Source organism: Cyanistes caeruleus, chromosome 8 (genome assembly GCF_971803275.1).
Source record: "Cyanistes caeruleus chromosome 8, bCyaCae1.hap1.1, whole genome shotgun sequence".
NCBI classification, from domain to species: Eukaryota; Metazoa; Chordata; class Aves; order Passeriformes; family Paridae; genus Cyanistes; species Cyanistes caeruleus.
Window position 1 is genome coordinate 28,515,230 of NC_141708.1, and position 144,179 is coordinate 28,659,408.

The 144,179-nt window shown below is 40.5% G+C and overlaps 2 protein-coding genes and 1 long non-coding RNA gene across 22 annotated transcripts; 2 read left to right on the top strand and 1 right to left on the bottom strand.

Annotated features, from left to right (window-relative positions):
• Positions 1 to 512: 512 nt before the first annotated feature.
• CCSER2 (coiled-coil serine rich protein 2) lies at positions 513 to 58,670 on the bottom strand. Of its 20 annotated transcripts, none has more exons than XM_086900601.1 (13): positions 58,047 to 58,169; positions 57,196 to 57,380; positions 44,857 to 46,336; positions 43,758 to 43,957; positions 30,268 to 30,358; positions 27,092 to 27,254; positions 26,292 to 26,478; positions 20,625 to 20,708; positions 19,776 to 19,862; positions 18,210 to 18,308; positions 9,897 to 9,981; positions 5,274 to 5,313; positions 513 to 1,572 (listed from the first exon to the last, which is right to left on the bottom strand). In XM_086900601.1, exons 3-13 carry the CDS (start codon positions 46,295 to 46,297, stop codon positions 1,509 to 1,511), a joined length of 2,541 nt encoding a protein of 846 aa, XP_086756727.1. In that variant the 5' UTR covers positions 46,298 to 46,336; positions 57,196 to 57,380; positions 58,047 to 58,169; the 3' UTR covers positions 513 to 1,508. The 20 variants fall into 20 exon arrangements, with proteins under 20 accessions (XP_086756727.1, XP_086756726.1, XP_086756733.1 ...); XM_086900600.1 differs by having other exon boundaries at positions 43,758 to 43,960; positions 58,047 to 58,160; XM_086900607.1 differs by lacking the exons at positions 5,274 to 5,313; positions 58,047 to 58,169 and adding an exon at positions 58,376 to 58,483.
• LOC147651954 (uncharacterized) lies at positions 58,180 to 66,653 on the top strand. Its single transcript, XR_015290082.1, has 2 exons — positions 58,180 to 60,540; positions 64,949 to 66,653. It is a non-coding gene; the product is annotated as an uncharacterized LOC147651954 (long non-coding RNA).
• Positions 66,654 to 116,586: 49,933 nt separating this feature from the next.
• Positions 116,587 to 124,371, top strand: LOC111931564 (protein NDNF-like). Its single transcript, XM_023930257.2, has 4 exons — positions 116,587 to 117,018; positions 119,062 to 119,257; positions 120,974 to 121,098; positions 122,093 to 124,371. The coding sequence occupies exons 2-4, from the start codon at positions 119,070 to 119,072 to the stop codon at positions 123,442 to 123,444; spliced, it is 1,665 nt and encodes a 554-aa protein (XP_023786025.2). The 5' UTR covers positions 116,587 to 117,018; positions 119,062 to 119,069; the 3' UTR covers positions 123,445 to 124,371.
• Positions 124,372 to 144,179: the final 19,808 nt, after the last annotated feature.

The following is a 144,179-nucleotide window of genomic DNA, read 5'->3' on the forward strand; positions in this document are numbered from 1 at the left end:
ATCCTTAGCACTGCATTTCAAGAATCTACCCGGTAATGTGTCTATTCAACACAATAAAAACATACCACAATCATTTAACAAATGAGGATGTTTAAGTGAGAAGATTTGTTTCACCCTGTGAAATTGGCCTAATGTCTGTGAACAGTGAAAACGGGATAAATAAAGAACAGAGCAACTTCAGATTACAGCAAAACAAAACAACACAACCCACCCAACCCATCAGATTAAATAACATTAAATATGACAGTCTTGAGAGAATGATAAATACAAGGATTTTTGCATAGGCCTCTGGAATACAGAGTCAGAATTATGGCCAATAAAACATCTGCTAGTCAGTCTAATTTTCTACCACTCTGACCTAATGAGTACTCAGAACCAAGAAGTCAAACAGAACAGCAATTTCATTGTCTAATAACTCAGAGAGGTATGAAATAATTTCTGCTATCCTGAAATAAATAGTGCAGCATTCTGGCATTTGTGGTCACCACAGACTTCAGCATTTGCTTAATTACTAAGATTGCAATACCATCTTTATTACAGACCAGCGATAAAACAAAGCACTCTCAAGAGAAACAGCTCATAACATCAGCCTCAGAACACGGCAGGATGAAGAATGCAAACCCCAAAGAAGATGCAATTTGGAACAGTGACTCAGGATTTGCAGGCTGCAGGTAGAGCAGGCTCCAAGGCAGTCACAAGACGGGAAGAGGCTAAGGGCATGGCATGGTGAGGTGAGATGTGCGAGCGGCCTCAGTGTGTCTTTGGTTTCGGGAGGCGGGAGTGCCGACCGGGGGGCATGCTGTCTCCGGAATGCAAACCAGAGGAGTGTGTCTGCACGTTTTCCTTTCTCTGGACTGGTGGCCTTGGGATGTTAGACTTTAGGGCAGTGTTCTGAGGCTCTGGAGGTACCGGTGTGGATTTCTGACTGCTCACTTGCTTGGATTTAACAAAGGACGTAGTTGGTGGGCGAAGTTTAGACACTTTCTGACTCTGTTTAACCTTTAGGTTATCCTGCCCAGATGTTTGCTGTGGCTGAGTTGAACTACTCGGTGGTAGACGCTCACATTCCTTGGAAGCAGTGGAATGATCTGCAGATCGTATGGGAACGGCCATGGTAGGAGGCACTAAAGCAGTTGGGGGTTTCACGATTCTTGAAGTCTTTGGCTGAGAAGCCTGGTTTGTGAATGAGGGTGGACCTTTCACAGATAATCCAGTCTGCACCTCTGGAGCATCAGCTCGTGTAGAGGTATGAAAGTGGGAACCAAGTGGTAATGTACCTTTCTTTTTACTAGCCACCTCTCCAGGGTCTTCAGTGTTTTTGTTTTTCAAATTGTCCAAATATGATGGATTTTCATCTTTTGTGTTTAACTGTACGCTCGTTAAAGAGTTTATGTCATTCAGGTTATTTGGGAGAGAGACATTTGCAGCATTTGGACTCTGATGATTTCTACTGTCATGCAGATCTGGTTTATGATATTCACTGTGGGCCTCGATATGTGGAGTTTTTATTAGTTTTCCCTGGGCGAGGTCTGTGGAATTGGGAAGGCTGCTGGAAGGCTGTAGTACTTGAGGCTGTTGAAGAGAAAATAACACAAGAATATATTATGCAGAGAAGACACCAGATACACTCAAAATCCAACGTGAGTTGACTGGATGCTTGATAAGGGCTGAATATCTGGGTTTTTAAATCAAAACTTTGACTTTGGCAAAACAAGATGGGTTGTGGGATGCGCACAAACGGAACTTGTAACTGAAGTGGAAAAAATATACCAGCACTGAAATAAACAACAACATAAAGACGGAAAAAGAAACAGATCGGCTTAAAAAGGAAACATGAAGAAGGCATGGTTGATGGTTTCACCCAAATCTGCAGGACAGCTCAAGAATTAATGTCAGTGCAGATCAATTCTAATAAGTGCTTAACCCAAAGCAACAGCTGTGTCCAGCTTTTATTTCTACTCACTGCATACTGACCTCAACCACCCCAACCTTTTTACTGTGCAGGCAGGCAGGGAGTTGGATGTACCACATGAACATTTCACAGGCCATTTCCTTGACTTACTGAGGCCAGAAAATATGGTGGAAGTATGTGCTAATCAGGCTACTGACTAAACTTAGGCAACTGTTTTATCTTGAACTGATTTTAAATGAGCTGATAAACAGAGTTCATGGGAATGTAGAGACCACACTCTACCACTGATAACCATGGGATAAAGAGAACTGTGGAAGATTTTACATTTTATCAGAAGATACAATCTAATCAGACACATATTAGACAAGAGAATTGCCAGTACCTCTTCTGAGTAATTTCTCTCTGCTCTGCCCTGTAAAGAGACTTAGAAGATCAATGGTGTACTAGCTTCACAAGACATCCTAGATCTGCAACTTGGATACAGATTTTGGAAGCTTTACTAAAAATTCTGTAATTCATGGAAAGACTTAAAATCTATTAAAACCTAAACTACAGTTTTAGCAGGTTTGGATAATTTTTCTCATTTTCATTACAAAGGAGGAGAACCAAACTCCTACCAACTAGTCATCACTCAACTACCTGGATTCTTACCAGCTGTCAGGTTGCATGCACACAGTAAACAGGCTTATTCTGTTTACTAGTGAAATAGAGTAAATAAAAAAGAAGCAATGTTCGTTTGGGAGATTTGACTACAAGTGTCATTTTAGTCACTCTCCTGAATTAGTCACAAGTTCTAAAGAGAAAACCCATTATTTATCTGGTCTTTTTAGCACTTGAGTCAGCAAGAGGAATCCAGTGATAGCTGTGCATGCCAGATTCCTGCTACACATTTATGGTCATAGCCAATCTCAGGACTCTAGGCTTTTCATCTTTTCCCTGGCAGGATTACTACTGAAAACTGAATCCTCAAAATTCCTCATCAAGGAAAAAAAAAAAATAAAATTAATGGTTAATGAGAGGAAAATCGAGGTTTCTCAGTCTATTTTTTATTTATGAGCAGTTTTTCCCTTTAGAATGTAACAGTTGTTTTCTAAGGAAAGGCAAAATCTGGACCAGTGACATCAACTATCAGATAGACACGTAAAGCTAATATCCTGAGCAGTCAAACGACAATTTTGGAAAGAGGGAAAAGATTAAAAAAAAAGGCAAAGAAGCCTCCAAAATGGTGTCAAATGAGTACCAAAACATTATTCCTTAAGTGACCCAAAACTAGCTTAACTTTGCGGATCCTTCTAAACCATACAATCCTACAGGAAGGAAATGTTAAACACAAGGAATAGTTCTGTACACTGAGAGCTTAAGTAAAATTAGTCTTCCAGATGTTTTTCCATTTTCCAGTGTTTATTATAATTATAATACAGAAGTTATTATCCTTCCAGTCTAGGAGTTGACAGGCCAATGTTAGCCAAAATGATTTACTGATTTGAGATCTCACCTGCAAAACCAAAACTGCTAATAATGAATGCAGAAAACAAAGCAATATGTACCTGATTCCCATGCAAATACTTCAACAAATAAATCATATTTTCTAATCCCACTTGAAGTAAAAAAAATTAAAACCTTTATAACCCACAGTATTGTGTCAAATGTGGAAAAATAATTGTCAGAAAATTTTTCTCCCCCAACTAGGAAGAGTTTTTAGATGCTAGTCTTCAAAAACACAGATAAATATCTAACCTAATAATAAAAGTTCTAACTTAATATCAAGTAATTCTAGCAATACTAATAAACAAAATTAAAAAATTGATAAGTTACAGAAGAAACTAAATTTGTATGGTAAGTTGAGTTAAACACAAACACATCTAAAGTACAACAAAGCCATCAAGGTTTCAATAATGCTATTTGAATTCTTCTGACAAATGCTAGGTAGTATTTGAGCTCTTCCCTTTGGGCAATTTTGCATTTTACATATAAAAATAGTCATATACATGTTTTCCTCATTATCTTTTATAACCTTAAAAGGTCTAAGCAGCTTATTACCTAGAAAGTTAGTGATACTAAAATGGCTATGTGCTCAGAATTATGAGGACACTAAAGCTCTGGTACCATCTTTGCCCTGTTGTTTTAAATACTGTACCGTGTTCTAATTGTCTATTTCTACTCAAGATCTGTCCAATTACCACAATGACAGATTTTCATATCATCAAATTTCTACATGCATTAACACTCAAAATGACACTAAAAGCAGCAAAATGCCACATGAAAAATATGCACTAACAGTTCACAAGGTATCCAACACTGACAACTGCATTATTGTCACCCACAGCTCCTATCTTTGTATTAAATACAAGTTCTCCTTTTACAAAGGAAGTCTTTGAAATTCTGACCATGCTACTGGTAAAAACAATAAGCCAGCTAAAGGACTGAAGTACTTGATGAATTCCATCACACAAAGGAGGAAAAGATAAAGAAGCATTCTGCCTTCCAGAAAAAAGGATATCATCTGCACTGTTTTGAATGCACTTCTGGTAATACTTCTGGGGTGGGACAGACCATGATTTGGAATAGATTGCCATACTACCCAGACTTCTATTTATGTCCCATAAAGAAAACATGCAGGTAGACAAACACCTGCACTCCTTTGGGATGCTCCTAAAATGCAAAGTTGGACTCAAACATTTCAAGTACAATGCAACCGAAGACACTTAGTTCTGCTCAAACTGGAAATACACTAGACAAAGTGCCTTATGCACATGCTCTTTTTTCTGCACAAAGAAACAGATTTTTCTGTACTGGCAAGAGTACAGAAAAAGACTTCAAAATATTGATGCACTATTCAAAATTACTCAATTCAGTCCCTACCTCATTAGCCTAAGAGATTTTTCTATTATTTCTCTCAAGTAAAACTGGCTGTTACATCATCCAGAGAAAGATGACATCCACGACGAGGATTACCACTATTATCAATGGTTATCAAGATGCTGAGGTTGTATTAGCTGTGTGCTGGAAAACTGAAACATTATATTGTACTGTTAAAGAAGTTAAATGGACTGTTAAAGTCAAAAATGTGGTCATGACATTCATCTCATTGAGATATTAATTCGTTAGCTGAAAATTCCCTTCAGTTTTGCTTTGTTTATCTTGATCCCCATCTCAATTCCCTTTATAATACCTCTGTATAATGAAATAAAGGCATTTTCTCCCTGCAGTATCTTGAGGAAGGAGGGAAGCGATGCAATGGAAAATCCAAGAACTGCATGCACATCTCCCACAGACATGCATCATGCATAGGGCAAAGAAAAATCCCAACAGTGAAAATGTGTGAGGGGGAGATGGGAATAAATCTGAAGTTGTACTGTACCACGCTTTATCACAGAAGTAATGGACTAACTTCTCAACTCCTTGCCAATGGCATAATGGAAAGCAGAGACAAGAAAAACACAAGGACAATGATGTCAGAGGACTAAGACAAAACAATGAGCAATTGCCATGACAGAACTGCAACTTTTCAACATTTCAATTGCAATTACCATGTCCCCCAGTGGTTTTTAATCCTCCTTCAAGAAACAAAGGTAGCAACAGTATTTAAGTAATGCAGTACAAAAACATTTATAGCAAGACCTGCAAGGAATACCTTTGCTCTTATAACTTCAAGGTTCTTAGCAGTTAATCTCTCACATTACAAATACTGCAACTAGGATTTGTGTGTATTATTACAGCTATATAAAAGAAAAATCTTTGCATCCACGCATATGTAAGTTCAACATCTAACCTTGAATAACAAGGTCATTAAAGGCACAGCATTCCATGCTTGGATCATATTGTCCATATTTCAGTAACTCATCTTCCTAGCAACTCACCCATGAGCTGGAAGAGATGACTACTACAGGTTCCTTTTGGAAAGGGGTGGAAGGGAAGGGTCACAAACCCGACTATGTAATTCTTTAATTTCCTCATCAGTTCTGCCATCCTTCCTGTCACTGCCTTGGCAGAGGATAAGCTATCATTTCAAACAACAGCCTGTTCAGACACAGCCCTGCTGAAAGGCTGCATCAGACAGCTCTCATTTTCCACCTCTGGAAAACATCAACATTTCATGCCTTAAACCTGTAGCATTTGCTAATACCTTCTTTTTGAACTTTTCTTTTTCTTTCCCTTTGATCTAGTTATATTATATCCTTATTTCAGCATTAAAATATAGGATTCTGCAGTATGGAGAATGAGTTCAAATAATGACACAAAACAACTGTATTTTTTTAAAACCATCATTCACCACAGCCACGAGGCTAGTAAAATAATGGGTAATGTGGCAAAGCATTGTTTTTTTTCCTGCACAGACTGTAAAGAAACTCCAACTTAAAAAATTCTATTTTTTCGAAGAAAAATTTCTTCAAGTAATATATAACTACATCAAGCCAACTATTTCATCCACAAATGTAAATGTATGTGCAGGAAGCAAATAAATATGACCATACACATAATCAAGGTGTTTTTTGCAAAAATAAATTTAGTTATGTACAAGAGACATTTCTCTTGTAGTTGACCCTGAAAGTCCTGAAGTTGGGAGGAAAGGAGTTTTTCCTAAAAGACTCTTCTTCATATAGCTTAACATTCTTGGAGCAAAAATAATTACATAAAAAAGACAATGTAATTCCAGGATGTTTTTAATAATTTGTCACAGAACTTCCCAGCTAATGCTCTAGAGCAACGTGGTTCTAACACAAACACTTTGTACACCCTACAAAGCTGTACCAGTCAATAAAGCTTTGGAAACATTTCAGCACATTTCAGAGCAATGTGTCTTTGTTTAAAAGCAAATGCATGAAAAAGCACAGCCTGGATCTGATTTACAGTCACTGGCATAGAGTAGCTTTCCTCCTGGTGATAACAAGCTGTGTGTCACCTGCTAGAATTGCTTAGATATCTGCAATACTTACATACAAAAAGTCTAAATGCTTCTTCCAGGACGTGCACAGTAAGTGGAGATGTAACAACTGCAATGCTTGAATAACAAAGCAGTTTTGATCAGCATTTCTGTGTGGAGAAGCACTTGGGCTAAGGGGTCTAGAGAAGGTGGTGTAATATTCTTGTATTACAACACAAACTCATGATTGCTTCCTTACCAATGAGTATTCAAAATGTTTGTTTCTAGACATTTCTAGACATCATTAAAGCTCCAGAACACAACTGGAAAGGTTTTAACTGTATTGAACAAAGTTTGAGATGTCATCAAAATTTGCTTATCCAATAACCAAAAGAAAAGTAAGTGACCATTACACAGGAGTTTAGTTCAAGACACATCAGAATTACATTAACAAAATCATACGGTTTTTATTCCTAAAATGAGAAAAGCAATGTACTGTTATCAAAGTGTTTATGAAACACAAAGCACTGAATTGTTTCCAAGGCTGGTGAAAAAACATGAAATTAATAAATGTGGAAGTATTAAAAATTAATTGTCATTAAAAGTGAAAAACATACATCCAGTGCTGAAGTGTACTGCAGCGCAGTGAGGCAAGTTCAGCAGCAGGTGTGCTGACATTGTGAGATTGTGACATTGGTGCTTAGAGAGAACCATAAACCTACACTAGTGTAATATTACCTAGCAGAGATATATTTCCTGTCTTGTACAGCAGGAGGGAAATTATTTTTAGTTGTTTATACACTGTAATACGAACAGTTTACAGATTTACACCCTTATAATATACAGTGCCTGTAAGTGATCTATGTATCAATCAGCTATCAATAGCACAGTGAAGAAACCTGCAGAATTCACAGGCAGAGATGATACTTTAGGTTCAGGATTCAGAAGTTAGGAAAGAAGTGCTTGACTTCCATTTCTATACAGAAAACATAATCAGATAAAACCTGAGACTACTTCATGTTTCCATCATCTTCTCTGTATTATTGCAAAAGAACACTGACATTTTCAGTCAATGTTTCAGGCTGTCCTACACTCAGTGGTGATGCCCAGCTCACCAGTTGCCTCAAAACCCCATATTTGGCATTTCATATAAGCTCAAAAACCAGAACACTGAAACCACTGAGCCAAGTGGGAAAGAAGGATACTAGCGACCGTTCCAGTAATGTTCTACTTCACAGAACTGCTTACACAGTGATAAATCATTGATTTTTTCAAGAGTTTAATCAAAAATGTCTAAGGAACCTTCTAACTTATACCATATTTTTATTCCCAGTGTTGCTCTATAGGGTAGACCTAAGGCTTAAAGGAAAAAGCTAGGAACACTCCACTAGTGGAAACTTACTTTCCTAGACAATACATTAGTTAAAATTTAGGTTAACTAGTCAAGGTCCTATTTTCATTTACTTTACTTCCTTTACTAGCAATTCATTGAATGCATACTAAAATTTTTTTTAAAAAAATATATATAAATTAATCTAATAAAATAAAATCATAAAATTTAATATAAAAATATGTAAGATCCATACTGAAAATTCCAACCTGCATAAGTAATAAAAGTTTACTACGAAATCCCGAATACGAGGCCACCCTTGTTATTTGAGGGATGAGGTGGAGGCTCAGAAAACTATCAAGATGAGCGAGCAAAGTTTTCTTCTTCAGCTGAGCAGCCACTGTGAATGGTCTGACACCAGAGGCTCATGTGGTAGCTGGGACACCATCCTCCCATTCCGACTCCAGTCGCCAAACCCCAAAACCGTAACATTTATATGATCCTCAGGTCTAGAACTAATCGCCTTGAGGTTAGTCTGTTGACAGGACAGTGAATCACCCAGGCTGTGCAACTGCAGGCCCCTCCACACAGCAAGAGAAGGCACACTCATCAGATTTTGGGGTTCTACGTTCATTACACACACAGAATCCCACATCAAACACCACAGAAAAATGAAGCACATCCCTTGTTGCACAGAGAAAAGCCCATGAAACAGGCTGTGCATTCCTGATGAGTTGTTTACATGAATACTGTCACAGAAAAATCAAGAGAGTATTTGAAGCACAGTTTACAAAACATTAGAATTTTTTTTTTCTGGTTTTTGATATAAGTAAGGATCATTGCAGTGTGAAATATAGGTAAGCTTAGTTTTCCAAGGTGCAGCTTACTCTTCAGATCTCCGTTGGCCCCGGAAATCTTACTTTGTTTCTATAATTTTCCTTTATTTCTTTTACAAATACACTCTTGAGCTTTGCTAGGCACTGTAATTTGCAATTACAGTACATTTAAAAAATATAACTTTAGCATTATGAAGTAGTTATATTTCTTCAAACACTTATCTGTTCAAAATGCAATACCAAAGCACAAAATAAGACTTACCATTTCTCTATGTCTACGTAAGCATACAGTTTTAAAATCAGCAATTGTCTTTTGTTTTGCAGATCCAAGCCAAGTGAACAAATGCATCTTACATCAGCCCACATTGTAGCTAGCACATAAGGAACGTTAATAAATCATGCAAGTTGGGCAACAGCCACTTCCAACGTAAGAGAAGCCTTTTTACAACAAATACCAGAGGGGTGGGGGGAAGAAATTAGTTTGAGGGAAGCCATTCTGAAAAGTTAAAGCTTTTTGTGAGAGACAATGCAAGTGACACTTTCCCACCAACACTTTTCTGTACAACCACAATGCATTCACGTGAACACACCCACGGACGCGCGTGCGGACGTGTGAGCAAACAGAACACACACGGACAGGAGAGTGCATCACAGCCATGGAAAACAGGGAAATGCAGCAAGCAAGACTGATGTTAAGACAAGACTGGAAACAAGGGCCTACTCGGGTTTGCCTGAAGAACTGCTGAGGTCTATTGGCATTTAATAACTGTTATAAAACTAAAAGTTGTAGCTGCTCGTACGCTGGCCAAAGGAAGCAGTTTGTTAGCCACAGACTATCGTGTATGACTGGAGATCTGCCTGAGAGAGGAGGAGACTACGAGATGAACAGTGCGTGCAAAGGGGAAGCTTCTACTGGAACACGGTGAGGGAGATGAGTGAGAGGTACAGACTCACTCTGTCTGCGGTGCGGTGGAACACTCCGAGGGATGCCCTGGAATGAGCCCTGCCAGGGAGAGAAGGAGGGAGCAGAATACCCACCCTGTGCAGAAAGAGAGAGGGGGAAAAGTATAATAAAAAAAGAGAACAGGGAAAAACAAGACACCAAAAAGCGACACTGTTCTTTTTCTTTATGCCCCAGAAAGGTATCATTATATTTTCAGTTGTTCTACTTGGTAAAAGCAAGTGTTACACGCTACCAAAGCCCAGATGTCCTAAACTAGTCAGAAATCTTACAAAATACCTCCAATTTTTGTTCAATATATAAGCATACATTTCTAAGATAGTTTTAGGGGAAGAGTACAAAAGCTGAGCCTTTAATGATTAAAAACACATGATAAAATTGTATTTTTACAGCTTTCAAAAGTATTTCAAAAATGCCTCCTATTAGAAATGCTACCAAGTAGTAGCTTGCTTAGTTCTAATCTACTGGAAAACCAGTCAACTTTAGCTTACAAAAGTTTCTAATCCATAGAAACAAATTTTCCAGCAAGTCCTGGTGCTTTAGAGGCCACTTTACTCCAGTTTCATCAGTATTATTATTGTGGCAGAGAAGAGGTGACATGGAACTGTTTTCCTTGCACTTTGCTCTTGGAGCTTGACTCTTCTGTCAGAGGACCAGGGAACTATGCAGATCCATGCAGTGCAGGGTTTGCATGTCAGAGCTCTCAAATAACCAGAAGTGTGACACACTGCGGTTGCTACATTCTCAAAACAAGAAAAAGTAATTTTCTTAGTACTTTTCCTTTTCCCCACATCCTTACCTTTGCAAATCCAAGCTGCAACTTCCCTCTTAAACAACACAATCTTAATTTCCTATTTCAGCAGGACAGGTTTAAGGATTTACAATCCTTTTACCATTTAAGTGGCTGAAAACTGCTTTTCTGAGTAACACTGGTACTACAGTAATGACTGCCCCACTGCCTCCTGACCAACAGCAACAAACTGTGACTACTCTGGGAGCCAGCAGGATGAAGGTATCTGAACAGCACCTGCATGACAGAAAACACAAACCCAGTTTGCCCCTCCTCTCCAGTCTCTGCTGCAGATCACACTGCCATGGCTGTAAATAATAAAGTATTTTACTTCCATGCTGTTTTTAAAACAATGTTAAACATCACATTATTTCTATAAATATTCTTCTTTTATTTGTCTTAGGAGAGTTTTAAACATTTCCCTGATCTTCCAGTTAGCCTTACCTAATCAGATTTTAGCCAATATTATTTCAGGTTTCAGTACTGCTAAGATGAAACTTAACAATTGCATTTAACCAAGTCTTAGAATCTGCTAGTCAGAACACTTTTCCTATAGAATAGGAAATAAAGAAAAAAGCCTGACAAGACTCCTTTATTGTTCTCCAGAAGCTGAGATAAAACAATTATTGCAGCAAAATCTAAGGGGAAGAACGAAATAAGTTCTTCAGTCTGATTATCTCTAGATGGAGGTATTGATTACCTAATGTGTTCTTATAGTCCTCCATCAGTGGTCATTTAGATCACAATTTTCAGACTGCTGCATGTAAATGCTGGAACACTACTAGCTTCATTCAAGCAATGTGACAAAATAATATAATGTGCTGCATCAGCTGAATAGGTACATACATTAAATACATAAACAGTCCTGAGAACACAATTTATCCATCAATGACTGATGAGAAAATTATCAAACGCTTTGGATTTTCATAGTGTGATACGAAAGAACACTACATTTTACATGTTTGCTCACATTTCATCCAAAATTGTGCCAGGGTGCTGGAAAACCAAGAAAAACTCTTTCCATTCTCTAAACATAACTGAATCTCCACATAGGGGAAAACACCTTATCACCAAGCACAAGTGTGATTTTGCACAGATCCATCTGAGTTGGCAATGGGCTTTTTCCAGACTTCTTTGAAATTTTTAACATGTTAAGAATGGAGGTGACCATTTTATATACTCTCCCTTTTACTCTCTGAAAAGAGAGATTAAGGGAAGCACAAGCCATCTGAGCTACATAACAGCTAGGACACTATTATAAAGGCAAAGAAATATTTACATGTCTTGATATGTTCCAGAAATATTTAAGCATCCATATTAGCACTTCAAAGCACAGCACTAAGTACAATCTTCTCAAAAATTCTTCACAGTATTTTATCATTGCTCTGACTGGAGAGATAAATGAAGAAAGTGCAAGTGACTTCCTTGAATTTTTTGCCTGCTGAACTGAACTGGTCTCTAGGCGTATTTTAATCCCCTTCTCCCAAATGCTGCAGTTGGCATTGCTTCATATAGGTAAGTTTCAAATAAATGCCAGATTTTTTTGTAATAGATGAATAAATAAATATTTTTTTTTTTCTAAAAATACCCCAAAACAATTGTTGTTTAACTGTACAATAAAGAAGGTAATTAAAATCAACATCAATTTAAAAAGTAAGGATCAGCAGATACAGCACTGGGAATGTATTAAGATGAATGTTGACTTAAACAGATTATAAAAATTATAAAGAATGTTCCAATCCCATTGATATAGCACATTAAGATTTAGTATCTGCAAATATGCCTGTTTTACAAAAAGATTAATTTCATTTTAATAGTAATTATTGTTCAAAACTCCATCCAACAGATTTACCAAGCTTTCTCCTTTAAACATCAACTCAGATTCATCTCCTATTACTCCAATGTGCACTGAGGTTCCCAAGAAATCCAAAGAGGAGGAAAAAAGAAACACACTAATAAACACATCTCCTCAGATGATGGTACATATTCAAAATACTCAGATAATGTGGCAGTTTTCTTCCAAAAGTAAGAAAGAAGAAAAACCTGAATCACCACTTATTTATTACAATGTCTATAAAACTCACAAGCAAGGAATTCTAGAACTGAAAGATGAGAACGTGACTTACCTCAACTTCTATTACAAAAAACCAAACCCAAACAAAAAAAATCTGATGGAATTCTTCAGGACTCTGAAGCAACTTTGTCCACTAAGACTTTAATGTTAGACAGCAGTTTGAACAGTCCCTCCCCACAGCTATTATGTGCATCCAGCCACTACCCTTAAATCCCATTCCTCTTATTTTCCAGATAATGGATTTGTGAAATAGCAAAGGAATCCCCAAAGAGAAATTTAAAACAACATGAGATTCAGGAGTGGAAAAATAAGAGCAGCTGAGATAAAGCAGCCTACAAACCAGAAGGACAAATGTTCTTCTGAGATCCTGATGAATTGTACTATTGCTTTATGTTGTACTAAATGCTTTATGAAGTTCTGACTATAAATGCACTGGGAAAGCCTGGTGGCTGTTTCTTTTTTTAAATGCTACTATTAAGACTAAGGCCAGAGTTTTTCATTGTTAGTTATGAGCAGACTTCAGCCTTAGAATAAGAAATCACATGAACATAAGCAATTGCTTCTGCCAGGAAAGGAGAAGCAAAGTATTTCCAAGGTATTGCTGCACAGTAATTTTAGCCCAACAGCCAGATATTCCAGTTCTTTTCCCAAGGATACACCAACATGCAAAACTGCTACTGCTTTAAGAAGTCTTTTCTGCTGCAGAAACAATTACAAATACAGCACAGATCCTTTTTTAAATTCATACAACTGGAGCCTCTGAGCACTTCAATGAGGAGATGTTTTTTGCTGCCTCCCACCAAGCACTGCCAGTTGTCTCAGAGCTTCACATCATGAACAAACCTAGAATGACAGGCTTCAATACTGAGGCAAAGAAAATGTTTCTGCAGCAGTCTTCTCTTACTGACCTAGTACCCAGAAAGAGAGCACAAATGAGCAGTTCTGACATGCAATACTCTCTTTCTGAAAGTATTCAGATGAAAAGCATCACCAACCTAGTGTTATGTGCTGCTTTACACTAAACCAACAAGAAGGGTTCAAGGATATCTCTACTGTGTAGTCCCTACATGTCATGCACAGTCACAGCACAAAAGACATGTGCACAGTATGACCACCTAGTCCAGCTAAGGTTTTATTTCACCAAGTACATGTATAAGAACATGAAGCAAACAGCAGAGCATTGAAGAGTGAAAGAAACCAAGGATGGATGTGAAGATGAACACATACAGTGACTGAACTTCAAAAGCTGCAAGTTTAAATTAATGGTTGTGAAGATGACGCATACAGGATGTTTAAGGCTTAGATGGAAGGACATCAAACCTTCTGGATTAAAAACCTTCTGGACTAAAACCAGAAGGACAACAATACACAAAGACAAAGGATTACAAAGGTTCATCAAAACAACTGACGTGAAAGGAATGACAAACTGAAACAAAATTCAAAAGAGAGACAAAGAATATCTCAGTGCAAAAGTAGAGAAAAGATGGAACAAAGAACAAGATCATGCATGCTCCCACACAAATTGACAGGTTCTGTTGTCATTTTAGCAGAGACAAGAATTAACTTGTACACACATTTAGGCAACAAAGCTCATTCTCATCACTGTGAGCTGTTACCAAGGGGAAACACCCAGCTTTTACTGTACACACTATTTATTCTTCCAGGGAGTGGAAGAGCAACCAGCAACTACAAGGAACTGGTCCTCACAAGCCAGAATCTTCTGCAAGTATCTTCGACCAAATTCAGGACTTTGCAGTTTGCTCTCATGTCACTTACTTCTCAGTATCTGCGAACATCCTTTCCAGCCCAAGAAACCAAATGATTTATTGACAAAAACTTGACTTCTAACCCCTTTACCCTCAAAGTCTTGAAAATATTTACTATCAGACAAATATCCTGCAAAGCCTGAAAGTCAAGTGTGGCAATGGATAATAAGGCTTTTTTTTCTTGTAAGCTGTCCATTAACACTAATTTCTTCAAGTAATTTTTATCTTCTTCCAGGGTTTGGTTATTTTCTTCCATGACAGTAAAATCATGAGACACACTAAATGGAATGAATTCTGTGCAAGAGACCTGTAAGAGATCCTTTCAGAAATGTCATGGTCTACCTTGCCAGCAAATATTTGTACAAGCCATTATCCCAAGGACAGCTAACCAAGAATAAAACACAAATAATAAGAAGTTACCTAAATTTTAAGCATCCTGCCCGGACACTTAGAAGAAATACCAGGTCACAGACACAGCAAACAGGCAGTAAGTAGCTACCTATTAATTTTTAAGAAGTCAAATTTCCCAAATATTTCTTTCCAGACCCTGGTTTTTATTATGTGAGCACTAAGTTCCAAGAATTAAGTTAAAGTTACACAACTTCCACTTATGTACATATTTACCTTTAAATATGAAAAAACCTAAAATTACTTTGAAAAACTGTGGCCCCTGAAGAGAACACCAGACAAGTTTATAATCACATTAGAATGGGCCATTTTCTACAAATATTTAATAATAAAGAAAATATGTGAACATGACTTTTAAAAACTAATATGTTTAATGATATCTACTTATTTATTTAATGGCAGAACAATGAATTGATCAGAAATTCCAGCCATTTCAAATGGCCGGCTGAATTGCTGGAATTCATATGGTCTTAAATTCCTAACTGAAATAGCTGCTTTCCACTCTCACTGCTTCCTAGTGCATTCTAGAATCTATTCTTTATGACACACTACATTAACAATGTTTGTTAAGCATGTTTCAGTAAGCATTTATAGTATTCCTTGGAACACTAAATCACTGTGTTCCCAGACTGGTACTGACTTCTAAAGAATAAATACATTGTATCAGTTCTGATTTTTATAGAATATATAGAATTTATAAATAGTCACACTAATTTTTAAAATTTTGATACCTGAAATACCTAATATCCACCATAAATTAAAATGACTGGCATCAACACTAATAGAAAAAACTGAAATAGATAAATATTCATCAAAATTGAAAACTATGAACAAGCTTAAAAGAGCAAAAACCTAAGATGCCTCAAAGGAGCCATTCTGTCATTGCCAAGATTTCAATTACAATTTGGTTCAAAAATAAAAAAACTAGTCTATATATATATATATATATAAAAAAACCCTAGTCTACATAAAAACCTGATAATTTAATAAACATTATTTCATTATTTATACCACATATAGGACCAAAACCCATGATTTTTCTTAGTCTTTATTCTTAGATCAGTTTTCTATATTAAATGACCATTAAACTGAACAGGAATGTTAATAAAACAAAACTGTTTCTTTAAGAGCCTGTTGGGATTTGAGTAGTGAGAATATGTCTTCCTTAGGTGTCTCCTTCTATTTATTATACTCTTACCTCAAGAAAATAAGAGCTGAATGTGTCTCCTTTCTATTGCAACAGATGTTTTTTGTTATTAGGTTCCAAATCAAAAACTGTTTTTTACATTTACATGTCTATTAAGCCATGCAAGGAAGCATCCAAATGCATGTTAGCAGAGGAAGCATTAAACCAGAAAGTTGAGGTCTGACCATTAGAACTGAAATTTGGCTGCACCAAGCAGACCACTTGCTCCTTGAAGAAATCCCACATTACAGAGTTCCTGTTTCTGTTGGCTGACAAAGCCTGTAACTTACAAATATGCATGTGAAGACACTGAAAAAACCCAAAAAACATGCCCAAAGCATTCTGCCCAAAACTTCCCAGCTATCAAAAGGTCCTGAAAAGCAGCATAGTTTCAGAATTTGTTAACAGTTCATGTATTGTCCTAAGTCCTTTATCAAATGAATGAGAAACTTTGCACATGGATAAAAGTACCAGGTTGTTTGGATTGTGCAGGTAAAATGATCATATGCCTAGAAATGTGTATGTGTATCATATACAGATATCCACACACCCAACCACAGTACAGCACAGCTTCCTTAAGCTCTTCTTCAAGATACTGTCCCTTAACACAAACTTCCTCCTGACAAAAAGAAAAAAAACATCTTTTTGAACAAAATTACAATATACTGGCTAACTTGACCCAAACCAGACAATTGTGCTGAGTGACTCCTTGTGCTTGAGACAGCAACTCAAATTCCCCATCTTCTCCAACAGCTTTGTCATATCAATTAATGCCACAAGTTGCACAAACTAAAACTTGTGTAGTTAGCAACTAACTTTCCAAGACTATTAATCTTGTCTCTGAAGCCATGTGATAAATGAGCTAGAAAAAAAAGAAGATGGAAACAATAGACACTAACCTTGTAACAGTATGAATGCACAAAGACATCCGATGAACAGCAAACACATGAAATTAAATTGGGAAAAAGAAACAATGCAAGGGCTCAGAAGCCCCAAAGTAAAAGGAGAAGAAACAAATGGGATGAACCAGGATGTTACATGTATGTGGGAGAGAAGAAGTGTCAAAGCAACCCAGAAGCTACTTAAGGTTATAATCTTATGACAGTGGGTTCTTATCAGACAGAAAGGTTGGAAGACATGGGTAAGGCTGCTTGCCAGTAACTGGTGAACATACAGCTTAGTGGTGCCTCTGCCCTAGTGCTATATATTTAAAAGAGCAATTTTAGAAGGGTAGCAGGGGTGATTCATCTTTATTACAAGCTTATATCAAGTAACGCAGTGTAGGATAAAAACAAAGAAACAAAAAAATCCAACCCATTTTTAACCTTTTAATATAATGTCCTATGTTTTCTAGCTAGAGCAGTAGCTTCAAGATCCAAATGCTATTTGCTGGTAATTAACAAAAGCTTTGTTTAGCAAAAGTAATTTCTTCTTATTATATAATTTCAAATATGTTGTCCCTCACCCATCTTAAATGTTCTATTGGTGTTTCATGAAGAATGTAAATTGTACACAGTGGAAACAAATGTGATCCATGCAACAACATATGGGAATGAAGATGTCTTTTGTCAAAGTGATTTTAACACAATTATTTTTTTAATTATTCAAATTATTCAAATTAATTATAAAAAATAATAAGAAATATTAAACAATATTAACTTTTGCATCGAAACTTAGAATACACTGTTTCTTTTCCTCAAAAAATAAGAAAACATCAACAAGGAAAATTTGACCAGGAAAAATCCCAAAGAGATACCTATGACTTTGAAGTCAGGATATAAGAAAATCTCTTAAGTGTGACTAGATATACAGCTTGGATTGACTGTAACTTAAATACTGCAAATGGTGATTATTTAAAGAGAAGATTTCTAAAGTTGAATTATTTAAAATAAATGTTTGAAATATTTGTTTACGTAATAGGGCTGCAAAAGAATGCAAGTGCAGCCCAGTAGGAAGGACACTACTCACACACAGCACAGAATCTCTTAAACAAGGCTGACTTGGTGTGGGAGTCAAGGTTACAGAAGTGGAGAATGAAAGGCAGAAAGAGGTACCCGAGCATGAAGGGCTCACTTTACTCACAGAACTCCTCCTCCAGGAGGTTTGCGTGAATTTATCGGCACAGGCACGCACTGTCCCTGGAGGTTTTTGACTGTCCTTCTGGCAGTTACATCTAGTGGCCTTAATCACCCCCAAAAAGAGAAAAAGAAACAAGAATTAGTTAGAAATTAACCAACTGAGCCCACAAGGCCCAGTGTTCAAACATCATGTATGACTTGACTGTAGAGCACAATATGATTAAACTGTAGAAACCACTATTTCCAGTGCTGCACAACTGCTGCTTTTCCCAAAGGATATTGAGAAGTAACCCTGAATAAATATTGACTTTTGGACAGAGTTTTTTTACTTAAACTTCCAAAGCTCTGAGTTCTTCAAGTCATCTTTCAGTCATTACAAATGTGAAGTTTTACCTGTCTCTACAGCCAAGTTAGTCCGCTGCACCAGTTCCATATTACTCCAGAAATCAGGTCCATGACTGAGCAGGGAAGGAGATACTTCCTTCAAGGACTTTTGGCTGACTGTCAAGAGCAGGACTAAGTGTATGCAAAACCCAACACTTACTGCAAAATGCTAAGAAACAAGGTAATTTGGTTTGGTATGGTGTGATCTAGGATTCTGCTGTTTAAACAGCAGAGCAAATGCCAAATCTTCATCTTTCAGTTTTATTTGAGGGAATGTTCCCAAGCCAGAGAGGGAGAGGATGAAGGTCACAGCTCAGTTTTACTGCACACACCTACAAAAGCACATGTTTAACATTTCATTAGAGATTATGGTGACACAATTCCCAGCTATAATAAATATGTATGGTGTGCACCTCGTGACATCTCATCTACCCTGCCTGTAGGACCTTGCTGTAGCTTGAAATGGCCTGAAAATGTGGGGCTATTTTACAAGAATTGTCACAGCAGAATTTACCAGAACCAAATGCAAAGACATGCATGGCAAAATCCAAACTCAAAACAAGAGCATAAAGGTAAAAGGCACATGTGACTTTTGCTTGAGGCCTTGTGTCTCCCTGAATCTGATTTATGATGAAGTGTCCCCACAACTTGTTCTTAGTTGGCACATTTAATCTGACTGTTAAACTTGTTCTGTATTGTAAACCTACTTAGAATCAACTTAGAATACTACCTTGCTCAGCTTTGAATTCTATGGTGTAATGCTTTATTAAGATAATGGACAGTAGAGGAAAGGAGGATAAAAAAACCCAAAAAAACAGTAACAAAAACTTTAAGCAGAATGGCCCAATCCTTGTCCATTTTTAAAATACTTTAAGTGTAGCCTTATCTTTTCTTCACTGTTACTTTTGAGCAGCTTCTGGAATTTTATGTTCAAAACTGTTTTGGAAATTAAATACTTTCAACAGCATTATAAACATCCTTGCTTAGTGCCACACAAAATCATGACCAGATTATGGAATAAAAGATCCCAGAAGTACAACTGGGAACTGAAACCTACCTTTGTTACAGTGAAAGTGCAGGAAAATAATAGCTAAGCTCTCTTAAAGCCTTCATCAGTACTGCCTATTGAAGTTGCACTCTGCAGTGCATATCTGGGATTTTGCTAAACATTTTGGATTATACTTACAAGCTGTTGCTCTAATTGGTTGATTGTTTCATCCTTTTTCCTCAGTTCATCTTTAAGCTGCCTGATCTCGTTCAGCAGATCATCCATCTGCAACAGAACAGTGGTTTCCTGTAAGGACTGCATGATCTAAAGCAACACCCCTACAGGACATGCCTGCAGGTATGGCAGTGACACAGAACATGCTTTCCTCCTCCCAGTCACACAGAGAGAGGGGCTGCAGGCACACAGGTTAGAGAGTGAAGAAATTTGACTAGAAGTCCTTTTAAGATGCCAAATTCAGCTGACCCACTAAATTTCCAGGGTAAGTAAATCAGCTGCATTTTTGCAGCAGAAATTCATCTGCTGTGCAAACAAGTGACATTATGCAGCTGAACATGCCTAGTTAGCAAACACTATCTGACGTCCTATTTATCAAAAACAGAAATTACTGAACTCAGAACAAGCATTACATTTTAAGTGTTCTTCAACCTCATGAAGTATTTATAGCCCTGTTATATTTCTAGTAAGCACTGCTTCCTTCCCATAAATACAGAATTAGTGATCTTTGTATAGTGATTTTACAGTAAGAGCCAAGCAATGTTACAAAACCTTACCACCACAGAAAATACAACACTACCAGTTTGCAACTATGAAAGATGATCCCATTTGCAATACCAATTGTGATTTCTTCTGCCTTTAATAACCCATTCGAAAACAATAAACTTGCCACTGACTTTGTGGGGTTCACCTAGGTTACCATTTAAACAAAGAAAGAAGTAGTACTTCAGTAACATACAGACTTTGGGTGTGCTTTCTAAACATAAACAGGTTGGCATCTCTTATTCCTTAGAGTTAATCAATGTAATTTACCTTAAAAGTTGACTCAGGTTCTTGTGGTTCTGGACTTGATGGAACTGAGAATGTGACATCCTGGAGTGACACATTTTCATCATTCTACCAGGGGACAAAAACAAGAATACAAGTTTGAATTACTTGTTGAAACAGCAAGTTTCCTTTTTCCTCCCCATAGGAAAGCCTCCCTTGCTGCAGCCTGTGTACAATGCCCAAGTAAGGGCCATGCTACAGACACTTATATTTAATTTCCGAATCTGATAGAATGTTACATCTCAAGGTTTTTTTGGTGCTGTTTTGGTTTGGTTATTATGGAGGTATTTGTTTTTGTTTTGGGTTTTGCTTGTTTGTTTTTTGTTTGTTTCTTGGGCTTTTGTATAAATAGACTGTTAGTTTTGAGAACAGTCAAGTTTATATTGTCCAACACTCAGCTGCATTCAATGCTCAAGTCACTGTTTGTCCTTTCCAGGCCCATGGCCAGCAAGTGAAAGACTGATGAAGCAGGAGTTTATACTCCATGTTATGGACAAGTTCTAACAGAGTGCGCTGACATAATCTGCACAGTAATACCATAAAAACACAAACATTATTTAGTTCAAAACATTTCTAAAATGCTAGAGGAAAAGTGCAATTGGAATCCTAGAATTACAGTTTAACAATTTTTTTTACATATTTATATCGTATCCCCAGTTAACAAATTTCACCAACATTTTATTTAAGCAATGATTCAAACAAATATGCACACAGTGAACATAGTTGGTCACAGTTACAATTGTGAAAGAGTCATCATGGGAATGGGAAAAAGTACAAAACAAGACAAACTATTTCAAGCAAAAGTATCTTGCATGGCTTTTCAAAGCTGTGCACCTCCAATATACCTTTTACTGCTATTAAAATGCAAGGAAGTGGAGCAGTAAGATATTCCACAACAACAAATGAAGACCTAATTGCAAAGAAGGTTAGTATGTCACACACTCCCCAGAGATTTAAATCAATACTCCAGGCCTGTGTTACACCTGACACTTTCACCAGCAAAGCAGGGACAAAGGTCATCCACAGCAATTCCCTCACCACTGTTGTAATTATCTCAGTACACACACAGAGAACACAGCACAACGGGAAAAGAAACAGTTCAACACTATCAGTAGGAACTCAAGCCCCCATTTGATTAATTTAGGAAATCTGTCTTGATGTGCTTTTTTTGTTTCTTGCTCATTATATTGCTAAAATGAAATGGGAAATCCTGGAGCCACACTTGTACAAAAAAGAAGATATCAGAATTACCAAAGAGATGATAGAATTACAAAAAAAATTACATCATTATATGCATATGCTATTTTTGGTAGGCTAGAAATAATAGTAAGTATGCCAAAATATCATCAAATTTGTAAACCTGGAGAGAATATATGCTTTAAGTCTTTTGGTTAAGATACAATAAACTTTATAAAGGTATCACCACTCTGCATATCACACTACAAGAGGCAATATAAAAAAACTGCTACCTCTAACATTTTTACAGTAGCAGAATATATTATTTATTTGGGTATAATCACTTATCCAGAGCAGCGGCAAGTTTATCAGGGTCTACTGAATTTTTACCACAGTCTAAGTTTTGATTCTCAATTCCAAGTTTTATTCAGTACAAATCACTCAACTGAACAGGTTCCTTTGCTAATGGCATTTCTATAATGATGCAAACAGAAGTGGTGTTAAGTGGCCATCGAGCAGAGGGTGCTACCCACCTGCTGCCTGCTTGGCATTCTGAGTGCAGTTTTACCCCGGCCACATCAGTCTCACTGACCACTGCCAAACACCGTCACAGCCACAAATTGACAGTTCAACAACGGCTTAAACCTAAAATTTACCAGTTTGACTTGTGTGGACATGATTTTCTGAACCTGAGAGGGTTTCAGGCTCTCAGTGGCTGATCTGTTTCCCAAAGGAAAGTCTTTTGGGAAACTTTTCTCTGTCAAGGACTGTTGTGTAAATAAGATTTTAGTTCTCAAAACACTGACACAGATGTTCTGAGATGTTTTTTCTCTTGTCCCACCAATGGGATGAGAGGTGTTGCTCCTTGTACCAATCAGGTTAACCTGTATTGGAACACCTTATAAGGGAACCCTTAAAAGGGTTGAAAACCCCAAAATAAAGGCTTCTGCCTCCTGGAAATGAAAGCTCAGCTGCTGCGATATTGAACCCCTGCTTTCTACTTCATGTCCTTTAGTGACAGGTTTGCTATTGTTTGTTCATCTCTTTTGGCTCTGTTTCTTTCAAGCACAATTAAGTCACTGAGGTGAACTATTTTGTGGCTAGTAAAATATAATAATTGTAGGGGCAACTTATACAACATAATGCATGACACATAAACATCTTTTTATTTTGTAAGTCTGTTTCTTTCTCAGCTTCAGGTTTCTCATAAACAAAGGTGAATCTCTCTTGTGGATCTCACCAGTTGCCAAAAGAAAAGAACACAATGAATATGTATTTCAAAGGTACACAAGGGACTAACTGATCTAAAGCTTCAGGAAAATGTACTGATGCGTTTAACAACTTTGCACTGCATGGATCATGTTTTCATTCATACCTCTTCATACAAATAGGCCATATCTGATAAGTTACAGTGAAGATCTGTGCTTGAAAAATAGAACTTCATTTCCATTCACAAAAGATAAGCTGAAATGAAACCTTTTTTATAAAACCTGCCTCCCACAGAAAAAAGAACTTCGCAAATCTCACAGTTCTGTAAAATACTTCATGTTTCATTCTTGCCTACAACAGCAGTAAATTCTGATCTGAGGTGGTTTCAAGTCATTGCTGGGTTACTACAGAGGATGGTCAATCCTTGCCAAGATCAAAGGATCCAGGGCAACAGAAACAGAACAACCTTATTTAAAATTGTATTAACACATTAGCTTCCCCTCCCAGAGCAGCAAGTTTATGATATTAATTGAGGAGGAGGAAGAAATTGTTAAGATCAGAACAAAACTTATTTCTTAATAAGCATGCAAATGAAGTACCTTAGTCAATGTTTAAGAGGCATTGACATTTAAATGTCAATTATTACTAGAATTAGACTTCCAAAACACTTTCTTCTTACAATACAAAGTTAGCACTCCAGTTAAGCATTAAAGAGAGAACACTCTCCAGCAGTACAGCTCTCTGTAAATATGGCTGCGTTTAGTACAAGAACAAGCTACATCTGTCACTCCATACAGGTAAGTGTAACATTACTAAGTGAGAAGAAGGTTACACTCGCTACTGTTAAAATTTTCTAAATTCTGTATGAGAAAGACTCCTATTGCTGATTTCAGTGTTTGAAGGCACAGGAAGATGGCAGTGTGTGAGGAGTAAGCAGCCAGCATGTGTACTGCTGCCACTGTTATCCTGGTCACACAGAGCTCAGCCAAGACTCTGGTACTCAAATAGCTATTTATTTTTCCAAGCTGAACTGGGAATGCAGCACCAACACTGCCACAGCTATGTTGCTAGCAATACTCCAGCTAATTTATATCCAGTTATGTGAGTTCCAGTCACAGCAATGAATCCAGTACAGCACATTAAGTCTCCCCAGGAATATGCTAGGTACACATTCATAACATGCTGTGCTCTACACTAAGTCATGCTACAGCTGATTACATAATTGTATAAAACCGAATTTAATAACTAACTCTTCCTATTTTACTGTAACTGCTCCTCTGAGTCCTCATGCCTAAGTCCTGACTACAGCTTTGTTTCTGCCTATCCAAATAAAATATTATTGCTGAATGTCACAACTCAAGAAAGGCAACATATACACTTAAATGTGTAATATTGGTGGAGCTAGTAGAAGAACTGCTTCCATAATAAACTGGAGTTTGAAAGGAATTGACTTTGTACCTTGATTTTTCATATTTTGAAAGAAGCTGCCTGTGATCTAGTCCTAGTTCAGAGTTCAAAATGCTAAAGTTCAACTACTTGTTTTCAAAACAATTTCTGTTCAAGAAGTAAAAAAGAACTGTGGTATTTTTACTTATTCCTGTTAGTATGAAGCTCGATGTTTACAGTAAAGGCTTAACAATTTATATAATGAAAAAATATTTCATACAAATTTTGCCCTAATTGTTTAGCAAATTAAGCTAGTAAAGGTCTGAAGTTTCCCCTTCTGTAGTGGGCTAATTTACTTTTACATTACTATTCATGTTCTTCGATTACAAGACTGGATAATACACAGGAGAGCAGAATAAGTATTCAGCAGTCCAGTAATGAGTTTTGGAAGCAGTGAAATCAAAACAGGATTGGTTTAGGTCATGAAAATACAGCCAAGTATGCATGACAAAGTTTGAAGAGAAGAATAATACTTGTTATTACTAAACTCACGGGGAGAAAAGATCAGGCATTTGTCAAGACAAGGAGCAAATTTTGAAAAATTAACATATTAAGAGTAACTGCTTCATTCTGTGCATTTAAGTTATTTAAAAAGTTATTCTAAGCTGCTTGAGCCAAGGTTTTTATTCTGCAAGCTGGCTGTTATAAACTAGATCAAGATTTTACACAATACACTCTGCAGGGCCACACACACAGACTGTAATGTGCAAGCCTTTATACCATGAACAACACACACAGATCATCCATCAAGTTGCCAAATTGTTTTTGTGTTAAAGGCATTAAAAGCCCTAGATAAGGTTCCCTGCTACCTGTGTATTAATGCCTGGGCTGTAGGGGAGCACAGTTTATGCAGCCCAACACTCAGACATTACCTTCCCCTTCTGACTGCATTATTTTTGTTACAGTTGTTTCTCCCCTGACAAAATCAAAAATACATCTCAGCACAGGAAGCAAATGCTCACATTTCTAAAAGGCACAATTGTGCTCTTGACTTAGCCTCAAGGTTGATTTGCTTTTTGTTTTAAGACATGGAGTTATTTTCATTACATTATCCTATTAGAAAAGAACAGCAATGAATCTGGTATTAGAAGACAACATCACACAAACTCTTTTCAATGCTAATCTGTATATACCCCCAAAGAAAGTCTCACAGACTGTTCTTTATGATGGTAACAAAGGAATTTTTGTAGCTGAAATGCCATACTTCTGCTGAGTCATTTAGCAGTTTACCAACTCCCAGAACTTGCCAAGTTTTGAGGTGCATTGAAAAAGCTCCTTGAAAGCTGATGACAATTTCATAACATAGAAAGGTTATATTTGAACACTTCCAATAGAGATGACCCAGTAGGATTTGCTAAGCTTCTTGTCAAAACACACAGAAGAGATGAAAAGAATGAGGAAAACAAAGCCTTAAGAAAAAGGTATTAGCACTGACTTGGCTGAATGCAAGTTTGATCAATGGGATCAATATTTTTTAAAATTTTTTCTTAATTCCCAGCTTTTCTGAATCTTACCGGATAAAAGCTAGTTTTCACATCCACTGATTTTCTTTTTTAATTTGACATTTCCTCAGAAAAGTAAAATCTAATATTGAATATGTATTAAAAATTAGTATTTAGCATGTTTTGTAGTCAGCAAAATGCTGACAAAGCAGAAAGGTACTATTGGAAACAGCAATAAAAGGTATAGTTACTTTCTGGAACTTTGTAATTCAATGTACAAATGAAATACCAATATCATAATACGGCCAAACAGAACATCAGCCCATCTAGGCCCAGTCCCCAGTTTATTTTAGTGCTTTAGTCCCTGCAGACAGCTCACCTGGTGCAGCAGCCTCTTGAGTTTGAGGAGCTGGGTTTTGACGGCGGTGCAGTCCTGCACCATGTGCCGCAGGGTCATCTCGTCCAGCATCACCGTGTTCTCTGCCAGCGCCCGCGGCGCCTGGTAACCGCTGCCTGCTCCGTAGCTCTCCAGGGAACCCACAGCAGGCTCCAGGTAGTTTGAACCCCTAAAGAAAATACAAAACAGAAAAACACAGAGATGACAAACTGGAGCTAGGCAGCATTTGGTAAAAACCAAAGTGTTATGCAACATGGCCTATACTTACATACTGTGGCACACAGCAGAAAGTAAATTAATAAATCAGAAAAAGTCAATGCTATTTCACTTAAATACAGAGTTTTCCTTTCCATTCCCAGAGACCTCTCTCACACTATAAACTACAGTACCCTAAAGCCAGTTAGTTCAGACAGTTTCTATAAACTGTCATTCAACCCTTAAGGACTATAAAGTTACATTTATTTTGCCAACAAATTAAACTGCAAAAAGCTGTTCAAACTCACAAAATGCAAGTAGTGAGACATTGCAATGGTTTTCCATGGAACGTACATGGTATTTTAATCAATATGTATAATATTGTATCAACATGAGCAACAAGTGCTTGGAAAGAAAACAGAAGCTTAAGTTTTGAAAAGAAATTGTTATAACCCTCAGTGGTGCTTCCACTCAGACATAAAACTATTCTGAAAATGTACTCAGTATCACTTGAGACCCCGTAGTGCCAAAAAGGAATTGCTCACTGGTACTTTAAATGTTTGTGAGGATACAGAAAAGTGCTTTACCTGTTCAAATCATTTTTACCATGGATATAATGGTCAGTATGGCCAAGATGATAGTGCTCCTGTGTATTCCATCGCTGCTGTGGTGCTCTTTTCCAGAATCCCTCTTGATGTTGTCTCGCATTTCTGTCTTGTCTGTCATAGCGGCTCATATTCTCACATTCCTCTACAGAGAGCATAATGTTAAAAAAAATTGTAAGACTTGTTCCCAGGACCTTGCAAATAAAATATAAACTATGTGCTGTTAACAGATGCACTGTAAAGTCTGTGGAGTTTATTTTTTATTTTTTTTTACTGATGCAAAACAGTATGCATTTTAGAAGTGTCAAGCAGACTTCTGCAACAATGTCACATTTTTATTAAAATATAAACTTGTCACAAGACGAAAAGCAACCTGTAGCAGCAACTAAAGAATCCAGCTTTACAGTATTTCCAGTTTAAATGGAAAATCATTTGGAGGAGGTAGACATTATGGCAGAAAAGAAATTTAAAAGTAACCATTTCCTGTCTTTCTTACTGATGCTATCTCCAGGCCTTTAACAAGTTCTAACAACACACAAACACAGAAAGACAACATTGTAAAAAAAGATCTGTAGTGCATTGCAAAAGAAAACAGTTTCATTATTTAAAATACAGATATACCTCGTCCTATTCCCCATGGTTTTTTTTCTGATTCATAGACATTTAATCTGTATTTACCTGGATAACCAGCACGATTTAAAACAAGGAAACCAAATAATCTCTTTAAAACACCAGCTTCTGCAAAGCCACAGGAATTCCACAAATGTCTTAAGGGAACAAACGCTAAATTTGGCAACAGTCCGGAAACGACCGAGAGAAAGCCAAAACAACTTCTACCCGAGCAGTCAGACCCGGCAAAACCAGTCCTGAGCCGCTATTCTGCCCCCACACTTTGTCCTTCACTTACCCAAGGAGTTTTCTCTCACATTGTGAGTCCTTTCACGGAGCAGCTCCACACAAGGGAGCGGTGTTTGCCTGCTGCCCCCTCAGCCCTGCTGCGCACAAGGCTCCCAACCAGGCCCTCCTTCCTGCTGGGTTCCCAGCCTGCGCGGGGCTGGGAGCCAGCCCAGCATCACCCCGTGATTTACACTGCCCTCCTCACTCCCTGCATACTTGTGGAGCTAGAACTGTTTCTATAAATAGTGGCCAAGCGGCATCCCAGGCTCCAAAGTGAAACCAGGAGAGTTTCTGAGGACCTGGAAAGTCTTAGGAGGCTGACGTCAGTGAAGTCACACATAATTATGGAAAAAGTGTTGGCAAAAAGTGCTCTTAAACATTACTAGAACAAGTACTCATACCTACAATTCACCTAGCAAATAACCAAAAAATTGCATAATAAAATAAACTTATTCACCTTAACAGATTTATTTTCCTTTAGCAGCACCTTTCTACAGCTCGTAACACATGAAAATTAGCAACAAAATAAACTCTCAGTAATTTTACAAGCAATTATGATTTTCAGCTTTGGAAAAGTAAACATTGCGACACTGAGTAAAGACAGGTGGAGATTAACCAAGAAGTTTTGCTTTTTCAAGTGCTCATGTTTACAATCAGGGAAACCTGGAGGTGGCTTTTGAATTCTTCTTTTCAAGTCCTCTTTGCTGAAAATATAGAATTTTCAAGATAAATAGCAGAAATACCCAGTTTATGCAAGATTAGTTTTATAAGGAAATCCAACCTCTAAAAAAAAGTCAGAAGTAGCAGTTTAATGAACTAGCTTTTAATGTTTTTGTGGCAAACATTCACCTTTAGAAACATGCCCTTCTAGCAGTTTTTAAATTAGTAATTTGTAATGGAATTACTGATGCAAATGCAGTGCATGTTTCATATAAACAAGGAAACTTAGGAGAAATTGATCTACCCTTTAAAATTGTTCCTTACTTTTTCCCCAACAAAATTAAATTACCCCTATTGAAAGAATATGCCTTAGGCTCGCATTGTTGCCCATTCTGGAAAATTAACTGAGTAAAAAAGTAAAGAATTCATACCTGTCAGGATTGAAAAGCTGCATAATTGCAATGTTTTCAATCATTTCACACAAGCACTTTGAAAAACTCATTCTAAGGTTTAAAAGATTAAGTAGTGCACGTCATATGACGCAACGTTAAAACATGATGCACCACCATTGTGGTAGACGAAAACTGTGCTTTATTTACTGTAAATTTGGCTTCATATCTAACATACACACAGGAGTCTTCACCCAAATAACTCAGAGGTGCTCTCAAAAACCCCTGAATTTCCCCCACATTCAGCAAACAGCTGAACGCTACACAAAATAAGTAAAGCCCTCTTCCTTCCAGTGCCTGTTTGCACAGGGCAGGGCCTGACAGTGCTCCACATTCAGTGTTTCTGTTCATTTGAAGACAGACCAGACTCCACTGAATTTTGAGGTAAAACTAATACCCACATTCATATAACAACAGCTCATAATAATCATAATAATAATAATACTCATCATCCTATGAGTAGCTCAGGACAAAGCAAATGCCTCAAACTTTTCCAGTCTGAGATTTAAGAAAGTGCAGCTGTAATTTCCTTTACAAGGTTTATTCTATTCTGGATTTGTTCCATTTCAGGGGCATCTAGGCACCTCTGTCTTCTCAGTGAAAAGTCTGCTAGTACCTTCACTGAAAGCAAGAACACATAAAACACAATTTGAAAACACATATCTTAAATTTTACATCTTCTGCTACCCTGAAGTGTATGCACATCTATTAGGAGATACTGTCATTTTGTAGAAGAAAACAATTATCTCAAAGAATTACACTGTCATTCACCAAAGCTAAAAAAGAAAATACAGTCCCAGCATTTTCAAATATAGCTGAAACATGAAACTGAAAGATTAACTTAAAACTCTGAAATTAATTCTATAGAAATAATTTTAAGAAAAAAACAGTGTGAAACAGGGTTGTACTTTTATTCAAGGCAGTACATTTCTATATTCAGAATTTCTCAAACATAAGAGTTGCACCTGGGAAAACAGAAATATCTCCCTGTATTTCACAAAAGAAAGAGCTGTTCCTTAAAAAAAAAAAACAAAAAACCCATTTTGAAGAGTGCATTGACTTAATAAGTCGAGAGTCAGAAGAAAGCAACTCAAAAGTCTCTTAAGTCCATGAAGTAGTTCCATAGTGAAATTGCTTGGCTGCCTTGCTTACCTTTGTCACGAGGTGGGTCCTCAGGCAGGTCCACATCAAGCATGAGATCATCATCTTCAAGATCACATGAATCAAGATTATTTAAGATATCCTGCAAAAAAGGAAAAGTGAGATACAGCTGGTTCCATGACACTTCATTTATCCCACCATAACAAAAAGCTTTGTTACATTTTTATTGTGCACACATCCAGTGTTACCAGCAGCCTCCTCTCCTCAGCAGTGACAATCAGCTTTATTTGAGACCTTCTATACAAACAACAACCATTACACCTCTGCTAATATGACACAGTAACAGTGCCAGATGAAACAAAGATGGATTAAAACATTTTTCTGCCTGATGCCTATGGAATACTCTGAAGACTTTTTTATTCATTCTCCACAGTCAGAAGCATTTTGAAACTCAACTACTTTGTTTACTTGGAATTTAAAAACAACTTTGTGAAGAGATGATTTTAAATCCCTTTATTTCACCTCTCGTAATATCATGAAATCATTGAAAGGAAGTGAGGGAAACCTGTGTTATCTTGACTTTTTGGGATAACAAAGTTTCAAATACGCTATTATGAGCACCAAACTCTTCTTTTTGCCTTTCAGATTGTGGTTCATATAAAGCTGTTCCTAAATGGACTAATAAAGCATGACATTGCACAGGTATGCTAATGGCACAAGGAAAATGCTATGAAGTGTTAGTGCTAAACGAATTACACGTATTAAATACAGTCAGCTATATTAAAGGACTGCAATGAGGGCAAGCCCAGTCAGTGTAACAGAGACTGACCCCTTTTGCTTTAAGAATAGCAAGAGGAGGAGAAACTGAGGAGGTCACGGCTGTGGAACACCCAGCTCACAGCGCAGTCAGACACTGCCAGTGCTGCTAGACAGCCACAGCAGCCTGGGCAGAGAACCCAGACACCCTTTCACTCCATTACTCCAAGAAAACAAAACTTATTAGCACCAAGTGACTACCACACAAAGCAGGCCTGAAGGAACTCCTATGGATATCCAGCTCCAGCTCCTGAGTTCCCAGTAAAAGTCATGCCTTTAAAGCCTGAGACCAGACTCAGGCACCTCACACTGGCCTCTTTCCTAATAGCAGAAACACAGATTTTTTCTTAGGTTTACTGGCTACCCCTAAAGGTGATACCTGGCACCAATACTGAATAATTTACCAAATATTAGGTCAAATAAGTGTTTTATAATTTTTTCTCAAAGTAACGTGATCATTAAATACTTAAGCGAATACTGGCTATGAACTCACTGCACAACAATATTCCCTAGCAAAGCCACCCCTTTGCTGGCTATCATTTGCTAGATTTGCTTTGTCACAAATGCACAGGTGAAAAGAAAGAACATTAACAGGCATTTGTCTGAAATGTTGCTCCAGCTGCTCTTCAGCAAGCTTCCTACAGCACTCACAAAGCACTACTTATTTCATTATAAATGGTGACAAAAGCTAAGAATATTTTAAGATTAAGCAGGGGGTTGGGTTGTAACACAGAACATTTAACATTTTGCATTTCTGCAGGGCAAGTTATTTATTGACTTAAGAGAGTGTGAGATAAAAATAATTAATATGCACTTTGTAAAACATGAGCAATATAAAGGAAAGATGGAATACTTGAGACAAAACCACCTGTTTTTCTGAATTGCTTTGTCTACAAATAGCATTCTATGCATTTACAGGAAAAAACAGGTAAACCTACACAGCAAGGCACTGGGAATAGTAAAAAATCCAACCATAGGAAAGCTTCACAAAAAAATGGAAGCCATTTAAAGGAAACATGGATTTAATAATTGGGACAACAAAATGCCTGTATACTTTTACTACTTTTGCTTCCATTTATTTACATTTTTCCAGGAACCAGGAGGTTTTGAATTAATGTGTATTTTTTCAAACAATTCTGCACAACACAGGCATGCTTGAGAGGCAGTTTCAGTTTGCTAGTTGATAAATTATTTCTATGCCATGCTTTCATCTTCCAAATTAGTGTGAAAAAGCATTATGTTTTTCTACTGCAAGAACTTTAATGAGCATGACAAAATGGAAACAGTGGTCACAAACACAAAAGAAAGTGGAAAAGCTTTGCCATTGCTGTGCAAATGCATTTAAAAATGCACAATACAAAAACACAATATACCAGAATGTTTACTAATAAACCTAGATAAGCCACCTTACTATCTTTGAAGAGCTTTGGAAGTCTAATGGTGTCATAGAAGGTCAGTATTTGAGATTCCAGACATACTTTCCTGTCAACAGTACATTTCATTATGCTTCCCTAATTACACATTCTTCACCACACTGAGGAAAGGAAACTCCACGCTACAAAAAAAAACCCACAACTGCAAATACCAAGACTTTGTAATCACCAGGCCATGTGTGAATGCACTTTGAGCATTTGCCCCTGCGAGCTACTTGGGAAACAATATACAAATAGATGTCAGCAATGTCATCCTGAAACAGCCATAAGATAAAGTACAAGTTTCATCAGCACATTAGTGTGTCAAAAAACCCAAAATTTAGATACTTCAATTGTTATTCTTTCTACTGCATAAGGAACTGCAGGTAATTGCATGGAAATAGCATAGTTAATAATGTGTGCTTAACAGCAATTAGCATCATGAAGTGATTCAGAGCAACTAGCTCAAACAGAATAGGAAATAAAATTCTTTCAAAGTGCATCAGCTCCAACCCTACAGATTATTACATGTTTCAGCAATTATTACAAGTTACAGAAAAAGAAGAATCCTATTCTATTTGTATAGGTGAGAAGAGTAATGCATATTAAAAGGGGTATGATTTTCACAAGGCTGATTCAGCACTAGATATTCAAGCTGGTACAACCTAGGAAGATACTGAGCTTGGGACTGTGAAATCCCAGGTCCAACTACAGCACTGTACCCAAGCTTTCTCTCCACAAAGCTTTTCCACTGGGCATAGGCAGTGGTGCCTTGCTGGCTTCCTGCATTTGAACAGGGAAAGCACGAGGTGAGACAGATGATCTGTGAGTCCTGCTTTAAGAACTAAGCAACTCCAGCACCCCAAAAGCAAGAAACCCCCATACTGCATAAGGAGAAGGAAAAAGGCTAGAAGGGCCACATGTGTGTTGTATCACTTTCAGCAAGTTTACTTCAAAGTCCTGCAAATCCTTTCTGGAGTGACTGTCCTCAGATGCTGTGTTTTACCACAGGTTCAGCAGGCACACACCAATAGCTCACCCACAACAGCTTGGGATTTAACCCAATTTGTTGAAGGCATGGAGCCCAGCACCTTTTTCTGGAGAGGCATAATAACATGAAGACCACTGGTTTGAAGACTGGGAAATTCTGTGCAGAAGAGCTGCTTTTGCTGAAGCAAAACTTCAAATTTCATTGTAAAATAATGTTCACCATAATGAACTGGAGTGCAAAATATTATTTCCAAAAAGTTCAGTTTCCAAAAATTCCTCATGCAACATGCATCATAAGCTTTTTCTTAAACTGAAAAGAGCTATTTTTCAGTCCACCAACCAATCTGAATCCAATTTAGCTTAACAGCTGTACCTAGGCAAGAGGCCTGATTCTCAGCTTTCCCATTTCTTGCACTAAGTATTGTAAGGTTATAATGCAACCCAAGTAAAACGTAAAGTGCCCAAAACAGAAGACAGATAGTTATTTGCATTTTCTCCCTACTAAACACAAAAATGTTGACCACTGAAAGTTTACAACACAATGTATATTACAGTGGAATAAAAAAAAAAAAAATAAGTCAAGCATTGAGGTCAGTGCAGAAATGCAAAGCCCTCAAACAAATAATTTTAGAGAGCGTTACCAGAATTGAGAAGAGTCTGAGCTCAAAGGCACCAATGCCAGGTTAGGATATTTTGGTGGAAAAGCAATTGCTTTGAGGGAGTCATGAACTGGTGTTGAATATTAGGAACACCATTTTACCTGTTTCCATGAATCACGATCTCAGACCACATTAGTTTGTTCCACCTTTAGGAAGCAGACAGCTAAAGGAAAATAACGAATTGTTTTTATTACTGATACAGTGACCTACATCTTGCTTTTGATGAGGATGAAAAAAGACCACAGTAGAAAGTAAGTGTGAGTAAAGGGAGAGAACTATAGGACAATCTGTCCAAAAAAACTCAAGTGAAGCATTCTAGAGTAGCACAGAAACTAACAAGCCATCATTTCAGGTGCTTGAGGAATGAAAAAATAGGAAGCCGTTTTTAAAAACAAGCACAAAACAGACTGGGTAAATCAGTCATCTGAAAGGCAGCTAAAGGATAACAGCCAAAGTCAAACACAAGTCAAGGCTGACAGAAGAAAAGAGGGAAACCTCCAGGGTCTTTTTCAACGCTATTTTTAGCATTTGACAACATCCGAGATAAAGATAAATAAAGAAATAGGAAGTCTCCAAAATAGCAACATTATATAGGAACTGAACAGAACTCTTAAGTGAAGGCAGAAAACACAGACATAGGAAAAGCACATACTGTTCTATAGGGATGAAGACAAAAACCTACTGTAAATTAAGTCCTTAAAACAGCAAAAACCACCCAGGGAAGAGGTGGGATAGAACTCTGCAGGTTACCAAAGACAGGATAGGAAAGAATTCACATTAAAGATAATTAGGCCAAACAGACAAACAAGTATTTTGTAATTTTGCCCATTCTCTGTAACTGAAGGTTGCTGTGACAACACATCTAACAAGAACTTGGTTTGGAAAATCCCAAACACTTTTGGTTTAACTGTTAAGTAGAACAGTCTTAAAGACCTACTGTTCTTGAAAATGTTTTTATAGAGGCACTGTATGTTCTACCCAAGTTTACTGAAGATATAGAGGAATTCATTATTAGCTTAAGTTATTACATACTGTATCTAAAGTATCTATACTTAAGTTTAGTTCTTTAATTTTTTTAAAAATATAAAATCAGATGTTAGACTGTAAAAAGTCTGAAATTCAATAACACAACAAAAGAACAGAAAGAGGAAAACCTGAAATATTAGCCCTTCTGTTAAGACTTCACCAATTCATAAGCAACAGCACTTTGAAACACACAGCCCAAGCTACACCCACTGCCACAAGCAGTGTTCCTTGACTGCCATCTAGCCTTCAGCAATGAGGAAAGGTGAAAGGGAGAAGCATTGTAACCATCTTTCTACAGAATTCTAGAAAAATGTAAGATGTTCTATTTTGTTGTTTTCTTTTTTAATAGGCTGGTGCTTTTAAATAGTTTCCTCTTCACTTTTAAACACAATCACAGAAAGCAGTCAGAAGTGAGCATAAACAATGAGAGCAAGAGCAGAGGAGGAGGAAACAGATCTTCCTACTCACTGCTTTCAATCTGTTTGCACAAAAAGGCTACTAATACCAGAGGTTCAGCATTGCTTTTACAGTTTATCTAACCAACAATGGAGCATTTTACCCTATTAAGCAGTGTGTAATTCCTACAGCTACTCTTAACAGGTAGAAATGATTGTGAATGATACTCACTCCACTGACTTGCACTTGTAGTAAATGAACAATGTTCGATACAGGAAAATATAGATGCTTCAAATAATTCCCAGCTGAGAGAGTAACCAAACAATAACCTCAGAGGAACAGCACGGGCATGGTTGCACCAGGAGCTCAGTTGTTTTCTCTGTGCAAGAGTTTTAATTCCTAGTGAGACTTTTGGAGTAACCTGAATACGACACGTTACACAGCCTCAATGTGTTCTATTCTTACACACCAGTTTAATATACTTGTTCCTAATTAAAACCAAAACAATTCTCAAATACCTCCAAACTACTTTGGGGTGATTCTATTTTGACCAATTTCTCCATGAGCTGCTAACAACATGGGAAGCATTCCCTCACTGCACTACTGGGAAAGTGTATTTATGCCACATTATCCCGATACATTTCCACAGCGTGAGCCAAGAGCACAAAAGCTCAGAACGAGCTCACACATGGATATGCAGTTACCAACTCATACAGGAAACGTCCCTTACAAGCCTAGGAAATGAACCAAGTGCTGACTTCTACCAGTGTTTGCTCTCATATTTCACATACCATCACAGCAGCTGCCACGCACTCTCCCTGTCTCCACAACACAAATCCAAAGGTGTAATTAAGGGATGCTATGAACAGAAAGCATAGGTACAAGTGAAGTTTCCTTCCTTAGTTTTTCCAGCCAAAACAGCATGAGAAGATTTACTGTTAGTTGTGAAGGAAGCAGCTCTCAAAGGCATATAAGCCTTCCCATTGCAAAGGAAAAAAGGTAATTTGCCATAAAAGGTTGTTCACAAAATGTCATGCCTCTCAGACCAGTACCACAAGAGGTTTGTGAACTGCAATAGTGTCATATAACCTCCTAATAGTGTTTGACAGTAGGGACACCTACATAACACAGGACAGACAGAAGTGCTACATCATTAAATAATTCAGTTTCTCACCACCTCCCCTTGTAGTTAAACTCTGAAGTTGAAGACTAGAGCAGAGGTGGGACAGTAGATGGTGGCTATTTTCACTCTAAAAGTAGTTTCTAATTTAATGACATTTCTTTTCTCTGCCTTTCTCAGCAGAAAACTGCTTGCCAGCAAACTCCACCACAGGAACGGCTGAAGAATTGACAGAATACCCTGAAATGAGTTTGTGCTCTTAGTTCTGTATTGACAAGCAACAATATACACTGAATTTTTCACAGCAGTTGCTGTTTACTACTAAAATCTTAGTGGTGGATGTATTACTCAATGATGTTCTCCCATTATTTCAGTATGTTCACAAGTATTATATGTTCATAATGAAGATTAAAGATGTCATCAAAAAGATGACACTAACTTTTGAAGCTTTGAAAGCAGAACCAAGCAGTCCAGTGGTTTTCCAAACATAAATTTTTAGGCATAGGCTTCTTAGAAATTAAGAAGATTAAAAACAAATACCACAAAGTTCTATACTTGTATTATTGGAAAAATGAAAACTATGGAGTTAGAACAGTACAATTTAAGTAAATCAGAGTAATTTTCATCAGATTCAGGAACACCATATGAAGATATTGGGACAAAAGAGCCTGGAACTTGGACATTAATTTAGAAGCTTAAACAGAGGTTACCAACTACAGCAACTTCCAAGAAGTGAGTTCCAATGAAAAACAGCCTTCAAGGCTGTCATGTATATTAGATTCCAATCCCAGAATCACTATGTATACACCTGAGCATGAAGTTTGACCACAGGAATAGCAGCTTCCCAGATAATGTATTTCCAATAAATCTTTCTGTACTCCAAGTGAAAATTCACACATTATTTGCCATTTTCTAGAATGCATCAGTAAAAGATAAAACCTCACTGAAGACTTCCTGTGCTACTGTGGTTATCTCTTGCCAAGAGATATACTGGCCTAACCCAAAAGTCAGGCTTTCAGGTAAAGGAGTGTGAAGGACCAGTGAGTTACTCAATTTGTCCTACAGGACAGAATTTCTTTGGTGATGAAGGTAAATAATGAAAATTCTCTGAGCAGAAGCAGAAAGCAGAACTCCATGCTACATTTCACGTTAGTGATGTTATGTGCTCTGTATCCCATAAAGGGTGCTCTCCACTATGATGGGCGTGGATGGGAAATGTTGAAGGACGGACAATATGAATTGCAGAGTATCTGACTCTCTCTGGGTTTGCTCTCAGTGACTCTCAGGATGTTCACAGACACTCTGTACACTGCAGTGTACCCACACCCAGAGAGGAGTATCTGCCACTCAGGCTTTCTATCATTGCCCAAACACACCTCCACACCTGCATGAGGTGTGTCTCAAGTGGGTTTACCCTGGCTTACCCAGAATATCTCCTGGGCAGACAAAATCACCTCCCCCCCCACTGGCACTACAGTCACATGTACGTTCTGACAGTCTCATTCCTCTGACACACTAATGAATCTCGGTATCCCCTCACACACCTAAAGGGAAAGGTTGCCCAGCTTCCTCCTCCATGGTCCTGTTCTGTCACAATTGTTGCCAGATAAAACTTGGCAGCTGCAAGAAAGACTAAAATCGCTGATGTTTTACAGGCTTGGTAGGCAGCAAAAAGGCAACAGCTACTTCAAAATCCCAATCACCCCAACACAGGTAAATAACAAGATTTCTGAAACTAGAACAATTATACTTCATTAAATAATTACACCACAAGAATAATGTCTTCTTTCTCTTTCCAGCCTCGCACCTCACTGGAGTATTGGGCATCTAACAGTGTCATCAGTTCTCACTGTATCACATTCACAAGCAGAAGAAATATAAATTAAAAAAATCTCTAACCACATACAAAATTGGAAATGTGTATTTATTAATGCCATAATGAATTTCAGTCAAAGAGGCACAGACTGAGGTGAAATCATCCTTTGCTTTCAGGCACAGAACAAACTCAGACACTTCTTTAAGAAGTGCTCAACTGAAATACAAAAATTACTTTTAGGAAGATCATGGGAGTACAGAATGCAATTAATTCTCTTTATTAACCTCACCTTTTGTATTCTAAGAAAGGAGGAAATGCAGTAAGTCAACACTGTTCATTTGAGTACAGCCTGTCAAGAAATATGTGTCTTTTTAATGTTCTTCTCTGCTTTGAGTAAGATCTTCATTGTACTTTGCAAGATGAAAAGAGGAAAAAAAACCTGAATTTCATCTGGCTCATTAAATGAAAGGCTTTTAATGTGTACTTCTTGTAACTAGCTTGCACCTGAAGGACTCATTTCATGACTACTCTCTTAGAAAGTTACGCAAAAAAAGAAAAGTTTATGTTGAGGAAAGATTACATACTTTTTATATTATTTTTGGCTTACTAGCACTTTTATTTTCATTACAGCTGTAACAAAACATCTCAAAATTTAAAAATCCCAGCTTCTCAAAGAACAAGCATAGTATTTTAGCATTAACCTCCTGAAATGAAAGTTCAGCCAAAGCAAGGAAGATGTGTAGAAAGCAATACTGAGAACACTTTGCTCTAAGGAAATAAATGTATTAGAATCATACACATTACAAGTCTGAAGTCACATTAATAAATTACTCATTTGAGAAATTAGACTGGCAATTTAAAACTTACTACAGAGTCATTTTGAGAAGTGAATTATTAAAAAAAGTAAGGTAATTAACACTAAATTATTTGTAAATAACTACAGAAAGAAATTAGTAACTAAAAAATTCTGTTTTAGCAAGTTCATTTTCTCTAAGTAGTAGAACATCTTTCATTGACTACCAATGCTTCAGGAACCAGAAAGCACTTTGCCCAGTCTCAAAAACTAATTCAGAACTGCCCTTGCCCAAGTTATAGTCACAAAAGGGAAAAAATATAACAAGAACAACAGGAAAAATCTTACAAGATTTCCAAAATTGCCTGGAAGAAGAAAAAAATGTAACTATTTTATACTCCAGCTAAAATTCTGGCCATGTGTCAAACTGATTCATTCCAGTGAGATCCAGATTTCATCCCAAGAGCAATTAAATTCTCAGCAAAGCAGTTAAAACCCATCTGTCTCTTCAAGGCAGATTTCAATTATTATTCCATAATCCTATGCCCTTATAATTACATTGATGTTCACTCTGCATATACCCAAGAACACTGGTTTTATTTATTTCAGGAAAAATGAACACAGCACAGATTCACACTGCTACTGGAGTCTACCAGAAAAAGAGGGCAGAGAACTCAATCTGACAGTACAGGGAGCACTCTGAAAGCTTCCTGTCCAAACCTATTGGCCTAAATGAAATTGTTTTAACAGAAACAAAAAAAAAAAAAAAAACAAATCACATCACAAGAACTTCCTCTCTTGTGAATATTACAGAAAGAATCCAGAATTATTGCAATGTTTTCAGTTTCAAGTTTTGCTTCTTGCAGACTTTGAGCACTAGAATGTTGCAGCACCTTTAAAAACAAGCAGATACCTCAGAACAGTAACAGCTGTACTACCCATCCTTCTCAATGTAAATAAGGACTTGCACATGCCAAAAACATTTAAAGCTTCACTCTGAACAAACACATACTAAAGCTTCTGCTTCCTATGTGTCTGCTTAATGCACTGGAGATGAGAAAACACCTCAAACCCTGCTACAACAAGAGAGGGTAAGCAAAGGATCCATGATCAGGTCAGGATGCCTGTTTGAGGCTACACTGCTTACATGTATGGTGAACAGTATTTTCAGAGAAAAATTAATGAAACAAAAAATCTAGCAAAACTAAACTACAACCAGGAGTTGTACCTCCCACTGCTGAGCAGCTTTCTGCCATGAAGCAGTAAAGGAACTAGGCATTGCAGTCAGCAACTAAATCCCAGGACAGGAGCAAAGAGCACAGCTATCATCAAGTGAGAGCATCTACAGATAAACACTTCCATTCCTGCTAATTTACACAGCCATCAACTGCTCTGCTAAGCATCAGTCTGCTCACACAGAACTGAACTTGGTGCTCAGCAGCAAAAACCACCTCTCGAAAAGACTATGAAGAGCACCAACAAAATCAGTGCTTAGAAATTTGAACGGAGTGAAAGGAGTTCAACACTTAAAAAGTTATCCAAGTGATTTGTTAACTTTGAAAGTGGAAATGGAACAACAGTGGACTCAGTTATTTTCTGTTATGCAATTAGACAATAGAAATATTTTCATCCTTACAAAAACCCCACATATTTCCTATCAAGCTCTAAGTTCCCCCTACGATATTATTTAGATGTGCATGATTCTTAAATCTCCAACACTGGATTACACATTTTCTCCATAGCTGTTCACTCAGTTAGTAAAGAACAGAAGGACTGTACTAAAAGAGGCCAAATTTATTTTATTCTTCATCCTCATGTCTTTAAAACCACGATGTACTGAGAATAGCAAAGATATTGGCTTTTCTGTTCCCCAAAAAGGAACAATGAGCTTCAGAGCCAGCAAATTCCTGCTGTTGCCTTCCTATGCTTGTTCTCATTTCAGAATCCCAGTTAAAATCCCTTTACAAAAACTGCCTTTCCAAAGATGGTTCAAACACTCCTAATCTACGATCACCCAATGGGAGCTGCACTGCCACCTATGGAAAAGCTTAGGAAAAGCATTTAGCATTTGTTAATACTAAGCATACAGCTTAAAACACTAACAAAACAACAGCAGGATGGAAATGAGGAAGAAAAAGGTGAATTGTGCACTAAACATGACCAATTACTCAGCACACAGTTCCCTAAACTGTTACTCAGCCCCAGTGCTTCTACTCACCCCAGCCTGGTGCCACAGGAACTCCAGAACTACTGCTTTGGTGACTGCCCTGGAAATACTAAATCCAAGGGGCAGGCAGGCTGGCATTAGCCCAAGCACTCCAAATTCTTAAATCTGATTCTCATCAATTGGATTTTGACACACAGATATGAACTGCTTTTAACTCACCACAGTAGAGGATAGAAACTGCATAATTTGATCACGTATCTCCCAGCAATCAAAACATCTGACGTTTGACTAATCACAATAATTATTCTCAATGCCTTCACTTTTTTGTCTTTATACTCCTTACTTGCAAAGAAAAGGAAAACCTTGGAACAAAAGCTTACAGCAACCTACTCAAGAGCACAATTTTTCAGAAATAATGAAAACTGCATCAGAAATTCTTCTGCATCTTCAGATTAGAAAAGATCATTGTTTAATCTTTAGGCTAAAGAAATCAAATGTATCATAATTCCTACCAAAACCAAAAAGTACAGGGAAAAAAAAAATCCCACTAGTAAGTGGTAATTCAACACTTCAGAGCTACATTTTCCCCCTCAAAACTCAAGCTACTGAAAATACACTTATGTCTTGCAAAAATACAACATGCTCTTGATGCATTTCTCATTCATATAGAAGTCACAGTACAGTAAGCACTGAAATTCTGGAGAAGTACTAACAGGATAAAAATTCAAAATGGGTAGAAACAATACATGATCTTCTAGATTTAACATCAAGTCTTAAAATCTCTTCCTTTCTCCACCTCCTCAAAAACAACTAAATATATTCTTCCATTTTTAAGCTCTCTCCAAGAGCTTTTTACTTTCAATAAACAAAGAAATAATCCAAAATAGTGAACAAGAGGATCAAAGATTTCTAATGTACTTCTGCTCCACATGGCTTACAACAGCTTCTGTCAATCAACACATTGATTCAACAGCAACTCATACCCATGCACAAATTAATTCACAGGGGCTACATGTATCAAAACCTAGATATATATATACTCCAAAAGCACAGTAAAAAAAGTGTCTTCAATTGTTTGTTACATTTCAGAGTATGTATCAAAACACCTATATTTAAAATTTACAAAGGACAAAGTTTAAAAATTTCCCTCTTTTTTTGGCATGTGCATGCATGTGTCTGGAGACAAGGGTGCTTGTTTTAGCAGTGGCCTCCATGAAACTTGGGTTTTCCCTATAAACACCAATAAAGCTACAAAACTCATACTACAAATCTAACAGCTTTTCCAAGCTGGCCACAATTGCCACAAAAAGTTAATAACCACTGCTAAACTCTTTCAAGCACTAGATCCCAACATCATAATTTAAGATGGAGAGCAAACAAAACCACAAGCAGCTGAAAATATATCAGCAAGTCATATTTAGTTACACATGAAGAATATAATTGCATATCTGAGCCCAAGTCTTAAAGTGTATCAACATTACTAAACTGGCAGAGGTGACAAAGTACCTAACATGTCTTAAACATGTGAAGAATGACACATCAATTAAACCTAATTGGTTTTGTCAAATGTTCTGATTGTTAACATCATGTTAATAAAATCCAAATTGCTTAATTCAGGAGTCTGTGCAGATAAAGGGATATGAACAGGACAGACAAACAGAATTCTCTTCTGGCCCATTAAAATTCCAAGGTTGGCTCCCTGATCTCAGATGGAAGATCACAGCAACAACTCTTCATACACTCATATTTAATGATGCTTCTTGCAGATTAGTTTGAGTTTAGCAGCAAGAAAAAAGTCATGCTGTACTTGTGTTTCCCACTGCAGATGTACAAATAGCCCTGCTACAGTGAGCTACAGCCAGGTCTACCTCAAAGATGCTATGATTGAATGAAGAGAGAAAGCAAGTATCTGCTTCAGCTCACAAGGGCCCTTTGAGCACACAGTACAGAAACAACAAATGCAAGAAGCCACAAAGGCAATAGCCATTTTCTGGCTTTTTCACTCCTATGTTTAGAGAATAGTAGGAGCTATTGAACCTATCCTTTGCAGAAATCAAATTCCTTTATTCTTTGTGAGCACTGCTATGAAATTGCATAAGGACCTGTTTTGTCCTGACTTTAGATTAAGGGAAGAAAACAATGTGTGCAAACAGCCTGATCAAGGCCACCTGCCCAGAAACAGGAGCTCCTAAACAAGAAGTTTCACAAAGCTATCAACTACAGAGGAAAGAGGAAACAATTATATATTTTTTTAAAAGCACTAATATTTAAAAAATATATTTAATAAGCAATAAATGTAACATTTTTAAGATCCTAAAAATGCAAGTTAAGAATATAGATACATACTATGCTGTTCATTTCTGAAGAGTCGTAACTTCCACACGGATGGACACTTCCTATAGGTTCCAGCCCTTCTTCATCCCACATGTATGTGCCATCAGAGCTGTCAGATGGAGAAAGCTCAAAGGAGGAGCCAGCTCTGTAGTTCATCTCTGAAGAGATGACATTCTCAGTAGTGTGTTTTGTGCTTTCACTGTTGTCATCCACTGCTTAAAGAAAACAGCATCAGTTAAGATTCCAAAAACAACCCAGTATTAAAAAAATAAATGTTAAAATGCCTGTACTAGTGTGCTACCTTTGCTGGAGCTGTACTGTAAAAGAAATATCTGAAAGCTTTGCACATTATTGTTCCCTCATCCCAGAAGCAGGCAAAGCTCAAGCTGGCTTGGCAGCTACAACCAAGGAATCTTCCAACCCACATCTTTGCTAACCTTTTACATTGTCCTAATTCACCCACCGTGGAAGCTACTTTCTAGAAATCTGCATCTCTTTAACATATTAGAAGGTGGGTCCAAAAATACATCCTTTGGATCTAGTCTCTCAATTGCACCATCTCTCAAACCAGTTTTTACCATGAGAAGCCCATCAAAGATTTGAAAATGTGGCTTTCAAAAGCATCTTCTTGTGTCTTCAACTAATTTTTAAAGAATTAATATGCATCAGAAAAACAAAAAACACCCAGTAACAATCCTGTTTATAACTGAACTAATTCAATTACACATCCTACACTTATTTCCACTACTTAGAAGCAGTTACAGCTGTTCTCTGCCTACAGAGGTGGAGGGAACATGAGGTGAAATTTTCTTAAAATATCACCAACCCAGAAAATGAATGGCAAAGCAAGGATATGAGGAATCCCACAACCACACCACAAATGTGTTTAAAGAGGTCACCCTCATTTTTATCACAAAGAGCTCCTCAAAGTAATGCTTGGGGAAAAACTACAATGCAGAAAAGGCACAAGCAAACAAATATGCCAGCATAGAGCAGTTCCATTCTGAAACAAATCATAAGCAACGGGCAATTACATTAAATAACTTAATTACCATTACAGAATTTTGATTTAGCACCTAAATTTTCAAACAGAACATAAAAAGATATTTACCAGACACATTTATATCAAGCCAGTCATCAGCATTACAGCAAGATCCTCCACCTTCCTTGAGAGTCGTGAACGGCTCGATGGACGTTCTGCTCCCGTGCTCTAATTTCTGAAGGCAGCTTTCCTTCTGCCGGATTTGTACAGTTCTGTTTGCCTCTTCTATATCTATGAAATCATCACTGAAGTCTTCACTCAAATCGTTTTTCTCAGAGGATGACAAAGAAGATATAGATATTTCATCTCCATCATCGCTCATACACATCACTTTTGACCCATGTTTTCCCAGACCTTCATGCAGGCCCTCACCAGGTTCTGTTCTTTGAGCCCTGCTCTCTAGAATACTGTTTTTATCTACGGCTCTATTGATATTTGCTGAAATCTCCACATTCTCCACAATGCGCGTGTCCGGAGCCGCACTTTTGCTGCCATCCACAAGGGATCCAGCATCTCCAGCAAACCGCTGCCTGGTAGGCTTCAGCAGAGAAGGCCGACCTAATCTGTATCCATAGGAAGGTGCTGACCCAGATCCATTTGACAGCGGGGGTTTCTTGGAACAAGGAGCTGACACAGCTGAGTACGGTCTGGTAAATCCATACCTCATCGGCTCATTTCCATTGGGTACATCCAACTGACACGCGTTTCTTGACAGCAGAGTAGACCTCTGAGATGTCCTGGCAGCAAGATTTTGACTATGGTAAGGCCTTGTAAGATCCACAGCTTTATTAAAGGAATGTGACCTGGTTAGAGATGCAGCGGGAAGGAAAGAATTCTGAATGGAATGTGAAAAACTTTGTGATCTTACCATTTTGTCACAGGAAAAAGCCTTGCTATTGTCTGTAGATTGTGCCAAGCTTTCTCCTGAATTTGTCCTTGTGGTACTGGAATTAGCTCTAGGTCTCTGCAAACCTACCACTGGCCGATTTCCATAGAATCCATTTAAATTTGATCTTGGAGCATTGAGTCCAGAGTATGTCCTTCCTGACAGGGTACCTTTGGTGAATTTAGCTGAACTAGAGAGTCCAGGTATAGACTTTGGGTTTAATTCCTCAGTAGAAGACACAAACATATTGGTTTGCTTTGCTGCTTTTGACACAACCGAAGCAGTACTGTTCAAACCCACCCTGAGCTCATCATTGCCCAATGCTCTTTGAGACTGAGGATACTTCTCAGAATCAATTAATTTTTCATTACAGTTGCGTTTGGTGTTGGGCTCCCTCCCATTCTGATCATTAAGCTGATATTTGTTTGATTTTTTCCAGTTGAAAGCAAGGGAAGACATTCCAACAGTGCCATTGTGCTTGCCAAAATTTTTGCCACCGTTACTCCCTGCTAAAGTCACAGCCGTCCCGTTTGGCATAGGTTGCAAAACACTCCCTAAAGTTTTCGTTCCATATTTCGGTAGCCTGGAAACCAAGGATGTCCTGTTTTGATTTTTTTCTTCCATGAGCTATTGGGTACATTGGTCCTTAAAGGGTGCTTGAATCTGAGAAAGAAAAATAAAACAACATTAAACCTGAATCAGCCACACATTAAACACAGTTTTCGATATATCTGCAGCTATATGCTTCCTAGATTCCTATGCCTAACTCCCACCATGCTGATAAAAAGTAACCCAGATACATTTTGTGAACTCAAGTTCTAGCAGTTACTTGGCAGTAGTATGTTCTTCAGATCACAGCTCACTCCCCCAAATTTCATTCTCTACATAAACCATCTTTTTTTTGTTTTCCTTTTCTAATCTATAAAATAACTTGAGAAGAGGTTGGATCATTTTTTAGGTTTTTTTTTTAATTTACCCATTTTCAGCAACAAACAGACCTTTTCAACTGTGTTACAATTATTAAGTTATAAACTTAAGATTTAGTATTTTTAAAATAAAAATTTATTTATTTTACTTAATTTTTTAAAATTTTACTTAAAATTTATTAAAATAAAATATGACATAGCAAAACCCTGTGATCAGTAACATAAACCTGCAAAAACTATAATGTAAAATCTGACTAAAAGCTAATTTTTTGAGATTGCTTTCAATTTCCCCAATGTCTAAAATATAGGAAATAACTACTCATCACACATCTCACAACAACATGTTTTGTTCCCAGACCTTATGGATATACCCAAATCAAGATCCACATTCCTAATCATTCTTTCCTCTTTGTATGGAGACTGTAGTCTATTTTGGAAATCATTCACATTACAAAACCTGAAGTGCAGTACAACAGTTGAATAAGGTCAGCATTAGTAACTGAATTTAAAAGTTCTACTTACTCAAAGTACAGAAAATAACTTGTGTAACCACAGCAAGCATTACTCTAAAGTGAGTCACTCCCTGAGCTGCAAGACTCACTAAGAAACACTTAGTTTCTTAGTGATACAATCAAAGATATAACCAAAGATAAAGTCCAAGTGGCATTAAATTCATGCAAACTGAAATACCCTTAGGATTTGTCAGTGAACAGGATGCCCCAGAGCACTACTTCTGGAAGCTGATCTCCATTACAAAGACAGAAAGAGAAAGGTACTGCAGACAGGGCATTTAGGGGCTCCTAACTTTTGAAAACATCAGAATCCACATTCTGCAACTGGCGAGTGCATTTCCATTTTGAACCACAACGCAAATCCTGACTTTTCAAACACTCAGCGAATTCTTGCACACCAGAGACATTGCCCTCATCCAGGTGTGCAAAGAAATACAAAAGTATTTCCCCCTGGGACCAGCAGAACATTTCATACACCACCTGCATGCACACGGATCGAAGTGTCTAATGTCACACCTCTTGCCTACATTGCACCTGCATACCTTGCACAGGAAAATATCATTAAGCTTTAATAGCAACATCAAAGATCTTTATGTCAACTACATACAATAAAGTACACCCCTTTTTTTAATACCTCCATGAATAAAAAATAGCCTTTAACATGCTGATGAATTAATTCCCAGCAAGAACCATACTGCAGATCCCCGAGAAGATAACCTGACTCTAAAGAACTAGCAAGTCTTGTGAAGTAATCTTCCAAATTGAAAAAGTTAAATTAGAAAGCTGCTAATTTAACTTGCATGCTTTATGGCTAATTCCCTTTTCACATCCATCTACCATCTCTTAGGTGACTGCAAAATTTAAATGAGGCCATTTAATTATATCACTTTAATCCTCCACCAAGTACTGCAAACTAAATTTGAAAAGATTACCTTTCATTTCTCTAGGAAGGGCTCTTGCTCATTTATCCTTGATTAGGCAAAGACAACACAGTATCTTCATGAAAACCATACTGATAGCCTAGAACACTTCAGATAATTAAATTAAAAGACAAACAATACTACTCTGTATTTTATCAGCTGCGTAACTGTAACTACTGCACCACCTTCTCCAGTCCAGGTTTCATTTGTTTCATTGAAACACAATGTCATCAAAAAAACCACTAAAACTTAACAGCATCATGTCTGGCAGATGTTTCCCAGAAAATGGGGACATTTCTTATTACAGTCTCTAAACCTTCCACAATCTTTACATGTATTTAGTAGGAAAGATTATGCTAGCCTAACAATGAAACTCCCTTATCAAGCAGCAGTGTGCATACCAGTTAGAGTGTGATTTCTGCAGCCCAGAAGACAAATTCAACAGTATTTCAATTGTGGCCTGTTATACTATGAAGAAATTCAATGTATTTTTAGACTTAAATAATCTATGGATTTTTAAAAGAACTGACATTTGGGCAAACAAGTTTTATATTCTTTGCCTTGGGAAATACATTATCCAGTGCACACAAGCCTAATCAGGAATTAAGCTAATTATAAAGAGCCTAGCCTTACGTAATGATCCAGGGAAAAGGAGTTAAAATCCACAAACCCCCTCTGAAGTATAATCTGAATTAAATGAAAAGCTGCTACATCCTTACCTTCAAGGATATTCAGGATCCTGGTGATAAGCAAAAGGATATTCATTCTCACCCTCCTTGGTACTTCCTCTACAGGATTATTTACACCTCAATCAAATCCTGCACTGTTAGTTTCAACTGGCAAGCACAACATTCACTCTAACTTCATTCACAGTTTGTTTCAGCACCACCAGGAAGGCAGTTTCCTATACATTAACTACTCTGCAAAGTCCAGCTTTGCATCTGAGATTCTGCCCTACAGAAGAAGACAGCTTAAAGATTGATACGTTTGAAAGCTTAAGCACCTTAAAATACTTCAAGCTATGAAGCTTAAAATACTTCAAATACTATGATCCCTGCCACCAGGAAGATAACAGCATTTTCCAGTTCCAGATTCCTGAATAGGACCGAATTCCCCTCCTATTGTCACAACAGTGTGGAATACCCAGCTGATGGATGAAACACATCTGACAGACTGGTGACAGGCCAGAGTAATTCCCCTCTGCAGATCTTCTGCCATGCCAGCAGTTTCAGATCTGTGTTTCATTCACAGAAATTTAAGGGCATGTGTATTGCAACTCTGTCCTGTGCACAGCTTATAAAATCATCTCTTACACTTCTGGGTTATTAAAAATACATTAGATCAGTTATGTGAAAATATCTTATTTCCATCAATGTAGGGAGGTATTGAAAGTCATCAGGGAAAAATCTGTGAGGTTTGCAGAAGCAGCAAAAGGCTTCCTTAGCACTTGCTTAAGAACACTGCAAGATGGGCAGCATGACTGCAAGTCAATTTTCAGCTTTAAGAGGACCATGGGAGCTTAAAAAGAATGGAAGAAACTGGCAAGAGATCCAGCTGGTAAACACCTGCTCTGAGCATGAGGAGCCCTGGGGAATTCAAGTTCATGAATCCTGAGGAAATTGTGCATGCTGTATGAATTAAAATAAATCAGAATGCAACTAGAAATGCTGATAGCTTCAAGATTGAACTTTGAGTATTTACAATTTTTTGTGTTGTTTACTCTGCACAAAGTTCAGTTCAGTCAAAAATATCACCTTCAGTCCAAGATCCAGTAAAATTTATCAGCTCTGCAGTAAAATCCTCCAAGCCTGCCTTCTTTCTCCTGTCGTCCATCTCTCCAAAACACTTGTTCTTGAATCAATTCCCAATGCTTTACCAAGGCATCCATGAATTTTAGCCACTCTCCCTTGTCCTATCCAAACACCAGACTCCCTGACACTGCGTTCTCAAAGTACCATAGTGAGCAATATAGCAAGAAATTCCAAGATGGTGAGGGCTTATTGTTCTGTTTCTCTGAAATTACCTTGCTTTTTTTTTGTCCCAAGTTGTGAGGTTCTGTTTTCAGATCTCAAGGTATCTTAGAGATACATCCGTTTTGGTTTTTCCTCCCTCGCACTAATGAGGTTCTACCTGCTTTGAAGGGTTGATCTATCAAACACCAAAAAAAACAGTTATCCAAGCTGCTCTGGTGCTCAATTTACTGTCAAAATATATTAGGTCAAAGAACATGAGCAGAACATGATAATGAATAAAGGCAGAAGGAGCAAGACATACATCATAAAGAGACTGGAGTTTTAGTGTTTCTAACATTGAGCAGTATCTTTAGTCAATACAGTAGAAAATGTAACATCCCCTGCCATCTCTAAAAGCATTCTTGCTATTCATCAGAATTCTTAATGTTTGATAAGGCAGGAGGACATAAGCACTTACTGGAGAAAAATAAATAGGTAAGTGCAGCTCTATTTTGTGGAAGAAATCCACCACAATATTTCCAGAATCAAAACCTCCCTTTGCATCCATCCCTCAGGGCCACACTGTCAATTCACTCTGCCATGAATGCTGTTTACAGAGTATCAGGCACCTCAACGAAGCAAAAAAGGGCTAAGTGTTACCTGCCCAAACAAGAATACTCTGTAATTGTTGCCCACTTGTGCTCTTCATATTAGTAAAACAAAAGCTATGCATTTTAAACTCCAAATTTTTACATCAAACCTAATCAAAACATTGAAATAAAACAGGGCATGAGTTATCATAAGCCCCTTGAGATTTTATTGAAAAAAAAGTCAGGCAAATTTTAACTACAAGAAAAACTTCTGCTAAAATCCTCTGTCTCGAACAAGTTAAGTTGCACTGATTTTCATCATTCTTATACAACTAACAAGGTGGAAGGCAGTCAAGGTCTAGATGTTTAGCCAGCTGCAGCAAGGAGCAGCTTCAGCACAAAGAAAAGAAGGTGGAAGAGTGTAACTGAGGGAACAGATAAATTACTCCCAGTAAAAGAGATTATCAGGGTCTGTGAAGAAGAAGGACTTGACAATGCAATTTCGGGTTCCTCTTAAGTGTTAATGCAGGTTATTATGGTTTGTTCATAAATGAGACATGAAGTGCAATGACAGTTACTCTTTCCAGCTTTAGTGCTGACAATCTAACTGCTGTAAGGGACAGAGGTCAGAGGGAAACTGGAATAAGGCACTGGAGATGCATGACTCCTCTCTGAACCTGCTATTCATCTGATGCATCCTCTTGGAGGAAGTCATCAATTCCTTTCTTCAGCACATCTTGCTCCATCTGGACGAGCAATGTCAAGCCTATACCTGCAGATATAAATACCAGACAGCCCTTGCATAACCAGCTCCAAAACACAGGACCCAGAGCACAGTGGTTTTCACTGGCATCCAAAGAACACAAGGCCCAGATGATAAAAGCACTACATTAGGTGTGCTGACCCCTGCAAGAACACTGCAAGAGGTGAGAGGGATATATTGCCATATACCAGAAACAATTAACATAATCATGACCAATACATCTTGCTCCAGTGCAGAAACACCCCTGCTAGAAGGAATTAAATTATGTGGATTACTTCACTCATTGTGTTATGCAAGGAACAGCCTCCTGTGAACTGAACCAATCCAAGAGATTCAACCTGAGTGAGCAAGTCAAGCTTCTTCACTAGGGTTGCTTAATAGCTCTTAAATAGCAAAAGATGCAGATGTTTTCAACATATTTGTAAGAGAAACAAAGAGCCTTTACTTGTTTCTCTCTTTGTTGATACTTTAAATTGTTACCAAATTTGCAGGGATAACAAAAATAAGGGGAAAAACTGAAGTAAGAAAAGACAGACACTGCCTGCCTTACACATCCAGAGCCCTGCAACCTAATGACAAAGTCACACAGCTACAAAGAAGCCAAAACCTGTAAATCATTCACCATCACCACTTCCCAAACCCTTCCAAAAACAACCCCAAACAAACATACTGTGACTATAAAGCACATTTATATCTAGGTTCCTATGCTGTATTAGTATTTCCCTGCATTTAGCAAGATTTCTGTCCTGGAAGATAAGCCATAATTGTGTATATGTTTGTGTGCAAGTACATAGATTATGGAAAGACTCTCCTCCCTCACATCAGAGTCTTTTTTTCCAAGGTTTCTCAGACAGGTAAATTTTTGGCATTCTTACATGATGAGTAAGGCAGCAGGTAATCAGAAACCCACCTTTCAGAAGAGTTTTAAAGGTAGCATCACTGCTAGCATCATAAAGCCAATTTAAATTTTATGTGGTAGCTAAGATTGACTGAAAAATCCCAAAGAGGAGTTGCAGTCTAGAATTAAAGCTTTCTACCAGTGAAATGTCAGATCTTGATCTCCCCTTAACACATTTTGTGATTATGTCAGCATCAAAGCAACTGATAGCAGGAACAGGCCCCTGCTTCTGCTGATGGTATTAGTCCTTCAGCAACAGCATTTCACATGGGTAATTAAATCTGTCTTGTAAGAACAAATCCAGAAAAACTGCATGTCTCAAAAGCAATGTCCTACTGCAAATCAGTAGGAATTGCCTGTTCTCTAGCAAATATTTCACTTATAAACAGAGGAATGACCCTTTTTTCCTCAGCACTATCCACTGTCACCAAGTGATTAAAACATACTATTTCTATCTCTAACTCTTCTAGGAAAGATTTACTTCACCATTGACTGAGTAACCAGCTCAAATAGTTGGTTACCAGTTACTGTTTTCTACTTCTCACATAGTAATACATGTTAGCTGGAGCAGGATTTTCTTGCTGATAAGAACAGGCAGGCTGAAAGCCAAGTGAAACTTGGTATACAACTAACTATAACTGGAAATATCCCTTTTTAGACTGCCATGTTCTCCATCCTACTCCTCTGGTTTGTTTATTTAACTGATGCATGTTCTTCCATGTAAAAACACTGGCTGTCTTGAGCTAGAAGCCTCTCACACTGGTACTAACACATTTTTCAATATATATTTTTTAATGATTAAATGACTAAAACCAGAAACAATACTTCCTGTCTGAACTGCTGCTGAACAATTTATCTATGTGGGCATCTTAAGATTAAGAATTTCCATGGGTTTAACTCTTCAACGAGGCTATGCTTTCAACCAATATCTAAGTTGCTTTTCTTTTCCCCCCTCCAGCCACATACACTCATTCTTTTCTTCTTTCTCCTGCTGCCTGAGTAACAATTCTAGTTACAGGTTAAGCTGAATGGCAAGCAGAGGTAATTGGAAGAGACTGCATGTAATTCATAGACTCACCAGTACTGGGATATCTTCAATAAGCCTGAAGAGGTTCACATTTGATAATTGAGCAAGATTAGACAAGATGAAGCAGTACAGAAGATAGAAAACAATAATTCTGAGATTTTCTTTTCTATATATTGCCAATGCTATTTCAGCATAGTTCAGTTTTTCACAGCCTATCGTGATCTCGAGAACAAGAACATGTCAGAACATTGCTACGTATCTAAAAAACATATTGTTAAGTCAGCCACTGCTGGGTTAAAAAAACACTAGAAAAAGGACTGACAAAGAAAATCTTTAACACTGCTATCATGAAAGACAGACAGTGAATCCTGGATAAGCTGGAAATATTATATAAATCATGGTATTTCACTGTGCCTGGATCATGGCATCTCCATGCCCAGTTCAATTCTCCATACAGTTCCGCCAGTCAATTTTATTTTAGAGGTGAGGAATACAAAAATCCCATTAGTTCCTGTGGTTGCCTTAAAATAAAAATGCATCAGGGAAGGGATGATCAGGGCAAACACAGAATGTGACTTCCTCAACCTTCAACCACTCTCAAGTCATAGAATTTCTTAAATTTGATGCAGTTTGTTTAGGAGCCCTCCACAGATCTCTTGTCCACTATTTCTTGTAACCTGTCCTTGAACCCCCAAACTTCTTGCATCCTTCACTGCCTTAAGCAAGGAGCTCCAGAACCCCAATAACGATTCTGTCAAGGTTATTTCACTGTCTTGCACAGATTCCCAAGGAAAACTACTAAAACTACTTCTAAACTCCCTACATTGCAAGAAGAGGCCACCGATACCTGTTCTCCTTGCTACCAAACAAACCAGTTTGTTTCCCATCTATGTGCTTTCACAAAGACACTGTACTGTACATAATTGTGTGTATTATTTGAAGTCTGACTTCTCTTTAACGTCCACACTTTCAGCATTCAGCTGAAACTTGCTCATTTGTAAACAACATCTTCAAAGTATAATTTTCTTGCTATTGAGTTTAATTTCATTAGTCCTGGACTCAATACAGCTTCTGTCTACAATTCCACTGATATAAATCAGTTCCCAGTTCAACACCATACTCCCTGAAAATGTTGCATACCAAACAACTTTGTGAGTTTGCCACAGCATAACAAATACCAATATGTTTTTGACAACAGACCGACAGCCTCCAGTATTTTAATGTGTGTTTTGTGTTTTTCTACCAGCTTTCTGATACACCAACAGCTATACTGGAATGTACTTCTCAAGGTCAGTTTCCTACAATGTGGAAGACTCAGATATTTGTTATGTCCTCAGAGGTTTGCAACGGAAGGCACAAAAAAAAAAAAAAATTCTCAGAGAAACAGAGATGTAACTTCAGTTACAAGTGACAACTTGTCACAGGATCAGTTTCAGAGTTACTCATCTATGTTGTATTTTATTCAAATTTACAGGAAGGTTATACATACTGTTTGTTTTGTTTAATCAGGATCTCAATGTAATCATAGTAAAGCTATAGCTATCCAAATTACCATTTCAGAAAGCTTTCATGATTAAAAGACTTACACAGAAAATTATTTTTTTCTGTTTTTAACTGTGTTTACTGATTGACAGGGCTACTCAGGTTAACAGATTGTGCTCCTCTCCTCAAGTCTCCTGTACTGACAGCAGCAGCCTGGATCTTGTCAAGTTTCTGCCTATGCAAGTTTGCCTGAGATGAAGGTTACTCAAAAGCCACAGCATCCCTAAACTCATCAAAAATATATAACGATGTGGTTATGTAGTAATTTTAACATGTAAGATCAGAAAAAAATAGCATTTAGTTAAAGGCAGTATTTAAAACAATTTACAAAAAAGAGTGTGAATTGAATTATCATCCAAATCCACATTGTAGTGATAAACTCTGCATCCAACCAGAAGAGGAGATTTTTCAGTCTCCAGCCTAAAGCAGATATATTATTGAGTCAAGAGAAGCTGGGACATTCAGTTCTCCCTGGATGCTTCCCTTGTGCCGTGTGTGTCACAAGCCATCTGGGCTGATTAGCCTAAAAGCACATAACTTCTTAGGCTTCAGGGAATAATTGCAGAAATTATTTACAATTTAAGGGTTATTCCTGATCCATAAATTGTTCAGCCACCTCATCAAAGTAAATCCTTATCACCCATTTCCTCTAGCTAAGAAGCCAAGCCTCCTTGCAGTGAGGACATTGCCAGTACTTCTTCAATAAAGGCCATTAAAATGCACTCTGCAGAGCAGGACCTCAACTCAGCCCAGACTAAGTGCTCATGAAAAACCCAACAATCTGCAGTGAAACAGGCATTTTAGCAAGAACTTGCGACACCAGTTCCCCATGTGACCAGGGATAAGCAAAAACCCCCACCCTGAGGAGACTTTCTTCAATTCCTATAGGATATTGTCAGCAGAACTGCTACAGCTGAATCCTCCTTTTAGAACAGAGAATGACTACTGAGCAAAGTCCAGATCTCTGCAAATCCAGCTACTTTTGATTAAGGAGGAAACAACATTCTCAGAATATCTTCCAACATGCACCTACTTGGTAGCAGTTTAAGAGTGAGCTGGAGAGTGTTTCCAAAAGCTATGAAGAACTGCAAAGACCTGTACTGAATAGCCAATTTTAAACTTTGGAACAACAATTTAACGCTGTTGGGATTTTACTGTAACATACATGTGTGCAGGTATCCAGAGATTTACATAATCTGTTTTTATTGCTCCAACTGAAACACAATACAGGATTTTCAACCTAATTATCAAAAGCACCATTAGTATTTTGATCTTCTTAGCATCCCTGTTGGCATGGGACTTAACCCTGCCTGAAAGCTTCTAATTAAGAAGATGGTGCTGCTGTTTGCAGTGAATACTGGCTAAAAGAGAACATCACAACCACTGTTGATATATTTTATCATATTACTTTCTGTAATCTTATGTTCCTTCATCTCTTCTCCATTTTTAGAGATCCACACTTTCTAAAGATTCCAGGCAAGCAATGTTCATCTCAGTATTGATGGCATGACGGCTTTTTATCTAAAGAGCCCATGCCAACATTTCCTACTAACTGGTTTATTCCAAATAACCAATCCCTCTTAAAGGATGATCAGGTCCAAAAGTAATGGATTTTACTCCAATGAGCTTTTACACGAACAGTTCCACTAAACAGGATTACTCATTAGTATAACAATACATTAAATGAGATCATTATGTTAATTGAAACTATTTCTACACTTTCAACAGCTTTACAGTTAAAAGACAATACTGGGCAATTTTTGGAACCCAAATATTGATATTTTTATAACGAAAAACACTATCCATGAGCAGAAATTAAATCTCAACTTCAAAAGCAACTTTCCTACTCTAAGTTGTATATCAGCATAAACCCTTGGCTGACATTTAGGTAGCTGGTTGTTACTCATGTCTCATTTCTTAGGCCATCACCTCTTCAGTTTGGAGGCATGTAATTCAAAATGGACCCATAGAATTTAGAGGTATGTGATCATTACATACACGAGAAAAAATCTTGCCAATTCTATTCATTATCAGCAAACAACTAAATAGTAGCAAATATTTACTGCCTCAGGCTAACCCAAGAGTTTTGTGTCTCCATAAAAGAGAAATTCAGTAAAGTCTAGGTAAATATGTGAAGGCTCTCAATTATAAAAATGTAACAAAATGAGAACTTAAGATTCAACTTAATTTCACTTTTGACACCTTCTTAACAAAAAAGTCTATTCTGCACCAAATCAAGGCTCAAAGCCCACAGACACCAAGAACAAACCTGCCACAGACATGAACTTCTAACCCTGCAAGATGCACCAATTCCCCTGAAAAGTGCTTTACATCTTTACACAACATACCAGATTGAGTATCATACACAACATACCAGATCGACAATACTTACCTTAATTTGATGTTTGGCCTGGACACTAACGCTCTGCCACAGCATAAAGTTCCCATGCAGTTTAGCTTTCTTAAGCTGAAGATAAACAGCTCGACCTCCTCCAGCTCAAAGTTAAAGGCTGAGGTTGCCTACGTTTCATTGTGTGCCAAAGTACATTTGACAGAACGCGAAGTGAACATCAGGCTCTGGGTGACGAAAGCAAAGTCTCAGTGTCATTAAAGCGAAATCACCACAACGTACAGAACATCCCCTTAGTAAAAATCTCAACAGATCACTGCGAAAGTAGATATGCCACCATTATCATTCTTTTCCACCGTTACTAATTTTTTTTTTTTTTTTTTAACTGTTGTCTTTGAACACACACTGGGTGCTTTTGCTTCTTCCCCTTTTCGGAGATTAAAACCCTAGAGACACGAAACCTCACGCTACAAGACCTCTGTGACCGGGGCTCGCAGCAGCTGCTCCCGAGGCACCCGAGTCTCCCCGAACACCGAATTACAGGGCGCACAAACCACCGCAGAGCCGGCACCGGGGCGCTCCCTGCGCCGGGCCCGCCGTGCCAGGCTGCCCCCGAGCCCGCAGCACCGCCCGTGACATTCAGCCGGCCCGGAGGTGAGCGCTGCACCCGCCGGGGCCGCGCAGGAGGCCGCCCCGCCCGCCCGCCCGTCCCCGGCCTCCCGCGGCCCGCGCGGCCCCCGCTGCCGCAGCATCCCCGGCCGAGCGGCGACCCCCGCCCCGGCGCAGGGCGGCGGCGCTGGGAGGAGGGCAGCGGCCGCTCCCCGCAGGCGAAGAGCCCCCGATGAGGGGCGGGTGGCGGCGCGGGGGTGGCGGCGCGGCCGCCCCGCACTCACCGCCGGACGGTGCGGGCCGCTGTCGCCTGCCGGGGCAGGGCCGCTCGGCGCCCTCGGGTCCCGCCGGCCGGCCCGCGCAGGGAGGGGCGGAGGGCGGGAACACGCAGCCGCCCCGCGCCCCTCGGCCCGCCCTGACGTCAGCGCGGCCGCCCCGCCCTGCCCATGGCGGCGCCGCGGCCGGGACGTGTCGCCGCATCTTCAGCTTCGCACCCGTCGCACCCGTGTCCTCCACACCCATGTCCGCCATCTCCCCCATTGCCGCAGCTCCCCCATCGCACCCGTGTTCCCCCGCACCCGTGTCCCCCATTGCCGCATCTCCTTCACCGCACCCATCGTCCCCTCCGCCGTGCCCCGGGAGCCAGCGGGCGCCTGGCCCAGCGCGGCCGCCGCAGCCCGGCCGTGTGACGCTGCTACCGGGAGGGCAAGGCCCGCGGGCCGCCTCTGCCAGCCTGCCTCAGCAGTGTCGAGCTCGCTGGCAGAACCAAGGGCAAATGGGAATTAAAAGCTTTGCAGGAATGCGCCTGCGGGTGTCCCGGCCCTGAGGCGTGGAAGGGTAGAATCATAGCATCGTCAGAGGTGGAAGAGACCTTTAAGATGACCCAGTGCAGCCATCCGCCCAGCACTGCCACTGTAACCCTTGAAGCATCGCCCAGCGCCAGAACGCGGTGACAAACGCCTCCAGGGACGGTGGCCGTATCACCTCTCGGTGCAATCTACTCCAGTGCCACCACCCAAACAGTGAAAAAATTGTCTTCTGGTATTTAATCTGAATCTCTCCTGTTTAGGGTCATTTCCTCCTGTTCTCTCTGCAGACATGGCAAAGAGACCAGCCCCACCTCCCTACAACCTGCTGTCAGTGACTTGCAGAGGGCGATGATGCAATGATGTCCCCCACCCCAAACCTCTTCAAGACTAAACAACCCCAGCTCCCTCAGGTGTTCCTCACAAGAAATATTTTTAAACATTTCACAAGCCTTGTTGCCCGTCTCTGGTCACACTGCAGCCCCTCAATGTCCTTTGTAAAGTGGGGACCCAGAACTGAAGACAGCACTCGAGGTGCAGCCCAAGCAGTGCCCAGCACAGGGGTTGGGATGATCCCTGCCTTGGTCCTGCTGCCCGCACTACAACAGAGCACACTCGAAGGAGAAAGCTGGTGACCCAGCTATACAAAAATCCTGAAGGACTCTTGCACTCAATCAACACAGAAGACCAGGCATTCTCCATTCCAGTGCTCACAGAATTAATTGAGAGTTTAATTTCTTCTAATTTTCTGCCTGTGCTAGGAATTAGAAGGCATCGACAGAAGGTTCAGGAAGTTCCTTGCCAGTGAGGTGGATCACTGAGTCATTACTCACACCTCAAATGCTCTGCCTTGGGGCTTGTGTTTCTGCATCGATCCTGCTTTGGGGCCTTCACCTTTGTGTTGTCATAGCATTTCATACTGCCATGCTTCAACATCAGGTGTTAAAAGTTTCTTTTCTCTCGAAAGTTTTGATAGCAAATTTTCTAAGCTTTTGCCTGCCTGCTTCATCAAGCCTCCAAGAGGGAGGAAGCTGTGCCTCAGGCTATGTTTGTGTAGGAATAAAACCGACACCCTGTAGTTGATAAGCCTTGTTCACCTCTTGACTAGAAGCTGGGTGTGCCCTGATGTCAGCCCAGGCACTCGAAGTGCCTCCTCATCTTCCTAGACACAGGGTGTGAAGACTTTGGTACATTTGCCCCATAGGCAGCGGAAAGGCCTTTTTAAAATAAGAGGGAACGAGAACTGAAGCTTTTTATGTTTTTGTGGTGGTTTTATTTGTTTGTTTGTTTGTTTTGCTTAAACTTAAATGTACCGGCCACATTAATGCATTTGTTCTTAGAACAATCTGAAGTATAATGACTCTCCTCTGCTACAGGAAGAGGAAAAAAAAGGCAAGCAGAGATTAAATCTCTTTCTCAGAGCTGAAGAGATAGCAAAGCCAGGAAATGAACTCAGATTTCCTCAGTCAGACATGGGTGCTTTAACCACACAATCATCCTTTCTTGCTAGTCATTCTCAGCTTCTGAAGCATCAACTGCATTACCACAGATTTGATTTTTCCCTGATTTGTTAATCAGAACAACTTCCCCATTCCCACTGAAATGTCTTCCTAATAACTTTCTTCTCCAATTCCTTCCCAAAACTTAAAGAAATTATATTAAAGACTCATTGGGAGAGTTACGTTTCCCACTGCCTTTCTGCAGGCACTGGCAGGTGTAATACTTGAAGTCCTCTCTGACAAAGTGATTGTGGAGCTCCCCTGGTGCATCTCTGAGGCACAGTGGGCGAGATCAAGGAATGGAGATCAGAGAGCCAGGAACACTTGTAAGCAGCACAAAGGAGATATACATGCTGTGTGTGCTGACCTGGAAGTGGTGGAATAACCACATTTTTTAACTCCAGCTCATGCTTTTATAATCTGGAAACAATTATGAAACAGAGCTCTGGAAGAAAACTACACATGTAAAAGAAGTAAGCAAGCTAGAGATATTTTAGGGCTTTAGACTTGAGAACCTTCACTATCTGTTTAGGCATTTAACAGATTTCCATATGCTTATATAGGCTAAAGATTAAGATCCAATCTTGAAGCAGAATTCAGAGTTTTTGAAAAAGGAACTGTTACATACAAAGCTCCAGCTTCTGATTGCTTGCCTCAAAAAATGGTGTTAACCCCCCTACAGACAGACTGCAGGCTGAGGTCCAGCTATGATCAACTGCAGTATCTTATCCTAACAGTTTATTATCAGATGTTTTCATCTTGAGGTCTTCACCTTGAATTGATTTTCTATTAAGTTGATTTAAATGGACATTATATTACACTGGGAGATGGACTAAAAGCTTGTTACTATCCCCTTTGCTCACTGACCTGGCAGTGTGCTGCCCCCAAAAGCAGAGACACAGCAGTGGGTGACACCAACCACCCCGATAAGAGCTAGATGTGCAGTTAGTGATATTCACACAAACATTCTCCCAGCCCCAAGAGTTCACAGGCCAGGGATTCCACTCTAGTGGGAAAGGAAAGAAGGATTTCTCAGATTTGACCATGTAGCAGAGCCCTACACTCTAGAAAATCTGAGCTAGATATTCCTAATTGTCTGCATGACAATGAAGCTAAGTAAGTCTGCTTGAGTTAAAATTATCCTCAAAGCAAGGACAGTCTGCTTCCTGCATCACTTCATAAAATCATCTTTGCCATGATGTCCATAAAAAAAATCCTTGCTCTGTAGCTCATATGCTGTGACTGCTGCAAACTAATCTGATCATAATACTTTCACTTTTACTTCATGCATCCACTTTCTGTTACTGCATTCAAACATACTCTGCTTGTACTCAGATTTTATGCTGTCTGATAGATGAGCTATATTTTCTTGGTTTGCATTCTTTCAAGTTCAAAAGGGCTAAGCACCCAGTGCCACTGGTTCTTTTCCCCCACATATAAATAATAATGTATTCATTGTGGGCATTTTACTTTTACAAAATACTGCAGCAGATTCTCAATAACTCATCAACATTCAAGAAAAGGAAAACAGATGATAAAGTTAGAGACCATGTGCTTCTTGGGGTCTAGGTGGACTTTTGGTTAAATATATGACAGTGCATGCAGTTGGATGGTTGGGGTTGAAATTTTTCATTTCAAAATGAAATGAAAATTCATTCATTTCTCGTGATTCTGTAAAATGTATTCATCAACTGGCATAAAAAATGAACTTTCAGCTGTCTTCATAATCTCTGTCTCTACAAATATTTTTTTTTTCATTAAGGAATACATCCCTTGTATTTTCCACATTTTCTTTTGACACTGAGGAGTCACTGTCTCTCAAATGACTATTTACTTTTCAATTTCTTGAACTTTCTAAACTATTCAGGTAATCTCGTATTTGTATTACCTTGAAAATATGCACTAAAATGGATATTTCAAGTCTATGAACTTGTTTGCTGAGATAGTAGGGAAAGCAATAGGCTGCCACATAAAGAAGTACTTAACACGAGTGTGGTCATATGTGTGTATATGTATTATTTCCATCTATATTGTCCACAAGTAATGAAACTTTGTACCATTCTGCAATAAATAATTGTATAAGAATAAAAAAATTCAATTTGGTGCAAATTGAGGTCTTTATAGTGGTTCCCCATCAATGCATCTTCCCTTTTTACGTAAGGGAAAACACAGAGGTGAGCTCAAACTCATTCTGCTGAAGTACACATTTACCTTCTTACATTTAAGACAAAGTTCTTGGTGTTTCTTAACTTTGAAAAGGAATCCAAATTAAGTAATTGCAGATTTGATATATTTTCAGTCCTTAGTGATATCTACTGCTTTATAATAATAAATAACTAATATTTAGTTAATAGGGCAATATTTAAATGAAGTCCTGTTCATTGCAGTTTCAGCTGCTTTGTTATTGAAATAATTGTCTCAGATATCTACCTTGCAAAGATAATGTTGCTGTTTTTATGGGCTTGGTAAGGTTTCGCACCCTTCTTTCAGAAAAGTGGGGTTTTTTGTCAAACTTTTCTTCTGAACACTGCTGAATGAATATTCAAATATCAGTCCAGGATGTGCTTTTAAAACTCTGTAATGTGTTTTTCTGTGGCCGGCCCTGCTGGTGTTCAGAGATGCTCAGCTCAGGATGCATTAGACTGTCTGTTCCTGCTAGGAAAAACAGTGAATTTATGTGGGCTTAAACTGCTCTTATTTTTCAGTGATGCTGGAGTAGAAGTAGCCTGGACCAGTTCAGTAAAATCTGCCATCAAACCCTGCCTCAGGAATTTTTACACCTTGCTCTTTCTTCTAAGGGCTGACCATGCATGATATTTCAAAACACTACATCAGTCTAAATAATTTATACTTACTTAGATCTAAATTATTTAAGCAGACTAGTTAAACAATTTAAGAAGCCTAGTTAGAGCTGCTTCTAACAGACAGTCTTTGTTTTCTGCGCCATCTTTGGCAGCCACATTCCAACCATCCACACATCCACACCACTTTTACAAACACAGGGAAGCATTTCTAGGCAGTCATTAAAATGGTTAGGCACATTTCTATAATCCAAGTGTGCTGTCTTTCATTTCTTCTTACAGAAGATACTGCTTCTCAGTGCCTGATTTAAAACACATTAATGTATAATGTGTTTCATTTAAGTCTGATACAGTTTCTTCCTTATTTTTCATTGCAACTAAATTTGTATTCATGTAGGCTGAAAGGCCAAAGGAATCCAATCGCCTAATGTTTCCATTATTCAGTGGGATTTTGGAGGATTCTGGAACATAAATAAAACTCCTTATTTCAGCTTGATGTATAGCTATGGAAATTATTTTCTTTTGTGTAATTAAAATTGTTTCTAAATCTGGACAGATTAATGTTTTTGTTGTATTTTATAACTGAAAGGTTGACTGCTAATCTCAGAGCTCAAAAAACAGCCTTTTACTAGTGACATTCTTAAGGGACTTTATCTGGTGTGTTTGGGATTCTTTCTTTATCTGTGAAGTCATTTAGTTACACAACAGAAAAGACAACAGTCGTGTTTCTAATAATGGCCTTCAAATTTAACAGAATGAGAAAAGTTAACTGGAACTCAATGAAGTCTCAGTAGAAAACAGTAATAAAGATGAAAATTTATTTGTAGTTGTATGGCTTATCTTTATGTAAACACTGTTGCAAAGGAGCCTGCTTTAAATTAATGCTAATCCTGAACTGATTGATGTGGATAATAATGTGGGTTTGCTAATTTTTTTATTTAATAACATTTTAAATTCTACAATCCTTAAAATGTTTAATGAAGATTAAATGATAGCTTTTTTTTTTTTTTATAGGCAGTGTCCTCCATTTTATGATATCATTACAGTTTTTAATCCTGAGATTTGCAGAAGTAATAATCTACTTATAATCAGCACACAACAAAGTGAATACATACAGCTGTACATATTAAGAAATGTAAGGGGAAAGAAAGCCTCTAGGAAAAGAACAGAGCAAGAGCATCATATTTATGTGTTTTCATTTGACTGCTCAAAGAACAGCATTCCTGTTAACATGCATCCACAGGGAAGACTCACAGCTGGAAGTGAACTAAACGTGATCCTTCTGGGTCTTGTTCAAAAAATATTTAGAAAGGACAAGGCAGCTGGGTGGTGTGGTGACCAAAGGCTCCTACATGCCGTCAGTGCACAGTTAAATGTGATATACAGAGGGCAGCTCAATTCGTGGCAAACTCAGTGTCACTCTCTCTTCTAGGACTGCAAATCATCTCACCAGCCCTGAAAATAGTGTGATTATACGATATTCCCTCAAATCTTTTTTTATGATAAGATACTTTCATTATCCCCTCATCTGTTTCACTGTAACATTTGCTATTTTGCTCCAGAGGTTTAAGGAGTGCCCAGAATTACATTTATGAGCTATAATTTTGTGAGTGAGTGACAGATATTCTGTAATTGGTGAGAGACTACATAAGAATGATAGACTGATATCACAGAATGATTTGGATGGGAAGAGACCTTAAAGATCATCTCGTTCCAGCCCCCCTGCCATGGGTAGGAACACTTTCCACTAGACCAGGTTGCTCCAAGTGCCATCCAGCCTGGCCAAGAATGCTCCCAGGACTGGAGCATTCTCTGGGCAGCCTGTTCCAGTGCCTGACCTCTCTCACAGTAAAGAACTTCTTACTTATGCCTAATCTAAACCTGCCCTCTTCAGTTTAAAAATCCTAGGCCAGACAGATTTATAGATTAATCCCAACTTCCTTTCTTAGGGAAAATTCCCACTCACTGATTAGGGCATTATATGAGAAAAGTATTACATGAAGTCCTTTTGCATATTATAAGGAGCCACTAATGACTAAAATATCCTCTGATCAGTTTAATTATCTACTTCTTATTGCAGATAGATAAGAGAGATCACAGGAAAGAAAACAGATCCTGCACTGTTGCTCTACTTCACAGGGATTCTGGCCACAAGCAACCTGAAATGATGAGGCTACAAATCCTCCTGGAGAGCAAAGTCACAGCTCAGTCTCTGGCCTGATAGATGCAGATCGTGTTCCACCTCCCTGAGCTTGGCTCCTCTCTTATCCCACCGAGGAGCCCCTGCTGCCTGTGCACCACAGGTCAGTCCTTGGCTGAGCAATTGGTTTATGAGCAGTCACACTCTGTGCAGCATTCCAGCTTACCAGAAGCTGGCACAGAAGCTGGGAATTCTTCCTGCCTGCTCAGATGAAACATGAGGACATTTCAAGAGGATTCATATATTTTTCAAGTCTTGATTCATAGCTGAATCAGACTGCAGAAAGGAATGACTCTAAATGATGTTGTTTCCATGAATACTACTTCAATCATGCTATTTTTTTAAAATGTAACTAATTCATTTCAATTAACTTAAGGAAAAATACAAGCAGGCTGCTCCAGTAGCACACAGAGGTTTAAGAATACAGGTCAGGACTTTAAAAATAGTTTTATTCCATGTATATATTTGATCCTAATCTTTCTTGTCTGAACATATCAAAGCATCAAAAGATAAAAAATGAAAGCTGAAATTCTATTACATTTGCAGTATTAAATGGCAACGAAAACCAAAGATCAGATTAAAAGATGCAATTGCTTTTCCTCTGGGCACGTGGCAGTAACATGTGCACTGAGAAGTGAGCTGACCTTATCCCAAATCATGTGTGACCAAGCAGTAATTAACTGAATAACAGTGTTTCAGAGCTCTAGGGGAACATCAAGAACAGTAGCATTATATGCCCAAAATCGTAGTAGCTTGGAAAATCATGAGATACTATCTCACAAAATGTTTTCTAAAAATTTTCTTCTCCTTCTTTGATGTTTACTCCATCCATCCTTTTTTATTAACCCTGATTACTCAGGAAAACAGTGCTTATATATGAACATTTATAAAAATAAAAAATATATTTCTATAAAATGTAACTTTTACATATACCTTCATTCACATGAAGGTATTATGTGTATATGTACGTATATATGTACATCTGTGTGTACATATATAGAGATATAAAAATTATTTTAGATATTGGGAATCATCTGGAGAATGGTAGTGGATGTTTAGATGATTGAAAATATGGACCCTGGGCATCTGGAGATAAAATTTACTGGATCATTAGTGGCTGTTCCTCCACGTGGGGTTGAGAAGCCCAGCTCAGCATGGACCAGAGGATGAGCCCTCACTCTGTCTCCAGGGTCCTTCCTAACACTGAATCTTTCTGGACACTGTTTTCAGTCTGACATAGTTCACTTGCAGTGAGTGATAAGTGCTTGCTTTCCTGTCAAGAAAGCTGGATTCTCACAAAGACAAAACAGAAATTTTATTATAATACCTGCCTCTGATACATGGACTTCTGAAGGCATTTATCCCAAGAGATTCTGACAGCTTCCTGAAATACTGGCACCAGAGAATCAATCACTACTCTGTCTAGGAAGGCACATAGCAAGGTTCTGCTGTGCTTTTAAATCAGGGGGTGTGGAAGGTGTTTTTCTCTGAGTTGATAGTTTTTAACTGTAGATAGTGGCAAGTTGGGAAAAGACTGAACTATTTTACAAATGTATGCAATAAATAATAATGGTTTCCATGGTTATCAAGAGGCTCAAGGACAAATTTTTAACAGCATGACTGTCATTCTACGCTGGGAAATGGAAAACACTGGCAGACAAAAAGTTACATGCAAAATCATCAGAAGAGCTACTGCTCTTTCAGTCTCACTACCAAGACAGTTCTAAGAAATATTTTGCAGTGAAGATGTTTTGAAATCAAGGAATTCCTTGTACTACAAACTTGTAGTGTACTACAAACTGTGTACTACAAACTTGAATGTACCCTCAGAATTTGCTTTGACAGAGTTAGGGGCTACTTCTAGTTAACTGTAAATAAAGTGAGGTGTAGAAAGGTGCTGGGATCAAGCTGGCAAGCTCATGGCAGAGCCAGAGCCAGAATCCACCATTCCTCCCTGTCAGATCCATACATTTAGGACTGATCCATGCAGACCCTATATGGAACTATCCCATACCAAACTGTTGCAGAGAAAGAAAATCAAACCTGATACACTAAGTGTGAGAAAGGTTTGACAGGAACAGCTGTGAGTAAACAGAAGTAGTATTTGTGGATATTTGCCTAAGTGTCGATGGTTAAATCCAAGGTTCCAGAAGTCCCAGGGGTGCTCCCAGAAGGAGAGGCCAATTCAAAGCTGGGGGTTATCTCCTTACTGAGAGGGCAGTTGAAGTACAGGACTAACTCAGTCTGAAATGATGGGCATATTGAAAGTATTAGTAGATAAGCCCATAGAAAATTAAAAACCTACATAGAATATCCAGATAAGTGGATAAACTTCTAGGGAATGCCTGGCTTTCTTCCATTTAATATCATGCTAAGATACTTATTTGATTGCAAACATGTTTTATATGTCTGCTAGGGGTTTTTTTATGCTACATTTTTATAATCCATCACCATCATTTTTCAAGACCAGGATGGTAGTCTGGCAAACTGACTCTTAAGTTGCAGGAAAAAGTGAGGACAAATATTTTAGAGATTGAAATCAGTAATACAATGACAGCCACTTGGTTTTAATGACAGCATCTCTGAGGAAAGAAGGATCTTGGTGAAAGGGGAATGTTCTGCATGATTCACTTTCTGCAGTGAGAATGGAACTACCTGAATTAAGGCTTTCCCAGTGCATGCATTGACACACATCATTGGATGTTTGGAGTATTTAATTTCTGCTAAGACTCATGATTTTGCTGCTGTGTGAGTAACACTCAGTGTCACACACCTTTGCATAGAACATAATCTTCTTGTGCTCATCAGAAAACAGTTTAGTGAAAAAACAACTCTTTTTGGAGCCAGAATGTCTAACCATAATTAGCTCAAGATGCACGGTGGTGTCCAGAGGGAAAAGGGGTTTGGAGCCATTATCATTATAAAAAGAGATACCTTATTAGTCCTGTGAAAATCTGCCAAGATGACAACCCTCATTGATGTGAAAATTCCACAAATAAAGTTCTCCTACTGATTCCAAAATACATCATGAGAGAGAAATCAGATGGGGAAAAAAAAAGGTTTTATGATAATTTTCCTTAGGAACGAATTCTTTACAGGTATAATCTCCTAAACAAGTAACTGCACCCTTCATCCTGCCAGAGTGAGTGTGACAGTGTGCATTTAAAGTGACTTATTTCAATGTTAAGGAAATAGTAACCTGTGCTGATGATGCACCTAAATCTTGAGCAGTATTGCAAGCTCTAGCTAAGAAAAACGAGCCTTAGTTTTCCCTGGAGCTGTGTTTCTCCTATAGGCCCAGTGAAAGAATTTTGCTTTGGAAAGCATTGAAGCAGCTGCAGCTAGGAATATGAAGTGTAGTTTCTCTAGATACAGATTGCCCAGAGTGATCCAAAGATGGGAGAGGACAGAGGGAAATAAGAGATTAGGAAGAAAGGGAATCAGAAAATTACAAAATTAGTCACAAAACAGTTTTTAAAATGAGAAGAAAATGACCTTGTTAGTAAGAGAAGATCAGAAATCAGGTTTTAAGAAATATTTTAGAGAAGTGAAAAAAATTGTCCTGTCATTTTCCCCTGGAGTTGTGGAAGCCCCTACTTGCTCCATTTGCTTTTAATTCCTGATGCTCCTACAGGGGCATCCCCCAATGAGGGAGATACACAAGGATATCACTGGGAAGACACAAGTACAGTCTGTTACCAATTTTACACCTGAGGCAAATTTCAAGTACTTAGCTAAATATACATTTTGCATATTCAGTGAGTGAATTAAAATGTCAGCATGGGATAGAAACACGGTCATCCTTAGATCTGCTTTCTAAATCAGCGCTTATGTGACTGTCCCTTTGTCACTGAATTAATAGATGCCATTCCATGAGTCCTGGAAGGCCACTGTAGTTCTAAATGCAGAAATGCTTACCTGGCAATGTTGGTATGTCAGTAACCAAGGTTATTGGCTTTTTATAAAAGCTTAAGCAGGAATCTGCAGTTCTGCAGTTCCTGACACTTCTAGTTCTGTCTTGCTCCTCCAGGTACAAACTGTAGAACCAATATCAGCTTGGATAGTATTTTATTTCAAATATTTTTTAAATTGATTTATTCCAAACACGTGTTTCCTGTTGGTGCATGATGGATATGTAAGCATTTCCTCATAAGCTTTTGACTTAGGCATGATGAACATACAGAATTATTTCTTTAAATGACATAAAATAAATTTTAAACATTAGGATTTTAATTAAGGGTATGTTGGAAGACACAACCATTTTTCCTGCATCTCAACAGATCTTTATTTTAAAAAAATATATACCTAATCTCTCATTGCTGTTAGAGATCATGAAAATCACAGGGCTATCTGCTTTCATCCCCAAGATGTTGCCCAAAATTATGTTTATTCCAGTATACTATCACCAAGACTTACTACAGGGGTCCACAGCTGATGACAAATGTCAGCTCCTACAGTAAAAGTTAATTTGGAAGAAAAGCAACCCAGAGATGCGTTGATGGATCTTTTCAGATATTTCCATGATTAATAATTCAACAGAGGATAATTTGAGCTTCTTAAAAATGTAGAAAACTGAGATTATAAATGTACCAGATTAAGGAACTGGAAAACCATAATCTTCTATTTCTACATGACTTTGAAACAGCTTTAGGGAATATATGTTCCACTGCCAACATATCTCTCTTCGAAGCTAGGAAATCCTCTTCAGAGGAAAAGACAGTTTGGGACCCATATCTAATTAGTCTGTGGCCTTTTTGCCAAAATACATAACATTCAACTTCAGAGAATGAAGAGCGTATGGTCACAAGGCTGAAATGCTGATAACCACTGACATAACCATCCTTCAGTGGTACTTTGATCTCTGAGGACTAGCCGAGGACTAAAACTTACTCTGTTGCTCTTTTAATAGCCATCAGACCATATTGTCTGTCAGAAATAATACACTGCCTGCACTGAGATGTGACCCAGTTGGTGACAGCGAATTAAATCTCACTATGTTCCCTTTACAGCTCCTTTGAGATAAAGATCTTATTATCCATTACCTCTGTCTTTGTAGAGCATGTAATTTCATATGAAATTTACCATTTAAAGGCTAATAATATGTTTAAAGCTCTGTATTAAATGGTCTTTGGTCACTGCTGAGAGAGAATGAAACTGGCATTGAAAGTTCATCCATGTGGACAGTAAACAGAAAGAGTAAAACCAGATTAGTGAGAATGGGGTTTATATCTGCTCAGCAATACTGAGTCCTGTCAAATAATATATACAAGTGAGAATACATTTCTGTGTCAAAATGCAGACAACAGCAGGAGACTATGTTTTAAATAGCATAGTAAATTCTGTATTGTTTAGCTCACAGATAAACTGGGGGAAGGATAAGAAGGAAGAAATATTCTGGAGACCTTGCATCTACAAAGGTGTTTCTTTTCTTACTGAAGGGGCAAAAATCATCATTATGACACATCTGGTGCTTCCTTGTTTGTACTTAAGAATAAGGACTAGATACATATTTTATGCTTATTTTTATCATTCATTTTCACGTCCCCTTTTTTAATACATCTATTTATATCTGTAAGAATATACATCATATATATGTATCTATATGATAGCCTTGGCAACTTGTTCTTGGAGGAATGAACTCAAGCACTCAGTCCATTGGCTGCCAGGAGACTTGGCAAAGAGACACCATTGCTGAGCCATTTCAGGCATTGCTCTCAGATGCTTCTCAGGCCAGCAGCTCATGGAAATACTGAGACAGAGTCTCTCATGGCTTGCTAATGCCTAGTTTTTAAAAGAAGAGCTAGGAGACGTAAAATAAAGCAGAGAACAAAGAAGAGGTCATCCCAGATTTTGTTTGCTGGAGGAGATGAGACTGCAGTCTCAATATTCCTTACTTCTGCCTTATCTAATTGATGCACACCCTTGGGTCAGGCCCAAAAACGATGCAGTTTTGAGGAGGGTGTGGGGAAAGCAGGTGCGCTTCTCCAGATCCCAGGAATACTAACCATGGCAGAGATGACAGCAAAATTCCTTCCATCCTCCCAGCCTTTCTCAACAGCCACTTCCCACACTTTTTAATCATCCCCCCCCTCCATTGCCCTGACTGCCAGTTAATTCTAATTACCAGCACATCAATTACGATGCATTAATTTCTGGTTCCATTCCTCCCTTGTTTACCAGACATGATGTCAACCTGGTGCTTGGGTTGTACCAGTAGCTGTTTTTGTTTCCTTCAGCAGGCACCCTGTCCACCCTCTCTCACAGACCATTGTTACAGGCAAATAGGACATTCTATGAAATGTCTCTCACGTAAAAATCCAGTTTACAGTCTGGTTTAGTATGAGAGTGTCTCCTATGAACTGGCCATCTTTATTTAATTGTTAAAGCTAATGCCATTACAAAGTCAAATTAGTCTGTCCTCTAGACCTGTAATAACATTTAAGTAGGAAAAGTATTATGCTCCGTGTTCCCTCTGTCAGCTCTTGATTGCTCCTGGTACCAAGATTATTTCCACAAGGGCAGGGTTGGTTTTACTCGCTCACTATGTACAGCATGCCAAGTCATTCTTTTCACGTTTTGCACTAATTAAAAAATAAACATGTAGTATGACAAGTTAGGTTCAGAAATCTCTGAAGGACAGACCTGCATAGAGCACATCAGTTGATACTTTGTGCTCTCAGCTATGACTTATCCCTATTCTCTTAAATTACATTCGACTGGCTGATCAGTTCATAAAGTAAATGGACAGCTGCAGCAGAGAGCAGACATTTTAATAGCAGAGTGCTGTAGACATGGCTGCCTGCCAAAGAACACATTGTTAAAGCAAGCAGCATAAAATGAAAAATTAAGATATTGGCACCACAAGCTACTGGTAAGAGCTGAGGGTCAGTAAAGGACACAGCTATAATCTAAAAGATTTCTTCCACTAGATTAAATTTAGGACAGGCAAAGCATCCTTGCTTTGGAGAAGTGTTCTGCAGTGCTGGGAACTGAGGCAAGTCTCCAAACAAACATAGAAGCCCCTGTTGCTTTCCTGGCCACCTCGGCTTCTCTGCTTGGCAACTGGCAACTTGGTACAATCTTTCTTTATAGCACAGCTGTCGCAGCTGGACATAACAGCACTCAGATCAGCTCTGAAATGTACATTCTCAGAAATCGATACTTATTTTGAAGCATGTGATTCATTTAATACTCTGCTTTGGCTATTGTTTATTTATTTGGAAAAAACATCCAACAGTTTCTTGAAATTACCTCTTGACTGAAACAGATGTAGAATAACAGCAGCAAGAGAAAAGAATGTATTCTGATTCTTCTTCAGTGTCTGTCAGTGTTATCACCAGTTAACAAACATTGCATAAAAAAAATATTATTTGGAGACATTCTCTAGTGAAATGGCTCAGTATTCATTATTCAGGAACTCCAAGCATGAGTGCACATCCCTTCCTCTGGGTGCATACATTGTGCTCCAGTCTTTGCTTACTTATCATCATGTGCTGTTAATAGAGTTGTGATTTTTTTATTGCTCTCCTATACAATGACTACGGTATAGCCTGTGATGTGTCTTTATTCCCCTCAGTAATTATTCTGTCACTGTGACCTACTGCCTCTTCTTTGACTCTGATTTCTTTGCAGAAGTTTTGTTTTACTCTGCAGACATGTTTAAATAGCTTGTCAGTATCTCTATGCCATCCCATTTACATCTGTGCTAGAGAGTACCCTTTTCTTTGGAGCAAGTTGGACCTGAACAATTAAGAAAAAAGCTAAAATTGAGATGATGAGACTCTTCAATAATGTCTTATAGGAGCTGTGACAATATTACAGTATAAATCAAAATCTTTTTTTGCTATGTTTGTTTATATGGAATCTGTCTAGGAGTACTTCCAGTGATCCCTGGAGAGCACAGCTAAGAGGTGGAAGTCTTCTTGACCTGTGGCTGTTGACAAGCAACAGGCAAACGTATCTACAGATTTCATTATTTGCAATCACTTAGCCAAAACCAAAGGTATGAAATACAGCCTGTGTGTGTGCCAGGAAATCTTGTCAGTTCAGTGCAGCGAGATTTTCCTTCACAATGCAGAACAGCTCAGAAATTTCTAAGGTGAATCATCAGGAGTGTCCTTCGCTGGATTTTTATAATAAAGCAGGAGCATTACTAACACTTTCAATGATTTACAAGGTGTGCAGGAACTGAGCCTGAACATCTCTAGCACGGTATTCATTATTCATCCGTGTAAGTCGAGCAGAGCTCAGCTCTCCCCATGCTGCACTGGGCAAGAAAGCAGTGTGTGATTATGCAGAAAGCCAGAGCCAGCACTGCCACGTGAGGTGCTGAGAACAGGGAGAGGGAAGGGCAGCTCTGCTCAACAACGTGATGCCAAACACATCCCAGGACGTGGGAGTCCTTGTGCCACATCCCACTGTGCTCACATGGGAGAGCAGAAGGTGTAGACCTCCCTCGGGATTTTTTTCTTTCCTCTTCACCCCACCTAAATCCAGCACATTTACCTGTGGGTTCAGAGTATCTCATTACAATTCCTAGATTTTAAGGTTAGGATTTTAATGTGAGGTGTTTTTCTGACCTTGCTCCAGATTATTTTTACACACCAGGAATGAATTACCGTTATAAATAATAGTGCTTTCAGATATTTTGGGTTAGGAAGCTATTCAGAAGACCTTGGGAAGCTGAGTTCGTTTCAGTGGCTTAATAGAAGCAGACGAAAACAGGAAAAAAAATGCCTTTTTCACATTATACATTTTAACAGGAAAGCATGTGACGTTTGTACCGTTATCTAAATTTTCTTATGCAAATCATCTCAACAGGGTGCGAAATGAAAGTCGTAGTTTCATTCTCCTAAGCTTCCTCCATGAAAGTTTCAGCTTGGATAACCCAGTGTCTCCCTCCTTAATCAAAAGGGGTTTAAAAATGCAAGTGTCTAACATACATAATCAGATATAGATGTTTTATATCCATAAATCCATAGGGATTTTTTGGGCTTATCTACACTGGCCCTAATTGACTTTGACTGTCCTCTCACTTTATTTTAGAGCAGTCAGGTAGGCTGGGTCAATTTCTTGCTAGAAAGTTGAATTACATTTGCATTATGTTAACACAGGGTGAGGAAACAGGCTGGATATAAGGAAAGGTTAAAATCAGGTACAGAAAAATCTGACTCTGATGACACACAACTTCACTGTCCTGGGCTGTACCACTCAGGACTACTACAAACACAGACACTAAGCTTCCTTCCACTTTAAGCAGCATTATTAAGACCAGAAAAAGTGGGACAACTGAGCAGCTTAACATCACTCTTACAACGTGGAGTTAATCCAAGTTATGTTTATTCAGGATGCTCCCGCCCGGGGTGTCTGCCCACAGCCCTGTCTCAGCCCTGTGTGGCGAGGGAAGATGTGTGTCCCGCAGTGATTGAGGTCACCGGGACACTCTGGAGCCAGCCGCAGGGCACAGCCCCGGGGCACCGGGACACTCTGGAGCCAGCCGCAGGGCACAGCCCCGGGGCACCGGGACACCCCTGACCCAGCCTGGGGCACAGCCCCGGGGCACCGGGACACCCCCGACCCAGCCCCGGGGCACCCCTGACCCAGCCCCGGGGCACCGGACACCCCTGACCCAGCCCCAGGGCACCGGACACCCCTGACCCAGCCCCAGGGCACCGGGACACCCCTGACCCAGCCCCAGGGCACCGGGACACCCCTGACCCAGCCTGGGGCACCGGGACACCCCTGACCCAGCCCCAGGGCACCGGGACACCCCTGACCCAGCCTGGGGCACCGGGACACCCCTGACCCAGCCCCAGGACCCAGCCCCAGGACCCCGGGACACCCCTGACCCAGCCCCGGGGCACCGGGACACCCCTGACCCAGCCTGGGGCACCGGGACACCCCTGACCCAGCCTGGGGCACCGGGACACCCCTGAGCCAGCCCCAGGACCCCGGGACACCCCTGAGCCAGCCCCGGGGCACCGGGACACCCCTGACCCAGCCCCAGGACCCAGCCCCAGGAGCCAGCCCCAGGACCCCGGGACACCCGCACTGCTCCCGGCTCAGCCCCGTGTCCCCAGGGCTGGCCGGGGCCGCAGAGCTCCTCACTGATCCCAGCTCCGTGAGGGCAGGCGGCTTTTAAACACCATTTGTCGCTAGGATCTCTACCCCTAGTCCAGTGGCTGCATTAAATAGACAGCAGCAACACGTTCCTCGCTGAGGGCTGTATGGAGCAGGGTAAATCTAATCGGGGGCTGAAGATTGAAGGCAAATATGAATAATCTTTATCCCAATGTCTCCTACACAGCAGACTCCGATCAGCATTTTTGCTGATAAAATTGAGCTATAAATATGAAAGGCAATTTTAAGGAGAAAAACTTAAAATACAGCGGTAGATTAGTGAAACTGGAGACAAATGTAACAGTAATAAGTGCAATAAAAAAATGACAATTTGTTGCATCTTCTAGAGATGAGAGTCACAAAGTAATAAAAGTAATGTACGTGCCAAGTATGATCAAGGTTAAAGTGACACCAAGGCTCATTTGTTTCAATTCCTCTGCCTTCTGAAATCCTCTTTTAAATCTTAAGGCTTCAGTGACATCTGCTGTTGAAGACCTATTTAATTAATTAGTTGTAATTTAACAGATATTCCTTCTAACTGAATTCTTCTTCCATGGAGTTTCTACTATTCAACTATATTTGCAAAGATTCCTGCCACAACTTTTTAATCTGATCAAAAAAACCTCTGAAACTGAGCTCTGTTGTTGTCCTATTCATCCCACAAGGTGTTAAATCAGTCTTGCCTTTTAAAAGCAACACAATTTTTCTCCCTGCCTTGTTCCTGCCCTCCCTCCCAATTTTAATGCATGGAGATTGCATTAAATTTGTTTAACTGACAATAAAGCTGTTCCCAATGTGCTCAAATCCCTTGGTGCAATACCAAGATGGAGTTTATGATCAAAAAGCAGCCATGACAAGAGGAAACATGATCCTAAAGCTTTGTAAACTAATGCTTCTGTGCTCTCATAGTAGCCTTTAAAGAGTAGAAAAGAATTAATCTGTGGCTCCCTTTCATGTGTGACTTTAATGCTTCCAAGAGCAGAACAGAAAGCCTTTAGTCCAAGCAGTTCAAGAAATGTTTAAAGTAAGGCTAAAAGTCTGATTCTTCACCTCAGGGCAGAGACAGAATTATTCAGAATTAAACTCCCTGCACTGCAGGTCACACCTCCAGTTATTGTGATATGGTGATTTCTATCCTGGATAAAAGGTGTTGTGTCAACGTAATACTCCAAGAAAAAAACATGGCCTAGCAGTAGACAGGATGCTGCTGTTTAGCTGCATCTTTTTCTTGCCATTCTGAAAAAGAAACTTTGTGACATTTAAGTTGATGGCCTGTGATGCACTGGAGTTAAGGCCACAGAGTTGGGCTCCATAATTTTGCATCCTGCTTCTGCTGTAAAATTTGCTGCATGAAGTTGAGTAAGGCACAAAGTGAAACCTTCAGAACCATGCAACACTTCTGGATGTTCACATCAGACAGCAGATTTGTCTTGCAGAAGTGTCCCCAGAGCAGCAACAGAAGAGACAGGAGCATGGCAGTGGTTTGCACTTTAGCCCTTTAGCCCCAGGTCTGCCAAGCTGCTCACCCAGAAATGGGAGTGCTCAGCACTAAAGTGCCCCTTGGCAATACAAATCTCCTGTCCCATTTCACACAGGTGCTGTGCTTGACACAGGAATTCCCCCCTCTTTGGGCCCTGTTTGTTGGTGTTACAATTGCTGGTTTGTTGGTATTGAGCTGTCAATAATAAAAGGTAAAATGTGATGTAAAATCTGAACTACTACAGCCCAAAGCAGAAAGGGACTTTTTAATTTTATTTCATCAAAGCATTCCACAGATTAGAAGTGACACTTGAAGGAGTGAAATCAAGCTGCCAAGGGGAAACCTGCCAGTGCCCCACCAGAGTTTCAGTCCTGCACATCACTGTAAGCTAGTGGGGTTTAAACAGTTACTAAACATAGGATTGTATTTATTTCTGATCATTTTTAAACTGTGGCTGTGACTGAAACATCCTTTCTCTTGAGCATTTTGACCTTGGATACAGCTGTAGTAAACAGAACTAGTTGAACTTAATATTTTTTCCTCACCTGGAAGGGATCCAGGTCAAACTTTAGCACCATTTGGAGATGCTTAAGAATTCCTGTACAGCTGCCCAGGCAGAGCAGGGTCCAAGGATGTGAAAAATAACTGACTGAGGAAGAGAGACCTCTCTGCTAAAGAGGTAAGCATCAGCAATCCATAAATTTAAACAACTGAACTAAGTGGGGCAGAGAATCTAAACTCCACTTTAGCTAATCCTTTTAGGAAAAAAATGATGAACAGTGTAGAATTACATAGATTAAAAATTAAAGGGGAAAAAAAAAAAGAGTAGTCTCTGTCTTCCTGAACTGTTTTTACACTGTACTTTAAAGTTGGCTACATTATGCATTTCTATATATTATTTCATTTAGAAGTCGTGTTTTCCATAAGACTTTTTGCCAATATTTACCAACTGAAAAAAAGCTGCTTTGATATAAAAAGTTTACTCCAAGGTTATTTCCCTATTTTTGGTATCGAGACCACACAAATGTTGTACCAGTGTGAGGTTTCTCTTGCACAAAATAAGCAAATATTGCTCAGTTTATATTTTGGACCTTGTCCCTTCTTTAATGAAGTATAGATAATACTTTTACTTATTTATATTGCTATTACATTTTTAGCCAAAAATTACAAACTTAAATTTTAAAAAAAAAAAGGATATTATTTCTTATTCTTAAACTAAACATTTATTCTTATTCTCAAATATCATATTCTAACATACAAGGTCTAATTAGCAATATCCTATTAGTAATATTTAACATTCTGCTAAGTCATATGATACATTATCCAAGAAATTTTCTTCCACATTTGGACTGTATGAATGTCTTCCATAACTGACTTGTTTTTTCCATTTCAGAAACAGAAGTGGGATATGGATGATAATAATAAATACATCATCTAAAATTCCTGAAATAGCTCCAAAATAGCATATAGATCCCAAAACCCCCATATTTCAGCTTATATGGTAGTAGATTTTCATTATCAAATAGTTTACAGTGAGTTCAAGTCAGACTTTTCAACATATGTTCTTCCTTAAATAACCTTCATTAGCAATTAAAGACTTCATCCATAAGTGGAATACTTAAACACAAAGTCTCTGATTATCACCAAGACCTTGACTGCTAATCTCACATTTTCATTAAAGTGAAACATTCCAAGATTGACTTGCAAAAGCCACTGCAAAACTGCAGCTCTTCCTTTCATTTTTTCAGGACCCCATGGGACTCCAGCTGGGAGTACCTGGTGACAGTCCTTCATCCCATCCCTGATTCCATGTCCCCCACAGCCAGGCACAAAGGAAGCCAGGCCACTTTAGTCCTTGCTAAGAGCTCAGAGTACAATAGGACACTGTCCCCTGAAAGCTGGGAAGGGGCTGAATACAGAGGTGGGTAAAACTTGGAGGTTTGTTGTGAACCCTTGCCCTTATTTACCCAGCTGTTTTAAACAGTCCTACCCACTTCAGCATCTGCTGTAGTTGATGTGAAAAGCCTCCCTTTGCTTTTCCGCTCCCTTGCAGTTGTGCCCCAAAGTTATCATCTCCTTTGAAATGGCATAAACACTCTTTTCAGTCCTTTGACTTGCAAAAATGACCAGAAATATGAGATTAGAGGAGCCAATGCCAATACCTGTTCAAGCTCAAGACTGTCACCCTGAAAACTCAGCTTCTGAGCTTGCTGACATAGTTTTCTAAGGCTTTCCCAGGACAGTAACTGTAAACATAGAGATATGTATGCATTCCTTCTGTTACACGTCTTGTGATGGACATCTCTCATGGGCAGTGCAGTGAGAAAGTGTTATCCTGACCATCCAATCCCTGGCCATGGTCAGAAACCTATACATCCTGGGAGGAAAAATAAACTTTCTCTTCCTTTCACCACACCTTGAGCTGTGTCCATGTGATCTATTCATCTTCAGCAGCAACACAAGACCGCCCAAACCAATCCATGAGTTTGAGCAATGAAGACTGGCATTTTCATCTGAATGAAATGTTAGTTCTGTCTATTACTTGCAAGTGATTGAATATGAAATAATAAGTAGCTAAAGTTTCCAGCTACTACTTTTATGATAATTCTGAATTGCAATTCACCCAAACACTACGATGACCTAAATGGGAATTAAAATGATTGCCCTGTGGAAGCCCAGCTCGCTCCCATTTGTGCAATAGACTGAAGTTTGAAATGCCACAGTCCTAGAAACACCCTTGAGCACACATTTTTTAAAAGGCTGGAAGGAACAGATGGCTTTTGAACCCTGATGCTATTGGTGCTGTCGGCATGATGGAGCACTATACTCTCATTTGTACTGATTGGGGTCAAATCAGCTCTAGCCTGTAATTTACCCTAACCACTGAGTCCTTTTTTCTAATTAGAATATCTGTCATTACCTATTCATTCAGTAATGATAACCTACTGAACTCTAATGAATCAATCCCATCTGCCTTGCTGTGCATATCCTCAGCCAGGCCATTTTGTTGCTCAGAACCAAAAGAATTCACTGTGGCCCTAAGGCCAGCAATCACAAGTACTGCTCCTTGTATGGGGATGTAAATGAAGCAGTTATCCCGGGTTGAGCTGTGATTTTCTGCAGGATTTTATCACTGGAAGGTTTGTAAGGTCATTCTCATGAGAATCTTTGACAGTCTGCAAAGCTAAACATGAAATACAAAAGCACAGGTGGTATGAGGAAACAGAGATACAATGAAAAAGGATTGAGGAATGAGGAAATGAGGAATGATGAAATGAGGAAATGAGAAAGGAATGAGGAAAAAGAGACACAATAACAGAGAGCACAATGGAACTGATGAAGGTGCCAAGTATCTTAGGCCTAATCAAACAGAAACCATGGGAGAGACAGACACAGATCACTGTTTCCTGGGGTAGAAGTGACCAAGAGATATGTTGTGAAACTTTGTAATGATTACCAGATAACTGATGGTCAAGAATGTGTGACCAATGGGGAATCGTTACCAAAAATAGAACCCTATAAAAGTGCCATACAAGTGAAACCCTATACAAATGCCTTGTATACTCAATAAAACTGGCTTCTGATCTCGACTCAGATGTCCCCGTCTCCCAGTCACCTATAAGGTGCTGTTCTTAAGCTGAGAATTGATGGCCTTGTGTGAAGAAGAGAGCTACAGTCCATCTAAACCCAAACTTTTAACTCCAATCAGTTCATACATTGCAGCCGAATTCTCCCAGCTTTGACACCTGATCTAGATCAGAGGCATTTGAGCATCACCCCAACAGGTAACAGATGTGATCCTGGCAGTTCTTACACACTGATGTTCAGAGCCCCCACAGGGAAATTATGTCCTGGAATGCTGCTGGAATAGTTCATTTTATCCTACCAAAGATGCCTTCCATGCAGGAAAGCTGTGGAAGGCCCACGTGCCATGTGTTAAGCTCAAAAACAATTTGGAAACTGCTGCTTATTTAAAGAGCATTTAACTACTGATTCCAGCTCATTCTGCCATGACAGGAGCATTTTGCAGAATAAAGAGGACAATAGCAGTTAGATTACTAACATTATATCTGGTTTAAAAACGGTTTTCACAGGTCTACATTTTGGGGCAGAAGAGATTTGCTGCATTTTTTCCCTCCATTAATTGTGCATATCAACTCACTTTATTGCCTTACATGTCTTCCCTTCATACTTCTCGCTTTCATGCACAACTTGCTGTTTCTTTCTGTGTTGAAAAAGGCTCGTGAATTAACCAAATGGATTCAAAATTTCTAGAAACCATTATGTATTTGATACCTGCACTGACTGCAGTGCAGGAGGCTGTGTTTTTCTGGAAGAGGTCTGCACATCCCCATTGTTTTGCAATGGAACATTATCAGCAGCAGCAACAAGAGTTTCAGGGAAACTGGAGACCATGGCCATGTTTCTTGAACCCAAACCACTGGCCATGCATTTGCCTCCTGAAAGGATGGCAAAGAAAGCATGTGCACCTTTCTAAATGATGCTTTTAAATTTTTCCCCATCAGTAGTATTTTACTGTAAAACTGTACAGCAGCTGTAGTGGAGCAGGGAGGCTGCGTGAACTGGGAAAATGATTGATAGACTGGGAGAATTTAAAAATAATCCTTATGCTTGACATTATCCATTAATTCAGAAAAAAATCCTTATCCATTAACTCAGAGAAGATCCCAGGTGTCTGAATGAGTTACAACAGCGCAGCAGAGCTGCACAGAAGTTGCTTACTTGTGCGTATCAGCAGTGGCAGAAAAAATCTGCTTTGATCAGCCTCACAAGACCTTTATGGGAATATTCTCTTTCCTCATGAGGATGTTCTGTGACACACAACCTAGTTATGCTGGCAAGAAGATGTGAAGTCTCCAGACTGGCTGCTCTGTGCTGGCCTGCAATTGCCCTGGTGGCTGAGAGGGAGGGTTAATTAAATTGTTACATTCTTTTGGCTAAAACACAATTGGGCTGACTTTATGTGCAGCTCAAGAGTGAAAAGAGATGCTTCTAGCTTTTCAAGTTCATTGTAATTCACCCTAAATGAATCACCTCTATCATTTCCCAAGGGAAAGACCTAGGAACATTCAGGTTGACAGGTGACACCTTTTCTGACCAATGCTGTGCTGCTAGATCTTAGCAAGAAACTCAGATTTAGTTTCCAGGTCCAGATATTTGGTTCTGGAGCATGAAGAACAAAAGGCTTGTTTCTGGATTTCTCCACTGGCAGTCAGTGATCTTCCAATAAAACACAGATGCAACAACAACCCCCATATATTTTGTCAGGATCAGACTGATGAACAACTGGAATTTTGTAGTGACAGATTCCATACCAAGTTCTCCAGAAGGGATATACCAGGGATGCATTTTTGTAGGAAGGCATATTACATAAGTGCTGGCCAGCTGTCCTGGCGCTCTCCTGGGTCCCACAAGCCCAATGGCAGCAGAAAAACCAATGTGCCATTAGTATTAATTATAAAAAGAACAAGTTGCTTTCTAACAGCTTGATATACTATTTTCTTTCTAATCTGTAACTAGCAAAGGAATAGATGGCAACTTCCAGCTCCAGTACAACCTCAGGACAGGATTTGGTGATGTCTGTTGGCTTTTTAGACAACTGCACCAAGCAGCCAGAGCTCAGAAAGCATTTGTACAATGACCTAAGGCACAGGGTGTGACTCTTGGGGCTGCCCTGTACATGGTCCTTGTAGTTCCCTTTCAGCTCAGGGTATTCTGTGCTTCTCTGATCTGAACAGCAAGCTTTACCTGGAACTTGAATACTGTGTTACACTTTTTCATTTCTTGGCTTCTCTGAGATTTTAAAATTCAAAAGGAACATTTAACTATTACTTATAATAGAATCTAGTTCTATTTACTGTACTGTAAGGAAATACATTCATGTTCACAGACTAATTAGCATATGAATTAAAATAAAACTTGACCTTTAGTTAGTTAATCATATAAGGAAAAACTCATTGTACTTGTACATCATGTATTTATACTTCTCAACATATACATAAAATCAACATTTTATGTAGGGCTGAGCTATTTTACATATTGACTATTTGATACTATAACTGGGATAAATTCAGACAGGGAATTACAACACTGTACCTTTTAAAACAAACAAACAAACCTAAAAAAAACTAACCAAAAAACCCCAAGATCTGGGTTTCTCTGGTGGGTTGACCAAGGCTGGAGATGAGGTGCCCACCAAAGCCCTTACTTGAAAAATATTAACGAGTTATTTCACCTTAACTGTTATTGCTGTTATTACACATTCTCCCTTGTTTATCAATGATAACTCACCTATGCTTATGGTATTTCTGCTTCACCTTGACAGATACATAAATACTAACTTAATATTTTTGCATTGCCTTATTAATGTGGAGCTTGTAATCATTAAATACTTTTCAGTCAATGGGGTGCTTGTCAGCAATGCCAGATAGCATGGAATAAATCCAATTCAGCCAGTCACACTAGAGAAAAAGTTTCAGGTGGCTCCTGGCAAATATTCTTGCCCCAGTGATGAAACATGACAAATTCAGTATGGATTGAACATAGAGATTTGCATAGTATACCATCTCAAGCTGCCCAAGCAGAACTGGAATAGCTTTCAGGGTCTGTCTTCCTGATGTTAGAATGGCAGTGGCAGGAGTTGCTCTAATGCTTTATCTAAAGCTACTGAGCTACAGTTTTCAAAGGAGCCTATGAAAACAAAGTGTAGTGGAAAATACCTATGGACACTTGCTGAAAGCTCTTGCAAAACCAAAGCTTTAGATAACAAATAAGATCAGGAAAACCTTGCTGCAAAAGCAAGAAACCCTATTCCAGTTCTTCCCCCGCTGATTTCCAGATGCTTTGATATATCACCTCAGAAAGGAAGCACTGTTAGAATACTGTGGAGCTGCAAGTGTTAGCAGTTACTTCCAGTAGGAGCATGGACAACCCAAGAGCACACTTACACTGCAAAAGCTTTTACCTCCCCTCAGCTTCAGGAATACCCCTGATGTTTCCCACAATGTCAATTCCAGTAAGACTCTTTGTTTTCACACTTTTCAATTACCATAACAGCATATTAAAGTGCAGAACACAAACTTCTCTTTCTAGGCCACGGTAATGAATGTTTACGGAAGGTCTAAACTATTATTTACAGTAGTATTTTGCTTATGAATGTGAAAACAGAGTTTCTGTACACCAAGCCAAGCTCTGCTGTGCTGCCAGTGTGTTGTTCACCATTGGTACATTCTGTACTTAGCAGGGAGCTCCTCTTGCACCATCAAAAAAAAAGCCAGGAAAAGCTTCTCCATGTGCTAAGGAAGCAGCAGGTACCAGAGGCACACGGGTTAATGGAACAGCCAGGGAATTGATTTGTCTGCAGTGATACAGCAGAATTACACACCACAGGATGACACTGCAGAATGAGGGAGCTGTGCCCCAAGGGATCCAAGAGGAATTTTTCTCGTATCAGAGCACTCTATACAGCTATCTAAAAAAAGATTTTAATGTGCTTAGGAGACTGAAATGGACCTGTATAAAGGCATCCAGCAAATTCTGCATCAACAAAATGTTTGCCACACAGAAGTTTAACTTGTAAATGCTACAGAATTTTTCCTTATATTTAATACAAGGAACAACAGCTACAGTAAGATAGAAAATTAATCAAAGTTTTCCCCCAGTCTGTAACAGCTCTACTGGCTGCAGGCTGGAACGCATTCAGCTCAAACACTGCCTGATCCAATTTCATAAGCCAGCTTCTCTTTTTTTCTCTTTTGTCCATTGTATGTAAATGGCTTGAAAATTCGAGAAGCTGCCTCAAATTGGATCAATGGGCTAATCTCTTGGGCTCTTGGCTCTTACCATCATCATAATTATGGCAGCAATAACAACAATCAGAACAGTAATAACAGTCATTTCTGCAAAGCCTTTACCCTGTGGCATCCTGAAATCTCTGTGGTCTCAAATGGGAGCACTCACAAGGCCAGCTGCAGAAAGGCAAGGACACAGCCCTCTTCCAGGGACCTGGCCAGCTGCATGAGGGTCATTTCATTTTTTGTCTTAGTCATTTGTTATCAGTCTGGGAGCTTCCAAGCCTGCAGAGAAACAGGCTGCTTGTGCTAGAAGCCTGATCCTACCCACTCCAGAATAGTCTTTGATTACTTTCTTCATCTGACTACGGGGGCTGCCCTTTCTGGGACACTGTGCACAGGAAGGACACAGTGGATGCTGAAGTTCCCTCCTGACCATCCAAAGAGCGAGCAGGGCAGTTTCTGCCCAGCAGCCTGGGGAGCTGGGTGCATATTGGGTATATTGTAACCCTGTGGAGGCACTCAGCCTCCCAAAGGTCACTTCCCAAGGGCACCCTGCAGCTCTGGAGGAGAGCAGAGCATTAGTGCTGCTTCACCCTGGGCTACAAAGCAGATTAAAGCTCCCTCTGTTCCTCCAAAGCACCCTTTATTAGTTTAAGCCTGGCTACATGCAGTATGAAGAACACATTGCAGGGTTAACTCTTCCAAGAGTATGACAGCTCAAGGGAGCTGTTTGAAAATACCCAAACACCAAATCCAGAGACAAAAGGGGAGAGAAAATTCAAGGATAAAAGGAAAAAAAAAGTTTCAGCAGTTAGCACATGAACAGAGCACACTGTGCATCTGCTCTTGAGTTACTGCAATGACATTTGTAGCTAAATTACCAGATCTAAATGGTGATGCAGTAATTATAGTTTAGGAGTTTTTCTATTCAGAATAGCCATTTTCTTCCTTTTATAACTGTCTCAAGCTGTACAATAGCCTGAAGTAGATCATGTAAGTTCTAGCCCAGAAATTCTAAATGAACAGCATGGCCATTTTTAATTAGGTGAGTAAAAAAAGCTTAATTTTAAAGTACCCTTGCCACATGCTCCTGTTGATACGTCCATCTACCTAACTCAGCTCATAGGCCTGTTCATGGCAGTACCTGGGGATGGGAGATTGATACTTCCCACTGTATCCAAGCCCTTTTTGCTTGTATACAGGCAGTCTTTAATGTCTGATCACAAACAGCAGGAACTGCCCTACAAACATGGGGTACTGGTAGGATGTGCAGGTTTTGGAGATTTCTGGATGAGTCATTTCTTTTTATTCCAGTCACAAGAACCTCAAGGACAGAGACTTTTTCCTCAGCTGATGGATAAGCTGCATCAATACCTGGTGCTGTGATGGGGTTTACGTACAGAGGGGTGCTAGGATGTATAAATCCTTGGCACTCAGAGACACAAGAGCAACAAAGAGCTCCTGTAATCTGCAGATCCTGAGACAGGGACTGCACCTGCAGCAGTGGGGACACAGCCTGGGCTCTGCTTGCTGGACACTCCACAGTGAGGGTGGTTTTGCCCCACAGGAGCTGGAGAAGCCCTGGCATGGGGCCAGTCAGCCCCAGAACAGCTCAGTGCCTGCCAAGCCCCTGCTCAATCCAACCCTACCCTGACACTGCTAAGGCCTGTCTGTAATTTACACCTGCTGCTGCACAGGCTTCCAGTCAGTCCCTTTCCAGCCCAGGTGATTGACCCCAAGTGCCTGGGCTGGAGCTGCTGTGGGGCACAGCACAGAGCCCAGCACTGCTGCAGCCCTTGTGCAGGGGGGCTGGCAGAGAGGCTGCTGCAGCCCCTGCACGGGGAGAGAACAGCTGGGGCCATTCCCACATCACCTCCAGGAAACCTGCTCACTGACACCTGCTCCCTGATGTGCTCCTTCACTGCTTGCCTCCTGTCAGTCCTTCAGCTCTGCTACAGTCAGAGCCCTAGCCAGACCTCCTGAAGTCAAGGGAACATTCCCATTAAAGAAGTGACTTTGAAGGGTGTTTTCCTCATAGTCAATTTATATTTGAATTAACATTACAAATTTTCTGCTGTATTAATTCAATCATTTAAGTCCTTTTATGCAGTTCAGTAATTAATTTCAATTCTTAATAAGGGCTTTCATTAAAGTATTTCTATTATTGAATCCTTATTTCTGCAAAAGAATGGGGTGTTCTCTGGAAAGATATTTAAATGGTTCCTCAATTTTAGATAAAGTTACAGTGTGATTGCAATTACTCACTCTATACTATTTGATTTAAGTTTTATTATGTTTCCAGGCCCATCTCTAAAATTAAAATGAAGGCTGGCTCCTTTCACAAATTCATACAGGAACTGTTTCGTTGCTGGCTCCTTGGTGGTCAGTTGTTTTGATTTGAATTCACTTTGCGCACAGATATCTATAACAAAATAATTTAACAAGCTGCTATGCTCTACTTAATAATTTTACATTTTAAAACAAAGTAAGGGTGTCTGCCAATATTTTTTATTTCTATATTGCCTCAGCAGCATGGGATTTAATTATTCTGTTGAGTTTTATAGATAATTGAAATATTTTTTTCCCTTTTTCTTACATGCTGCCTATAAGGCACTGACCAGCACTATAGCATTTTGTGCACATGTACCAGTGACTGAAAAACCAGCATGGGAGATCCCAATTCTCCAGGCTCCATATGGGGAAAGGGGCAGGGAAAAGAGGTTGCCCTGCAAAACCTTTGTGCTTTGAAGTTGTTTCAACAAACCTGGTCTTAATCCAGATTCTGCACAGCCACTACAAACTGGAACCAGCCTGGGGCCTCTCAGCATCTACTCTGCCCCTTACATGCTCTGAGGGGGTGAGGAACAGCAGCAGTTCAATGTACTGACTTCCACCCTCCCTCCTGCATCTTCCACCCTGCCTGCTCAGGGCTGGGCTCAGAGATGCTCACTCAGTGCCTTAATTGCAGCTCCAGGCTTTCTCTGTTCTCCCCAAATCCTCTACTGCCTCCTGTGAGATCAATGAGAAGGAGCCATTAAAAAACATAAAATAAAAGAAAGAAAATAAAAAAGACAGCAATAACTCTACCCCAAGGTATGGAGGAGAGGAAAAGGGGCCCACTCCCAATGGGTGGTGCTCACCTCTCTGCCCAAGCACCCTCAGAGCCCAGGGCTGGATGAAGTTGCTGGGGCTCTGGATAGTGCTGGGGACACAGTAAGTGTGGTGTGGGGAGCTACGTGAAGTGACAGTGCCTGAGTATGGACTCCCTGCCAGGAAGGCAAAGAATAGGGCTTGACCTCTCCCTACACTAATAAATGGTGGTTGCTCTGTCCAGTCTCTGGAAAACTGGGATAAACCTTTGTGCTTACTATTTAACTTCCTGTGTTGCTTTTCAGAAGCAAGCAATTTTTTATTTTTTTCCCCCCTGGAGAAAGAGTGGAACAGGTATTTATTCTGTAAGAACAAACATAATTTTTTGTCTATGTTTTGAGAAGGAATAAAAGGGCAGCAGTAAACAGCAAAGCTTCAGATTCAATAAGCTACTTAAAGCAGCTGTGCTGCTGCCTCCAGCCAGCAATGTGCTCACTTCAGCAGCTGCATGGCATAAACAGGAGCTGCTCCCTCTTCTCCCCCAGCTAAATCCAGACCTATGGGGTTTAACCCTGTAAAAATGCTATACTGTCTCTTCAGGGGAAAGTGACTGTTTCCTCCCTGAAATGCCTCTAGCCACAGTAAAAAAGACCCCAAATCACCAGAACTTGCATAGCTTCCTCTTCTGTACACACTGAGAGTCCCCAGGGTCTCTGCTGGGGCTGGAGGAAGGGAGCCTGACCTGCCAGCTTATCCCAGTGTGTGATCCCTTGGCAGCAGCTCTGGGACACAGGATGAGGAATCAAAGAACGGCTGCCAGACAGAGCAGAAGCCTCACATCAACAGTACCACATTTGGGGCCTGGTGGAAAAGGACAATGGCTTGATACTGCAAGAGCAACTAAAACTCCAGCAGAAGTTATTTTAGAGTCTTAAGCATTATACCAACAAAATAAAATGCAAAATGTTACTTCTAGCAATCATCTATTAGAAGAAATTAATAAAATATTCCAGCTGCAAAACAAAGTGTCCAGTACAGTTTACATTCCTTTATGCTAAATAACATCTTTTTAGACATAATAAAAACATTTTCTAAGTATAATTTACACAGTCATCTCCTGTGTCTCACATAAATTGCTTGCCAGTTTTTGTAAAATGAGACAGTTTATTGGATACCCAAATCTTGAATGGTTTCTGAGAATTTCCTAGGTAGGTATACAGAAAAGAAATAGAATGTAAAAGTGACTATTGTGGAGTCATTGCAATTTCTGCCTAATGAAGTAAGCTGTTTAACAGCATGCACTGGGATGGGGTTTTATGGCCTGTGTGAGCAGGAATGTTAAGTTCCACTTTAAGAGGGCAGAGTCTGCAGTGCACCTGACACTACATCCTCAACAAAGAATAAGGTTACCCTAATAAAACAAAAAATACTTTGTCAGATGTGGAATTTTACGTGAGAAAAATGAAAATACAGTTGGAGGAGCTTTCTTTCTCCTATCTGCTGAATTAATGATACTTCCAGAGTATTGAATAATGCCTGGCAATCAAAAGTTAATGCATAAACTGTGAAAGCTTCTTTTAATGGCCAAATCCCAAAGGACTTTTCACACAGTCTCTTCTTTGTGCTGCAATCTATTGCTTTAAAATCTGATAGCACTTTTCAAACTGGAAAATCATAGCAAAAATAGAGGTTAGAAGTATTTCCAGATGCAGCCTCATAATTAGCATCCACAGCTACTCTGAGCATTTTAGTATTTATGTCACCCAAATGCATGCAAATAATATGAAAAATGGTGGGGGGACACATTTTTATCTGCCTTTAGAGCACAGGGTGATTATCTAATTAGACTAAGAGATGCCTCTGGGCTAATCCCTTCCTGGATGCTCAAGACAGCCAGGCATTTTTAGAAACATTACTGATGGTGTGGAACTGTAATTTAGTTGTGAGGCTGCATGGGTTTTAAGGCCAGGGATGGGGAGAACTGCCCATTCAGCCAAAGAGTGAAGGTAGCCGTGATAGAAAAAGCTTTCCCAGTACAGAGAGCTGGTGAAACAGGATCTTCAGGGGATTTGTAACAGGATAGCAAGGTTTTTACCTTTATGTCAGTGGTTCAAATCTGTCCAGATGGGAACTGAAAGTAACCAGAGGCCCTGACAGCTGGCTAAATGGGTTTGTGTTCTCAGACCAGTGTTAATGTATGAAGCCTCTCCTCCAGACACTACTGCAGGCATGGGCACCTGCTCAGAGCAGGAGTTCCTCCTGGCTGCATTGCAGTTTTGAGGTATTAGTTGCTCTAATTACCAGGGCAAAGCCTTTTAAGAGACTGAAAAATGTTTTGCAGTGCATGGCATAGATGCTCTATAAACCTCACCAAAGTAAGCAGCTCCTTGTACTTCACACGAGCTCAGGATGTGAAATCCCAACAGAGGCAAATTCACTAATTGCTGTCTTGGCCACCATTCTGTTTGATTCTAATGTGAACAGGACAAGGCTGCTTCATGTTTCAGCTCCTCCTCAGACAGCAGACTAGCTGTAAAGTCTAGCCCAAACTGAAAAACAAGCCTGGGGCAGCAGTCTCAGTTACAGGGCTCTCTGTGATTATGTGGCACTGTACAACACCATTCCCTTCTCCTCCCGTGCTCCTGGCACATGAAAGCTTCCAGTGTTGGGAACTGAACTTTGCTGACCTACCAGGCACACACCAGGGCCCTGGGAGGGGGTTACAATGAATCTTTATTTTGTGTGTAGCTGTGCCAGAATAAACGGCGCAGCTGTCAGGATTTATGGCAGACTGCATGCACGGCTTCGTGGTGCCGTGTCCTGAATGCACAGATACGCAAGCAATTTCTGTCACAGCCTAAGAAGGAGTTGTTTTCACCAGCCTTATTAATCCTGAATAAATAATGATGATAATCACTCACTGAAAGCTTAGTTTACAGTTTAATTAACCTACAGCTGTTCCCAAGAATCAAAGGCAGAAAAATACTGTTGAAGTATTAAATAATAGCTACAGTTACTCTTTCAGGGCAATTACACAGAATTGAAGACACACAGCTTTTACTGATTTTAGGGAGAATTGTGTGGCTTAAATGCTATTGGCATTGAAAGAATCTAGGAATTAGGAAAATCCATCTGACTTGCTCGACATGCTGAGCATCCCAGAGCAGAAGCGAACACTTAGTACAAATAACTGAGGGAAAACAGGATTAAAAAATACTGAAATCCCTAAACTTCACTTAAAGATTTGAGTCGTATAGAGATCTCCAGAAAGACCTCTGAAAGAGGCAAATAAAACTAGGAAATTCAGAAATTAGTCTAGCAGTACAAGGGGGTAATATCAGTAAGTATTATGTCACAGCTTAATGTGTAATTCAGCAGTACTATCAGGTGATACCCAAACACTCCCAGCGACTCAAAGCCCCACCTCTGGTAGCAGGTTTGTGCACCAGCTGAGCATCTGATCCCAGAGTCACAGTGTGCTGTTTTCTAAATCAAGCACTCCACTTTTACTTTTCACATTGCTAATCACCTTTCAAACACAGTAGGGCTTGTTCTATCCCTGGCAGTGGAGATAATCTCCCCAGCTCACACCTTGATGGAGTCTCTCTTGATGGGAGATTGTGTTGCAAACCAACCAAGGCAGTTATAGCAACCTAGGTGTGTAAGGTAAACTCCTCTAGTTTTTGTTTAGGTGCTCATTTTAAAATTAGTAGTGGGGTTCATTTTGTCCACTAATCTTGTGTTTTCTATCAGTTAGAAGGAGATTTAACACAGAGAGAAAACCTGAAGCCTTTCTGTCTGCCGGAGGCCCGTATCTAGTATAGAACAAGACAGGCGTGGCAGGGGAAAGCACAGGAGTGCAGACCCATTAAAACAGCACTGGTCATAGTGATAGGCAGCAATCCCAGCACACCACCAGCACTGTCTGACTCTTAAAACCTCTGCATTTGTAGTTGAGACACATGACAGTTTGGAAAAGATTCAGATGAAAATTCACACAGATTTTTTTCAGTAAAACTTTTGCTAATATTTGTTATGGAAAGCCCAGAAGAATTTAACAAATTTGTGTTACTGAAATCAAACATAACAAGAACTCTGCCATAGCCAAAGGGCTGGTGAAAGTTATGGGCCAGTCAGAAGCAAGATCTGACATCTCACTGCCCAGGGGTCAGGGGCACCAGACTGTAAAAACAGCCAAAGGAGAGGTCATTAACATCCCATGTGCTAGAACAGAGCAGGGGGGAAGGCAGGAAACTCAAACCAGCCTTAAATCAAGACCAAGTCCTTGTCTCAGTCTGCCATGAGCATGCAGGAAGATTTGCTAAAGATGGAGAGGAGCATGGTACACTAACAGAGATGTGAAGGGGTTACAGTCTGAGCAGGAGGTTTAGTGCATGTGGAAAGGAAGGACTGGATCCTTTACAGCTTTCAATCAAGCTCAGCTTGTGAAATAAGGACCCCTTTGTACATGAGGACATTCACAGAGGTCTATACACAGCAGATACCACCCTGAGTCCCACCAGGACGTGGTGATGCCCACAGCAGTGAGAAAGAAAATGCTCAAACTCTGTGCTAAGGCAGACACTGAGATGCTGCCAGCAGGACTGGCCAAGGGCAGGCATCACAGAGGGAGGAGGGTGATGAAGCATACACATAAGGCAATGGTTACCAGCTTTTGCCCCAGCCTTGCAGGCAAGATTTCCTGCAGACAAATTGCAGAGGAGGAAATCAAAACTCCTGTGATCTTGCCAGCAGCCTCTCAGACCATTCCAGAAGAACCTTCCAGCAGACTTTGCTGAAGGGCAGACAAAGGGTCAGACAGTGACAGGGTCACAGAGGGCAAAGGACAGACCCAGGGAGGAAGAGCACCAGGGAGGGATGTTGAAGGCAGCTGACTGGCCCAGAAGAATGAAGAGGCTGTGCTTGATATGAGCTCTGTGGTGTTCAAGAGGCTTTGGTGGCATGGGGAGAATCACTTGAGAAAAGAGCAAGCCCCAGGATCAGGCTGGGAGGAAAGGGACTCCAGAGAGCAGGGACCCACAGCAACCACATTGCAGCACTAAAGAGGAGAGCAGGCAGAAAATGGAGAAGCAGGAAGAGATCATGGGAAGGTTTGTGAACATTCTTTCCCATTTTATTTTACCAGCTAGCAGACACATGCTTCACATCATCCAGGTCGAGCTCCAGCTTCCATTCTAACACCTCTTTCACACCCTCTCACTTTCTGAAACAAAATCCTTAAAGGCTGTGGCTTTCCACATTTTGTTGCAGCTCAGGGGGTGAAGGGTGCAGGGTGCTGAGACTCAGCAAAGGACTGTGGCTGTTCCACCTCACTGTGCTGCATTTCTGAGGATGCCTCACACAGCCACCATTTACCACACTCCATATGCTGCTGGCAGTATTTGTTTGACAATTGACATCCAATAGGGAGGTGGTGCCACAAGTCAGATGAGAAGTGGGATTTAAACTTCACCTGGAATTTGAACCTCAGTTCTCCATTTCAATCCCATTTGATTTCAATCATAAATTCCATTTCCTGGTAAATACTTGGTCGTCACTTTTACTATTCATATTACTATACATACAAAATCGGAATACGAAAGGATAAAGACATTTATATATGAAATATACCCAAAAAATAACACTCTAATGCTAGATGAAAAGAATTTCCCAGATGTAATACAAACTTGTATTAGAATTCAAGCTGAAAAATGCCACCAGTATTTCTTTCTAGCCTGTTTTTCTAAGAATGTACCCTGAAAGTCCTGGTTTATCCTGGCAAATGTTGGATTTCACTCTTCCACATGTAGTTACTCTCAGTGGGAATGCAAGGTTAGACTGAAGAAGTTATCAAAATGGCAATGACGCATTTAAAAAAATATATATTGATGCAGGTCACAACTTTGCTTTAAATATTTCAGCATTAACCTTTGTTTTGCAGAGGTCATGGGGCAGGGAGGACTAAAACCCATGAAGATGTCACAGAATGAGTGAAAGCAGGGAAACTTGATGCCTGCACTCTGTGTCCAGCCCCAGTGTCACCACGTCCCAGAGGCCACCCAGGCCGGCTGGGGTGGGGACACAGAGGGGACACGGTGCTGCTGGCACGGAGCATCCTCCCAGGGGTTCAGCAGCTCCAGCCTGCCTGTCCTCCCAGCCAGGAGGAAGCTGCATGTTGGAACAGGGACTGACACTGTGAGGATGTGCCTGGGCCTCCCAGAAATGGGCAGCAACAAGCAGGGAAAGGCAGACGGAGTCTGATCTTGGTCCAAGCTTGTGCAAAAAGCCTGGCTGGAAAGAGGCAGAGCGGGGGGGGGTCTAACACCCCTCCCAGTGCAGGACAGGCAACATCTGGCCATGAGAAATGGATTACACCAGCTCTGACATAAGAGGAAGTGAAGTGGCAAGAGGATAAAAATAGCAAGTGAAAATTCCATGTTAATCTTATGGGATAAACACTTCAGATTGATGCTTTCAAGCACTAGCTTGAAATATGCATTTTTTAAAGTAAATTTCATTTTTCCCCCCAATGAAATCACTTCATGACTGCTTTCCTAGCTTCATTTTTACAAAAAGCCTTCTTATTATCATTTATTAATTTCTACAAAAGATGTTACCAAGGACATGAAACAACATACACTGGTAATGGAATAGTGAATAAAACCAGCAGTCATTTACATAACTGGCAATTTTTAAATTCCAATGTTTTCATCATAAACCAAAGCAAATTTGCATAGAAAGGCAATTTGAGGATATCAGCATTTCTAATTGGGTTTTGTCTGTTAGAAGCCTCTCAATCAGAAGCAGAGCTTTTATGCTAAACTTAGAGCCCAGCCTGACAGCATGAGAAAACTTTTCCTTTATTAACCTTTCATTTAGTACCCTCTGCTGGCCAAAACAAGCACAGACAGGAAAGCTAAAAGCCCAACTTCCAGCAAGGAAAAAGATGCTGGAAAACCACCGGTGACCTTCAGCAGGGATGACCTAATCTGTCACAAGGGAGAAAGCTCACAGGCACACTCGTCCCAAAGGAGAAAAATCAATACAACGCAATGCAATGCATCTCCCACAGCCTAAGCAGATTTTCACTATGCAGGAAGTGACACAGGAGCTCTCAGATGTACCATTAGCTCTGTTCACCTGCCTAGCATTAGCTTTTGTTAAAAATAAAATTGCTGCTTAGTCACCTGGAAAGAATGGTGAAAGCCTGAGGCGTTTGTCTGCTCCTTCCTCCTCCTTCCCAAGGAGAAATGTACGTGAATCACATCATAACCTCACCTTCCCTTCTTCCCCCTTTCTACAGCAAAACCTTTTAAGTGAGAACATTTTCAGTAGCTTTTGTGTGTGAAGATTTCTTGCCATGAGCTGTACTCCTAGAGCAGGAGCCCAGAAGACGAGAGAGCAGGCAGGGAGCACCTCCCTGGCCCTGCAGGCTCTCCAGGGTTTGGATCAGGTGGCAGGGACAGTCACCCCTATCCACGCTGACTGTGGGCAGACCCAAGGGTTAGCCCTAATCCAGTAGCCTTTAATATATCACAAATGCATGATCAAGGTAAAGTCCAAGCTATTGCCCTCTGTCCTAAACTTCACCTGTCCCTTCAAACTGCCAGGACAGCTGGCCTGACTCGTGAGAGACTCATCAGCCAAGCAGAGCAAAATATTTATCAGGCCCAGCTCCTGACCCAGGGCTCCAGTGCAACCTCCCTGCTGGCCCTGGCAGCTGATGATGCAGAAGTGTCTGCTTGCCCTTGAAATTACCATCATGAGTGGGTGAAGGTAAAAGCAGACCCCTCCTCCTGCATTCTCTCTCCCATTTCAGGGAAAAGCTGTGCAGGCTCACAAAAAGCAGCAAAGCTGTTGAACAAATAATGTCAAATAATGATAGACAAGCACAAGTCTGAAGTGAATGTGTGCACTCCCAAGCTTGCCCCAGGCCAGCGTATCCAATCCAAACACTCTGGGCAAACTGCAATGATTCCAAAAAGCTCTGTCTGCTCTATGATATGTAAGTTATTTTCATTTTTCAATGCAGCTTCCAGGCTGTTGAGGCCCAAATGCAGCATCAGGTAAGAGTTCTCCCATGCTATGGCACATATCCAGCCCCCTTTTCTGTCCTGCATATCTTAGTTACCTGTCTGTTTTGACCTGTCACACAGTTTGCTGAGCAATGCACAGCGACATTCAAGCCTTCTCCCAAGCCTTTCATTAATCAGTTAACAACTCTTCAGTGCTCATGGTTTAAATTAATTCATTCTTTCCTTTAGCATTATATAGCATTTATTGATTCTGTGCTTAATTTGCCATTGGAAAACACTGAGATCTGAAAGCTCCTTGGACTTCCCATCCTGTCCATCTCCCTTAACCTCAATAAAACCAGTTCCTAGCATATTGTGCAATTTAACATGGCTCTTAAGATCTTGAGGTATGTTATAGTTAATGCAGCTTTATGATGAAATTCAACTAAAAAGCTTTTCATCATTTATCTTTTAACTAGTCTGTAAACGAGGACTTTGTCTTAATCCATAGTAGCTTAATACTTTGACAAGCTCTTAAAAGTGGTTTTGGCAATTTTTTTTTTTTTTTTGAGATCACAAGCAAAGTATGCCTTTCTCTACTGTTTTGATGGTGTACTTGAAATTCAGCAAATTAGAGGATCAAAAATTCCTTTGAAGTAGCAATTATTCAACCAAGGTTGTAGGATCACTGAATATGCTGAGCTGGAAAAGACCTTCAAGGATCATGGAGCCCAGCCCCTGGCCCTGCAGAGGACCACCCCAAGAGTCACACCATGTGCCCAAGGACATTGTCCAAATGCTTCTTGAACTCAGCCAGCCTTGTTGCTGTGACCACTGCCCTGGGAGCCTGTTCCACTGCCCAGCCACCTCTGGGGGAAGAACCTTTTCCTGATATCCAACCTCAGCCTGCCCTGGCACAGCTTCAGGCCATTCCCCTGGCTCCTGTCAGTGTCACCCCAGAGCAGAGATCAGTGCCTGTCCCTCCTCTTCCCCTCAGGAGAAAGCTGTACCTGCAGTGAGGTGTCCCCTCAGCCTCCTCTTCCCCAGGCTGAACAGACCAAGTGCCCTCAGCTGCTCCTCACATGGCTTCCCCTCAGGGCCCTTCTCCATCCTCATGGCCTCCTTTGGACACTCTCTAACAGCTTTGCATCTTTCTTACGTTGTTGTGCCCAAAACTGCCCCAGCACTCGGGGTGAGGCAGCCCAGAGCAGAGCAGAGCAGAGCAGGACAGTCCCTCCCTTGCCCAGCTGCAGATGCTGTGCCTGATGCACCCCAGGATATGGTTAAATAACTATTCAACTACTCCTTCGGGCAAAACAAAATGGATTGAAGTCAAACTTACAGCTCAGAACCTTTATATCACTCTTGCCTTCTAACATTCTCAAAAACACACTGAGTATACCTGAACTGCCACTATTATTGCTCTGATTGCCTAAATTTATTCCTTTCCTCCTTTTTGGAAATATTACAGTGGAGAGTCCACACCTCAGAGCAGAAAATAAACCACACACATGGCCAACAAGAGCTCAAAATCTTCATTATTGACACCTTCACCTGGCACAGCATGCTGAAGCACTTTTCCGCTAAACCTTTCAGTGAAAATCCCTTCCTGTTTAATAACAAACACATCATTTCTATAAATGTGGCTGGGAGAGAGTTCTGTTTCCTTTTCCAGATGTGCTTCTCTCCCCTTAAATGCAATGCCTTTCATTTCCAGGTGCGTTACCTGAGGCCTAGGGATGGAAAGTCACCTCCTGTAGGTGAAATCTCTGGAGACTTCCCCCTTCAGAAGAGCTCAAGTCTGACACAAAAAGCTGCTGTTCTGAGCGCTCAGCAGGCAGCAGCACCTGCTGGAGCCCCAGGTTTGACAAAGTATAACAGCAGGGACCTTGCAGCAGCACATTTCTCCCAAAAGGCTTTTCCACAGCCACCCAGGGAGGTGCACAGTGCTGGAGGACTGGATTCTGGTTACAGATATTCCAGAAAAAAAAAAAAAGTCAAAAAACTCGCATTTAGCACCAAGTACCTCTCATTTGGCCCTGTCAAGTCAAATTCATGTACTCTAAGACCAACTATTCTCTAGCAGCAGAAGGGCCAATATATTCCTGGCCAAATTTCCGTGCTGTTAATCTATTTTAGTTACACAAATTCCAGCCTAGAACAGGGGTGCCTTAAATTCTAATATCTTCTATGCATTTCTGCAGATAAAAAGTAGGAACAAATGTTTTCTATCAAATATTTAAACCTAAGCAGGTGAGAAGCAGAAAAGGAGAGCAGAGGAAGGAGTGGAAAAAGAGTCAAGGAAACGCATGAAAAAAATACCAATTGAAACATATGAATGACATAAGAATAAGGTGATTTTTTCCCCCCTCCCATCTGTTTCTCTGTCACTTACTTCTCTTCCAAACACCACTTCTGTTACTTTCTGCTTCATTCCTGGCACTGGTAACTCTGAGGGCTCCTAAATTGAAAGCCAGGCCCTCAGAACTGCTTGACTGACTTATGGCTCATAGAGATGTTGAAAACAGCCCCACTGCCTTGTGCCTGCAGAGTTCAACTCTTCACACAGGGCATGTGCCCACAAGAGAAACAGCTGATACACTAAATAATGCTAGGGAGGAGAGAGAGCTCCTGAGTACCCTCACAGGTCCTGACAGACCCAAGGCTAGCTATCCAAACCACAGTGCTCTAGAGACTTCTGCATTTTAGCTCAGACCTTAAAAGACACCTGCTTACCTATACTTAACCCTTTTCTCTGCCTTCTGACTTGGCAGTTATTAGGATTTGCTCAGATCATGCTTCTTTGCAACCATATGGAATTCTCTCCTATTTATTTTTTTTTAACACACAAACTGTAAATAGAACTTGTGAGAATTCCAAAGAAAGCCAGAGTTAGCAATCCTCTGGCTTTCTTTCAAAAGTAAACTTACTTTAATTGATATTTAGCTCAGAGGCATGTTGCAAACACTTGGGGCATTTCAGTGTTCCCACAATTCTTCAAAGACAGCAAGTCTGTTATTTTCCTGTTACTTTCCACCCTCCGAGTCCTGTGACCCAGATGGAAACAAGAAGGTTAACCTGGATGAGTGGATCAGCTGTTTGGTAGATGGCTCAGAAACCTGGAATGAGGATTTCACATCAGCAGCAAATCCCCAAAACGTTCTGTTATCAGGGGAATTGAATAAATAACCCTTGCTGGGACCCCTGGATCAACCAAGCACATGCTTGGAGTTTCAGCCTACAGGGCAGATTAGTTATACATGCATTTAATTATCTCACAGCCAGAAGGCAACAAAATTACCTGGTTGATGAGCTATTTAAAACAGCTAGCAGTTCTTGGGCTCCCAGAAACCAGCCTAACCACCAGCAGCACAAAGACAAACCACAGGGAACGAGAGTTATTGAGTAGCCAAGAAACAAAATGGTCATTAAACATGTGAAGGAGACCTTTAATTTCTTGTAGCAGTTGTGGGAAACATTACCAGTTGCATCTCTATCACAGATTTCAATTTTACAAGCCATCACTGGAAGGCTCTAGTCAATCTTGAATTTATTTTGCAAGCCAGTTCAAAGAAAAGTTTAAACATGGATACAAATACTGTGTCTTGTCTACGGAAAGAAGAGAATATTTTTTTCTACCAGCTTCATGCTTCCACCAGATTATCTTTAAAAAACAAAGCTTTTAAAATACAGCTGCAATCATCAGGCTTGAGAGGTATTACAGAATACGGAGCCACGCAAAGGGATTAACTCCTAATATCATCCAGCTGAACAGCATGAGCTCATCTGGGCTTGACCTTCTGAATCCATTCCATTTGCAGGATCCAAGCAAAAACAAGAAATTACCACTAACAAGCAGGCAGGTTTTGTTTTAAACATTGAGAAGGCTGGAGGACTTCCCTTGCATCTCCATTAAGGAACCCAATTTTTACTGGAGAGGGCATATTTATTCATTCACGGCTGCTGCGCTCCCTTTAGTGCCAGGCAAGGGATTCATGAGGGGTCTTCTGGTGCAGCACATCCCTTGGAGCTCCCAGATTGGCCATGAAGACAGCACATTTCTCTCCAGCTCATCTGTGAGCACAGGGCTGGCAGGTGACATGCATGGCTGTTTAGCACATGGGTCTGGGGACACAGGTCCCTGCCTGGCCCCAGTGACACAACTTCAGCAGGTCCCTTACATCATATGGTGGAGAATGAGCCCCATCTCTCACTTATACTTTGGCTTTTTTATTCATAAATAGATTGCTGGAGCTGAAACCCCCGTGCTCCAGGTAGGGCTGCTCACAGCAGAGACAGGGACAGCATGAAGCCCAAAGAGGGAGGAAAAGGGCTCCACAGGAATAATCTGTGTGGATGAGCTGCCAGGGAGGGAAGAGTGGAATATGGGAGGTAACAGGCAATGCCAGTGGCTCAGGTGGGAGTTTCCTCTGTGCATCTCTGACTAGAAAATTTGAGGAATTCAAAAAGACCCAAACTGTTCTCTTTACTCTGCCTGAAACCAAGCTGATAAAGTGAATTTAAATATAATTAGAACAGCAGGGCTTAGGAGAGCTTTGTGTTTGGTAAAGAAACAGGATGACACCAATGGAACATCTAAAAAAATCTCTTTTTGAAATTCTCCTGTGACTGCTGCCCTGTCCAGTGCCTGTGCCTGGAATATCTCAGTCCTCCATGTCCAACTGGAGTTAAGTGAAAGCTTCACAGAAGTGAGACACAGGATTGCAGTGAAGCTGGACCTGCCAATAACTCATTTCTGTGCTGTGTGGGGCAGCCTTTGGGTATCCCATCCCCTGAAGGAGCTGCACTGCCACCCAGCCAGGAGAGCACAGAGGACAGCACTTCAAAATGCTTTGCTGTCCATCCATTCCACAGGTTGGGGTAACACAGGACTGACCCAGCAAAATGGATCTCTCCTTGCCCCTTCCCAAAATCCCCCATCTCCACATCTGAGAGCAGCCTTCCCATCCAAGTTCAGCAGCAAAAGCAAGCCCAGGCCCTGTTCCCTGTGCAAACCCCTGGCACCAGCCCTGGCTGCCCAAGTGCCAGTGCAAGAGCTGGGAGAGAGCAGGTACTTGCCTGAGCCCTCTTCTACCTCTTGGCCCTAAGAAGCTTTTAGGAAATGGGCATAATGCTGTCACTGGGGAAGGGAATTAGTGCTCGAGGCTAAGGGCAGACTTAGTGCACCATTTCATGGCTCTCAGGAGTGCAGGGCCAGCTGGCTGCCAGGCTCTGAAAGAACAAAACTACAAGGCTTTCCCTTTGCCCTTTCAACAAGCTGGGTCTAGGAAAATAAGTGTCCAGTGTAGTGACACTGAGTGGAGGAAGGCTGTCAGACAGGATGCACCAGAGGCACCAAACCAGACACTGAACCAGGTGTGTGGATTGGACTGCACAGTCTGAACTGCCCTGGCAGCCCTCTGCTCACCTTTAGCTGAGGATAGGACTCACTGCTTTAAAAAAAGGCAGAGAGACTTTCAACTCCAGTTCCTAAGCTCCCCAGCACGTTCCACTTCTGCACATTGAGGAAGACTGTAGGGGAAGGGCCAGGCAGGGCAGCCTCACTCCAGATCCACTTGCAAGTCTATCTGTGGGAAGGCTGCTTTTTCCATAAATACCTAATCTCTCTGGATTATTTTTCTTGGCCCATCCTGAGTTAGACTTTATGCATCCTGCCTGAACTTTCTCTGGAAATAAAGGGTCCCTGAGGAGGCACCATGGCATAGCTGCATGTACAGATCCAGCCTGGGCCATCCAGGACAAACCCAAGTGATAATACTTGAAGCTAATTAATCATTTACATCACATCTGACTTGCTGTAGAAGTCAATTAAAAGGAAGCAAAATGCTAAGTGTGATGCGCAGCATGGCACAATAAATAAAACATTCCCCATTTTAGCAGCCTGCTCCCACCTCCATACAGTGGCTCAGGAGTCCATGCTCTCCACCCAGCACATCCATCCTCTTCTACCCTTCCTCTGCAGCATTCCTCACCACAGGCTTCACAGGAGCTTCTTTCAAGCATTTAGCCTTAATTATAAACCACACTGAATAATTACGCAATTTTTTTACTGATTAAGCCAATTTTGTTGTTTGGAATGCTTCAAATAGCCCACATGACATTAGATCTCATGAGGGATGAATGCACAAAGAGTTTTAACATGAATATATCCGTCCCTGTGGCATTAAAACTGCAGATATTCAAGCGTGACTGACATTTTCTGGTTAAAAAACATTTTTCTAGAAGGAGGAGCAACTACAAACTTATAGAAGAAATCCTGGACCAGTCTGAACAAGCCTAAAAGGAAGGAGGAATTAACTTAAGAACCTGGTCCCTATTCAGAGGTGTTATCACATTCACAGCTGATATGGGGCAGTATTTTCCTCCCTTCCAAACAGTATTAATAGCTCCATGAAGGAATACTATCCCACTTCGAGAAAATTTCAAAGTCAACAAGCAAAATCTGTCTCTAGTTAAGAGCCAAGACTCTGGCCCTTCACTCCAATTACAAAGTACATACCCAAAATACAAAGCATACAACCAACAGAGTAAGGCAACTTTGGAATAAGATTCCCTAAACATAAAAGGCAGACAGAGACTTGCTGAGCACTTATCAAGTAATTCAAGTTCACCTCCAGGACCACTGCCTGCTGCGTTTGTGCACACTTACTGCAAAATTACTTTCAGCTGAGGTAATTTGACAAGTTGAATATCAAATTTAACTGCTACTTTGCTCTGACCATAGCAGTGCATCTGCTCATAGAACTCCTGCTCACTGTTAGTTTGCCCTGTTGATCCCACTGGAAATGGTGAGTGTCTAAGAGCAGAGGCTGGCCCCAGGCCTTTAGGGAAAACAGCCTGCCAGGGTCACTGCCCCTGTCTGCATCCCTTCTGCCTGCTGCATGTGTCCTGTGACAGCCTGACAGGAAACACTGACACACAGAGGGTGAGCAGCAGACTCCAGACAGCTCTCACTGCCCACTCTGTGTGTGCAGAGTTTTGGTGACAGAGGAAACAAGCAGCATTCACACACCTGCTGGGCTGGCTCACAAGGCATATGCAGGGATGCTGATCAACAGAAAGAACTGCAGGAATTAGCTGTAAAGACAGATTCACAGTAGGTGTCTCCAGCTACTCCTAGACACATTTTCCACATCTGAGCTGAAAGGGAGCCCAGCATATTTGTAGTTGTGAGGGTTGATATGAAATTTGATTTTTGTTTTCTTGCTTTATTTAAATAATGGTTAAATTCCTCTATTTTTTCCTCAGCTGTCAAACTGGGACCCAGCATAACTTGCAGGCAGCAAGAAGAAGCAATCCATTTCCTCTTCATCTTTATGGAGTCAGACCAAAAGTGAACTACGACTGCTGAGATGTGGGTATGTCCAAAATAGAGATCTGATTTGTGATCAAGTTGCTTACCTGATGTCAGTAAAAAGATCAAAGAGCTGAGGACCTGTTTGGAAACACAGCACAGAAATTAAGGACTTCAGTGGAGGTCAGGAAATTGAGGAACTATTTTTTTTTAGGGCACTACCTGACTTCTGAGAAGCAGCAGTGTGGTGTAACAGTGAATCAATAAAGAGAATAAATGATGAAAATCTAATGGACTCTCAACATCAAGCTGTGCTGTACAAATCTGCCCACCAGTCCATCTTAGATAACACTGCATCTCAGATAACACTGATAAATGTCCTGAGACAGACCATAGGCAGCAGCAGGTTAAGTAATTATCAGTCATTTCAGAATGCATCCATCTACCTCTAAATGAAAGTCTTAAGGAAGCAGTCTTGCTTCCTACTTAATCTCTCTTCTGAAGAGCAGATCTTTTCCCAGCTGTGTCTCCCCAGGGAAGAGCTCAGTTCAGTGTCTGGGACCAGCTGGATCCCCACCCTGCTCTGCTCCAGATGAGAAAGGAGAGAGGGCCATGGTCTGCAAGCAGCCTTGACTCCAGCGGAGGAGCTGCAGCCACAAAGTCTCAAGACCAGTTTGTGAGGGACACAGGAAACCCGAGCTCTCATTTACATCCACTCTGTGACACAAGTGGCATCACTAACTCTGCAAGTTCTCATCCCTGCCTAAAGAGTTGAATTTTTCCCCCTCAGGGTAGTGAAGAGATGCTTCCCAAAGGCTCTGTGATTGGACACACAAGTATGAAGACTTCCTCCCCAAACTCCTTAGTACAGAATTAGATGTTACATGTGCTGCATTTTCTTAGGGCTGACTGGATTGGGCTGAGATCCCTCTCTAAACTGGAAGTACTATTGTTTCATTCTACTAAATTTATTCTTGTACCACCAACCCTATTACACTTCCTTTGACATTCAAAATTAGCCTGTTCATCCATCTGCAAAAATCACATGTGACAAATTAAATTTCCATTAATAAAGGTTCCCTTTTTCCTCATACCTGTGAGAGAGTAGACAAGAGTCATGCTGGCTGGTATTTTGTCATTTGGATACCAGTAGCTCTGCAAGGAAGGAATCTCTTCTCTAAAATACAGGGACACAGCAGGTGAGGCAAGAATGCAGGCTAACATCTTTTGAATGACAGGCTAGCGGGGAAAGTATCAAATTTGTCACCAACTAGTACTGCCAATGTTCAAAGAGCCTAAGCGCTCTTCTATTTTAGCTTAAAAAGCTGCTTTAGTTCAGAGTTTGCAAAGATTTCCCACACAGCAAGGGTCACAGGGACTTCTCATGAGGACTATCTCCATGTCTGGTGCACCTCTAAGTCTCACATCTCAGATTGCCCCCAGCACACTGCATGTCCCACTGCTACAGACAGTGCTTGTAAGGCTGTGATGCAAGCTGAGGGAATGATCCAGCTGCAAATAATCCCACTGGAAGTGTTCACACTGGGAATGGCTCTGTCCAGGGGAGAGGGGAAATGATTGCATGCAGAAACTTGCGTGGCACAGAGTAAGAAGAAGTCATTCAAGCTGACATAGTGAGCAGATGTGATTACAGCCTTTATTTGATGTTGCAGCTCTCTAAATACATGTTAAATACAAAGGCAGGCTCCCCAGAAAATATTGAGTGTCCTTTTTGTGGGCTCACCCAACAAGAGGGCCCAAAGCCCGGGCCTTGTCCCGAAACCCCTGGAGCTGCTGCAGGGCAGTGTCACACCCAGGGCTTGTCTGTCAGTCAGTCAAACCCTCATCATTGTCTGTCTGTCTTCAAACCCCATCGGGATGATGCAAAGTGTTAAAGCCAAGTGTGATCGTGTCACCTTCTGCCAGAAGCAGCAGGGAAACCTGCTGGCTCAGGGCTCTCAAGGTCAAAGGCAGAGACCTAATCCAGGCTGAAGAAACTATATACATTACAATGCAATTAAGAAGCTGATATACCACCCCTCACATGCTGTCCATTACTGACAGACAGAAATAGAGGTATTGTCACACAGGGCGTCATCAATTGGCTTTTTAAAATATGCTTGATGGCAAAAATTTCAAGGGCAGCACAAACTGTCAAACTGCAGTCTAACCTCTCTACATATGGTTCAGAAATTGGTGTTTTAGTATAGGTAAAATATAAGCAGCGTCAGCAATGACTACTATAAGTTAACTGTGAAACTATTGCTATTATTTCCAGATTAATTTTTGGCACCTGAAACAGTTTGTGGTTTTTCCAGGGTTTGTAAATATTTCTTAATTCTTCCTGACATGGGGTTTAGTAGGAAGGTAAAAGTATTGTATTTCTCACTAAACAGAAGGGGCAGACCAAAGACAAACACCAGCCCAGAATTATAAATTGCCTGAATAGTGGAGACAAAATTAGTAATAGAAGGAAAATAAAAGGAGATTAACTGAGGTGAGGACATGTAGAAAAAATAGGAAAATGGAAAAGTAAGAGGCAGGGCTCAAAGGAAGTGTAACCAAAGTACCTGTCTTCCTCTGTTTTGGCTAGCTAATACCATCCCAGTTTTCATACCCTGCTGCCCATAGAAGGAGAAGCCAAAGGAAAGCATCTAGGAGAAAGTAGGCTCTTTCTCTCTTTTTATCAAATAAAACATGACCAGCAAAAGAGGTCAGAATAGTTTTTAATTAGACAGAAGACCACTGTAACAGGACTTCAAAACCATGCATAGTTTGAAGCCTTTCAATCTGTATATTTAAATACTGGAATACACTGATGCTTGTGTAATAAAATGAGTGCACATCCCTCACAAGTCCTTGGAGTACAGCAGCTGGAGATCCTGACAGAAACTGAGCTCCGAACCCGCAGCAGCTCGGTGGGAGTTGATGACTTTACAGAGCACCTCCAGGAGGAAGGAGAGCTTTATCCTCTACTTTCAAAGCAGGCTCTTATGTCTTGCAAGCCACTTTTGACATTCAGCTTGTCCTATAAGGAAACAGCAGCTTCCAGTCTTTTTCCTCACTGTTAAGCTGGAAGGAGCATGGATGTGTCAAACAGGCTGTGTGCTAGCAGGAACAGTCAGGGAGAGAAGTCAAAACTATTGAGCCACTCTTTATCCCCAGAAAGGTCTTTGCAGTCTTACAGTGGGAGAGCTGAGAGGGAGTGGGTTTTTCACTGAGGTATCAAAGCAATCTCTTTCCCTGAGCATTAATATAATCTGCACCTGTGCTCTCTCTGCATAACAGTACTGACTTACCTATCCCTCAGGCTTTCCAAATAATGAAGGTAGCTACAGCCTTGGATCCTCCTGTGGGAACTGCCAACGTGGGAAAGGGTTTTTAGAGAAGTGGAAAATCTCAGAGAAATCTCTTATGTGGAAAATTAATAGGTAAGATACTCTCAAGGCAGCTTGGAGAAATGGTCGCACACGTTTCATTTTCATAAGTGGAAAATATGTGGTCAGTCTGCCAGATTTCTCAGCCCCTTTTGTGAGTTAACCAGCGACATAGAGGTGATGAAAATGTGTGTGTTGGGGGGTTCTGTCTCAAAGATGAGGGGCCCACCTCTGGTTAGGCTCTGCTGTTTGTGGCACTAATAATTTTATAATTGGCTTTTTAAAATGTACAATTAGCGGCACATTCTCAGCACCTTTCTAAGGCAGAATGGGCTCCCTGGGCCAAAGGCTCAGCTCCATAACCACTCACCCTGTGCATAACTTCCCTGGCAGGAGAAGCCTTGTTAATAATTCATGAGCAGCACTTACAGATTGAGGCCCTCAAGCACTTTTACTGTTGTTCCTTGGAAGGAAAGGACTCTGTAAAGGTGTGACATTTATATTAAAAAAAAAAACCAACAGCACTTTGAAAATACTTTGTTGAATTGTTTCATAAGAGCACAATGCAGCTAACCTGATCATCTGCTCCAAGGTTCAGAGAGCTCATGTGTGGGCTTCTGAAAGCCAGGAACAAAGCCAACTTGGCCCAAACAATACCTCATTTGTCTTGACCATTTAGACTGCTGACTTTCCTCAGCTGCCTGTTAGTTTTCATATCTTCATATGGCTGCAGCATGCATTCCCTGGCTTTGCTTCCATCTATGGCTGGATCAGACTGGCATGTTGGAATGTGAAGGTGAATTTCATTTCCTTGTGGTCTTGTACTTGAAATATGATAGCAGAGAGACATTATCCCTTAAATGCATTTCACTGACAACCTACTTTGTATTTCCAAGTAGATCCTTTGAGAAAATCCATTTTTATTTCTCCACCTCTCTCCTTCAGCTTTCTTTAGCATTTTTCTCTGTGCCAAGATACATTATAAGATTTTTTCCCCTCCATCAGGTAAGTCAGGTGCATACAGAAGTGGAAAAACATTTTTAATCAATTAGCAGAAGTTCCCTGCTGACAGCAGTGCAATCACTCAGCTAGCATGATAAAGATGCTCATCAAAGACAATAATGAAGAAATGAATCCCTCTAGGAATTGGATGTGGCTTCCCTGACAATACTGCTGGGAACAGTTTTGGTCAGAAATGTTTTCTCCCAAAGTGGACATTGACCACTGGTTTCCCAGCAGCTCCTAGTTCTTTAATTCTTCCTCTATTCCCCTGTGAAAAGGGGATTTATTACCATAAATCAGAACTATAAATCTGGGATACCATATGTCTGACAAGCTCACCCCAGAAGCCAGGTGAGAGGGGACACATTTTTATTCTTTGGCCTTTGTAATGCCAGGTTGTGGAAACAACAGAACAGATCACACAGCATGTTGTTCCAGACAAGAGAGTCTGATTGTCAAAATGCTCCCCCACCTGCCAGCCCCAGCCTTTGGAGGCAGTGACCTGGCACTAAAATGGTGTGGCTGCTCCCACTCCCTCCTCTGCCTGACCTCCTGGCTCCCTATTCATCCCCTCATCCCTTTGGCCCTCACAGAGCAGCCCCTCTCCATGTCACAGGGAGTGCTACACCCCTGCCATCTGGAGCAGCATTTTTGTTGTTCCAAGCCTAAATGAATTTGAAGAGAAGCAGGGAGCTGGTCCTGAGGAGAGACATTTCCTTACCCTGCCTTGTGACCCTGACTCCTCCCAGTGCAATGTCTGCTTGGAAGATTAAACACCTCCTGCAGATCTGTTCCTTTTCCCCCTCCACAAGGTCAGGGATTGCCTCCTATTTACCCTGTGGACCAGCACATCATGGGATGATGTCATTTTCCTCCAGCTGACTTCCATGTTAGCTTCCACAGAGGAGCTCCTTCTGTGACAGGAACATCCCACCATTGGCCTGGTCCCAGTCCTGTGCCCTCAGAGCAATGAAATCTGCTTTTTCCCCATGTGGAAAGCCCCCAGCTTCCCTCTCACTCTGAGTTGTAACATAAAAAGATCCCAACAGCCTGGAGGAGAAACAGCACCCAAACACCAACAGCCCTCCACATGAAAGATGCAAGGAACAAAACTGGGAATGGGTTTGCTTCCTATGGCACCAGGAGAGCCATGCTTAATGAATGTATTTATTTTATGGCTGGTGAAATCCAGCAACAAGAAATCTCTAATCATTGCTCAAAGAAAATAAAAATTAATGTCAATTGACACATATTCCAGATGTGCTTACAGATGCCAGCATTCTGGCAATGTCACAATATTAAGTACCTTATTCTTAGTATCCACTGTAATATTAGACAGACATAAATTAGAATCAAGTCTGACCCAAGCCAAGAACAGTTCCATGCAGGGAAGGAACAAGGCACTAAATTAAATTCCCAGATAGAGAAGGAAAGCTCAAGGATTTCTGATGATCACTCCTCTTTGACAAGCTCCTGTCCAAACCTTTGAGGAAACTTCTTCCTGAAATGGTTTGGCATTACATTGCCTGAACCCCCAAAAGGAAACTGGGCATGGGAGCAAGAAGTTGAGGGGCTGCCAGTGCAGGACATCACCTGTGGGACAGGTTTCTCAAACCACTCTGTGCAGAGGCAGTCACAGAACCACAGGATATCCTGAATTGGAAGGTACCCACCAAATCCAGAATCCAGATCACCAAAAAGGATCACCAAATCCAACTCCTGAGTCCTACTCCAAGCAGCTCCCTGGAAAGCTGTACACTCACAGGGAGCACTAAAAAGGTGGTGAAAATTTAATATCCCACTGAAAGCTAAAGACAGGACTCGGTAAGAAATGGCCACTGGTCAAGTGGTAAGACAAATGAGGCTACTGTTAGGAATAAATCTGAAAAGCTGGACACCACCAGAGCTAACCTAATGACTGTCACATTATTGTAACTGAGTCTGACACACAAGTAGCTGTGTCAGCAAAGGGAGAGCACTGAATTAGTTTCCCCCTGAGCTTGTGGCTGCACTTTCTCTGCACACACATCTCTGCTTCAGTGTAAATCCAGTCCCAGTAAGCATCATCTGAAGGGTGGGGGCTCCCCAAATCCTCTGTGGTCCTGCCTTTGCAGTGCCATCACCTCCTGTCCGAGTACCTTCCAGATGCCCATCCATGAGTGCAGGGAATTGGCCGTGGGGACTGGGGGTCACTTGCATACAGCAGAGGCAGGGAAAAGGTAATCTCTCTTATCCCTGCCCTGGATAGCTCAGTTTGTGCCACTGAAGCCACCTTAGTTTTCCCTTTGAGCTGTAGAGGCCTCATGGGGCGATTTATTGGAGTCTTTTCATGGGGATGGAGATGAAGCCACGTGGCTCTGGAGTCAGGACAGAGTCACATTTGCTGTCCAGGCCATGCTGGGGCTCTAATAGATAACCTGCAATCTGCAGAATGTGAGGGTCAAACATCTGCCATAGGAAAGGGAGCACAAGGAAAACGCAAAAGAAATCCCTCTTGCACCAGAGAGCTGAGCTGTGCTCAGTCACTGCTGCTAGAAACCGCCTGAAAGCATAAATGTTAATGTTATGCCAGATCTGGCACAGAGGCAGAGAGATTCATTCCATTTCATTATGAAATGATACAAGCACCATAAAGTGTCAGCTTTCAAATTCATAATTTATAAATTAAGTGTAAATAGCATATTCTGACCTCCTCCCCAGCCACTCATTTATCCTTCCCCCGTGAAAAATTAATGAGTCTATAAAGTCGCTTGTAAATTTAAAGCAGTATTTTTATTTTTTTTTTAAATCAACAGTGTAGTTTTCACTGAGGCCCTGAAGCATTAGCTGGCTGCAGCCACTGCTGTTAATCACTGGTCTTAGGTGTGCTCCTATGCCACAGGAAAACCTCCTGCTAAGATTTCCGATGCAGACCACTGTCAGGGAGTAGATAAAACTCTGAGGTTTCTAGGCTGTCCTGGTAGAGCACTCCCTGCTTTCCACAGCCTGGCAGGCTGCTTCCTTCAGGGGGTGCTTGAGGGCTTAACATCATATCCAAGACATCAGAATAAGAATTAGCAGACAATTCTTAAAATAAGACTTTCTAAGTGGAAAATTCACTCCGGGCAAAACCTTTGGTCTACGGGAAGGGAAGTACGCAGAACCAGACCAGCTAGCTCCCTGTTTCCACTACGAGGATTCCCTAAGGGGCTCTTCTGCTATTTGGTGACCTTTTAAGCTTCCCTTTGTACAAAAAGCTGCATTGGTCATTTTGCAAGGCCCTCTACAATTTTGGGAGGACCTGTATTCCGGTCCCTTGGTGTGTGCATTTACCAATTCCATGCAAAGATTGGAAAGGAGCAGGTGACAATCAGGAAGGAGAAGGAGACAGGTAAGCTGAGGAACAGATGGGGTAAGCACAGCACTCCAAGGTCTTGGAGTCATGGAGGACCACAAGGAATGAGTGCACAGAACAGGAAACAGGCTGGGGTGGGCCTGGAGGAGCCCACATGGCTGTGAAGGTACTTTCCACGCAGCTGAGGACATGGCTAAACAAAAAAAATGTTTCACAGAAATAAACTCTTATTGCTAAGGTCTGTCATAAAATACCTATCTCTTTTTAATTGAACAGAAAGAATGCCACACACTGAAGTAAAGGCAGAAAAAAAGAATGGAGATTATCTTTCTGCTCCTGTAGACCTAAGTATGATCATGTTCAGTGTCCCTTCTCGCCAGTCTGATTATCATGAACAGAAAGTTACTGTGATGATTTATGACAAAAATGGCAGATTTTATTCATCAAATTCCTACAATCAAACATTAAAATCAATACCATTCCTCTGGGATCAAGATGGAGGGACAAGCATAATCAGTTTATCTATGCCACATGTAAAATATTTGTAATTGACCAAAAAGCCTTTTCTCAAATACTTAAAAATATACGGCTAGGGCAGCAAATGTGATTGGATTTCTTATAATCTAATAATTTTCGTCCATATGTGGCCCCCAATCTGTTTAGGATTGTTAAAATTCCTGGATATTGTAGTGCCTTCCCCAGAGAACGCTGGGAGGGCTCCGGACAGCCTGGACCAGATGGGATGCCAGTGATTCCAGCCAGCAAAGGCAGAAAAGAGGACAGTGGTTAACTCCTCCTCTGCCAGCCACCAGAGAGGAGGTCTGGACAGGGAGATTAATGCAGGCTGCTTTCCAGTGCTGCAAAAGGCAGGTTTTATTTTAAAGCTCTCAGGAGCAAAGTGGCATAGCCCATGGGGACAAACAGAGCAAGGACCAATAATCACATTCTGAAAAACTCTTCAGTGCTGTGGGTGGAAACTGGGGCTGTTTGCAAACTCCCCTGGCTATGCAAGTTCCCATCAGCCCAAGAGGAAAGTGAAATGCTGTAAATGAAACCTAGGAGATGAAAGGCCTCTTGGTCAGACTGAAGAGGTTTTTAAAAATCTCATGGATTTGCACAGGATCTGAGAGCATTGAAAGATGCACGAAAGTCATCAGGCCCCTGCTTGTTAGAAGGACAGTCTGCCTGCTCAGCATTCCCTGCCCCTCTCTAACCTGATGCTGAAAGGAGTGACCCAATACTTCAGAACCGACACCACAGGAAACACTTGGATGCTCCTTGTCCACCAAGCTGGATTAGTTCTGTTTACACAAGTTTAATTCTTTGTCATATAAAACAAACAACACTGTAGCTAAAAACCAAATACAGAATTACCCTACTAGAACAGTGTACTAATTACAGAAAACAACACTTCATTCTGTCTGTGACTTTCTTAACTGAGATAACCAGCAGTTTTCACTAAGCTGGAAACATCACCTTATTTTTCCACACCTGCCCAAACTTTATGCTGCTTCAATGACTTCTAGGGAATTCTGTAGGTGTTTGTCAAGGAATTATTTAACAGGACCTAACCTAAAATCCTGGAAGCCTGGGGGCTATGGTAAAAGGAAAAGGAGATGAAAGTAGCAGCTCAGGATTTTCAAAATGTTTTCCTCTTTAACTCATAGAGAGGCTCTCAGTGTAATACTGACTCCTAGCTAAGTACTTTAAGATCTTTCTATTGCACTGAATTTACACTTGTGGAAGAAAAATTTACCCTAAAAATAAGGAATTTTCCCATAAAGTTGAATATACTAATCTCAAAAGCAATTTCTCACATCCTGCAAAAATCAGCTTTGCACAGGAGATATTCCCTGCTTCATATCCATCATTTCTTCAGAGACTTGTCTGAGTAATTGCAACCATTCTTGAAAATATGGAATATGAGAACAGTGAGGAGCAATCAGGCATTCATAGTATTTATTTTGCTGGTCACTAGAAGACCCCTCAAGACCCCATTTAGTTTCAACAGCAACAAAAAAGATAATTTTCAAGTTCCAGCACCTTATTCTGGAGAGAGACTGCTGAGGAAAAACTCAAGTAATGTTAGTGGATATCAATTATCACTGTATCATTCCCTGAGAACTTTTCAACACAGACATGCCACAATAGGAGCTACAAGTACAAAGTGTAAATCACTGACTTTTTATCCTACAAACCCACTATATACTGACAAGATAACCCAATAGCCCCCTAAACAACCTATTCCTATATTCTCACCTGGGTACAGGCTGCAGCAAAAGTTCAAGTCTGCCTTTGACTTAGAAGCAATTCCCAGTTTCTTAATGCCTCTGAATAGGATCAGAGTTAGGGCTTTTCTCATTTGACAATCCTTTGCATTGCCAGGATTTGACAAAACCCAGAAGAAATAAAAGCAGCTTCCCCACTAAAATACCCTCACAGTAGGTTTTAAGGGCCAGACTTTTGCTTAGGATTGACTTCCACATCTTCAAAGGAAAGTGTGATTCTTTCTAGAGCCCAGCTGTGTGTCTAGGATGATATTTTTTGAGCAATAGTACTAACCACAAGTACATTAAATCATCAAAGACGTGCTGGTTCCAGTAACTATCGAGCAATGATTTGAACAACCTTTCCACTTGGAAGGGGATTTTTACAGAAATTTGCATCCCCCTTTCCATAGCCACAAGGAAAGTCAGATTCTTTTGCTAAGAGGAATAGATTGCAACTTGAAGCCACAGAAAATGCAGAATGTGTTTGGATGCTATAATTCTCCCCACTAGACAGCCACAGCAACTTCTGCTCAAGGTTATGAAGTAGTTTATGCAGGAAGATTAGTTCAAAAGGCATTTTTGAATGCCTTTTGAAAAGGCAGACAGGTAGCTGGGAGCCAAAGACTAACAATTCTACCTCAGTTGTTAGAGTACATATATGCATGTGTAAAAGACAGAAAGGGAGAACACTGTTCACCTAATACCTGAAAGATTAGATTTCTTTCCCCATGCATTTTTAATTTGCTTACAGAGTTTCATGAGACAGAACTCCCTAGGCTGGGCTGGGGGCACAGGGAAGTTCCCTGTGCTTGGGAATTGCCAGAATTAACAGCCAGGGGCTGATACAGCTGGGTGGTGGATGAGAAGACACTGCATCCCTGTTCCCACTCTCCCCCCTATCACTCTAACAGGGAGGACTGGAGCTCTCCTTACCCTTCCCACAGACAGTTTCCTGATGGAAGTGACCAAACCAGCTCAAAGAAGGGTTGCCAGGGCAGGGAAATTCTTCATCAGAAATACCGGTGGTCCATGTTTTTGCATTTCCCTGCCAAGTCCAAAGCAACATGATCCAATTCTCAGAGCTGTGCTCTGTGGGGTGAGCCTCCAAACATCCCTGTGTAAGGCATGCCATGAAAGAGCAACAGAATGCTGCAGGCAGGGCCTGCTGTGGGACACAGCTGCCAGGACTGCAGGACACTCCCCTGGCCTGCAGAATCCCTCACCTGAGTACACAACTTTGGACTGCACTTCCAGGAAATGAACATCTGAAGCGTCTTTGAGAGCTTCAAGCTAAGCCCCCGAGTCTGGCTTTTTGCTCCCTTTTCAAAGCACCTCCTTTGTTTTAGGATTACCGATCTTTTAGCAGAGCTACTACATAACTGAGTATAAATCAAGTCTCTGGTGTCAAAGGTGCTCTGTCTCTCACATTTATGAAAGGTGTGGATGGGCAGCAGGGTTGGAACAGAAGTAGGATCTCTGAACAGCCCTCTTGAAGTCACCGACTCGGCTCTGAGGGGAGCAGAGCCTGCTCATTACAGACCTTTTCTGCTGAAAAGGCCATTGTACCAATTTTTTGCAAAATCAAGGACTGATTTATCCCTGTTGTAACTTCACTGAGTTCAGTCAAGCTATACAAGCCATGAATTTAGCTCTTAACTTTCTCCATAGAGAATACTTTTTTCCCCTTTGATAGTGCTTCAGTGATCCTCTCTGAAAATTGGCGAGCACAGATTCTGTTCCAGCAAAGCATGTAAGCAGACACACATGGGAAGTGCGTGAGAAACTGTCCAGAGAGGAGCTGGATTATTTCCATGCTTAAACCATCACCAGCCTTTTTTACCTGATATCCTTGCTCGTGTTTTATTCAGTGGGAGACAGAGGGTTCCTTCAAGAATTTCACTCCCAACTCTGAAACGATGGTCAAAGGAAAGACTCCCATCGCCTTCCCTGGAGGGTGAATTTTGCGGAGGGTAATGGTTTGTTTTGATGGCAGTGGGGAGGTTTGGAGAGGACAAGACCAAGAGTCTATCCCATCTACAACAAAGATGTCCATTCTGTCCAGATTTAGGGATTTTACCAGACATGAGTAACATCTGCTTTGAGATTTGCCCACAGGGATCCCTACATAGTACAGGTTGCTGGCCTACAACCCTGTTGTCTTCCACCCATGAGTCCCTCCAAATTCCCAGAAAAAAACAGTCTGTAGTCTCTGCACTTATACTGTGAGCAATATTTTTTCTGGGAAAATAAATTTCATGTCCTGTTTTCAGGGCACATTTTTGATGCACCTCATCTGACCTACATTTCCCTCTTTCAGGCCTGCTCTGGGACCTTACTGGACTTTGCACCAACACCTTTTTCTCCTGTTCCTCTTCCATTAAGGAAACATTTTGTTCTGGCTAGGTGCTTACATTTGCATTACTTCCCAGATCTGTTACTCAGACTTGACCTGGACTGGATTTCACACCAGAATGATGGTTTGTCTGACAGACCCCGTTTACCATTGACCCTGCTTTTGCCAGTTTTCTAGCATATGTCCAGCAATGTCCTCATAGCTTCACAGTGCCAATACCCTGATCATACAGTGCCTGTACCAAGGCTCCCACTTGCTGTCCCTTTTTAAAATCCAGTTGCTCAGCAAAATCTTTCAGGAAACAATTCATGAACATCTTAATTATTCCTGCTATCTTCTACACTGTAAATATTTTTCTTACATCAGTTGATGAGCAAATCTATATTTTCAGAAGGATCTGCTACGCAAAATCTGTTGAAACATCTTTCTGCTTCTCCCTTACCTCCCCCTCTTAGCAAACTTTTAGTCTTGGGAAGGTTTAAACAATCTAACTCTGAATGCAGGGATACAATAATAAAGGGTTACTGCAAGTCACTCCTCAAACACTGGACAAGATACTTTATTTAATAATTGAGCCTCCCTGCAATATTGATTCTTTGCCCCCTGCACAGTGCCTGCCTGGTGCTGCTTCCTGGGGCTTGTCTTTCTGAGCAGGCATCCCTACAGGAGCAATCCCAGGGCATCTCTCCCGACATCCCAGGCCAAGAAGTACAAGCAGCATGTGAATCCTGGCCATACACTGCTCTCACTCAGCAGGAGAGGCATGAAAAGAACCATGGCTTTGCTACAACTGCTTTGTAGCCCCAAAAGCAAGCGCTTGGCTCGCTGTGAGCCATTTCCCATGCACCCTTTTGCTGCCTCCTCCCTCAGCCACACTGCTTTCACATCAGAAATGCTACCCCAGCCCAGACACTTCTGGAGTTTCTTTCTTACACAGCCTCTCTAAGCCAAGAAAACTGCTCAGCTCTATTCAGAGGATTCCTGACAGCCTTCAAAGGATTGCTAATTCCAGTCAGCTTTAAAAACGCAGAGCACTCTCTCCCAAAAAGCAGCTTTTTTTTGCCTTCCCTGCTTTAGGTCAGCACTTGTTAGGCCCCTAAAGCACTGCAGCAGAAGCTCAGTACACCTGAAATTATCCAGAGCTTCTGCAGTGCTGAGGGCAGGGAGATCACACATTCCTTGGGAGGGCCATCACACTGCCAACACAAAAGTAGTTTTCTGGAGAGTGGTGCACCCCTGGCTGGCTTGGATTAAGGGCTGATAAGGGTTAACAGTGTCTGCTCCTCTCTCCATCTCACCCCCTCCTCCTCACTGTGCATTTCAGTCCCAGACCCCGGGCAGGCAGTGCTGGGATTAGGCTGCAGGAGCAGTCTGGCTGACACTCGGTGCAGGAGCCGCGTCCCGGGCTCCGCAGGCAGCACAGCCCGACTGCTGCACAGCTCCAGCAGCGCAAGAGCTGGAGGAACAACCATCAGGGCTCAGGAGACTGCAGAACTGGGCAACTTTAAAACAACCTTTGAAAACACCCAGCTGAGGAAAATACCAAAATCTTGTTGCATTTTTTTATTTTATTTTATTTTTTACTTTTCTTGAAGGACCGCGAGCATTTAAGTTGCTATGTCTGCTCAGGAGCCATATGGAAAAATTAGTTCTGTCCTGTTAAACTGGTTGCACAGTTTTGATTTTCATCTGCCTACAGAGATCTGAAGTCTATGTTCTTTTATGCTTTTTTGGCAAAGAAAGCGAGTGCTCTGAGGATCATCTAGCCAGGAACACAATAGGTAAGCACAGTATTTTTTTGTGTAACATATTTCCAACAGTCTGAGAATATGTTGTTTTGTGTAGTTGAGTGAAAATAGCCTTTGGGATAATGGTCTCTTTGGGATAAGCTGATTATAGGTTTGTTGATCGCTTGGTTTGTTTGTTTTCCTGGAGAAGAAAAGCTGAGCTGCTGTGGTATCAATGTGGTTTGCAAGATCCTGTCATTTAAGCACCAGGAAGACTTTTTTAAATCCACTCCAAAGCACAGAGCAACTCAGATTCCACTGTCAAAAGTAAAGCAAAATATTTGGGGTTCTATTTTAAATCTGTAAGCTATAATTAGACATCAGGAATAACAAAGTGGCAAAGCGACTCAGAGTCATGAGGAAAAGCTGTTATAAGATCATTAAAATTGAATTGATATAGAAATCTTAATATTCTTTCAACTTGTTCAGATGGTTGTTTAAGCTGCATTCAACCAGGTGCTAAAATAGTACAAACAGGCAGAGAATAAACCAGCTTTATCTGGATGTTGAGAGGGACATTCAGATCACATCTGAATTTTATGGAAACAATAATTTCCATAATCATCTCCTTGATACTAAAGATGTGCTTGACTATGGGAATCCAAGATTTTGTACATAAAACCCCTCAGATGTATTTAATGCTATATTTAAATGTGTGTTTGAAATGGATTTAAAAAGGAAGGGGTCCTTTTATAAAGTCACCTTAACTGCACTGGACAGCAGGTGTGCTGAACTGAAGATTTGACCACCTGAAATATTCCACACTTTTACAGACACTGTGGGGAAAGAGCTGATCTCAGAAAGAAAAAAAAAAATTACAAAGAATTGAGCCTTTGTCTTGTATGTTTTCTCCTATCACCAGCCAATAATCAGATTTAACCAGGATCTTTACTCCTCGCTGCTTGAAAGATGCAATAGGCTACTTTTTCCTCAAAAAAAAGGATCTTGCACACAGAGCTCCCTCTGCTTTCCAAATCCCTGAGCTACAGCTGGCACATGTATTAAAGGTCTATGCCCTTTCCACTTCCATACTTTCTGAAATCACATGTGGCAGACAAAGGAATTGTAAGCTATAATCAATAACTGCACATAGTGTACCATCAAAATTTCCTGTCCTATCTGGAGTCTCTTCCTTAGTGTGGCTCTGGGCAATGCATACAGCAGCTTAAATAATGCCAGTATTTGCTGGGGAATGGTTTTCTACTTTTCTTTCATAGATTCCAAGCTGATAATAAGGCCTGTTGCAAAAAGAGACATAACTGATTTTTTAAAAATATCTTGCCAGAGAGAATATAATACAGTTGTTACAGCTCCAGTGAGCAGCAAATGCTGAGACAGGCTGCAAGTGATGCAGGTATGAGAATGATAAGCAATACAAAAGTCTAAGAATAAGATTGCTGCCCTTCAGTGATAAAGTCTTCTTCCAAATGAGATACACAGAGCCCAAAATCTCAGTACCAGTTTAGGGATTCTTATCTAGGATTCTCCACCTTTAACCAAACAGTATCTTACACAGCTCTGGATAAGGTACAATGATCCTCTTATCCACGCACACCTACAGCCCCAGTGGACAAAATAAAAATTCAATGACCCCTGATAGAACAGCAGAAGCAGGGTTTGGGACATAGTGACTTCCTGTGACTTTTAAAGGTACAGTTCCACTACATCTTGAAATTTAGTAAGCGAACATCACAAACTAGAAAAAAATATTTTAAATGTAATTTTCCACTCATTCTGACAGCAGTAAAAATCATATTTTGAATAACTCTCATGTTGCACTTTTGTTGCACTGACTACATTTTTTTTTCTCTAATCAAAGATTTCATAGCAGTTTCTTCAATTAAATCTTTGTAGAGAGATTCTCTGAGGAGAATTTCCATGAACTTTAAACAATTCAGCAAAATGAAGACTTGCACTATTTGAATTCTTGGCTTGCTGGGACTATAACAAATACCAGAAAAGGCACAGAAAGAGGGTCACATGACTTTCTCTCCTATGACAGCCATTTCTGTTCACTTATGTCATCTCACTTTGCAGTACTGAAGATGTCCTGGTTCTGGATTTACCTTCCTCTCCATCTTCTCACAGCGACTTCTTTGTGCCATTCTATAAAAGCACCCACCACCAGTTCCCAACAGAGCTTCAAGACCAATCTCTTCAGTTTCTACCACTCCCTGATACTTGCAGATGGTAAGGAAACTACAATTCACCTGCTGAAGGATATACCCAAAAGGTAAGAGTTGTCAGCCACTCCTATTCTCGGGTACTTCCCCGTGTCACTGGACACTGCGCACTACCAGGCTAAGCCAAGAATTCCTGTGTGCCTGCAGGGCTCTTTCAGTGCACACTGAAATGCCAGAAGAATGCACCCTCCTCACGTGTCATTACACTGCCCAGAATCTGGAATGGACCTCTGAGATGAAGTTTAGATTCCTGCACACATTTCAGCCGCTCTCTGCTGTGTTTGTCAGAGCAGCAGTAGAATCGATACAGGATGGGTGGGCTCCAGCAGCAAACAGCTGTGTCACTAACAGCCCAGCTTCAGGTCTGCAGAGACAGCAGCCATCCTACATTCATGGTGAAACACAAACATTTTACCCAGCAAATTAATTATCCCAAAAATCAATAGAATATCTGCACAGATATCTTATCGATAAAACTTCTGCTGCTGTCCTGCACACTAGAAGCATTTTTGCTGAAGGCACTACAAGTTGCTAAGATCAAAAGTGCTTTGCATGTGGAAATTCCATATTCTTCACCTTTCCAAAATATCTGCAAAGTCTTCTGCCATACCTAGATATGTAGGTGATTAGCTATCAACTGGTACTGCATCTGGGTACCAAAGATCAATCTGCTTGTTTGGGAAGAGATGCACTTTGGACAGAGACCAGCAAATACAGATTTTGACATATAGCCAAATGGTCATGGAGCAGAGGGTGAGCCAGACTGCTCAGTCTTCATGTGCATTGCACAGAAAAACTGGAACATGGCACATGTTATATAATGTGACCATGCTCACAAGAACATAACTAGGGGCTCTCCTAGTTAAAGGACAAGGGGTACTGAAATCTCAAAGAAAAGGGAATTCTTCTATGCTCTAGCATAACATTAAGATTGCAGTTAGGAAGCAGCTTAGTGTGATCAGGAAGGTTCTTTTGAACCCCAGTCATCCCAGCAGGAAGACAAGTGATGACAAGTTTTGGTTGAGAGTAAAAGTCTCAAGAATGTGGAACTGGTTCCAGTGAAGCTTCACTCTGGCCTAGTAGCCCTGAAAGTAAGCCAGACCTCTAGGCTGACAGGATCTATCCATAATGACTAGGCTTCTCTCACTGGTGAACAACAAAAACCCCTTGGATTGCCAATTGCCTTGGCTTAAGTGCAGAGTGAGGCACCCAAATACAAACTTTTCTATGGCCAAGCCCAAACGTTATACAGTCTGTATAAAAACAACAGAAATAAAACAGAGCAAGATAGGAGGTTGGGCTTTTTCAAGGCAGGAATCAAAACCTGACCAAAGAGACTGGTGTCCCTTTGTGGTACATAGAAGCCTCTGACACAAAGGCAATCAAGGTAGAACTGGCAACAGGTGGTTATGGAGAAGGCTGTCAGCTAAATCACATACATCATCCAAAATAACCAGCTAAGGATGTTCAACCAGTAACAATGTTCAGCTGAAGTGTGGAAAAAAACTCAGAGAGGAAAATATTGCCTTAATATTTCAGAAAATACATGTGGATTAAAAAAAGTTACCCCAAAGTCTGTTTTCTTCCTATAGCTGAAGACTGCAGAAGACTGCAGACACTCATCATCCCTTTGTGTGGCTGCACCTCAGAGAACAGTCATTTCTACCCAGAGCAAAGTGACACACATCAGAATGGCTGATTACAAGGAGTTTTGGGAAATTTTGAATTCCCAGATACATTCCCTCTATTTCTATTCACATTTACAGGTACTACTTTGTTTTGGAAGAGGGCAGGGTCCTTGCCCCTTTCTCAATAACAGTGACACCGTGTGATGTTCCCATTGAATGGAGCATACTTGTGTACAAGTCTCCACCAGGAAAAGCAACACCAGGTAAGGCCTTCAGTCTGCCTAAGTAGAGACAAAGGAAATAAAAGTTACTCATAAATAACTGTGTTATAGGAAATTTCCCACAAACCTCAACATTTTGTGGTCTCTCCTTTAAGTTGCCAGGGATTGATCCAGTCTCCACGGGTAAAACATGCAAACCCATCAGATCTTGCCTTCAACACAAATAAATTAAGGATTAGATATGAAAATGTCTAAATCTAAGGTTAATATTTGGGAACAACTACAGGTTGTCCAGGCTGCACAAAGAGACCAACTGCATAAACTCTTGGTACTGGGTTGAACTTCCCTATATTGCCTCAGTTATTTTTCTGTGGCTTATGTTACTTGAGACAACAATTTGCTCCCCACATGAAGCAGAGAAGATCTAACCATTTATTCTTGCCACATCTACCATGGCAGTAGGAACTAAACTGCCTTTACCCTAAAAGGCAATTCCTTTCTCTTGCATGATTTTTTGAATTAATTTTTCAAACTAAAAATCTAAAAGCTGCTATTAACAAGTTCTTACCTGTCAAGCAGGTACACCTGACAGAGGAACTCAAATTATACTCCTTTGAATTGAAAAGTTTTCCCTCTTCATGAAACAATGGCCTAAAACTAATCCAAAGAAAAAAAAAAAATCCTACCATAGGAATAATAAGTCTCCTTAAAGTAAAGTACCCTAAGAGACAGCAAAAGGAAGAAAAAAATTGTAGGGGCATCAGGCATGATATAAGCCAAGCTTTTGCAAGTTGTGGTTTCATAATTATAGTATTTATGAAAACATAATTCTACAGCTGCACTGCTAAAATAAAAGCTTCTCAAATTTTATTTCAATAAATTGCCAGTAGCAACATAGTTTTAGTAAAACATATTCTTAGTTATAATTGCTGCTTTCAAGAAGAAAATATAATGTTCCCTAACAGTAAAACTTGTATGATGTGCTTTATTTCACATCTTTTGAAACAGAAGTTATGAGTCCGCTTTTTGCCTGCAGGTGACCATGATACACAAGAGATCTCCAAATCTCAGAAGGCTTCAAGCATGGTGTCCACTATCTTCAACTACAAGGGAAATTCTGTAGAGACTTATATGGGAATGTCTTCCCATTCTGCCCTTTACCTGCTCGAGTTCTTATCCACTGAGCGAGACACACACATTACCGTGTACTTAACTACTGACACCACGTCTGGGCACCTCTACCCAGAGCTTCCGATGGATCCACGCATAGATGTCATTGGCATCGGCCATACAACAGTGACCCTGGCCTGGAAACACAGCCCTTCTGTCTTGCAGCACAGGGAAAGCATCCAGTACTGTCTCCTAGTTAATGAAAAGCACAACTATAAGAGCTTGTGTGCTGCTGAGACAGCCATCAGATCCTCTGGAATGAAGCTGCCCCCCACGCTGGCTCTGTCCCTCTCACCGTACCTTCTTGAGCCGCAGCAGGTGATGATATTGTCCAACAGTGAACTGAGCATCATCAACAAAGTGAGCAGTGGGGAAGTCAGGCAGGTGTGCATGGGCACCAAGAACACTTACACAGTGCCCAATCTCAGCCCCAGCACTCAGTATTACTTTGATGTTTTTATTGTCAATCTCCTTACAAATGCCAGCGCCGCATACACCGGGACATTCGCCAGGACCCTAGAAGAACCTGAACCCAAGGTGACAGAGCTGAAAGATGGCAAAGTGGTTCATGTGGTCCTGGATGGGAAAAAGCAGAAATTCTACAGTCTGCAGTACCAGGCGAGGCACAAGAAAATCCATTTCACCTTTCAGTTGTGTCAGGGCCAAATACGGGTTCACATAGCAAGAAATGGAAAAACAGTGGCATCAGAAAATCTCTCTGGGCTGAGGTATTTCTCCCTGAAGGGAAAGCCACTGGACACCTATTTGGTGCAGCTGAGGTCCACAGAGGAATCTAACTCTTCTGTGAAGGTACAGGCATCCCCCCATTTCCACAAGCCCTTATTCCCACTTCTTCCAGAGAGCTTAAAAATCAAGTCCTTCAGTAAACTGAGAACATGCAGGTCTGTGACCATTGCCTGGCTGGGAACACAAGAGGAGAGCAAGTACTGTGTGTACAGAAAAAGGATTGAAGAGGATCAGATCTGGAGGGAACTGCAGAGTGCAGACAGGTGCTCTGGGCCTGAATCTCGGCACAAATCAGAGAAAGTGCTGTGCAAGTACTTCTATGATCTAAACCTCCAGCGAGCCGTCACCACAGAGACCATCAAAGGGCTGGAGGCAGGGACACTCTACTTGTTTGATGTTTATCTCTTTGGGCCATCTGGCATCCCTGTCAGGTATCACAGCAAAGTTGTGAAGACTAGGAAAAAATGTTGAAGGATTTTAGGGGAAGTTTTGAAGTGAGCGAATGAAGATCATTATCAAAATCTACACCAATCCAAGTCAAAATCCCTGAAGTTTGAGCTAACAAATTCAACAAAAACAAAAAATTTAAAGCCATAAGATGCTACAGCAAAACACACCTTGGATGATTACACTTCTCTCCTGTGCAAGGTGGGGTGCTTTTTTTCCTTCCCTATCTCATTCAAACATTAAAAACAGAGCTGTGAAACAAACTCATACACATGGAAATTAAATATCCCAAGAGTACTAATAAGAAATAGATTGGTTACCTAAAATGCTTCTGAAATACAGTGCAGAAGTGATGGGGAAATACTTCACACAAGTCATTTTCAAGTCCTAGAGAGTTTTCCACTTTCCCTAACTCATGCAGCTAATGAGGAACTGAGAGACCCCACAAATCAGACTGCTCTTGAGAAACAGATTCCTCACTGCTTGAAGAAGAAAGGAGACAAACAGAAATTGAAAAAGCAGTGGAACTGATGTATAGCTCCACACATTGAGTAAAGCAGGCTGCACTACATCTTCCCCTATTACCTGCATGCTTGCTTGGTTTCATGCCTACAGACAAACTGTGCTTGGTTAGAAACAGACAAAATTCCAGCCAGTAACTGGCTCTGGATCTGGCTTTTCTGGGGAGTGTACAAATACAATGCTGTGTATATATACTGCCCATGGAGGAAAGCAGCAACTGAGGAATCTTGCCATGGAAATATTCATCACCTATAGCCTCTGATATCAAGCCCGTGTCTATGACTCTGACCCCTGACTGTAATATATTCATTCTTTGCATCCTTAAGCCAGCCTATATCAATGACTATATTGCTTTGAGAAAAATTAAGTGTGGTTTTCCTACTAAATATCATGGAAGGATAATATTTGTAGTAAAAATTCTGACAAACATCTTAGTTGTCTTGTTTCCTTAATTGCCTCCCATATATGACATGGGACAGTGTAAAAAGAAAAAGAAAATTAAGCCTTCATAAACTCCCTCAGGTTCATCTTCAATTATCAGTAGAAGGTATTTTGCATTTTGCAGGCTCTTGGCAGGCCTGGAATTTACATATAAAGAGATACAATAGCTTCAATAACTCAGAGGTTGCCAGAGAAATCTTGCCTGTAGTAATTCTTTTTCTTCTACAATTACACTAAACACATACATAAATGATTAAGTCCATTATTGTGTATTTGAGTCATTCTCTTGCAATTCAGGGTCATCGAAGTCCCAGTTTACTCTGAGCAATTATTACATCCAGGCGTGTTTGGAGGCCCTTGGTAAGGACTGAATCAGTCCCATGTGCAGGCCAAGGGTTGTGTTTCCTGCTCCAAAGGCTCTCAGCCCTGAGCACCCTGTCCAGGGCACCCTGAGGCTGCCCAGCCCCAGATGAGGGGCTCAGGCCTCCCCAGGGATCAGCTGCAATATCTGGGCTTGGCTGGGTTTCACATTCCTGCAGGCGCTGTTCCGGAGTGCCACGGCAGGAGCCACGTGCTCTGCAGCCTCCTGTCCACACTCCACAGGCCTTTTGGCTAATTACAGGGGCTGGCAGCTGCTCTGCCTTTCCAAGGCAGGCCCTCGCTTCATTTGCCTCCTGCCAAAAATAGTCTGAGCTCAGAGAGCAACAAAGGTCATCTCCACTTGGAAATCTCAATGTTTTCTGCCTTCCTGCTCAGTTTCAGGCATTTATATTGTGGATGAATTTCACTTAGATGCCCTACAACTGACTGTAATTACAACCATAATTATAATAGAGGAAGAACAGGAAGATCTGTCTAACTGCAGATACAATATATTCTTAATCCCCTGACCTCAGACTGTCACAGCATTAACCCTTGCTTTTGCCCTCTATACAGAAATGCCACAAAAAAGTCCCTTGGAAGAAGACACATTGGCACTTTGACCACCACCAGTGTTCCTACTAAAGCAGGTTTTTACAACAGAACTGGCCTTGGGCTTCTCAGTAATATCTTGGTTCAGGGCTGTAGTCAAGAGGTGTGAGGAAGGGATAGAAGGAGAGCCTGAAAGAGAGCAGAGAGCTGAGCAGTCAAAGGTGGCACAGAAGCAAAGGCTTGGTGTTGCACCAAGTTGACTGACAGTTAAGAACCTGTAAGGAGGAGTTCAGGTTTGGAGGACAGCAGCTATTTCAGAGAGACTTGGAAAAGAGTCAGGAAATTCTCCTCTTCCCATATTCACCAGCTCCTCTTTACTCCTCCTCTCCCTGGCCATTGCTCCATGCAGAGGACTGGCTGAGGCAGAGCCCAGTGGGAAGCTCTGAAGAACACAGCTTACTGGTCCTGCAGCCCAGGCTGGGAGCCAAGCAGGACAGTGAGCACTGGTGCTGCTGGGAGGGCTGATGCCAGTCTCTCAGTCCCAGGAGGAGCTCTCTCCCACATACACTAGGCCTTCCATCAGCCAAGGCCCCTGCACACAGGAGAGAACTCAGCTGTAGAGAGGAACATGCTGTTCTGTCAAAACCTATCACCTCTGACACAAGCAGAGCAGAACGTGCCCTCCAGGTAGCAGTCCACTTTGCCCACGTGCACAGCCAGCCATGCTCTGCAATAGAGCCCAGGAGCAGCAGGGAAAATTCCTCTCCACTGATCTTTCCACTGTGATTGTGCCTGTGTGCACCAGGCTGCAAACCTGTATTCAGCTCACTCGCACCCAGACCCTGCTCCTGAGGTGGCCTCCAAGAGCACTGGTTTAATCTGGGTCTCAGTGCTGACTGCTGTCCTGGAAGTTTCAAAGTTTTACCCACAACAAAACAAAAGGTGCTGCATTACACCCTTGGTGCTCTTCCCACTCCTACATAGGCAGCTGCTTATGAGCACAGCTCCCCATCTTCAGCACTAACAAGTCCTTTTCTTTCAAAGCTCTTTGGCATCTTTCCTCTTCCCCTCTTTTCTATTTGACTAGTCCTGGCCTACTAAGCTATGTCTGACCATAAACATTTCCCAAGCCACCTCCTTTCTTGTTTTTACACTTTCTGCAGTCCTTCCCGCTCAATTCTTTAGAGAGGCTCAATGCCTTCAGTTCAGCCCATCCTAAGCTGTCGTCAGCTCTTCCCTTGTGCTTCCCATCTCTGCTGAATCTGAGTCACTTCAGAAACACAAACAAATCTTTTCATGGAGAATATTTTAGAGAAACGTGTTGGTCTTGTGGATCATTTAAAATAAGTCATCAATGCTATTATCAGGCCAAAGTATTTTCCCTGGAGTTCAGTAGTGGGTCCCAGGTTTTCTGTGTACTTCTAGCTAAAGTATCTCAAGTCCTGTCACAGCTGAAGTAAAAGGCCATACATCTCTTCCCAGCAATTTTACAGAGTTGCTGTCACTGCTATGACACCTCCTGCACATGGGAAGTGAGGGTCAGGGCACCAAAAACAGAGAAGGCAAATAAGAGAAAACAGATTCAACTTCCACATCCACTTTCCCAGTGGGCTCAGCCTCACAAATTGAAACTTGAACTGGCAAAATGAAGTGCTGGTATGCGAAACAGTGAAATAATAGAGCATGGGCCTAAGCTCACCATTGTGTTTGCCACAAACCAGAACAATGAGGGACTCTTCAGCATCTTTGTATGTATGAAGAATCTTCAGCATCCACGTGTGAAGCTTTTCAGTGCTTCCTACAACTGCTACCGATAGAAGCTTTGAAATGTGACCCAAGTCAGTAACAATTTCTTGTTTAATTTATACACTTTGAAAGATATTGCTGTCTAAAACCAGTGTAGAGGTTTCAGACACTAGGTTCATGGACTAATGGCATTTATGAGTTAAATATTAACTGACAGCAAAAATAATCTATATTACCATTTATTTCTTCTTTCCCATTTGTAACAGCTCATTTATTCATTCCCTGTTACTCTGAGTTTGCTAATAAATTTAAATATCCTTCTAAGTGGACCTGGTAGTTTAATAAATTGTTCCCTATCTGCCCACATTCAGGGATGCATTCTCAGCTTTTAAAAAAAGAAATAGCTCAATTTCTTCTTTGTATCTTGCGATTTCTTTTTCTGGCTGATGCTTTCTCCCTTGGAAGACTCCCTTCTAGCTTAAACAACATGTTAAAATATTCTTCCTAGTTTGGCCTGTGGTGCTGAGGTGAAATCCTGCTTGTTATTTGCTTTGAAAGATACAGAGCTGAAGTGTTGGTTTACATGCACACACATCACCCCTGTTTTGGGCTTCCTTACTATTCCCTGTTTGGTTTGTGGGTTAAAAATTTATGAACCATGGACACTGCAGTTAAACATCCTGGCCACATGCAGCTTTGCACAAGGCATAAAGTCGCATATTGAAAATCAAACAGTATTGGCACTGACAGCAAGTACAGACCAGTGACCCCAAAATGCCAAAGGCTTTCAGGGTGTGTTAGAGCAGCTGAAGCTCTCTGGCATTTAGAGAAAAATGGATGACTAGGCAGCTGATTAGTCATTCAGCAAAACAACCAACCCAGGCAAAACAAAATAGATGGTGGCTTTGGGGGAAGAAGGTGAACAAGCGATGTGTGGCTGCTCATCACTGTCACCTTTCCTGCACTGCAGGACTGAGAAATCAACAGACAGGACAGCATGCTTCTCTTGCACAACAACAGGGATTTCCTGGACAAGCCTGTCAAGGAATATTAAACAGCATTGTGAAAAAAGCAGATCAATTTAGCAGAAGAGGCAAACAACGAGTGTGTCTCGCTGCTGCAATGCATCCCTCTGGCCAGGAACGCTCTCCAGCTGAAGGCTGCCCAGCAGGGCCGGCTGTGGCTCCGGCAGCCCCTGCCAGGCGGTACCCAGAGCATCCTGCTGCTGGTACCCGGAGCATCCTGCTGCTGGTACCCGGAGCATCCTGCTGCTGGTACCCGGAGCATCCTGCTGCTGGTACCCGGAGCATCCTGCTGCCACCAGAACTGCAAACACCAGAGGGCACTCGCAGGCTGCAGGAGGAGCACAACGGGTGCTTGATAAGGCTTATCAGGAACAAATATTTCAGCAAATTTAACAAGTCAGGCATCTTTCTGATAAGACTATTAGAAGGAAGAGATAGAAGAAAAATCCAAAGAGCTCACATTTTGTTTTCTTTTAGTCTTTTAAGTCTTCCAAGTTTGAGGGATTTTTGTTAAAGTGTGTAAAACCTGACAGACAAGGGATAGTAAGAAATAGGGACTTGTTGAAAGGACCAAAATACCAGTGCTCCCTCTGTCTCTGAGACATTCAATCAATCACTAATGGGGCTAAAGCTTGTATAAAACAGAAAAACTGTGGTACTGAGGACAGACAGAGATTTTATGATGTTCTGGTGGGGAGTCTTATTTCAGGCATGATTTGCTCAGCAGGTTCCTATCCCAAGCATCCCATCTCTTCTCCTGTAGTGCCCTTGAGCTGTGGGAGATTCTCTGGAGTATTGCTTCCCTGACTCACCAACGTTTAGAGACTTACCTCCCACTGGTGCTGAATGTCCCACCTCTACTCTGGGACACAGGAAACAGACCGCAGTTTGTCAGGGTCTTGTTTTTTGGGGAATTTGGTCACTGACCTTGTAGCCTCTATGAGAGACTAAGGATTTGCTTACAGGAGCCATCCCAGAAAAACTGCAGACCCTGACCTAAACTGCTTTAACAAGTTCTCTGAAATCCTGCTTCTCCACTGTATGTTTACAAAAGCATGTGGACAAGGACAGGGCTGACAGCAGGAGGGGACCAAGGAAGTAAGAGCCAACAACGCTGGGTTTTTTTGCAGATGTTGGTATCAGTGACACAAGAGAAGCTTTGAGAAGGTGGCCCAGAAGCTCAGGTTCAAGCTTTCAGACTCCCATGGTAATTTGCTCTGAAAGCAGAACTCAGTAGGTGACCTCCAGGGGCCAGGGTAAAAGCAGAAGAAAACCATGAAGAATCTGAAAGTAATGAGGCAAAATTTGAATTTCTTAGAAGCTTCTAAAGAAATGAAGAGCCAAACCTGGAATCACATTTTCCATCCCGCTCCCATTTTTATAAGACAGGACAGGAAGCCTATTTGCCTGGACACATTTCTCTGGAATGACATTCATTTTCAGAAGGGTTCTGCAGGAGCCTTGATAAGGACTGTCAGTGGGATACATCAGTCCTGGCCCTTCCCAAAGCATTTTTCAGGCACCAGCACCATGGTGGTAACTGATACCAACAATTTTTTCATTCTCCTTCCAGCAGCAAGAAGATTATATTTGATTGAGCTTCACTACTGATTAATTTCTGTCTCCAGGGTTCTCTGCCAGCATATAAACCCACTAAGCCCCTAGAATTCCTTTAGCCTGTGACTCATAGGAGAACTCAGCATGCAGTGCATTTTCTGCCCCAAGACTATGATCCTAAGGAAATACTCAATCTGAGTATCCTTTAGAGGCCTCTCCAAATAGCCACACACAGTCCACTGTCAAGGTAATGTGCTGTTAGACCTGGATCTCACATCTGATATATCTGCTACATGAAAAATACCACAAAACCAAAACAGGGCCTCAAAGCAAATAGCCAAAATCCAGCTGCCCTGCTTTTAATTTTCCTCTGGGACATATAGCTCAAAATCAGCTCAGAAACACCCAAAGTGGTACTACCCAGCACAGCTGAGGTGGTACTAGTGTTAAGAAAAACTTCAGTTTTAAAGACAAGAAATACTAGTTCTGGGTCCCACACTTTTTGTGGAGGCAGGTGATGGTTTTAAAGAGATTAAATGCAGCTCCACTCTGAATTTAGGGAATTAACTAATTCTCACCCAAGGGTGCAAACATAACCAGAGAGTTAGAGCAGAACTGTTGCTATTGATTGCAGTGTTGACAAGTGTTCATCTCCTAAGGCTTCACCCACTGAACCCCCATAATTAGCGAGTTAATTCCTTTTTTCCTTTCTCCATTCCTGATATACAGAAAGTGATCCTAAACATGAGCTCCTTGGCTTAACAGTATCTCAGTGTCATGACTTGGGGCCAGGTTCATGATTTTTAAGCATTTGGAGCTGACAGTTACTTATGACTGGGGCTTATGCGCTGCAGATCATGAGGGATCATGAAAGCAAGAACAGCTTGCTTACAGTGACAAACAGGAAGGATCGAGATGCTTTCTGTACTGTGGTGGAAAGTTTTTAATTGAATTATTTGGCCTTCTTTCCTCTAGAAGAATCCTAGCCAAAGAGGGAGCCAATATTAAGCACTACAGTCATTGACAAGTGCCTTTGAGGACAAGAGCCATCCACCCACAGAAAAGGATTCTTTTCTTTATCTACAACTCAAGGAAGGAAACAATTTTATTACTGGGTTGTCCTAAAAAAAACCAAAACAACAAACTTCTATTCAAGCAGTTAGTTTCATATGTAGGCCAAACCCTCTGGTTTTGTAACATGGTACAGTCCTCAAAGCCAGATTTTCAAAAACAGAGTGCCAGTTTCTCAACTCAGACTGAGAACCCACAAATTGGCCAGACCATCAGCAGTGCTTTGCACATATTATCTCCTATTGCGACAAAATCTTTTCAAATCTGCCTGTAACTCAATGAAACCACAACAGTTACATCTGCAAACAATTTGGCCCACAATATTTTCCTCCCTAGTCATGCTTATGCAAAGGGAAAAAATGCCGCTTTTATAGTGACTACTTTATCCCTGTTATTCACGTGTACTAATGCTCAACAGCAATAGCATTCTTTTCCAGAGCACCCAGGAGAAAGCAGAAAGGTGTTCTAGTCTATTCTTCCTAAAAAAGAGAACTTCCACAAAAAAACAGTCAATTCTAATTCCAACTATTCTAAATACAACTATTCTATAGCTAAGCAGCAGAACAATTCACTTTGAAATGAAACTTCTCCAAAAAGCAGTATCAGAGCTCTTACTCATGCAAATGTTTTTTGTTTGCAAGAGTGGTTGTTCTTGAAGAAAGGACCCAACAATGGAATTGAAAGGTGGTTCAGAACTGCAAGTCTGGTGCTAGAAAGGACATTAGAGTAGAAATCTGCAGCTCACATTGTGTTGGGCACAGACAGTTCTAACTAGAATAACTGACAATTACGTTATTCAATAGCCTTTTGATTCTCAGAAATTGGCAGCAAACCTAATATTTCAGCTATTTGGCTAAAACTGTTCCTTGTCTCTTGGGTATTGCTGTTTATTTGCCTCATCTCTATTAATTCCATCTAAACCAGGTATTCAGAAAATGTGTGATAGCAGAACTGATCAGTCAAAACATACCGAACATTCTTTTCCAGCGGATTGCGAAATAGTTTATTTAAGTAGATCTTTTGCAACATTTTTTGGCTACACTGTCCCTCCCACCAGCTTCTTATAAGAATCATAGAATTACATCTATTATTGCCCCACTACAGTTTTTTTCCCCTATTGACTTGAGACAAATTGTCACAGAGTATTCTGAGTTGGAAGAGTCCCACAAGGATCATCGAAGTCGAACCCTTAAGTGAATGGACCATACAGAGATTGAATACACAGCCTTGGCATCATTAGCACCGGGCTCAAACCAACTGAGCTAAGCATTCAAATGCATTTGTACTTTATTTAGAGCAGGAAGTTACTTCTCCCCTGACAGAACAAACAGTTCCCCACCCACTCTGAGAAAAGAATGTAAACTGTCATAGCAAGGCCCCAGTGGCATCCAAAGGTAAAACTGTGTGCTCACTTCCCATCCTGCTTCTAAAGCATATTTAAAGGCAGGCAGATGGAAATAAAAAGATAATGAAAAGACCAAATCTTAAAATGGAAACTAGAAAGCTGCCTGCAGACAGGAAGGAGCCAGATCCATGTGTCTTAAAGGTTAGTTTGGGCAGGTAAAGAGACTGGCTTTCTGCACCCTGCCTGCCCTGTGGGGTGTGCTCACTGCAGTCATCTGGGGCTATGAAGGATGAAAAAATGAGGGGCACTGTTCACATCTATCCTTACTGCATTTCCCACAGTCAGAGAGGCATCTCTCCATTTCCTGGAAATTGCAGCATTGTGGCAAGAATACAGAAAAAAAAATAAACACATAGTTATATCACAAATCTGAATGTTGTATTCCCAGTAGAATAAGGGTGAACAGCACTTGACTTTTAGGAAATTATGGGTTACTGTCAGAACGCAGCTTTGATTGAGGTTCTAGTTGGTTTGGTTCAGGCTTGTGTCCAAACCTTTTAAAAAACCGTTCAGCTAGAATAGTTAAAGGAAGTACTATAGGGTTTACTGTATTTTTTCCTTTAGCAGTGAAATGTTTTGACTGGAAGCAATTAGGGTCAGGATCCTTTTTTTTATTCCGTGCATCTTCGGGCCGCAGCGCTGATCCCGATGGGTCTAAGTGCAGCAATAAACCTGGTGGGCACCCATTGTTTATTCTCACTCAGAGTAACCGGACGGCTTTACCGTTAGGTGGCACCAGAGAATATTTGAATGTTACAGTGGAAGGACCATTGGAACTGGGATCTGGGATAGTCTAAAGCAGATGTAACCACGTAATTAAATATAGTCCTCTTTGCTATGCATATGAGCTCTTTAATTACTTACTACAAGGGATACACAGTTCATCAGAATGCAAGTTGCAGCTACAAACATGATTTATTAGCAAATGGTTTTTAATCACACATGAGAAGTATTTAAGATGAAATTGCCATACAGTTGGATTTAACTGAGATGAGTGGCTTTGTAGGGTTTTATTTGTCTTACTGAAAAGAAAACTATATTTCTGCCCAGACAATTCCAAATGTGAACTGTTAAAAAAGACCCTTTCAAGAGTCTCTGTGTGTCTGGTACAATTCCAGCCAGGTCTATGAATAATTTACCAGCTAATGAGCTCTTTTCTGTTTATGAAATAATACTCTTAAGAATAATAAAGCAGGACATAAGCAGTAGCCATATGTTTCTTCTCAAGTTCTAGCCAGACAAATGACCTGAAAATTGCTGTTGCAAGAACTTCTAAAGCATATGGCTAAGTACAGGGAATTTGTTAACTTCTTGTGTCAGATCCAAGACTTTCCAATTATCAACAAAAGATGGCATACCAACCCAATTACTCCTGATATATTCCAGTCAAAGACAGATTCCAAGTAACCATAGCTGTGTGGGTGTATGTGGTTTGAAATAACAGGAATCACTGCAAATTTAGTGTAAATAAAAAAAGTAGACCCACAGATCACATCCAGACAAATGTGTCCCAGTGTGCTGAATGTACTTTCAACAGGAAGCAGGAATTTTTAGGCATTCTACCAACACTGATTTCGAGCCACCATAAACTATTAGAGGTACATTTACTTTCCAGCACTACAGAAAACTCCAGCAACAGCTTATTTCATTTGTTAGAGAGGAAAAGAAATACATCTTTCTTACATAACAAAACAAAAAAATCTACCAAATAGTTGACAATTTATTTTTAAATTATTAATCGCAGATTGCTTTTTAAGACAACATCCTCATCCAGCTGGAAAAACACCAGGACACTTGTACATTATGCATATTTCTGATACATCTGACTAAGCAACTGAGTCCAGTGCCATGTTCTTACTCACAGGAATCCTTAGCCCCAAACTCCTGGACACAATGTGTTTTCATACCATGCCTGAGCCATAGAATCTCTAACCATTCTACTTGACAGAAAGATGGAAAAGAAATTAGATGTTCATAACAATGGACCACAAATCATAAAACCTCTAAGTGAAAGACATAAGGATCCCATTTGTACACTAAACAGTATTTCATATTTATACTCAAACTTATTACATCATCTTGAGAGCCATATAAACTGTCAGGGATTATTCCCACTGTACTAGGTCAGTGTGTCAATCCAGGTCAACAACCACATATCCATCACTAAGTTAAGAATGTTTCTGAGTTAATTTTTTTTTTTTAATCACACATCTTGCCAGGAAGACAAAGGTTCACAGGTCATGCTGCATTTGTTTGAATTCAGCATGCTGACAGTCACTGCTTAGGTCCTTTATTATTTAGCTTCCAGCAACTGTGACCGTTCAAGGTTTATGACGTGGGTGGTAATAAACATACAAAATACCAGTTATCCACAGAGAAGCCAGTGACTGGGATGCTTTCCTCTTGGTCAGCCACAACCCTGCAGGCACTTCTCACACCTAGGTCCTCTTGGGCTGAGTTGCTCAATCCAGAGCAGATTTCATTTACTACACTACAAACCTCTGGCTTCCTCTAGGGGAAGTAAGGCCTCAGGAGAGGCTGCTGGAGAGTTCCTAACTGGCCAGTGGCTGAGCAAAAAAACCTGAAAGAAAAATCATGACACAGGTGAAGGGAAAGTAAAAAGCCCTGCAAAGCCTGAGAACCACCTCCTCTTCCTCAGGATCTCCAGCCAGACAAGTTGATCTTGAGAGAGACTGGTGCATTCCAACAAAAGAAAGCAAAATCTATGGAAAATGATCCCCAAATACTTAGAACAGACTAAACATTAAAATAACTGCATGGGTAAAAAGATGTTTAAGAGTCTAGAAATGCAATCTTTTCCTAATGGCTCATGTTTCACTCACATGAAACTGAAAAAAAATCACCAATTTAACTAATCCTTCCTTTATTATACTGCCTTTAAGAGTAGTACCTGAGCTATAAGTGTAAAAATGTTTTTTTTAAAAAAAACCAAAAACAAAACCACAACCCTGATCTAATTTATGCATCTTAAGAAAAAAACCAAAATGTGAAAAACCACATTTATAAGTGCCTAAATTTCTGTATCTATAGTAGAAAGATCCCCCAAAAAACCAAAAAAGTCATTCTGAAACTTGTTCTGTTCATCCTATCTGACTGCACATGACTGATGCATGTCTCCCAAACACAAGATTAGAACTAAAGTGTCGTTCCTTATCATAGCAAATAATACCTGGGACTGTTCATAGGCATTTCCAATATTAACCCACCTGTAAACCAAAGAAAACATTTTCTCATAGCTCAGGAATCACAGTGCCATGGCAGCTCATTGCTGAGACCCAGGAATGCTGCCTGTGAGACTTAACCTGGTGTGAGTACACGGAAGCTTTTCAATGATTAGCTATTGTTTTATCAGCTCCATGACAGAAAAAGGGGAGTTTTCACCAGAATGGTAATGGCATCTAACTGGCAGTGCTGCCTCAAAGACAGAATAAATATTAGTAGGCAACAGGGTTTTCTTAAGTGTCCTTATACAACTTTTTCCTACTAAACTGTGAGAAAAGTATTCAAAAGCCTGTGCCCCCAGTTAAAACACCTACTTTTAAGTAGGCAAAAATCTACCTTCCAAAACACTTCCTCACTGCATGGTATGTTCCACTTGTCAAGCTTTGTCTCTTTCAGGCTTGTCTATAACTGTCAAATATAAATTTTTATCTCCTCATGCCATATTGTTGGGGATCATGCTTTCCCTGAAGTGCATTGTTTTACCTTCCATAGCTGGAAGTATCACTCCAGCAATCCTTCCAGCAAGAATTAAGCAGACACATGAATACAGTCAATTAAGCCTATGGATTTTGGTGATTTTGTTTGTGCACATGAAGCCAGATTTAAGCACCACAGTGAACAACGCCTTTCTTTATCATCTCATGCACTGTCCACAACCATCCAGCTATCTTAATATGCATAAACAATCAAATTCAAAGTAGCCTGAGCTACTTCAGAACTGTTGTGTCCACGGTTTTGTGGTATTAGCCAAACATTGATGCTGTGGTACCACAGGGTGCCTATCTATCCCTAGGTATCTGAATCCTGCTTTCCCTCACCTCCTGAGGGACAGGACACTGCAGGTGTGTCTCTTGACCACTACACTCTGCAAGGGGATTCAAGAAGTCTGCTCTCTGTCAGTGGTCAGCATCACTGCAGTAGTTGTTCATCCACTGGGGAAGGATTGTCTGTTGTGTAGTATTTTTTGTCTTTTTTTTCAATATACAATGATTGTGTACCTTTCATCTTCTCTCACCTCAAGTCCTGCATGCCCTTTGGCACCCCAGCACTGTGCAGTTTGTTACAGAAAATGGGTTCAGGAAAGCTACAGATTCGTTAAGGGAGTATCATTTGGAACACAGCACCTGCACAGCATCCCTTGGACTGCAATATTCTCAGTTACACCTCATAACTGAGAGCCCTCACCTCCCTGCTCTTACATCACTCTGCAAAAATGACAGTGCTCTTCCCTAACACCAGCAGCTTCTTCTCAGGCATGATGGCTGTGTGGAAGTGCACTGCTCTTGTCAGTTGAAATCCCTGCTGCACCTGCTTGGATTGATTTAGCTCAATGGTCTCAGCCAATGGTTTGTACTGGATTCAAAAGATTTATTTAGAATGTCCTGACAGAGTCAGATACTCTGATACACTCAGCCCATTTCAGCATAAAATGCAAAACATTCTTGGAGCAAAATGTGCAAAACTCCCACAACTATTTAAGTTAATAATTAAAAGGCCTTCCCCTAGGGTTAAGCAAGTCAAGTTAGTTATTCATCTCATTTAAGGTGCACATACTAGGACCAAAAAGGAAGATTGTTGGATGATTTTGCATTTCATCCATGCAGAGCTGTGTATTATAACCACATAAGTTATAGAAGTGTGATATGCTTCCAGAGAAGCACAATAATGCTCCAGACTTTGGCATTGGTGACAGAGTGCAGCAAGCCTTAAATAAATACCTTAAAGGCACCCAGGCCTCTCAGATTGCTATAGAAGCCATATGTATATACCTTACATTGCTCTGGTGACTGCCCCAGCTTAAACAGTATGGCATTCACACAGAATGAAGGCAAGATGTACATATAACAATGCATTTACAAAGTTACTTGCACTTCATACCTCCTGTATAGACACCTTTACACCCTCTACCTCTATGGGCTTGTGACTGGTACTCACAGCTACTTCTCCAAACAACGCTTAAAAAAAGTCAAATTTACTTTAACCTCAGTGTTCCTAGCTTTGTCAAAAGACCAAGCCATAGGAGAAGGTAACATTCTGTCCACATAACTGCTGCTGTAACTGACCACCCTAAAGGTGGTCATGTTCTGAATAAAACCCATTCAGGACTGGGCACTATCCTGTGCCCACTACCTCTGTCCTGTCATCAGCTGACCACTCTTTTAGAAAAAGGAAGAAGAAAGGTTCTCAGTCAGGCAGCCCTGCTACCTTGGCCTGCTGGAGAGTGTGCTAAAGGCAACGCCAATTATTCCAGAAAACACCATTAAAATAAATGCTTAACATTGGAAATAAATACTACATCACAGCATAAGATTTTCAGATGATTCTAAAATGTCATAGAACCTTCTGAAATTTCTCGCCTTTCTTTACTTTTTGTAGTCTATCCATGCAGTAAGGTAGAGAGCATTCCTACATAATTAGTCTTAATAATAAATGCATTTAGAGGTACCTTTTTTTTTTAAAGGGGTGTATAAATATTTACCCAAAAATTAACAAAACACAGGATTTTTTTTTGACAGCAGCACCTTAAAAATTAGCATACTAGAATTTTGAGACTCAGATATTTATTAATTAAACTGAAACACATGCTTCATGGCATTATCAAAGAGCATACATTGCACTGAGATCCCTGGATCAAATCTGTACCTGTTTGGTCTGCAAAGTCATTTACTCCAATGTGTCTGTGTGAAAACATCCAAGAGCAAAATGTATTCCTACATGTCCACTGGAGTTTTTGGATATCTATAGTCACTAACCTGACAAAACACTATTACAGACTTGTTTTAGGAATGCTATTCAGTCATTTCAGTGCTTCCTGTCTCTGCCTCTGTGGGCTAGTAAACTTGACTTGAACAGTTTGGTTACATTAACCTAGCTTTCCTTGCCATTACTATGATATTTTTCTTTCTTGTGAGTACTGTGAGTCATTTCCTTAAATCTTTGCTGGTTTGGCTACAGTCTTCAGGATAATAGGAACTGCCAATGCTCCTCTTCTACTCCTGGTTTTAATTGTGCTGTGTGCAAGTGCCATTTCCTTATTAGAATAGATTTATCTGCTTAGTTGAAATAATTACATTTTTATCTAATGCAAATCATTCAAGTTTAGTTATTGACATAAGCCTCTACATCACAACTTCTTCAAAGCCATACAAGGTTCCAGTTGTAGAGGACCTGAGCCCAATGTTTTTTGACTATTCTGATAAAACCCCTGCAGATGAGCAGTTGCTTTCCAAGTCTTTAGAAACACAGTCATTTCCAAGTCTTTAGAACCACTCTATTCTTTCATGCCTCCATTTCAACAGAATAAATAGAATACACCTGGTTGTATAAAGTCTAATGATGCATTCTAATGCTTGAATTATAATTGAATACTCCTCTGGGTATTCTTCAGCCTTGGGCAGAGGAAAGCACGTACACAAAAAAAAGAACTGTATGTGAAAGACCCATCCAGGGAGCCCCTGTGGCAACAAGAGACAGCACAGGGAGCCATCTATCTACAACACAGCACCAACATCCAACCAAGGCACAGACAGAACACCAGGCTAAGACCCAGGGGAGCTAAAAACAGAACTAGGAGCTCTGGGCCAAGCCTAAATGGAGCTCCTGCACCCATGGGTAGAGGGTGTGGGTGGGGCCCCAGTCCAGTTGGGGCTGATCAGGGCAATTAAATCCTGTTAGAGCCCTAGCACCGTAGGAGAGAGGCTTCCCAGGGCTCAAGGATGAGTAGTGGTGAGAAATAAAAACAACCCATCTTCTAAGTGCTAAATATATCCAGGTGCTTTTTACAGAATAGTGACACAGCAATTTTATAGTAATGAAGTCACTTATTAAACTTGTCTGAAAGAAACAAAACAAAACAAATCTACAAATCCTATTTTTGTTCAGTTTCTGATGGATTCCCCAAGGCTAATCTCAGCAGCTTTACTACTGAAGGGGAAGGGCATTAATTACTTGTATATAATTAATTATATACAATAGTAAAGCCTTGGGTGACTGAAGGAACCTCTGCAGTGTAAAGGAAATGTTTTCTTAGTTGAGGAACTACTTAAATAATTGAGTAAATCTTATCTGCTGAGACAAACAGAAGAACAGACTTTTTGAAATGCATCATTGTTAAATTCAGCATTTTAGCTGTGCAGGATGCTAAGAAAAATCTACACTACATAATACACCAGTAATAGCAAACAAAAAATAACCCAAATATTACTAATAAAGAAGGTTGATCCATTTGTAACCTGAACCAGCAAACACTTTTACTTATCTGTAATTTTATTTACATTAGTTTAGGGAGACAGAGAAAAATGGCTTCAGTATACATTCAGTTTAAATTGAAGCATTAACTCCTCTCACTTGTAAACTTATATCAGAATTTAGTTCAGATACCCTCTCCTTCAATAAAACTACTTTTTCCTGTTTGACACTTTGAGTGGAATAGAAAGAAAGAAAAACACCTAAAAATCACCTGTGAAGATTACAGTGTAAAGATGCAAGTTTCAAAGCAGTAATATTTTTTCTTAATCCAGGAGAGCTTTTCTCCAGTTGCTTTTAAAGAAGAGAGAGAACATTTTGTGTTCTTAATTAAGGAAAGAACATGGTTATCAAGTTCAGGATTTAGGTTAGAAACCAACTCTTCCTTATTTACAGATTTGTAATGCAGTTCCTTTGACAGCAATGTGGGCTGTTGCCTAACGTGACAAGGAGATTGCCAGTGCAGGATTATTGCTCTCATTCTTTTTGGTTCCTTAGAGTGCCATATTCAATTCTAATTAATGCTTTTATTCATTAATTACTCTCCTTACAAATTAGGCAATATCAATTTTCTTTTTCTAATTGGTAATACTTAAATCTCTCTTTATAGTATTTTATAATTAGATTTAGAATGTGAATGGTGACTTTGCTTCTGAGAACCAAAACAGACAGGTTTCTCTCCTGCCAGAAAGCACCCGTGCCATTTCCAAGAGTGAAAATTCCTGGACTTCTGAGCCTTGTACATTTGTTTCTAATTCTCCTAACATTTCAGAAAAGACAAGGTTCACATAATCCATCTGTTGAAAAATCTTCCAGAGATTAAGATGTTTAAAACTGAGTGGCTCTAATAAATAACAGTGTATATATAAGGTTATACAGCACATTGAATGTTACCAAATGTTAACACCTCGTGTGTGATCAGTCAGACTTTTGAGCTGAGATCCAATGGTTTTCTGTCAAGTTCACCAAGGATGTATTTATTTCCCTGCTCATTCTCACAACCATTAATGGCTCTCTGTAAAATCCTTTGGTGATGGGTGAGGTACCGGAAAATTGAAAAAGGTCAAATATGATGACTGTCTGTATAAAAGGCAGGAAAGGAACCAATAAATTCTAGACTAATCAGTTTAACTTCTTCTCCCAGAAATATTCAGGAGTAAAAAAAGTAGCTGGAACAGGTAATTGGAATAGGTAACCTAATAACAAGAGTTATCCACAAGTATAGCTATGACAAGAATAAATTCTACTAGACTAATGTGCTACTGTAACAAACCAGGAATGTCTGCAGACAGGGGAGCAGCAGCAGAAGCCATAACTTCAGCAGAGTTTAAATACTATTTTCTGTAACATTCCCATAAATACAGCAAAAGTTGTCAATGACATAAAAATATGTAATAAGCATCCCCACACAGGACTGTTGTGACCATTAGGATGGAAGGATGTACCAAAACAGGTATTCTGTCCTGGGCCCATCTCTGTTCTGTGTTTCATTGATGATTCTATGAGAAAACTGAAAGTATTCTTCTGAGGTGTGTAAAAACTGAAGCTGCAGAAGCACAGCATTAGTCCAAATAGGTGTCAAAGAAACAGGAACACAATATTTTAGAAAAAAACCAGGATTAAATTCATTTGGGAAAAGACCAGGAGATCATGCTGAGCAACAGTATTCAACCCCAAAGAACAATTAGGTGGACAAATGGCATTTTCAGAAAAAGACCTGGGGGTTACAGTACATCAACACAAACCAGCAATGCCATGCAGACAGGATAAGCACTGCATAGAAATGGATAATCAGGAGTACAGGTTGTGAGGCAGCTGGTAGCATCATGCAGTTCTGTCCAGCATTAGTCAGGCCTCAGCTGGGGTACTCTCTCCAGTTTTGTGCTTGTATTTCAAGAAGAATGTAGCTTACTATGGAAAGAGTTTGTTGCAGAACAACAAGAAATGCAGCCTCTGAGAATGAGCTGAAAGACTTAGGAGTATCTACCTTAATGAAGGTAACTCTTAAAGATTGATCAATAAAAGTATTAAGCACCAAAATCTGATAGAAAGAAATAATTCATTCAATGTGTCCATGGTGGAATGGACAAAAACTAATAGCTTTAAGTTGCAGAAAGAATAATTCAAGTTATTTATTAAAGGGAGAAAATACTTCTGGATGGTAAGTAAAGTACAGGAATTTCCTGGATAGGTCATGAAGACCTCATCATTAGAAATTGTAAAGGAGTGAATAAAGAAATACCTACCAGGAATGAACTCAGCATAGTTAGGAGATGAACAAGATAACCTTTTAGTGATATCTTTCAAATTTTTTTTAATAGTTCCATGATTCTGTATCACGAAAAAGATGGTTCAGAATCTCTCTGCCCTTTTGGTTAGAAAAAGAATTTATCTGGAGAATTTCTAGGGATGGAAAAGTTTTTGTAACAGCTGTGGAAGATTTTTTATTTATTTGCTGGTGGGTGCACAGTACTTTATAACACAGTAGGCCACATTATATTATTCTGAAAAATTTAAGTTAATGGGGCTCATTTGGGGAATATGGCATAACATTTTTGCAATATATTAGGAATGGTGAAGTGATGGCACAGACTTCAGCTTTAGTTGCAAAAGAGAACATTTTTTATTCTTCCAGATCTTCTTTTTCTAGACAGTTCCAAGAAGGTCTGAAAAGGTAAAGCTTTCATTGGTCATCAAACCAACACATCACTATCATTGGACAGTTAGTAACAACACCACTTGACTGTTTCTTACAAGTAAACAGCAGGGAGACAAACAACACCTGCAAGTTTGTTTTCCTTCTCTAAGGACTGTTTGGATTCCTCCTTATGATTTCTCAAGCCATACTTTCTCAAGCCAGTGTGAGAAAGTTATGTGACTTAGTTTCACACAGACGCTGTGCTACCTGTCTGATTTCTCACATTCAGCATCCATACAACATAATGAGACAAAACATTGTAGGCTCTTGTTGCTCTATTGGGAACAGAGAGAAGAACGAGACAGACTCTCTTGTGAGTTGAACAGGAGAGTTCCTACTCTTAAGGTTTATTACCTCAGATCTTTTATAGACCGATATGTGAAAGTCTGGAGAAGCAAAACTCTTTTTGGTTAGTAAACTTACACATCACCATCACCACCCCTCTACCTTCTCCTGCAAGAAAACAAGAAACTGACAAACAGCACCTGCAAGGCTGCCTTCTATCTCTGAGGATTGTTTTAATTCCTCCCCATGATTTCCCAGGCCACTTTCTCAGGCAAGACTGAGAAAGTTATGCCGCCTGCTTTTCCACAGGCACCGTGCTCCCTGCTTCATAGTTAGCATCCATAGGCTCTTACTTCTGCAAAATAGTGAATGCAACAAAGCCTTTCAAAACATCACCAGCTTTAATTTTCACCAGCAATAAACCTCTCTCAAACAACATAGCCCAAATTTAGCACTCGTTCCAGAAAAGCATCTCTAGATACTACAGATGATGAATGAATCTGTGTGCTACCTTCTCTTTCCCCACCCTCACTTTGCAGCTTTCCAAAGCTTTTTTTCCGCCCTTTTTGCACCCACCACAGGGAACTACAGAAAAGAGCACTTTGCTTCATCGTGGTGCTGTGAAGTAGAGAAACTTGAGCTCAAGAACAATAAATAAATGCAAGCTCTGCAATACAGACTGTGCTCTGTATTAATGGTAAGTTACACTGTCTTACTCTTCCGTTTATATTTAACTTCTACCTCCTGGGCCCGTGGAGTGCAGACACACCCAGCCATCAGCTCCTTGCATTGGGAGCAGCTCTCTGCATGGTGACTCTCACTTCTCATCCCCAGGGCCAAGGGCAGACCCACACCCTTCCCAGGAGAGATCCTGCACCACTCTCTGTCTGGGGACTTGCTGCAGTCCCAGACAGGTGGGACTTAGTACAGGAGATCACCCAGGTAATGAAGTTCCTTTAAATCCCAGGATCTATTTCACCCCAAGGAATATGGACACTGCACAGAGGCTGAGTGTGACAATAAAACATTCTCTTGTTCAGTTATGCTTTTTCTGAGGTTTGCAGATGTTATGTGTGTGTGTGTGAGGTGAGGGAAAGAGACCAGGATGAAAAAAGGAGGCAGAGAATGTAGCAAAATAGACATGGTACACCAGAAAGAGAAAGATCCTGTTATTCTTTCCTTTGATCGAGCTATTGGCCCCAGAAAAATGGCCAACGTAAATTATATATGCCAAAGTCAACTTCAGCTGATGTTCTTTCTAGCCATTTGATCTCATATCTGACAAATTCCGCCCATTTCCCCAATTTTATCCACATGTAAAATTATGCAGCCATTAAAAATGTGTTCTTCTACTTAGTTCAAGTTTTCTGTGTAACAGGCATTTTATTCTTCCCCTGCAATATACTAGGAAAATAAAATGTAATTTATTCAATTGAAGTGGTAGAGTACTGAATTTAACTACCAATAATAATGCCTATTCACTGTATCCTTTTAAAAGCATTTATATAGATTTAAATAGGAAATCAGAGAGTTTACTTCTCATTTTTTAATCTAAAAGCACATTAAGAAAGAGTTCTTTTCAGTGAACTAAGCTGTGGACAAAATTATT

Coding starts and splice junctions, on each gene's coding strand:
- CCSER2 (XM_086900590.1), bottom strand. CDS start 46,297: ATGGAAGAAAAAAATCAAAACAGGACATCCTTGGTTTCCAGGCTACCG. Junction 30,359..43,757: donor CTTCAGAAATGAACAGCATA/GTATGTATCTAT, acceptor CCTTTTTTGCAG/GATATCTTAAATAATCTTGA. Junction 18,309..19,775: donor ACCAATTAGAGCAACAGCTT/GTAAGTATAATC, acceptor GGGGTGATTAAG/GCCACTAGATGTAACTGCCA.
- LOC111931564 (XM_023930257.2), top strand. CDS start 119,070: ATGTCCTGGTTCTGGATTTACCTTCCTCTCCATCTTCTCACAGCGACT. Junction 119,258..120,973: donor CTGAAGGATATACCCAAAAG/GTAAGAGTTGTC, acceptor TCACATTTACAG/GTACTACTTTGTTTTGGAAG. Junction 121,099..122,092: donor ACCAGGAAAAGCAACACCAG/GTAAGGCCTTCA, acceptor TTTTGCCTGCAG/GTGACCATGATACACAAGAG.